This window comes from Mastigoproctus giganteus, chromosome 5 (genome assembly GCF_048544385.1).
Source record: "Mastigoproctus giganteus isolate SK-2022 chromosome 5, ASM4854438v1, whole genome shotgun sequence".
Classification (NCBI taxonomy): domain Eukaryota; kingdom Metazoa; phylum Arthropoda; class Arachnida; order Uropygi; family Thelyphonidae; genus Mastigoproctus; species Mastigoproctus giganteus.
In genome coordinates this window covers 78,785,977-78,930,155 of record NC_143579.1, presented here as the reverse complement: position 1 = coordinate 78,930,155, position 144,179 = coordinate 78,785,977, and the positions used below count along the sequence as shown (strand labels likewise).

Genomic DNA, 144,179 nt, shown 5'->3' with positions numbered 1-144,179 from the left:
AACTACGCACCCTTCCATAAAATATATGAAAACTTCTCCAATAAATGGAGATAAAATACAATACTTGGAGTCGTATTTTAAAACTGGGATTTGGCACCAAATAAATCCATACGTGAACAGCTCGGGGGGGGGGGGGAGATATTTTGTACGAAAACTTTGAAAGATAATCGGGGAATGGCCCGTCGTCGAATGAATTTAGATTTAAGCGCGCGGATTGAAGAAGAAAACAAAAATAAATGGATGCAGAGACGAGGCAGGATATTTAGGGATGCGATGGAGCTGTTGCTCCAAAAGGAAGAAAATGGTGGTGAAGGTTCGGCATTCCGAAGGGCACAAATGGCGCGATGATAATGGTACCGATACGTAGAATTAAGGTGGGGGAGGGGGGGAAGAGCATCGCTAACAGGTGTCGCTTCTTCCATCCGCTTTACCACCACCACCGAACCAAAAGCAACTGTTTGCCATCACGCCTTCCCTTTTGCCAAGTTTAGGTTGTAAAGTAGTCATCACTGATGGGATTAGGGTAATGAGGAGACGCGCGAGAGCTTATAAGAAACGCAGCTGTCTAACGTCATTAGTTTGAGAAAAATCCGAACGAAACCATAAATCAGCAGATTAATGGCGAGTCAACAGCATCGTGTGACAGGTGAACGCGGAGGGGGTGGCTGACGGGCATTTGTTACTGGTAAAGAAACGACGTTCCGCACGCTTCGCCGTCCCCAATGCAACTTTAGCGATTAATGATTAGGTGACGACACACTTTATTGGCGACAGAAAACAAAAATGCGCCAAAAAAAGTGACAGATTTTTACTTGTTACCGCGAGATGGAAGACTTCGTTTTGGGTCTCCAAGTTACCATGGTAACGGATTTGGACAATTCGCTTATCACGCGGCCTCGCTAGCCATCTATCAATGGAGCGCGAAACCTACCGTGCCCCCTGGTGGACACATACAGTACTAATTTAATATAATAATAGGGCACGAGGGAACGGACACCTTTTATGGGCATATCGGTTCCAAGCAGTTGGCCCAAACAAATAAGAGGCTTCGTCTTTCCTGCAAATCCACGCCGTACAGCAATTTCGATCGCGAAAAGGGCGTACAGAGAAGAGCGGTATTGACGGGGTTCCGTGGGATTATCAACGAAGAACTTTATCGGAATGTCTGTCATTTTTCGAAGCAGTTCGATTCGTTATAATTCGTCAAAAGTGCAAACACAACCGGAATTTATTCAAAAGGACGTTTTTATCGCCTTCTACTCTCTTATCTCGTTTCCAACACCTCCCTCTCTGCCCTCGATACACTAGAAAAGAGCGTCCAAATCAATGTTCGAAATCTGACAACCTCTTTCACTGCATCGTCTGTTAGCTGTCCGCGCCATTTCAAAACTTCCATTTGGCAGCAGAACGCAATTTTGCACACCCATTTGGTAGCAGAAGATAAATAGATCAAACACTGCCTAAACAGCCAACAGATATTAGTGAGTATTCTAATAAGCATCAAGTGCAGCTTTTTTCTTTAATAAGTTCTCGAAAATAAAAATAAAATAACGTATCGGTATTACAGTTGTCATTTATGGGGAAAAGTCAGTGCTGCCATCTCGTGAGAAACGTGGTAATTACACTTTAGTGAACGGCTCCCATTTCTTCCACTTATTAGTTCTTTTGCTTTGTAAAAACGAATGTGAAAAACGTCTTCTGCTACAATATTGCAGACGACGTCTGTTTCTGTCTAGTGAAACGTGACGTATTATTCGCGTTCTTCCAAGCAACAAGGATGAAAAATCCTTCAGACAATGACCAGTTGAAACGTGAGCCACCCGCTATCACTCACGAGTCGAAAATAACGCGGGACAGCATTATCCTCGTGGCAGACACTTGAGACCTTTCCATTGAGCTCCATCTCCCTCCCACACCAACACCATTAGTGCGAAAATTGATTGAAGTACTTTTTTTTTTAGTAACCCGACCACATGAAGCACGATCGCACCATGAAAACTCAAGGGGTGGACGGGAGGGGAGGATACTGTAGGTCTTCTCATCAATAATCAAGCGGATTCTGTTTCGAAATAAAGAGGCGCAAACAAACGTAGTGGGACCCAAAGCGATCTCTACAATTTCACACCTTCCACCGCTCATTAAGTCACACGAGATTGATGTTGTGAAGAATAATTGTAGAAGAAAGGCGAAAACAGCGCATGCGTGGACTCTACATCCGTCGAGAAAATTATAATGGAACTTACTGTCCGGTTGTCCCCTTACGAAGTCTGGTATCAAACTACTACCAATTAATGACTTATTTCAGATACGGGTGCTTCTGAGAAACTCTTCCAGCGCTCGGACAACTTTTCAGTCTAATAGGACAATGTTTATCGGTTTATTTGAACATCCAATCCATTAAATTTATTTGCAGGAATCCAATATAAGCGTTTCATCAACTTAAAAAATAAAAAAATGTTGTTTTCACTCAATTGCTTTTGGCACACAAAAAAAATCTTAATCCTGTTAATGAGCAGACGACTTAATTGGCCACAGGTCTTCCTAATTAAGGGGTTTTGTACTTTCACTAAGCTAAAGAGCTTTCCCAGATTGTCATTGTATCAAGCAAGAAACTAAACATCTTCTTTCGAAACGACGTTACCACGAGGATGGTTAGAATTGTCGTCGTGCTATATCGCATGGAAAGGTTAGAATCGCATCTAAACTGGCAGGCCTCTTTCATCCCGTGGCTGAGTTAGTTAGTACCGAGTGAGAGTTGGGTGGTGGTTTTTCATCCCAGGTAAACAGATTAGAATATGTGGAATTTACAGATAGTACCTCGTGGCCTTGGGCTCGAGTTCAAAACGGCCCAAATATATCCCACACTTACCTCTTTAGCCTCTTGTATTTTCTGATCAACTAATTTCAGTTTTTACGCAAGCGTCAATAAATTAATGTCAGATTCAAAGCTGGAACTAGTAGAACAAACGCACTTAAAATAGTAACAATGACCGAATAAGAAAAAAAAAATCAAGCAGACGCTATCTGAACAGCGTTGTTAAGTTACATTCTATTGTTCAGAATGGTAAAAACTTTTCAAACAATTGATTCTCAAACAATTGTTGATCCATTGTTGAGAAGCTAGTCAGGCCAACATACTATTAACTATACTTTTCTTCTGCCTAGATGGAAATCATGCCCGCACATTTTTTCGCATTGTGTGGAAAAAAAACAGGGCCGTAGCCACTGCGCCGCCCTCCAAGTCTCGCAGAGGACAAAGTAAAAGTTACTGAACGGGAAATATTCGGTGCTATCTCTGGTAAACAATGGAATTTCATTCTCCAACTGAATCTGTCGTCTGAATTCGCAGACGACAGTGCCACTCGCATTTCACCAAATGTGTAGCTACATTCGGCATTCCCGCATACCGAGACGAAACACGTTTCCGCTGACTGTCTGTTGCGCAGCGATATCGGTTAGATAAAGCGATGCCTTCCACATTTCGAGGGATCTGAAGACATACAAAAATCCGAAGTGCCCATAAAGAGTAGGTACGAATGAATGTAATGAGATGGAGGAGGTGAGACAGCTATCAACAGATTTTAACATCGACAGAAGAGATTAAAATGAAAATTTCTAGGTGATGAAAAAAAAAAAAAAAACACACTACCCTACCAAAATATTAGGGAATGCAGTGTGTTAGCGAGATAGTACTTTTCAAAGAGGAAAATACTTCTTGTTAATGATTCTACAAAGCGAGTTCAGGTTTCCATGGTAACGTTAGCCCATTCTTGTAAGGCTGCCTATACTCTTTGGCAACTGATGTCGTTCTATCCGAATAATCTGCACGTTCTCATCCTTGTCGGACTCAGCAAGGATAAGGATGAGAACGCGTTCGCGGCAGTCTGTTGCGCTCAGATACGACAGGTTTACGGAGTGCAGCTGCGTAAATTCATCGCCCTTATCTTCGAGCGTAAGTGATAGTTGGTACGAATCCAAACTGCAGAGCTTTGAAGATGTCCGTGATTTTACGTAGTATTTTAATTTTCGAGTTTTTTTTGTCTGCTCACTGCGAAGTATCTTTCTTCCCCCCCCCCCTTCTGCGTGCTTGTTGGTGCACGTTTTTCAATTTATAGCCACCGATTACAGATCGAGACAGTCTGCACCGATAAACGTGTCACCTCCGTGGTTTCTCTAAACGATTCTCCAATTGCTGATACGTAATAATAATACAATATTTTAGTCAGTTATTTAGAACGTTTAACTTTATTAATGACCTTAAATTTTGTACCAAATTCTTGGCACAAAATTCGGTGACCAAAAAGTTGGTCCGCTTGTGGCAAAGGTTAATATTTTGACAAAAATTATGTGGAAGGCATTTCAGATGCACTTCAAAAAAAAGTATAAGTTCTTTGATCTCTGAGAATTGCACCACCCCTCCCAACGAGCTCTGCCTAAAATAAAATGGGGCGACGTGGCATTATGGTCGACCTGTTGAACGATTTTTCTGGAGGCAGTCTTCTTAGGCATCACTGGTCTGATTCCTTCGTCGGCGATCTACGATTTCGTCTCCACCTATTTCACTGTAGGAGGGGGAGAATTCCATTTCTCCCACCCACTCAATTTGAGAAGTTCTATCCCCGATGAGCTCCCTTTCGCTGCCATCCTGCCTCACTGCTGCGCGTTCACTTTCTCTTCATCTGTGGAACGTGCCAGATGACCTCTTTTCACGCTCGCCCCTCTACCCCGAGACACGTTTAGCATTCGTCAACTGCGGGCGGATACGAGAATTATGCTTCTGTGCCCCGTTAAGCAGCCCTTGTCTTCTGAAAGTGTATTTTTATGTTCGGTTAAAGTAGAAGCGAATGCCGAATACAGATTGGGTCGTGGTGATGCTAAAGCAGCAGAACAAAAAAGAGCTGGCGAATTGTAAATTTGAGACAGCACTTAAAAGGGTATTTTACTCATAATGGGGACTTTCAGAGAATTTAAGTCTGCACGATCTGCATAAAAAAGTAAGTTTAAAAATATTACGCGAGACTTCAACCATCCTTTCGGAAGTGCTCAGATTTTAGCTTCGTTAAGTTATGGTGCCAAATTTCCCGCCGAACAAATCGGTAGAGCAGGGGTCCGCAACCCAGGATCCCGACCCTATTGGGGGTCGCGAGGGATGTCGTCAATTAAGGAACATTGAAAAAGAAATTATACACAAACATAATTAAGCGCGACATTGTAGGAACTACAATGGTTTGGATATATATTTCTTTCTGGTTTTTGAAACTGGTTTGACTGTCACTTTAATTAATACGATGAAGGGAACTTCAAGTCGTCAGCATGGAAGATAAAGGCTGTTTGCTCTCACCAGAAAAGAAGAGAGAAGAGTCCCAGAAAGAGCCTCCCTTCCATCAATATTAACTGTGTACAAAATTACTTATTCGCAGTCAGATGTAGTCCCTGTCGTTAGCAGCGCCTTTAAGAATATAAGAACATCGCATTGATCTGGTATGCTTCCTTCAACAACTGCAGGGGGGCACGGGCATCAAATTCGGTTTGGACATCCAAGCAGGCAACTGCTAACTCCGCTCTATGTCGAAATATTTTAAGGATGATCTTGGTGGTTGCTAGTTAGTAGTTGTGATATATATGTTAGGCGCCAAAGAAACTAAGGCTATGAGGCGTCCGAGTATTGTCTGTAAAGCGCGTATTCTTTGGTCAATTTGCTGTTTGTACAAGGCCAACTGTCTTCGACATCTTCACTCTGTTTCAATGTATAAGTTAAAATTATATTCAAAACAGCAGCCTGTCTCTACAAGGGGTGTCCCCAAGGTTGTGTCCTCGGGGTACGCCTCTTATCAAGCTTCTCCGTGATTTTAATAAAACGAGTGGTGGAATAGCATACGCTGATGACTTGATTCTTATTCTTTCTGGTAAATCGCGAGCAGACCGTGAACCTCGTGTAAATCTAGTTCTGTCTAACCTGGTTAAATGGGTAATTACCAATTTCAGTATAACTCCCAAAAAGGCCTTTTTCGAAGGAAAAGTTGATTATGGTTGACTCCATCCACAATCCAAGGATGACTCTAGTCATTTATTAAATGAATCTAATAAATTAATAGCAGCTTAATCAATTATTTTTTTCAACCAAAAAAACCACCTAACGTAAAATCAATGTTGGACCACTACTTTGTGAAATATGCTGCTTCTTGTAGATTTTACCTCGCCTTTGTTGTACACCCTCTAGCCAGTCAGCTGCATAAAAGTAACGAAAGCAAACTTTTTCTGAAATAAACAATATGAAAAAAAAGAAAGGAAGTCCCAAACTAAACTAACCACGTTTTAAAGATCTTGTAGATCCAGACCTTCGGGACAATATCCCATGGCGCTTTACAGGGTAGATCAGGAGTACTGCCTCTGGAACTACAGCTGTTGTGCAAGGGCCTCTGTTACAGACTAAAACGTAAAATCCCGGGCATAACAAGAAATTAGATGTAGACATCAAGCAAGAAAAGCTCCTTATATGGAACGAGTTGCTTAGAATCTTCATCCCGGAAGTCACTTTTACCACCGAATGGGAAATTGAGAGACATTTTAACTCTAATCTCTATTCTTCATTCTTAATTACTGGACACGATTCCCTTAACTCAAAGTTATTCCAATTTGGCATTCTTAGTTCAAATCTCTGTACCTGCGGTTCCAAACAAACTTGTGTTCTCCAGTTTTGCTGAGGGATGCGAAACGGGGCTTGCGCACATTATAAATTCCTTCTAGGATATCAAAATTTCTCAGTAGACGTTTTCAACAAAGGAAACAGTTGTTGACTGCACCATCTACGTCTCCCACCCCTGCTTACCCCATATCATGCACTCAAGTGTGAATATATTTTAACTCGTGATTGGAACTCACTTCTGTACTCGGACAGTACTCTGAGAACAGCCGAATAAGACATTCTATTATGACTATTTTTAAAGATCTACAGAATTCAGACTTCTCAATGGATAAACTTTTTTCCTGGATTAGACGCTTGACAAGACTACCGACCTGCCTCCTACATATACAGTGGTGGAAAAAAGAACTGCATCACTTGTGAATTTTGCAAATAATGTGTTTTGCGCCGCATTGTGGGTTGCAGAAATGTTTGAAATGCATGTGTTAGATGAGATATATATCTCTGTAATTGAAATCCAATAAAAAGACTCCACCTGATATATCTAATTACCATAAATATCTTCCCAAAGGGTAAAATGCGTAATTAATGGAAAAACGAGAAATCATGCAAATGGAAATCGTGACAACCAAACATCCATTTTATTGCATTTATGTGTACAAACTGAAATGTTAACGTAATAGTATTATGTACTGTAAATCAGCAAAATAAGTCCTCAATATTTTGTTGTTCCTCCTCGAGCTGCAATTACAACCTTGCAACGAACTGGCATAGAGTTAATCAACTTCTGGATATACGGTTGCCCAATTTCGTGGTACCACACCCTTACAATGCTCTCCTGCAGCTGAATCTTACTTGTTGGCTTCTTCTGAGCAAATTTAGACGACATTATGTACCAGCAATTTTCAATAGGGTTCAATACCTGGACTGTTGCAGGGCCAGTCCAACACTGTAATGCCAGCATTTCTGAGGTATGACTGCACGCACCTTAAGGGAGAAAAACGAGGGAAAACATTGGTGTAAGTATGTTTTAAGCCTTGTGAGACAAGAAGACAAACTCATCATTAAATCTAAATAGCGTGAAACTTACCAATTTTGCTGTGTGGCGAGATGCTGAGTACTGTTGAAAAATGCAGTTTTGGACGTCTGTGTGATGATCCCTAATAACGGGTTTCAGGAAATCCTCTAAGATAGCAGTGTAGGTTTCTGCATTCGCCGTTCCGTTAATAAACTTAATTCGTCCCACCCCTTTTCTTGTTATGCATCCTCAGACCGGCTGGGAACTTTACAGTCGACGTTATGCAGTCAGGATGGTATGCCTCCGATTTTCGTCTTCTGACATATCGCTTCCCATCCGAGCCATGCAGGTTGAATTTCGATTCGTCAGAAAAGATGACGGTGTCCTTTTGCTCTTTTGTTCATAACACATGCGTTTTAGCACAAGAAAGTCGCTTCTTTCTCATTTGTTGGGTCAACAAAGGCTTTTTCTTCTTTGGCCGATAGGCATGCAGACCACATTCCGAAAGCCGTCTTTGGATAGTTCGTGCACTTGTTTCAACGTCAGAGGCCATCTCAAAGTTCAGTTTTAGATTAGCACTAGCATGGCGATTACGAAGGCATAGCCATTTCAAATATCGATCCGATCTTGGGAAGGCGTCACTCTATTACGGCCTGATCCAGGTCTTCTCTTCACATCACCGGTTTCACGCTTTAATTTCAGTACCCGGGATACTGTTAACTGTTGGGAGCCTATTTTATCAACGATAGCACGCTTAGAAAGCCCTTCCTGGGACAGAGCAACTGCTGCACTTTTTTTTTCTTGGTGTCAACTGAACATATGGAGCCATGCTTACACCTCTGCAAAACTGGATACTAATGAGCGTGTATACCCTTCCAATGCCGTATTTATAGAAATGGCTGATGCAATACCTTGCAATTATTGTCTGGTGCAATATAAGCGTTATCTGACGCAATACCTTTGCTTTGCGACAAACAAAATGATTGTAATCAAACAATACCGTATACGTTTCACTATAAACGTTACTTTTTTTAATGTGATGGAGTTTTTTTGTCTGCCACTTAAAACCTTTACCGCACCCTCTTCCCTTTCCATCTTTTTTCATTTGCTTGTTTTTACTGGTCCCTTCTCGGGTGCGACTTTTCTGGCCTCTTGAGGCAGTAATTCAGGCCTCCGATTTGCATTACCTGGGGTAGGTAAGGAATTTCTGGCACTCACAGTTGCTTTCTTTAGAGAACAGGAAAATCATTTTTACCTCTCTGGAAAGAAAATGTAAAATAAAGAGAGAAAATAATGAGGTTTAAGACTTCGGTAAGAGAATAGAGGTGTCGTAAGCCCCCAGTAAAACATTCTGATTAGGGAAGTCCTTTATGCTTTTAAAATTAAACTAACCGATACCCAATACAAACAAAACGTTTATTAATTTTTTTTCTCGTGCGAATGCTGTGCTAATGTCATTGAAGCTAGTAGTTCGTTCTGTTTTCATCTTCGATCGATATTACTTCCAGTCCAGTGAGTGTCCTCTGTGCACAGGAATTAAGCAATAACCTATACTCGATTACATCTTGGGAAAATGATCTTTTCCCAGCTGGCTATTGTAAAGTAAGTGGCCGGATATGATACGAGCTTGATATTTCAATGACGGGTTATTTAATATTTTACTCTTTTCGGCCCACAACATCATTAACTCCAATGCACTTAATAGCTTTTCTAATCCGATTTTGGAAGTGTGGACATTTCCTTGTGGACATTTCCTCACAACTATCGTCCTGTGTGACCTTCAACGTCTAAAGGGCAGCCGCTACAACAGAGGCCAGCCATCCCTGACTTACCCGGGTCACTCATAGCATTCCAAAGTTTCTTCACGTGAATTAAAGGACTTAGAGAGCCCTAAAATCTTGCGATGACCGAGGAACAGAGCGGAAGGGCTCTAAGGAGAGTGCACAATCTCACCCCAGCCATAAAAATCGGAAACGAAACAAAACTTTAGTAATATGCATTTGAAAGTGTTTGTGTAATGCAGAAGTCATAAAAAGTTTAAATTGCCTTTGTTGAACTGCACCAATTACAGATAAAAAACGAAATGAGATTTATCATTTAATATCTGGTGATTTGAAATACGCTCTTTTTAAAAAATTTCTAATTCATTTATTGTTTTCAGCACGGGCAAATGACTAATAAACGAAACCCAACTACTATAATTCATATTTTCATTCATAGATGGCAGCACTACCCATATGACGCGTTCCTAAATTTATTGGGAAAAATACACGCGTTACTTCGCGTAACAAATCCCCAACAAAGCTTTGTTTTCCTTTCTCTTCGTGCAGTCCTTGCCTAACAGGATTAGTTCGTCTTCCTCAACTGTTTTTGTTTGTTTCGTCAGCCGCGCAGCATCTTCTCTTGTTTCATTCATTGTTCCGCTTTCTGCAGTCCACATTCTTCCACTGTTCGAAGGAAAACTGGTCGTAGTGTAGTTTGGACAGCGCCTTTTTTTGCTTTCTCTTTACCCTCCGCACTCCATCTTCGAGTAAATTTGAAGACGTCTGTCAGCAATGCAACTCCCTCAGCCAAACAATCAGAAAATATTGTCACGAAACTTAAACTATAGCTACATAATATAAATACCTCTTTTATGGCGTCCTTCTCCTTGTTTTAGTTTCTAACTCTAACAAACAACCCCGACTTTAAACTATTTCGCCTTTCTCAGTTGTTTCTAAAAATCAAAACGCGTTAGTTGTTGACAGCTTTTATGCAAAGAACCATCGTGTTTCGAAGATTTTGGATTCGGCGTTGAATTTATCTTTCTTAGACAATCTGAGGAGTTTACTGTCAAAAGCAATCACGTGTTTGGAATTTATTCAACATTAACAACACCTCTGTTGGCATAAAACGATTGGCAGCTTCTAGAATGCCTTAAATGGAACATTTTTGCTTTATTATTTATTGGTTTTATATTTATTTCGTTTAGTTGTTCATAGATGGCGCTGCAGCTATTTTCCTAATTATTTACGTTGATCGTTCACAGATGGCGCTGTTTCCTAATTTTTTAGTTCGTCGTTCACAGATGGCAGTGTCGCGATTAACGAAATTAATGGTTGAAAACAGGCAATCACGTGATTACTACTTAACATCGCTTGAAGTCGTCTCAAAATGAAATATTCTCACACCTATCAAACATTTGGTGATTTCATTAGTGTTATTTAATCTCGTGGGGAGGAACGTTTCCTTTCAGAAAATAATATACAACCGATACTCCAGGGGATGGCCACGTAGATTATTTTCTAAGTGACGAAGTTCAGGCATCTCTGCCGTGATGCGTCACTCTACGATCGAACCCCCGGTGTTCGGTGTAACACATCAAAGTCAAAACAGCGACTGAGAAGTGAGTGATGACTTCAATATACTGGCAGATTACGAACTGGACGGTCGGTGTGACATGCCGCATGAAAAATGACACAACTGAATTAGTTTCGAAAATAACGGAGTGATCTATGGATAAATATTGCACTAAAACGTTCATAGATGGCGCCACGGGAAAGTTGTCCGGTGAAATAAGCAAACGATAGTCAAAGATGAGCAGATTATAAAGAAATTGCTATAGAGATTGCGCACTTATGCGATTACTCCGATTTGTTTTCAATAAATATCCGTTGGTTATGATTTCAGTAGTCAAATTGGTCGTTTTTTTGAAATAGGCTGAACTGAGCATGCGTAGATATTCTTATGTGCTCCAAAACAATATAAACAGGAATAGAGAAAATTTTATTACGCTACATAGCATTCTGAAGATTAGTACGTTAAATCGTAATAATAAATATCTGCAGGAGCGGCTTAGGTGTGACGTCACAGTAGTCAATAACGAACGTGACGTCACAATCAATTACAATAATGTTGCGTCACAATCAATTACGATAATGTTGCGTCACAATCAATTACGATAATGTTGCGTCACAATCAAATAATACGTCACGAATGGATTTTAAAAAATCGCTTAAAAGCGTAAAATTTTAAAAATTATTTAATTTAAAACTAATTTAATAAACATAATAAAAAATTTATAATGCGGTCCAGATAATAAAAATTTACTAATGTTGTATAGCAATCTGAATGATGATATTCTAAAATACAGAAGAAAGAACTAGTCGTATTCTGAGATGGTTGAAATGGGGTGGTCTGAAACCGGAACAGATTATATATCAGTCGAGCGATCGACTACAAGAAATTCGGTAGTTTTTGTTCAACGCCATCTGTCGAAGAAAAGCAGTAAGAACAAATAAATGCCTTTTAAGAAAAATATGACGTAGTTAAGTGAAGTGCACAGACCAGACAAAGTCGTGCTGAAGTGAGAAAGCGATGCTGGATTTGTTTATCACGGTAATGAAGCTGTGCAGGTGAGCTGGGATTTCCGCTCTCCACGCATCGAAAGCCCCCGTTTCTAGAGGCGCGAATGTGTTTTCAGCCTTAATTACGCCATTCATTACTCGTGCGCACGGACACAAACTCTCACTCGGTGGCAGTTCTTCACAATTGGCGAACAAGTTTCTACAGTGGGACTGGCGCCACCTGGTCGAAGTTTCGATTAGTTGCGTGCATGTGCGCGCGCGCCATGATTCAGTAATTAACCCCATCCTCGCTGTAATTACTGACATTTGCGTGTTTCAATAAACAAACTTTGCAGTCCGGGTTTGTTTCAATAGAGTCACTGAATTCGCATTTAGGGGTTGAGTCTGGCGCGGCCGAGGCCAAATTCGCGTTAGTGCTTCGCAAGCACCCATTTGTTTAGTCAAAAACCAATTAGCGCGTTTAAACCGAGCTGGTCCCCTCCATACCTTTGTGAGTTGAAGACGATGCCCCTGGTGACCATCTCTTTGAATAACCAACTGAAAACAGGCTTTTGACATAGAAACTGCGCTTAAAATTTGGTACATTTTCTGGGGAGGAAGCTTTAACGAATTCATTTAATTTTTCTATTAATTAGATCAGCGTTTATTGGACAACTAAGACACACAATATGCGAATTTTTCCTTTGTTACTGCGATCATAAATAAATAGAGAACGTATACAATTTCTTTAATTTGTCCCGAAAAGGTGGGACTGCTAACATTTATCACGGGGGTGGGAAATGTTAGCAGTCCCAGAGTGCATTGCGCCACTTCGCTTCATTGACGATAAACATCCAGATGAGGGGGGGGGGGGGGCACTACTACAGATTGTATAGTAATCAGTTTTCTATGCAGAGGTGCGTGTTAAACTTTAATACCTTCGTTTCTTTATAATTTAAGATTCGGAATTTAAGACTGTCCCCCCCGATCTTTGCGTAGTTATTCTTCTGACTATCGGATCATTATGCTATAGCAGTGTTTCTTGACTTATCTAAAGCTTTTGATTGCATAAACCATACTATTCTACTTAAACTCAATAACCTTGGCTTGAGAGGGAAAATTAACCTTCTCCTTGAAGACTGCCTTACCGATTATTTCTCCAGGGGAGTACCTCAAGGCTCACTTCTTGGACCTATCCTATTTGTTCTTTACATCGATGAATTTCTCTCTTCTTCCATCTTCTCACCCAGTAGTTTATGCCAATGGTATTTCCATCTTGATCACAGATAAAGACCCTAATGAGCTCCAACTCAAAACTCTGCCTTGCTTTCTGTGATGCATAATTGACTTCAAAAGAATCAGCTTATACTGAATCCAGAAAAATCAAAATATATGGTGTTTAGAACGAAAAACAAACCACTAAATATTGATTTAGACGTAACATACAAAGAAAAACAACTTGAAAGGGTGAATGAAACCAAGTTTCTCGGAATTTGGCTAGATAATAAGCTAAGTTGGGCAAAACAAATGATAACCCTACGAAAGAAAACTTCGTCACTAGCGGGAATACTCGCCAGGGCCTCTGCCTGGTGTCTCCTCCTGTTCTCAGACAAGTATTCCTTTCTTTAATTCAGCCTCACCTCACTTATGGAATCATCTCATGGGGTACCACTAGCCAAGAAAACCTCGCGAGAATCAACTCCATTCTCAATCGATGCGTTCGTTCAATTTTGGGCCTTCCCTGGAACGCATCAGTTAGTTCGAGATACAAGGAAGTGAGACTCCCAAGCATCTACCAGCTATTGAAGAAAGCCGAGGCGATCCTTGTTTACAATTCTATGAAGACAGCAGACTTTCCCCTTCTCTTCAGATCCTTTTTCACAGCCACAGACGAATATCGTACAATCTAAGAAATGAAGCCGACCTGAAGATTCCACTTTTCAGAAAAGCATAAAATACAGAGGTGCTAAAACCTGGAACGAACTTCCTGCAAAAATCAAAGGAAGCATTTGGCAAATAGTTTGTATCTCATCATTTTTCTTTTCTCTCCTCATTTAACTGTAAAAATGTTCACAATGATGTTATAAGTAGTGATGCTTTTCGAAGTCTTCTGTAAAGAAATGTACAAAACACTCCAATTTATTTATGTCTTTCCTGTTGAACATTACCTATACAATTTCAGAACAGTACATTTTTTAATTGTATACTTGTATATTCATCATTTTTTAAGGGAACACCCCCTAAGAAAGCCATTGGCTTATGTGTTCTGCCTCCCTTTTTGCTGTTATCTCCCAAAAAAGTGTAACATAAAATAGGGATAAATAAATTATTAATTAATTAATCGAATAACAGCCGTTTATCACATCAACAATTTGTGGTATTTGTTCCCCCCCACTTTCACGTGAACGGAAATATCAATTTGATTGACGTATTAAGTGACCAATCGGCGAGTTGAGAACCGAAGAGAAAGCTGCCTTTCCTCGGAATGCCAACTCTGCCAGTCGATTAGGAAATATTAAGGGCCTATGGCCGTGTACGTAAAAACTTCCACTCACCGTGGATAACCGACATTGATCAGCGTACAACTATCGATCACGTGACTTGTTTTATGCAAATCACCGGTGCCGGTAAATGGCGCTCTAAGAGTTATTGAATCTGCAAACTAACCGGTTGGTAAAAGATTTAGGCACGCTTTCAATCGACAGCTCTTAACGATTAACCAGCGCTCATTCCCCTTACGCGGAGCCACTTAACCTGTGCCCTCTTCAGCAATTTTAAGTCTCTTTAACTAGCATTCCACAGCTCTGAGAACTTTCTTATCGCAATCCACCGCGTAACAGAACTTGACATTTCCGTTTCATACCAGACGCTGAGTACTGCTGAAATCAGTCTTTCCGTGCCAGCCATATTGCCGATGCTCGTGACCAACCGGCACGGCGTTCCGGCGTCCATTCCGATCCCCGTACCACAGTGCTTCGGCCCCCAATGTTTCTTAATAAACCACTAATGAAATCTTAATTCAGATGCGAACCATCCTCGTAAATAAGCGGCGTGTCTTTCGCCGTCTCCGGCAAAGGTCACCCCTTCCGTCTAACGAGTACGAACATTTCCGGAGATAACGTAGTTTTAGAGGAGATCAAGCGGCCTCATCTGACCATATTAAAGCGAATTAATCAAGTTAGGGCACGAGGACCTACCGGGTCGTGGATTAAGCGCGCGATAAGCGAACTTGGCAGAAATATAAGCAACGCCACAGTGGCGGGAAATTGGAGTTAACGTTCGAGCAGAGGTGTAAGTGGGGTGGAAACAAATCCCGTAATGCGTTTAAGGTTTCTTTTTATTATGACACTTAGATTCAATTACTTCTGCGATGATTATTAATATTTCAGCGTCCGCCTCCAATACGACGTGGCCGACACCTTGCCAGTCGTAAACACGGCGCTGCCAACTGAAAGACCTCGCCGCACGCGCACTCTTTCTTTTTTCTTTTCTTTTTTTATCGTTGCTGTTCCTTCCCCTCTTCGTCTTCCCCGCATTGCGCTGCGGTTTGGCGTATACGGCAGCGTTTTCTTCCCCTTAATCATCCCGGCCACCCATTCGCCGCACTTTATGACTGAACTTAAGGCAGAGAAAGGTGACCTGCATGTCGTAATCTACGTTCAATTACGTCTCGCAGGCGAGTGTGTTTCGGACGGAAATCCCCGAACGTGCTCCATAAAACTGCCACAGAAAGACTGCGGGGTGTCCGAGGGAAAAATTAGCGCGTTTCTTGCCTATGGCGGCTGCGTTTTAACCTCATAGGTGGCGTCGGAAGCACTCGCCGCCCTCCCCCGGGGTCCGACTTTGTGACGGTAACAGCTGGCACCGATTGACTGGAAATCACATTTACACTGGTTGGACCGAACTAGGCTGGCGGCAGCAGCTGCAGGCAGCCGAGCTCGAATCTGGCGATCTGCTGCACACCCTCGTAAAGAGTGGCATAAAGGCGAAGCAATTCGGGAGTATGAGATCAGCCCGGTGTTGAATAACATCCCTCGGATAGGCGCGCTCCCCTTTAATGAACATTTTCTCCATCGTCATGTGCAAACAAAAGCAAACGAAACATCAAGAATGATCTTATGGCGCCTGAACAATGAAGTATTGTTGGTTCTTTGTATTGTTAGAGTAAATGGGTACGTTTCGTTAAGCTATCATCGTTTGCTTTCTAGTGGTATGAATATGGGCAGTTGGATATGCGCTTAAAGGTGTAGAATTTTACGTTTGGTTTTAGACGACGGTGTCTCCATCTGTGGACGTTAAAACTAAGCAATCGGCCTTTTACGTTATTATTTTTTTATACAATTTATTTCTGGTATTAAAAGTAAAAAACAATTAAAAATAAAATTGAAAAAAAAAAAAATAGGTACAATTGTAGTATTTTATATACGCTAATGAACCAAAATATTATGACCACCTAAGCTAATAGCGTGTTGGGCCGCCTTTTGCCCTGATAACCGCTATGATGGAGGATAAACCCAACCTTCCAGGATATAAAATCATGGTAGCCTCTCCTGAGACTGACTAACTCAGCCACGTTGCGAAAAAGACCCATAAAAATTACTCTCGTCATTGACGGGATTGGAACAGGTCAGGTCTTTTCCACCAAAACTGGCCAAATCTAATTCTGAAAATTCCTGATTTTACAGTTATGTTCTTTCAGGGCCCTTCCTCGAAAACTCCGCTTCTGTGACCCACTCTCCAGCTGAACCAAGCCTTTCCCTTTTCAATTACACCCCTCTTCCGACCACAATATACTTCAATACAACCAGACGCGCATCACTCATGCAATACACAGGTTTTCGCGCACACCTCCCAACAAATTCTCGCTCGCGACTCCCGAGAGAAATAAACCTTTATATTTCCCCTTTGAATTTCTTGCCTTCCCCTTATTAATTATAATTTAGCCCAATCACCCTGTTCTTTCTCAAACTGTTATATTATATATTACTTTTTTTTTTTTCCAAATTTGCCCGTGTAGCGTTTTTCTTATTCATTAAGTGCAATACAACCAATCTTCCTAGATGGCGCCGGATTATTTTAACAGATATTCTCTGCCAGCAAGATTTAGAGAGAGGAAGGAAGGGGTCAAATTCGAGTGATGTCCATGAAAATATCCTCCGATCCATAATACAACAACCGGTGGCTTGTTTTCCTACAACCGTGCAGTCCGTTTCCAGCTGTTCACCTGCTTGCCTTCGAATATGCATCCTCCCATCGGCATGATGGAGCCCAACCATCCATCAGACAAAAAGCGACATTTTCCAGTCGTCCAATGTCCACTGCAGGCGTAGTTCTCGATGACGGTCGGTCAATGGACGTTCCAAACTCCATTCACCTCGATTGTCAACCAGTGGTGGTCTCTCCATCCCGGCACGGTTGTGTCCCTCTCTGGACCATTCTCGCCACACCTTCAACACCACGGCGGCCATCGAACAACCGACAATGCCTAATGAAATCATCTCCCGTTCAAACTCGATCAGGTCCCCACCTTTCCCCATTCCACAAGCTTTGTCCTGAAGAACTGGCAGGCACTATACGTGCCATCACTATATACAATTCGCCGATCAGTGACGTCACTCCTAGGCGCTGTGGGATGCGTCCACTTGTGGAGACAGGGGTGGTGAACTTTCGGTTCATGAGTACGCATAGATATACATTATTAAAATTCCGATTGTTCGCCAACAATTCTTCAAATAAAAACATTTATTCTTTAGCCACCAGGTGGAGCCACTTTAAGCGTTTTCTAGTCGAATTTTCGTCTGAAATCGTACGAACCTAGCGTTTTACCGTAAAATGAGAAGGAAGTGGGGGGGGGGATGCGTGAAAGTTGCACGCAACACAGGACTGTTAATGATGATATGAACGTATTCCCAGCGCTCATCAGTTCTTCATCTGATGAAGGTTTCCATCAAGCAGTTCCGGAGTCAAGGTTTAAATATTTACCACTCGGTGCAGATTTGTAACGGAACAAAGGTTGAATATTACATAAGGCGATGCGTACAAAAGAACAGATGGATTTCCCTGCCAGTTCTGATTGGACGATAGTGGCAACATCTTTTGCGAAGTCATTTTTATAAATCTTTTGGAATTAACACCATCTGCGCCACCGTCTTGTACACGCTCAATCTTTCTTATATTCGTTACATTACTTAACGCGGTCTTGCAGAATTCTGGGCATCGAGAACGTCCAGGGAGGGGGGGAGGGTGCGAAAAAGCGCGGTTCTCCGATTTCTTGAGTATTGCATCGCTTAAACATTTATGAAAATTCGGAATAAGACGTCGCAACTATCAGCGTTTTGAAGAATTGTAATCTGAACTGCTGAAGTGATTAAATAACGAGCGAAAAAAATAACAGTTCTTACTAAAAATAGCAGTTCTGGATCTACTCTTCAAGGAATTTGAGCTTTATCCAGTGCATTTGAGCAGCGAGCCAGGCTCGTTAGTACCTGGGCCTGTTTCGCGCATCTCTTGCAACTAATAATTTTTTTAAAATTTAATTTAAAAGTTTCGTTCTTAAAATATACTTTAATATTTATTTTTTATTAATTTCATTAATTATTAATTTTCTTATTTTCATTTAATAAAAGCTTTAATTATTTTAAAATTTATTTATTTAGTTATAAATTAAATTGTTTAAAACTTAAATTTTTTTTTTATTTTCGTTTATAACGCAGTTTCTTATTTTCATTTATTTATTTGTTTCGTTTTTTTATTTAGTTTTATTATATTTTAATTAATTCTTTTTTATAATTTCCGGTCCACACGTATACAGCACAATGAACTGTACACAATTTAAGCCTCCAGTGGATTCAGTCCAATGAACTGCGAATTGACAAAGAATCACAGACCAGTTTGCTAGCCAATCCATTGGTAATATCCATGTCTTCCTGCTTACGCACAGTACTACGGACTGCTGCACGTACAATCAGTAATGAATGGTTACAAACCAACGAATAGGATTGTAGCATTTCATCCATCATGATACAGCATCAAAGTCGTTGCATCATACCTCCTAAATTGCAATACAAGGAACTTCATCGTGATCGTTTACCACCTGTTATCAACATGCGGAGCACAATAAACTCTATGATACACCATGAGCTACATCCAATTGAGTTCACGATCCATATATTACCATCAATTCGGGGCACCCTGAACTGAGCTGAAGGAACTTCAATTCATCGTACATTCTTCTACATTATAATAATCTGCACATATCCATTCAGAAGTTTGCTCCTTTGCTTTTCAATAATGTTCCCCACAAAATTCTTCTGCCATTCAAATTCATGCGTATCGGAATTAACTAGCGTAGGCAATCTTCCGTACCCAAATTAAGCTGCCCAGGAAGCCTTCAAATATTCATTCATTCCAGGTCACCAGCTGGAGCCACTACATGTCAATGTCTACCTCACGCAATATATATGCATATTGCATTCTTTAAGTTCAATTCTGCCACCGTCGTAGCGTAGATTGTATGTACATTCCCCCCCCCCTCTTGAAATGGCCTAAAAACGCTTCACAACAAGCATCCCACCTTTTAACTCCGAACTACATTTGGCATTGGAGATATTGAGCAAGCGCGTGATAGCATCAATTAACCAAAAATGTTAGTTTCGATTTTTAGGCCACAATTAAAACGTAAAAATTGTTTAATGATCGAAGATAGCTCCTAATACGCTTTCTCAACGTGAACTGAGTCCGTATCATTCGCGCATCAGCGGTTAGTCGTCATCCATAAAAAGAAAAGGATCCTTTTCTCGATCGGCAAATCTCTCGTGCCAATTTTATTCAAACAAACCAACCGAAATACTCCCCGCATCCATTTATTCGGTTCCAACTCGCTTTTATGGGACTCCACCGGCCCAAGTCTAACTTGACAGCTCTCAAGAATTTGTTTTCGATTAGCAGCAGCATTCTTTAATCTGTTTGCAATAAAGGTATTAATTTTATCGCCAAATGAAAGCCCTTCTATTATCAGAACTGACCAAATCAGGAAGCAAAATCTGACTGCGCATCACAACGTTGCTTAACTAACGTGATTAGCATAATTTGCACGATCATCGCATCACGCAGCTCGTGCTGCACGTACCCAAACTCTAACGGCCGTTATTGTTTATCGTGTGACGTCACAATGCAGTAAAACGTCATCGGGCTTACTGTGGACAACTTTCCTCGTTCTAAATCGTTTTTTGACGATTTAGAATGAGGAAAGTTGAACAAAAATGGATTGCGCGTTACAAGCCCCTTAAAAATCGGTGTCCCGTTCGTATTAATCCGAAGCGATCATTTCTCCGCTCTCTAACTCCCTCCAAGGCGCCGTTAAGAATAATTATTTAGAAACTTAGCGCGGAACCGATTGGGTTCACGACACTGTTAGGTTTCAATTAGCCATCAGTCTTTCCTTTTAATTAGGGGGTGCACCGTGGACGCTCGTGCAGCTATTACTCCGCGCGCTGTACTCGGATGACGACAGGAACAGGTGATAATGTCACCCACGCGTGGCTTTGCCTAATGGCAGTTTAATAGGACGAATTCCTGAACACAGTTTCGTAATGAAATGCAACGTACGTTGCGTCGTGCGCCCTTTTCGTACAAAATCCTTAAAAAGCAGTGAGCTCTGCCTTTTATGATCCACCGCTTAAGCCCCCAGTATCTGAAGGGGCGCATAAGAACTCTAAATTAGTCTCTGGAGAGGTTCCGGGCATAACCTTGTCGTGTTAGTCAAGTGCATTAATGCGATTTCTTTCTACCGGCGACATTCCATTGACTGTTGCGTATTGGCCTTTATATGGGAGTGAGATTATTCCACCACGTTGGGCTCGAATAGCATTTGCACCTTAACAAAAGCTCCGTTTGTTCTTATTGTAGGGTTTTTTGTTTTTTTTTTTTGTTTTTTTTTTTAATATTAATAAAGAGAGAAAAATCTATTCTTTGTCAGCTATTTTAACGCTCGCTGGGCAAGTCGATTGATTACGTTAGGCCAACCATTTCATAGCAATAAAGATAAGACAAGTTGATAAAACGCACCGGTCCCTAAAGGGACGAACATCTCAACAAAATAAAAACAAAACTCGAAGATTAAAAGAGAAAAAAAACAACTGCGTATTAAACCTTTATAAAATTAAATCACAAACATTGAAACCGGCGCTTACAAAAAAAAAAGGATGAGCGCTGGTTCGAGAGAAAGGACAAAAAGCCGGCCCCTATTTATTGTACCCGAACATTCTTAAATCTTCCCGCTGAGCACCAAAGCAGAACCGAAGATGTCACGCCGAGATAAAGTCCTTTTTCTTTTCTTCATCATCGCGAGCCCTGACTCCAGTTGTTTGACTTGGTAATTAGCTACAATTATGTAGCTGCTCGCTTGCTTCAAGACTCTGTAGCTACTTGTCTACCGGAAGAAAAAGCCTCCAAAGAATCTTTAAGACAGTGCCTAATAAAGACGGCTCAAAAGTAGACAGCACTGCTTCGGAACAAATGAAGAACCCAAATAGCCATTCTTATAGTTAAATGTAGCTAATTACCTAAATTGCGACTTCTCCTCGCAAGAAAATTACTTTAACTCCTTAGGTTAAAAAGAACTGTATTAGAAAAGGCACCTTTATTTGTGCCACGTGCGCGAAGATTTCTTTTAAGGCTTATCTTTAAAATTATTACGAGGAAACGGATGACTTAAACGAATTAGCACTTTTAAATTTAAAGAATCCGAATTTTCTGCTTTGAATAAACACTTTTGTCTTCTTCAATTTACATTTTTATAACTCACTCGGGATTTTTCTGTCCCTTTATGTTTGCGCCTGAATTTTGTTTTCAAAACAATACACCTAAATTCGCTGTTTCTCGAGCGCCCACTGGCACGCAATTGAAGCTCAATTCTTCGTGCCATTCGAAACGTGGTCAGCTACGTCACAGAAAAATGTTAATGTCGCATTTTTGCCCGAGTGTAAATTGGCTGCTGGCCATTTCTTTGATACACGCAAATGCTATTCTATCTCCTACGCATTCCACGCGCTGTCCCTCGAGAACTGTAACCACCAGGACTTGTGTAAAGACGTTTGAAAGAGCATTGTATTTGCCTCTGAAACGAATACAGTTTACTGTGGTCCTGCCTAACACAATTGATTCAATTCCGACTTTGTCCTTGAATAGAATTCTTCCACTTCCTTTTTCTTTACAAGGTGGAACTACGAGGGATAACGCTGGAAGTTAAAGAAATGTATTCAAGATACAACTCAACTACAGTACACGGTGGTTATTGGACATCGGGAATTTTTCTGTAATTCGCGAAGTTGGTGATCAAAATAGCAACAGTCGCCAAATTGAGTTGCGCAATGTTGGCTTTAAGTTTTCTACTGGGAACTCCGGTTTTTCTTATTCACAAATGACTAATTGTACAGCACGCATGTTCGGGATACTTAAAGCAATATGAAAGAAAAGCGAGTAAATATCCGGACCCTAATAGAAAAGAAAATGCATAACAGGTGATTAGCTGGAACAGGAAAGCCGAATTGAGGAACAAATGAAGGGGATCATTACGGGCTGGAAAAAAATGACAACAGGGTTTCGAGATGATCATTAAAGAAAGTCAGACGTATTTAGCAAAATGTTGCCGAGATTCCCCTGTGTGTACTGAATATAATGACCCAAACAGTTGCTGACACTCCCAGAGGTGATTAGCATCGTGATACGATGGGCCTGTCAGATTATGAACATCGCACTGCTTCATCCGGGTCTTTGTAATCACTTGTCTGTAAATCGGGTTTTCCCCTTTCTAATATTACGGACGAAATCCCAAAGTGGCTTTTTAAACGCAGGAAGTCATTTGGAAGTATAAATAGCCACAAGGGCGGAACAATAAACTGTAACAGAACACAATAAGTTATGATAAAAATCAAACCTTCGAGGCATAACGATGAAGTTTCATTTTGGTCGGATGCGAATTCTTACAGTGGAGAGTATGAATGTGCGCGAGGGATGGCTTTCGGGCGATGCTTCTGAAAAGTTATGGAGTTTATTAATTGATCAAGTAAAGGACTTCCCTGCAGATGTAGAACTGCTCGCAATTACAAATAAGTAGTTGAAAATACTACTTTGGTCTCTGTGTTTGGAAGCATAGAAGATGGGTCAGAATTATTCTGTTGAGCAAAGACTGATGACAGGTTCCAGGTAAGAAACTAAGGATTGAAGACAGTAACTGGACACACTTGCGTTTTTCAAAGATGCGTTTTCATGAGGAAACAGAAAAGGGCCCTCCTCATACTACTGATGACAACGCAAGGAGAGCGCAGTTGTCCAGAATGTCAATGTACCGCAGAGCACTCATTGTTCCAGGAACGACAACCAATTGTCCAAGCCCAGTCCAAGAGAAACAATACCAGACGGCGACAACATCCCCGTCAAAATTTGAGTTGTGACAACACACTCCGGTGAATAAAATTACGTTCCTCGGGATTCCACCACACCAAATGTCGGCCATTAGATTGGAAAACTGCGTACTGTGATTGGTAACCCCATAACACAGCTTTTCAGCGTTCCATTGACCAATTACGACAGGATGTGCACGGGGTAAGTTGACATTGCATGCTGTGATGGGATCAGATCGGTCACACCTCATTCTTCTTAGGGCCGAGAGACCGCCAGGTGGCGCCTATTAGTATACCGTGTGTGTTTAGCGCTCTTAATAAACAGTGACTTAAGTGAATTATATTAAATGCTCAACCATTCAAGTGATCCAGTAACCATCGATGAACGCCCGTCTACTCGTGTATGAAGTTTCAGCTGCGTTGCTCCAGCAAAAGTTAAGTATTTTGTATATTTCTCCTTTTGGCTTGGGACAATGCACTTCTTCAAGATGGACGCTAGCTTGTAGTTATTCTTGTACTGTATAGCATAATTTGCAGTTAGTGGACACTAGCTTCGCTGACCAATAACATTTTCCCTTCGCTCTCTCTCCGTTTCGTGTCACCTCCCTGCCTGCGGCAATACTCTACAGCAGGAGGTCCCGTTCACAATTGGAGAAAGCTTTGTTTTGCTGCAGTGACAAACAGGCTTAAGTTTTGTGTGACTACCAAACACGTAGTCTTCACGTACAGTTGTTTTGTTTATTATGGAAGGGGCGAATAGTTTTAAAAATGCAAATATCTGCAGAATTTGCAAAAAAGAAACCAACGAAGAAAACAAAGGTGCATACATTAAATGCTCCAAATGCAAATTCCAAATTTGCCAGAGCTGCTCGGGTCTCTCTTATATAAGCCTGAAAAAATTATCAAGCGCAGCTCGCGCGAAATTTATTGCATGCTGCTGCCGAGAAAAAAAGCCGGCGAATGGGCAAGGGAGCCCTTCCCACTCAGCCGTGGATTCCCCTCCCAAACTGCTGCTTGACTCCCACTTGACGCCACCTTGCCCACTGCAGAATAGTAGAAGGCGGCATGTCAGTAACAGCCAGGTGTATTCCACCGAGCTCGATAAACGAAGCCATTCTGAAGCTGTTACTAACCTAGGAGAACTTACTAATAATCCCTTGACAAGACAGAGAAACAGCAGCCCTTGTGCTACTCAACCGGACCAGTCCTTCACGGGTGAACTGGACTTTATCATGTCCACACCAGTGGCTGCTTCCATCCTGGAGTCCCTTGCTAATGCTTCACCTGCATCAACTCCAGTTTTTCAGCTCCCACCCGCAACACCAGCTCACTCGACTACTGCAGCTATCCCCTCTAGCTTAAAAACTGCCACTCCAGTCCTCCGTGTCCCGTCTGCTGCAAATGAATCCTTGGACGGATATGTGCAGGCCTCCCCTGCTACTACAGCTCGTCCTCTCCCAGCTCCCACTACTGACAAAAATACTGTGTTGGATCAGGTCTCGATACTTCGAACCAAGCTGGAAAATATAATGAAAGACAACAACAATAGGATCACTACGGCCGTCAGAGGAGACATAGTAATCCTTTGGAACAAACTGGAAACCATCGCAATGAACGAACACCTCCAACAAGAAAAGGCGAAAGCTAAGCTTGAAGCTTTCATGGAAGGGAGAGAAAAGCAAATGCCACAGCGCTCTCTCTCTTACTCTGCTGCGCTGAGGACACCCGCCGTTCCCTCTCCCTCGGCAGATGTAGCGCAAACAAAAAAGAAACCACCTGTCCAGCGGCCAAATTTGATCATCCTAAGACCGAAGGAGAGTGAACCAGCAACCACCAGTGAGGAAATTAAAACTAAAGTAATGGAATCAATGAAAGACGACTTCAAGACAACACGAATCAAGTCAATAAGAAAGATTAGAAGTACGGGAATAGCGATAGAAACTGAGACGAGAGAAGAAATACAAGGTATATTAGGGAATCCTAAAATCGCGACTTTAGGCTTAACTGCAGAGCTGCCAAAGAGAAGGGGACCAACTGCCATTATTTTTGACGTTGGAAAAAATATTACCCCACAACAACTAACAGAGGAAATCTTTACAAGGAACCTTCGGGATCGGCTCCCCGACCAAAACCCGCAAAGGTCAGTAATTCCAAAATATGCGACCAAGCCTAAAGACAGAAACGCCAATAACTGGATTGTGGAGTTCTCCCCGGAGGCCTGGCAAGTGATAAAAACCCAAACGAGAATATACATCGAGTGGAGCTGTCACCGCTTCAGGGAACATGTGATCGTTCCCAAATGCTTTAAATGCTGCAGGTTCGGCCACACTTCCCACACCTGTGTTCAAACAACAACAACATGCGGCCACTGCTCCGACAAAGGGCACAACTTTAATAGCTGCCCAAACAAGTCCAAAGAACCCGTCTGTGCGAACTGCAAGGCAGCGAAAATGAATAGCAATCATTCCATAAGAGATCCTAAGTGCCCGTCGTATACAAAAGCCAAGAGTATGTACCAGAGCAGGACCGATTATGGGAACTAGGCCAAAACAATTCAATACCACGGAAATCAAAATCTTTCAGCACAACGCACAGCGGGCCAGAGCAGTGGCTGACCAGCTCAGAGTGAAGGCCGACGAGGAAAATGCCGATATAATTATTGTCCAAGAGCCATATTCCAACGCAAAAAAGGTAAAGGGGTACCCTTTGACTTACAAGACCATTCAATGTGATGAAGACACTCCCTGGGCGGCAGTGCTCATCAGGAATCCTAATATAACAGCCACCAAAGTGACGCAGTTATGTACGACCTGGGCAGCTTGCGCCCATGTAATCACTCCCATAGGTTCCTTCTATGTGGTCTCCTTATATTGTAGACCGGGGGTAGAAATCACTTTTGCCATAAACTACCTTCAACACCTCTTGGATGTCCTTCCAAACCAGAAAATCATCGTCGGAGCAGATGTCAATTGCCGCTCGCCTGCCTGGCATAGTGCAACCGAAGATAGAAGAGGAACAAATAATGGCCAGCTCTTGGAAAACTTCCTTGCGGGGTCACCCCTAGCCATACTCAACCAGCCGCACCAACTCCCCACCTTTTGCAATACACTGTGGGAAGCAACGATTGATATCTCACTTGCGTCCACCAACACGGCCGCCCACGTCTCTGACTGGAGGGTAGAAAACTCCTGGACAACCTCCGATCACCGTGTCATCACGCTGAAAATCTCTAGGACACTAACCAGAACTCCGATCCCAAGACAACTGGACAACCGATATGCAATAAACAAGGCAGACTGGAATCTGTTTGCTGAGAAGCTCCTCACAGCAGTAAATGCTGGAGAGCAGGACCTGGTGCTGGAAGAGGATCCGGACCTCCTTCAACGAAAGATTACGGAACTCATCACCAAAGTCAGCAAGATAGCAATTAAGAAGAAAATTCCATCCCCAGGGGCAGTGCCTTGGTGGAATCGGGATCTGCAGTCACTGCGGAAGGAGGTCATCATGCGCAGGAAAGAATTTCAAAGAGCCCGGCGCTCTTGGCCAGAAGCTGAAGTAGAAGTCATGAGACAGCGTTACAAGGCTGCCAGAAACTTGTATACGGACTCGATCAGAAGAGGCAAACGAAACTCCTGGGAGCAACTCGTCTCCAACATGGGAAACACAGATCCCTGGGGGGTGGTATATAAAGTTACCACCAACAAACTCCCCAGGGGGGAAATCCTTACTACTACCAGAACACCGCAGGGACTGCTTACAACATCGTGGGAGCAGTCGATTGAAAACATCCTCAACTCGATCTTCAAGGAGCAGGTTTACCCGCAGTCCCAAGCACAACGCAGGCTTTGTAAAGAAAACGATGACTACGCCACTGACAACCAGGAACAGCCGTTCACTCAGGAAGAGCTTCAGACCGCTGCTGCGCAGATAAAAACTAGAAAATGCCCGGGCAAGGATATGCTTGAACCGGAAATCATTAAGCGTGTTGTGGATTTAACACCAGGACTCCTACTTCGACTCTATAACTGTTGTCTGAAACAGGGGTACTTCCCCAAGGACTGGAAAATTGCCAATACAAAATTAATCCTAAAAAATCCTAACAGAAACCCAACTCTTCCGACCTCCTATCGGCCCATTGCTTTGCTGTCGGTCTTGAGCAAGCTCTATGAAAGACTTTTATACAAGCGGATTCAACAGTATTACTCCATAGCAAACCTAGAGGCAGCAAACCAATATGGCTTCAGGCCGGGACTGTCAACAATCGAAGCCATCAGGAACCTTATAAATACTGCCAATTCATGCCAAAGTAAATATTTCCTGGTGATCGCTGTGGATTTTGCTAGGGCGTTTGACTCTCTCTGGTGGCCAAGCGTCCTTGGCAGACTCCGCAAAGCGCATACGCCCATAAACCTTTACAATACTATCAAAGCTTATCTGTCCCAAAGAAGAATTGAAGTCATAGCGCCCTTCCAAAGGATAACAAGAAATATCCATAGAGGATGCCCTCAGGGGTCCGTTCTTGGCCCCCTGCTTTGGAATATAGTCTTCGACGACTTCCTTGACACCAACTTGGGGGAAGTAAAGTGTCAAGCCTTTGCAGATGACCTTGCACTGATGGTGGGTGCAGACTCCAGGGCCCAACTGGAGATACAGGCAAACCATGCACTAGAGATCCTACAACAATGGGCAGAAGAAAACTTCCTACAAATTGAACCGACAAAAACAACGTCGATCCTTCTCAAAGGATCATTAAATATCAGAAGACCTCCGCAAATTAAAATAAAAGGAAAAACGATAAAGTTTACCACCCAAATGAAATATCTAGGTGTCATCCTTGACAACAATCTCTCCTTCCAACCTCATCTCAAGCAACTAAGAATAAAAATTAGAAACTACTCTGCACTGGTAGCCCGTGTTACAAGGCGTGACTGGGGCCTGAAAAAGCGAACACTCTCTCTCTACTATAAGGCTACATTTATACCAGCAATCTCATATGCTGCTCCAATCTGGTTCCACAAGACAGCCATGGCCGTAAATAAAAGAATTCTTGATTCAATCCAGAGATCAATCCTTCTAACAATAACCCGCGCATGCAGGACTGTCAGTACGCATGCGCTCCAGGTGCTGGCGGGGGTTCTCCCGCTGGACCTGGAGATTGTCAGGTGTGGCCTGTCATACTACCTATCTAAAGGGATGCCCGTCACATTCATGGGGTACACCATCGAACTTACAAATGACAGAAAGACAGAAAAAACCCGATTATTAGGGCATCTAAAGCAAGAATGGCAAACCCGCTGGACAAACAGCACCAAAGGAGAAGTGACAAGGAAATTTCTTCCGGAAATACATAAAGTGTACCCTAAATCACCGCCTTGGCTCCACCCAGGACTGCACTCCACTTACCTCCTGACGGGTCACGGACCTTTCAATGAAAAACTTGCAGCCTTTCGGCTTGTGGAGGACCCACATTGTCCATGTGGGGAACGCGAGAGCTGGCAACATTTGATGCACCAATGTCCACTGTACGACGACCTACGTGGAAACTTAATCACCAGACTAACTTACTTACCTCAGGACCAGGAACACCATCTCCTGGACAGCTTCGATGAATATAGTGCGCTCGCCAAATTTGCACAAGACTTATTTGCAAGAAGGAGAACACAAATTGCAATCAATAATGCACACCATTAGCCCAGGGCTCCCTGCAGATGAGCATCCAAACTGAACCAGACTATGGCCGTTATGGTGGGACCTCACTCTCCCTCTCTCCTAGAATTGAACATCCATTGCAAATGATAGACGATTCGACACCATATATGCGGACTCCTACTAGACAATGATCTCTCTCTGGACGGGACTCTTTCTCCCATGTGCGACGCAATGACTGGACCACATGACCACAGCAGCTCTGCTGCAGCATGCTGCCTGGCGTTCTGAAATGGGCACCTTTGCCCAGTTCACTTTTAAAACCCCATCCCTAGGCAGGGAACGGGAAGAGATAGGCCTCTGTCTCATCCCCTCCCCTGTCCCCCCCTTTCCTCCCTGGTGGGGCTTGCTCCACTGACACTCCTGGGATCGCCTTCTCTTTCGTTCCCATACTTCTACCTGTTCCCCCCAGTCTTCAGTCTTCCCCCACTCTACCTTTACCGACCGTGAATGTCCCACTGCATGCTGCTAAATTTCAATGTGAAAATTAACCTAACCTTCATTTAAAACCTATCTCGGCCTTACCTAAACCTCTAGCGTCAACCCCATTTTTTTTTTTTTTTTTTTTTTTTTACATAGGTCCTAGCCACTGAAATCTCAGGAAATTAGGTGGCAGGGCCTGCCAGAGTAAATAATTGTAAAACTGGTGTACCTGGTCTGCCTCCACGGGGCCAAGTGTGGGCAACGTTGGGCCTCAGTAGGGGTCCAGCGGCTAAATGACCAGATGAACAACGGTACACGACAGTACACATGTACAATATCCACACACTTTTAAATCTCTGGCCTCAACAGTGTTCTGTTTCACATGACAATGTATACTACGCGGAGATGGGGGAAAACCCCTGGTGCCGTTTGACACGAATACACTTTACACTTTACTTTACTTCTTCTTAGGGCCCTATGGTCTCTTTCCGTCAATTTTATCACCAAGGCCACCGCTCTAGAGCGTTGCAGTTTTGTTGTAATGACACGAACAGACTAATTGCTAATGTTGCATGGGATATAGTTAATTTTCCTCAAATCCGAGTGGCGCCGGATACCTTTGGCAATGCAGTGTATTTTGGTGCTGCTATTTTAAACGCCTTATTTTCCGAATGCGGGCTCAGGAAATCTTATCTCTGTGTGCGTTCCCCCTAATAACTTTTGTTTTTGCAGTCTAATACAAATAAAACTATTCGCGAGAGATGGGGAGGTGCATCGATGGGCTATTTTTATTTCAGTCTCCCATATTTAGATAAAATGGTGGCTACACTAAAACCCTACAGCCAACCAACCTTCGTAACTGGTGTATGTTCAACCAGAAACACCATGACGTTTGATTATTTGAAACGTTGCACCTTTTGTATTCAAGTAACAAATTATTCAACACTGTCTTTAAAATATCCAGCAGTTTCCTCCAACAAACGCTAATCTGCACGAGTCGCTGTTGGATTTAAAATAACTATTGTCTAATTGTCAGTTAAAGCTTTTAAAATAATTTATGGTCCTTAAATTCGACAGCAGAGAACCCATAAGCAGACTTGGAAATAATTTTTCTTCAAATAAAAAGTATTCCTTATTTAATTAGTTAATTGTTATTCGTTGGAGAAAGAATTATTTGAACTTCGAATAATTTATTACCTATCATTTCTGATATTTTTCACCCCTAATACCATGTAGTACATGACACGTACTACGTGGGTTAACCGAGTTCATCAGTTAATTCTTGTATTACAGAAACAGTCTCTGATTTTCCTACGCGACATCGAGAAAGGGATGGAGGGCGCGATGTCGAAATTTGCAGACGATGAAGATTGGAAGAGTAGCTAATGATCAGTCATGCAGCGACCCTTCAGGATGACTCAGACAATCTTTGAGGATGTCCCGAAATATATTTTGGTTAGTCTCCTTTTGGCTAGATCTGGTATCCCTTCCGTTTGATCATTGTGATCAATTGGAAAGGATACCAGATTGTAAAGATTAACCAATATTTTTTTAATGTAGAAAAATTCAAGGTAATAATTTATGCATTTGGTGAGGATGAATTAAAAGCAGTAGAAGAATAAAGAGATTTGGGGGTTACGATAGGGCTGGACATGAAGTCGTTTTGAGCAATGTAAACAGGCGGCCAGGAAAGCCCGAAATGTCCTATCGATGATTTACCGAACAATATCCTGCAGAGATAGAGAAGTCATGGTCCACTGGATAAGGCAAATGTAAGATCGCATTTGAAATACTGTCCAAGTATGGAAAGCTCACCTGAAAACAGACAGCTTCTTTAAACGGTCCAAAACGGACAAGTCACATGTGAGATCTGCAAAAGGCAACCTATGAGGAAAGACTACGATTAGGTGGCTACAGAGATTGCCAACCAGGTACCTCAGAGGTGACCTGAATGCTTGGGACTTACAACACACACAAACGCATTTCCTCAAAAAATAATAAATAAATAAATAAATAAACTTCCTGTTTATACTCCAGGACGACTACTTAAGGTCAGAGGAGTTTACTAGAACATCGACCTTCTGGCACAGTGCCGTCCCGGGTTGACCCAAGGTTTCTTGTGGTAATAAACTGATTTTAATAATAATAACGTATACAGTAGCATGGTTTAAAGCCAAGCTGAGTTGGACTACAGTCAGTCAAAAGGGTGTACTTCTTTACCTTCGCATTCGACCACAGATCAAAAAATGATTTTTCCTCTTAATTTCCAATTGTCATACTCAGAAAACGTTATTTTGAATAACACAGCAAATAAACTGTAGTGTTAAGAATCAAAAATGTATTTGTAGCTTACAAATAAATTTATTTCATACATGAATCATTTATTCTTCTTAAAAGAATAAGTTTAATTTTGAATAAAAGATATCCACGAATAAAATAAACAATTTCTATTTTCATTCTAAATAAATATTGATCAACTGCGCGGATAAGACATCCATACAGCGAAGTCTGATGATAGAGGGGTAGGCAGCGCTGTAATGTGAGGGGGGATTGACACGTGATTTATCGTGTGACGTCGTTACATTATTCAAAACAGTTCCAATTAGCATCGCGTTAAAAGCTGAGCAGTTTGGGAGAAGTATATGCAAGAGGACATTTGAATTAAAACTGATTCAATCCTATTATATTTTAAGCCTCGCAATTATAACAGGTATTATCATTTCAGATTACAGGACACTGTTTAATTATGAACACTGAAGATAAGAGAGTTTAGACACATTTTACTTACCGATTGGGTAGAACGGGCTGCACTTCCAATATTCGAATAATGATATAGTTCCATCGAATAACTAAACTTTTTACGAGAAAAACTTAAACGTAATAAAAAACACTTTAAAAATAGCCACGAAACTTCAACTAACACCAACCTACAAAACACATTGAGGACTGTAAATGGGAACTCCTAAATTACGCGCACACCGTTACAAAATCGCGACAACACTTTCGAACAAACATCCAACGCCACCTGTCTGTTCTATTTGGTCCTGCCTGTGAAGTTAATTGCTAGGAAAGGGTAGCGAGGAAAAACATCGCAACTTATGTTCCTTATCTAAGAATTAATTATCGTGGCTCATTTAAACTAATCCGGAAATGTAAATAGGCCAGGTTGTGTATATTTTCATCTTCTCCCTTGGACGTGTGTGTTTAGGGCCCAAGCCACTAAACCCGTGAAGCGTCAGTATATTGTGTCTGTAAATTGCGTGTATTCTATGGTCGATTTATCTCTTTACCGGATGAAACACCCGAGTTTTTGGGATAAAAAATCGCGCAACCTTCCCCTGAGACCGACTGACTCATCCACATTGTAAAAAGAAAAAAAAACCATAAAAATCACTCGCATCATTGAAGGGATTCGAACTCAGGCCTTTTCCACCCGGAGTGGGGAGAACGATGATTATATCCACTGTGGAACCTGCGAGAGCCCTCTCCCATTGGTGTCGGTAATAGACGCTCTTGTCCTGTTGAATTTTAGACAACATCAGGGATTGAAACAGATAATGGTTTGTTGCGTCCTCAGGCATTGGCCATGAATGGCCATCTCGTTCATCACATCACGATGTTCTAACGGTTTTTGAAATTGTGTGTTGTTCGCTTTTGGTAGAGATATAAGGTTTTATCTCCCAGACGTTTAGATTTTTCATCCGGAAAAACAAACAAAATTATCATAGGATTCACATAGTTACTAAAATGACGGAATGAGACTTCGTAGCGTGAATCTGTCGTGGCATCCAAGGTCAACCCAATAACAGAGGGAAGGCATTGCCATCAATGACCGCACGCTTCGTAATTGGATTATGTGTATTAAATATGAAACTTTGTGTTCTGTTTTTCATTAAACCACCTTCATTCTAACGGATCATACAACACATGGAGCTCACGCAGAGAGTGAGCGTGTAGAATATGATTATAATGAAGTGGGAACCAGTCAGATCTGAGCTGTGCTTTATAAGCCACGGCGAATCATCGGTGGAAGTTATCTTCTAAACGTCATGATCCTATAATCTGTTGCCTTGTTTTGTTGGATGAAAAACCCAGGTAATCGGGACCCTGCAACCCTCGCCCGAAATCGAGTAACTCAACAACTGAGCGATATATAAATCGAATATTTGACTTTATATCGAAGTCCAGCTCACTCTCTGACTGAGGACTCCGCAAAGGTGTTCTTTAAATTTCCCAACTTCGCACGTTTTGGTAACTCAATCAAAAATCAACTAAAATTACATCTCCAACGATTCAGGGCAAAATATTTGTGGGTATATATGTTCGCTCTGATGACTTAAACGGGTAAAAAGAACCCATCTTAAAATACGAGTCATCAGAATTCTGAGATTTTCCTGATATACTATCTCTGCTCTAGACTGATTTCATTTTGAAAAACTTATTTCCCCTCCACAAATACCTTGTTTATACCTAAAAATATCATTCCAGGGTACTTGACAGTATCCTTTTACCCTTTGAAAGCGATAAATTTTACAATAACCTCTTTTTTATCTCTTTTCCTAGTCTTCAGCCACAGTCACTTACCTATGCAGGTTAAAAATGCAGGCATTTTTCAGAATTTTTTTGAAACTATCGATCTCTGGCTCACATGAACTCCTTTGATGTTAAAAGCTTTTGAAAACTGGGAATATTTTAATCCATTCTTAACACCTTTGGCAGGACAGTTTAGGCGGGGATCGCCATTTGCCAATCTCACTCTTTGACAGCACGAGAAGCGATATCAGCAACAGTTATATCGACCATCCCAAGTGTTCATCTCATCTTCAATGCTCACCAATTAAGGAAATTATATAAAATTATCCATCCTGTATTTGCTTGAATTTGTAGCCATCCCAGTGATTGATTGCCTTAACCTTTGCGAAGTCTCGGATTACCTTTAAATTGAACAAATTTTACTGGGACGAGACCACCAATATCATTTTACGTGTTTTTATTTTTATTAAAATAATAGAAATTATCTTAATTAATTATTATGAAAGTATTAACAAAGTACCTGCTAAACACAAATTCTGATTTCAACGACTGACTAGCCTGGGCTGTGATAATTGTCTTGCTAATGCTAAATGAACTTAGAACCATCGCCGAGTGGATGAAGTGACTGCTCTCTCACACAAAATTGAAAGTCTGGTTTAGATTGCAGTCGCTCATTGAGAGATAGTTTCTGTCGGGAAAGGAAGCTTTATGGACTATTTTCACTCCGTGGCTCACTTAATCGGTCTCGGGAAACGGATTGGTCAATGCTGAGTTAGCATTACGTATTCTTTTAATGAAGTGCATTTTCAAGGCAAGTGATTTTACTCTTGCCTTGAAGTTATTACGCCGGATTACGAGATCGAATAGATCACATAATTTCGGTATTGAGTGTGAAGATTGATCAATAGACCGCGCACAATGATCCACTAGAATCTTGGCATACATCTATTATTCGTTATGCAGATCACTTTTGAATGTTTATTCGTTTAACGATATAGACCTCGAGTTTATCAGAACCATGATACTAAATAAACTAGCCGCTGAATGTTTAACTTTGAACCTTATTTTTTATATTACTCATCTTCAATTTGGTCATAAAATATTTTTGAAAATTTTGCTTTGTTGAAAGATATTTGAAAACTTGTAGTAAATGTTCGGAATTAGCACAATTATATGCTTGGCCTTCTTTTTTTAAATAAACAAATCCATATTCAAGGCAGTACTTTATACGATTTATTTCTACTCGAAAGGTCAAGTTCTTTCGAATAACACTTGATTCATCCTAGGATGAAGTCGTGGATCTATTCAAGAATGGTTTTGATAATCTATAATAAATTTTAAAAAGTTGATAAAGATTTCAGTGGCAGAAGAATTAAATAACATTTACCAGTAAGCTCTAGTTGTATCGATTAATTAGTGCAGTTTACCTAATGTTCAATCTACACTGGTATCCAAGAATTAATCGGAATATCAATAAAACGTGTACTTGGTGAAATTCTATTTAACCTTTTGGAAGAGTTATAAACTTCAAATAAATTGAATTTGAGGAATAAATAATTTACCACGAATCACAATCCTTGATAAATTACCCAGAAATATACAGAATGTAAACACAGAACGAAAGGGGAAGGGGAATTCCTGCATAACTTAAAAACCAGGCTGGTTTTTAAGTTATGCAGGACTTCTACTGCTGTCACCCACTGACAGCAAATAAATCTCACAGGAACTCCCATGAAGTATACAAAGTCACGGATTACAGAAGATCTAAACTGTTTACAAGTTGATGACAGGAGGACCTTGCAGTAATAAACCCCACTCCTCAATAATAGCAGATCTTAGCCCATGGAGGATTCTAAGATGGTGAGAGGGGGCAATTTGCTCAGTCCGTCTCACTAAGTCATCCCAGACACGATGAACTGGATTCAATTCTTCAATTGTGGCTGTCAAGTCCATCCGAAGAACATTCGTTCATTGAAGGTATTCATTGATCCCTTGAGTCCCATGTGGAAAGGCATTACCATACGTTTCTTTTGGGATCTTTCCTGGTGTTGTTTTCATAATGGTATACAAATGTACACATTTGAGTACTATTTACTATTTAGAGAGTGACAAATATCTGTTAGTCGGGGACTAGAATGCAGTGAGAAGAGAGGGAAGGGATGGAACTGTATAGGAGACTATGGATTAAGACGGAGGAATGAGAAAGGGAGAAATGGTTTGATTGGGAAGAGAAATAAACTGGTGGTGACGAAGAACACGTATGGTTTTAAGGATCACACAGAGTGGGATGAATGAAGAAGTGTTTATTTGAAAATTGTTCAAGGGATGTGGGAAAGTACCAAACGGAATGTTCAGTGGTAAGAGAAAGATAGTGGAACAGTGTGAACAGTCTGCATGTCTAGAATCTTTATTTTGTGGATTTGGGAAAAGCATTTGATAGATCGTGTTTACCTGTTCACCACCATCATTAATATCCAAGAAATCTACCACACTGTTTTTTTTTTCCCGGTAATATTAAGATTATTTTCTTTAAACTGGTGATACTCCTCCAAGTTAAAAGATATGTCTGGCGACCCCAAATCAATTAAGCAGTAAATATTATACAAACAATCCATAACTCCTTTGCATTAAATGAATTTCAAAGAACCTCTAATTTTCGTAAATCTTTTTAATGCCTCCCAAAATCCGTAGATTGATTCTGTTATCATTAATAAAAATCGCGCTCATTTATTCATAAATATTTCATTCATCGGAAGCCCCGCTCTGTGGGTTTGAATATTGATTTTCAACCACCAGTCCATGTCGGGTGCTTCAACAAGCTGCAGAAAGGAATTAATCAGACCCACTTAAAACAGGATGAAATGGAAAACAGTTTGGATCAATCAGACACGGAAATTAATGTCCTCCAAGAAGAAGAAAACATCAGCAAAAGCGCTTCTGTTATGCAAATAGCCAGAAGACTTAGCGTACATCGAACATAATTACAATTCTGGTGAATACGTAACAGCAGTTACAGTTAAATTTTTGTTTTTAGATTTGAAAGGGGATTCGAGCGATGGTGGTGATAAGGGGGTTACGTTCTTTCTATGTCCCATCGCTGAAATCGTAAATATTCCTGTTTGGCCTGGTAAGTGGCTTTTCTTCGCTCTTTACTGCTAAGTATAGCAAAATAAACATTAACGGGGCATCTGTGGATTAATGTGTTTATCGGTTACTAGGATACCTTACGCCGCACACGATTGAAATGTAAGCACGCCATGTGAGGAAAATGACAACTTCCCCGAATAACTTTTGCATCAAACTTGCTTTTTTTCTCTCTTTCTCTCCAAGGGTTGAGCCTCTGAAAGACATCTATTCCGCTCCACGTATCTCGCTGCAAAGTGACATTAATATTTATTTTGTGTAATTCGAATTCTGCGATTCAGAATCGTACATATTTGTGAATAAGGAGCATACTCTAAGGATTCCATCGGTGTATAAACCCCGATACGTGAAATGCATGGTTGGCATTGGCAATTGGAGATGGGAACTGCATATGATTGAGATAGCTTATGATTGTGGAGAAAGATACTTCTGAATATCCCGATTTAGAGAGAGCGAGAGAAAGGGATGGATTTCGCATGTATGGGTTTCATCAATGATATTGCTCCAGAAGTTTTTTTAACTTCAAACTGCGAGTTATTAATAATATGGTCATTATTAGATATACAAGGATGGACAAAATAATGGAAACACCTGTGATAAGAGTTACAGGTATAAAGTAATATGGTTGGGCTACCCTTTGCTTTAAAAACAGCTTGTATTGTTCATGGAATAGATTTAAATAAATCTTGAACTGTCTTAAAAGGAATACTGGACCATGAAGGTGGACGAAATCTGCTTCTCACTCAGCTTTTCAAATATTCCCACAGTGGCTCGATAATGTTTAAGCCTGGTGAGCGCGTAGGCCATGGGAGATGTGCTTAACCTCAATTTCATGCTACTCAGACGACATTGGACACATCTGACTGTGTGTGCATATTGGAGCATTATCATTTGCATTACTATCTGCAAGATAAAAAAATTAAAATCATCATTGCATGTTCATAAACACGTCGTACAGCCATTACAAAAACTATTAATTTTGTATCAGGTGTTTCCATTATTCTGTCCACACCCCCCTCCAGCTTCGAAAACATTCCAAATAAACTTCGTAGTATCGAAGCTTTCAATGTATTTGATCAATATTTTATCATTATTATTAAAAACTTTTATATTAGTTTTATTTGTATGTGGATATGTTTATATGTATGTATATTTTATTTCGACAATTTTTCTTTGCTAAATAACTGGCTCCATCTGTCGGTAAAAATCGCTATTACAATAAAAAGATGGGAAATCTAAAATAACGGAACTTACCTCCAGATTGCTTATGTGTTAATAGATGAGATTAATTAAAAGAGATTGCATAGAAGAAAGTGCACTTCCGGTGTTTTTGTACAGTTGGCAGGTAAGTTCCGGTATTTTTGGCTTCCGATCTTTTTATTGTCATTTCAACCTCTGAAATCTTGGTGTTTTACCCTAAGTTTGTAGACGACAAGTATTATATTAACTTGGTGTAAAAGCAATAAAATTTGATTTAAAATATAATTAAAACTATATATTCTAATTAAAATTCCTTTAATTTGTTTAGTTGTGATCAGTGGTTCATAGTCACCCCTAAAAGTGACCGAATTTTGAATGTACGCGGGTGGGGTGTTGAAGTACCACACAAACAAACTGGATATAACACTGAAGACAATGTTTTGTTTCCTTAAGAAATGATACACATTCTTATGGTCATTTATCATTTTCTCCTAGAAGTCGATGTCTACAATCTCAAGCTTCCCTCTGCTTGTTAAACAGGATCAGAGGTTACAGAAGATTTATAGGTAATTGACAGACGCCCATTACTAAGGGATGACATGAAAAGACAAGGTAGCTGCTCAGATGTCGATCTCTTTTCTTCGTTGCATCACGTGGAATCCCTTTAGGAATCCCTCTTGTTGATCACGTGTCCGGCTTTCTGGTATTTGCTGGAAAACAAAGAAAACAGCAGTTAGTAAAAGAATATTTTATCAATCTACGCACGCACGCACACGCAAAGGGGGAGACGAAGGGGGGTTCTGTATGAAAAATAACCGTTAAAGAAGATGCAGGCGCCATCAGAGATGTTGCAAAGGAGTGCAAACACAAGCGTATGCATGTTGATGTTCAATCGGTAGAAATAAAGCCTTTCGTTCTATGACTATCGCGAACTCGCTGCTGAAAGTTTAAACATGTTTTCACCTTGGAGAAATGAAAGTGGCGAGTTGTGAATACAAATGTGGGGGGTGGTGTTGCAGTCGGCGAAAGCATTGACGAAAATGGTTTAAGGTGTCAACTCGCTCCTGAGAACAAGCTGAGTTTGTGGCACCTGTCAAAGTTTGGAGAAACTGAGAGAAACAAGAATTTACAAAGTTCACATTCAGAGAGAGAGATAGAGAGAGAGAGAGCGGAGCTTGCAGACGCATGTCTGAAGTTTGAATATGACTCAGAAAACACGTGCAAAACAATGCTCCTTTCTAAAGTTGTCCTTCCTATCTTGTGTACGTTTGCTAATCAGAGTGTTATCGATCCAAAGGCCCGTGTCACCTGACTGCTAGGCAATCAACAACCCGAACAAGACTCGGGTCACGATCAATACTCGCTTTACATGCACGAATCCGTTGCTAACTTGTGTTTAGATTGCTACGAGTTGATAAATAAGGTGAACTTTTATTTTTCACGGATATAAGTACTCTTTATACACTTATCACCACGTACTCTTATTACTACACATCTTAACATTCCGCAGTATAAAATTCGTACCAATGCATCCAGGAGTTGAATTCAGATCGTGCCACATCGATCACATAGTCCTGACCTTGAGCCTTCCGATTTTCACATATTTGGTACACATGGGGCTTGCTCGTATTGTTTTAGGCCTCAATTCGTGACGTCTGTATTTTATGGTCTGAGGATATGTTTCAGGGTATCTTCTGATTCCTGATTGAAATATCCTCTATATCGATGTCTGACTAAATTTATCTTCTGACGCCCTCGCAAGTAGCGCAGTGAATATGATCACAGTCCTTCCCACACCGAGTGGAAAAGACCCGAGTTCGAATCGCTTCAATGAAGCGAGGAATTTTTATGGGCCTTTTTCACAACGTGGCTGAGTTAGCCAGTCTCAGAAGAGGGTAGCTTCTACTCCTCCTGAAACTGGGGTTTTGCGTCCATCAAACAGGTTAATCGACCACATAACCCATGCAGTTTGCAGACAGACTCTATAAGGTCTAAGTCTCTGTTACTCCTAAAATCCAACAACAACAAATCCTCTGATTGAGGGCATTTCGCCTAGTGGACCTATGAGATGCAGCTGCTCGTCTATCCATAAAGACACAGGACTTGTTTGAACACATACAAAGCCGCATCATCTGGTTCTGCAAGCTGACTTTCCTCCTGTCATATTTCACTAGTTGGCGAGATTCGTGTCGTTTGTGTATGCGCGCAAACAAAGGTTGCAGTTGAGTTCTTGTGGCAATACTTTGTCGACTCATCTTTAATACCTGCACAATCGCGGAATAATACGACACTGGAGGCGAACGGTCCTTTGACAAATGAAACAACGTTTGGTCGGGCGAGATAGGCCTACCTAATTACCAACAGCTGACTGCTGTGTTCGCGAATTTGCCTCTAAGGATTTGGTCCGAGCGAAAACGAGAGGGGAGCAATAATACGGGTCGAAGGTTGCGCCGGCCTTACGAGTGGATCAATAACCGCCATCTGTTGGCCACCACACGTAATTATTTTGTAGATGTTACATTGTGTCACGCTTTCATTATGTTAGAGCCCGATTGTGGAAACGCGTCTTTAGTAGATGTCAAGATGGCGAACCCAAACAGGACTCGCAGATGAATAAATATTCCCCGAGTGGGATGAATTAAACCAAGACCAGATTTTCAATAAATGCTGCGTACAATGAAAATAAATTCTTACAGTGTACATAAGAGCAAAGAAAATTTTTGACAAAGGTACAGTAAGACGGACGCTTGTGCAATTGGGAGTAGAGCTTGAGGTGCTGTACCTCACGAATCTCAGAAAGCGAGGAGATGAAGTGTTTGCTTAGTTCGAAAAGCAAATATATATATATATATATATATATATATATATATATATATATATATATATATATTTTGTTTTAACCAGTTTATGATGAGAAACAGATGAGAGGGATGGCTCGTCTGAATAACGCTGCGAAAGAGAGAGAGAAAGAGAGGGATGCAGCGTTATACACGAAAATATACGGGAACCGTTTAAACCGATAAAAAAAAATCTCACTATTAATTTTTAGGCCCGTCAGCATATATGCATATGCACCTGTTGTCTTCACCATGTCCGTTCGTCCGTCCGCACGTAACAACTTGACTCTCAGTGGACGGATTTTCATGAAATTTTATATTCAGCTCCTCTAGGAAGATTATTCTAGTTCCTCTAGTCTAGCCATCCCGAATTTCATTAAACTTGGATAAATAGAACTCCAGAATGTATTTATTTTTTCCCTACAAATTGTAATGGAAAATAGAAATCCATAAATTGAAAGATGATTTAATGCAGTATTATTCAGATTTAAATAATCTGCGTACACTTCGCGTGCATTGTGATGTTTTTTTTGGTTATATAGCTGCATGTCGTTCTATGAGCAAAGTAATGAAAAAAAAAAAAAAAATAAATAAAAATCACTGCATATTTATCCATAAAGCATAAAAGTAATTTTTTTCTGCAGTTAATAGTTCCAAATTGTATTATTATTATTACTAATTTATGTTCTTTCAGCTATTTCTAAAAGATTAGCTGCCAGTATAAGGGCAGACAACCTAAAAAACGAAGTGATGCAATTATTTTGAACACCACTGTATATCCTTAATAAATGGGCGCCGAAAGCTCTCTCTGCCCGGGATGCTGAAATACCGTCCATGGTCCGGCGCTGACTAATAGTTATTAAAAGTAGTTAAACATTTTATCAATTTTAAATAAGTTATAATAACTAAGTACATTATTAATAATAATATACGCCACAGAAGGGTCTATTTTTATTATTTTAAATAAACTTTTAACGAAATTTAGTGCGGGCCCTTCTTAAAAAGACTCCAAGAACTAAGTTCTCGCATCCTTCATTGTACGCTCAGTCTTCTGGAAAGTTTCAGTGTCCCGGATGAACACCGAACCACACTCTTAAGCACCTGCTGTAGATAACGCGATAAGTGCCGGTCCTATTGCGCATACGACATGTCCCGAGTTTGACGATATCCTCCATGGAGGGAAGATTGATTGGCGCGTGTCTTTCTCACGACATTATTCTCCGTGCCACATATCTCGGACGGATCGAAGTGACGGCGGAAAGGTTGTTTTCCCGCGGAGTTATCTTGTCATTCCTAACACCGAACTCTCTCTCGGCATCTGCCACAACTGGTGAATGTTCGAAGCGACACGCTTCTCTCTTCGTTCTTTCTCTGCAGTTTGCGAGTACCTGGAATGAACGGGTGGTATGTAACCCGAGGATCACGTGATCTCTTACGTACGAGCGATGTAAATGTAGTTTCATTTGTATCGCTTATTGTAAATGAAACTACAACAGCAGTTAGTTTCGAAAGATTCGGGTGCGAACCCAGTCAGCAGCGAGAAGGATTTGATGCCTTTTTAAAGCGTGGCTAAGTTCAATCAGTTTTAGGGTAGGGTTTTTCTGACTTTTTCATGTGAAAACATCCGCAGCAGCATCTAACAATGGAATGTAACGAAAATGCGAGACGAAAAATGAAATTGTTGACAAATGTTTGTATTGTTGTAGACATATAACAAATAATTGTATTGTTGCAGTCATAACAAATGTTTGCATTGTTGCAATCATAAAACAAATGCTTGCATTGTTGCAATCATAAAACAAATGCTTGCATTGTTGCAATCATAAAACAAATACTTGCATTGTTGCAATCATAAAACAAATACTTGCATTGTTGCAATCATATTATTCAACAAATGGCTACAATCAAATGGCTAATTAGGCTATTTGGCTTGGATTTCGCTAATCTCTTCCAAGCCAAGGATGTTTTCACATAAAATCAAACATCTTTCGCGCGTACAAGGTACACACGCAATTTTCTTTCTCTTGGACGTAAGATTACATCTTGATTTTTAAATTTTTCATTAAAAAAAACAAATTTTTTTACATAAATAAAAACTTTGTTTTACATTGGAGTGTTCAAGAAGATGCACTTACCTCTGTAGATGACGTCCCTCTTAGGAAAACAGGCGTCCTATAAATGGACAAAAAAAAAAAAAAAAAAAAAAAATCAGTCCATTAACAATGCTAACTAATTACATTGATGTACAGGATGATTATTAAAAGATAATAACTTTCAAGATTGCTAGATTTGCATAGTTCGAGTTTATTTCACCAGGTGTACGATCATTATTGCAAAGACCAAAGCAGGGATTCAATGCTGAATCCCTGCTTTGGAGCCATCAAAGTTTCAACATAAATAAACGAGGCCCTTTAACCCCTTTTGCATCCGGGGTCCAAGTATCTTCGCAATCCAAGTACTGGTTAATAGCACTCACCTGTTGCTGGTTTCCGATGTTGGTCCGGACTGGTCTGTTGTACAGAGGCTGAGGAGGACGGAAGTTGTCTGCTAAAACAGCCTTGGGGTTCCTCTTTTCTCCTTGCATTAAATTTCGAAGCAGTTGCAACTGAAAAGGGGAAAAAAGAGAAGAGTGTCATGGATTTAGGCGAGCGATTTTCTTCCCTTAAACATTAAGACCATTTCAAGTTTCTTACCTGAGATTTTGTCATGTACGATGGCTTGTTCATAATAATCCATGTCACGGACTCGTGACATTCCGGCATAGTCGTAGACCCTTCGTAGGTCATGTAAATAGCGTTGTCGTCCAATAAGTCCCGGACAGAGAACGCAGTGATTTGGGCTTCCTCGCCTGGTAATAAACAGACGTACCAAAAGATGGTTAACGAGAATCTTCCCTTTTTAAACACTAAATATAAAATTCCACCCGAAGATGGCGCTTCTCCACAACATTTTAACTTACCTTTGTACGCTATCCGGGTTAGCTGATTGGTCAGAAGCTGAAGCTCTGGGTTCGACTTGTTTCCCACCTACAAAACAGAAATATAAACGCTAAAACAATCGCAATATACGTAATTGTACACGCGCAACAATATCAGTATGACGCAACAATAAAACTATTGTTAGCAAACGATAGTTTAATACTTGGGCATTTCAATTGTTGCAAGTTTATTCCTAGCATTGTTGTACGGAGTATTAATTTGTGCGCCAGTTTACGAGATTGAACGGCTGTACTTTTGCAAAGTTTCTCAACTTTTTGAAGGCTGTTTGTGATGCAGTATCTCGTAATGCGGTCATTCATCCCATTTTCGTTTTCTCCATCGGACAGGGCCCCTGGAGAATGCGAGCGTGCCAATGTTACCCGTATTTATTCTTTCCCCGTTCACTTTGATTCTACTCCGCTTTATTTATTCAATATTAACTCTTCCGCTGTTTCCTGCCCCGAAACAATTCCAACTACGCGCGCCACTTTGCAGATCCAATATTCATTTGGAGAGATTCGGTTGCAGTCCATCTCCTCAACTATTACGTCGGTTATAAAAATAATTTTATTCCTCCAAGGCATGCATTTAAACACTTGTACACGAAATACAACTAAAGTGCCCATCTGGACGGAGTAATAAAGTCGCGCACTCTTCCCGGCATAAAGGACTGCAGATAAGCGCAACAACGACGCATGCGCAGCTACGTATTCAACAAAAACTGATGAATTGAAGGCGAAACTTTAAACACGGACCGAGAGACTTTTAAAAGGGATATTTTCTTTCTTTTCCGAACGGGAACCCATCTTCCCCCCCACACTCGCCACCCCCCTCCACCCTAGATCCTCTCCACGCCTACTGCCGCTATAAAAGACATCCGGAGACAGCTAGTGAGGAGTTGAATAAACAATTCCGCTTCGAAGAGCACGGTGGAAATTGAATCGGGGGAAGTTGTTTCATCTCTTACGGAAAACATCTTTTATGCCTTTACAACGTACAGATGTTGGCGGGTACCATCTGCGGCTGCTGAGATGCCGTATCGATCTTCGTTTGCCGTAAGTTGACGCTCAAATATACATGTTACACACGCCTGACAACACGAGACTGTTTGCATCGCTATGGTCGGGGTGTTTTGGGGAAGATGGGCGTGGGGGTGTTGAGGAGGGGGAGGAATTAAGCGCGTCACGGTGCGCGCGCGCGCGCGCGCTCCGTTTATTCTCGTTAAGTTCGCAGATTAGTCCGTTACGAATAAAAAAAAAAAAAAAAACGGTCGTGGCCGTTAGACCTGAATACTGAAAATGCAAACCCGACTTCTGCACTCTAGACCCCCCCAGACGGTTTTTAATCTATTGACGTTATTATCTTTAGATGCTAATTAAAACGAACAGTGGGTATGTAGCGTCCTCTGGCAGAACGATGACCTCTAGAATAGTACGTTTCAATCGCCATTTGGCCTTTTACAGGTGCGCAGCGCTCGTTGGTTTTGGTGCAGGTGGTGAACCACGGGCTAATCAGTTGAGCAGTACAGTCGATGGATTGTCTAATTTGCATATTACGCCGTTCATCTTGTTATGAGGACAGCGGACACGATCTCCCTCACTCCTTGTTGATTTCGATTCTCTCGTATCGTTGCAAAATAAGTTAATCCCACCATTATTTAAGTACCGCATTTACTCGCATAATTTTCCTCCTATTTTCGATGAAGAAGATAAAATTGAAAATTTATCGGTTAATTTTCTACACCCCTTAGCATAAAAAAAAACATCTTCCATGTACTCATCACCTTCTAAATTCATTTCTCTGTCGTTTATTATAAATTCCAGTAAACTAGTCAATTAGCTTTGACATTCAATTCTAAGACTTAGACATGAAAGAAAGGAATAAATGCCACCTGGAAGCAAACCCTAATAAATAGCCACTGGTTGTGGGGAACTACCTTCATATTATCACATCTCATGCAATGACAGCGAAAAAATCGAAATCCTCATGTAGAACTGGGGGCCCCCTTGGAAGAAACTGTTTCTTATTTTCTGATATTTATGAAACTATTCTAGGCTTTCCCCTCCCCACTTTAGACATGGGGCATTCGTGGGATCTGCGAGGCTTACAGCTACATCACTGATCACATATTTAAGAAGAAAAAAATTGCGAAAATTCTGCGAGTAAATACGGTTAATTGAACTCTCTAAGAGGGATGGCTATTTTCGATAAGTAAATGGTTTCCACTATTTTGGTATTCTGTAAAGCGGACAGAATATTCCTATATTGATAAAAAAAGAAAATAAAGACAAGTATAGAAAATAAAATTTCAAATTTATACTAAGACAAAATAAATTGCCTTTTATACCTACTATTAGCTCATATTAGTGATATTTACGATTAGGGCTTTCACCTATGAATATAAATGTGTGTGTGTGTGTGTGTGTAAGAGAGAGAGAGAGATGAGTACAGTATTTTATGGGAATTGCGCACAAAACCGTTTTCATTTTCAATTTTCTTGTCGCAAAAATCGAAACTCATTCCATCCCATTCTTTCGTCTTAACATGCCCTCCTCTCTCTCTCTCTCTCTCTCTCTCTCTCTCTCTCTCTCTCCCCCAGTAGCGCAACTCCCCGAGATGAATTGCCACGAGACTAGCGAATTTAAATAAACAATGAGAGGCCAGAATGAATAGATCACAGATTCGTCGTGTGCGCCACCAGGGGAAGCACCCCGGGGGCAAACAGGAATTGCGTTTCCTTTATGGTAATGGAAAATATTAAAGTTTAGGTATTAGACGACGCAGTTATTACGAAAACGCCCGGCGGTGTTGATTACACTTAGAATTTGCTCAGAGACGCTGCAAGATTAGAAAATATGCGAGTGGAAAAATGCTGGCGAGCCCATTTTTCAGGTGAAAAGCCAGGCGTGCGGGCCAGTGCGGTTTAAAGTTTCTCCGCTCGCATCAAAAATAAACAATTAGTCTCCAGAATGTTTTTGTCGAGTTAGAGAAGAGAGAGAACGGGAGAGAAAGATTATTAGGGAGCAATTTACCTGCAGAAATGCGAAGGTTAAGCAGTGGAAAATGACTGGATTAGACTCAAGTCAGGCAGATAATGACTTCATTAATTTTATCAAAAACACGTGGTTGGGCAAGCTCTCTTTTCACCGAATCCCAGCTGGTGACGAGGAAAGGGAAAGTGGCTGACACAGACGATTCATTAAGCTGTGTAGCTCGCGCGCAGCTTTACCACACTCTCAATAACACAATGCTGATGGAGCACTCTTCGTGCGAAATTGAGTTACACAGTCAAACCGGCCATGTTTTTTTCTGTTTGCCAAAAACTTTCCATGTGTAGGGAATTGCGAGGGCGTATTTATACCGGATGTACCTTATTGTATGTGTTTCTCTCCTTAACCCCCTCCCCCGAACCCTTAGGCAGGATTTTTTTCGCTTTTAAATGAGCGTAGCATTAACCACGCTGTCCATTGGGACCTCATTCGTATCGCCTCTCCCCTTCTGTTTAGCGGATTCCACCACTCTCAACATATCTTCGGATTTCAAAATCGATTGCCAACCAACATCCTTACTTAACTCACATTGTCTGGAAATTCCATCCCTTTATTTGCATTACTAATTAGCATAAGGAAATCGGTGCTTGCAAAATATTTCTCTGGATGCTGCGCGTACAGCTCAACGCGTGCCACATAGTTCGACATTTATTTAGTGGATGCTCACGCTTGCGCGTGTTTAAACAATAGGTAGTCTCCAGAGCCTTTTTTTTTTCCCTCTCAGATTTTAAATTTTGCCAATGCACGCTGTTGTTGCACACTCTCGCTTAAATGCATTATTAATAATTTTCGCTTCGCCTTCGATCTGCTGTTTGTTCGATTCGTTTGTCAACTCCTACTAAGAGGAGCATCTAATAAACCTTAATCAGCCCCTCTGCTTATTTAGAGTCGAGAAAATTAAATTGAAGCGTTAAAGATACTGCTTTACGGTTCTCCCTCTTTTTTAACGTTTCGATTTTGTTATGGAAACCTTCCGCAGGTGAAATCGACCTGATTGTCTCATTAAATGATATTTTCTATTGTTAACAAAGTTCAAAATAACTGTTAAACTGTTGTAGACGCCAGTGGCAAACCCACGATTCTCTGGACCAGTGTGCAAAAGATAATTACTATTTTCTCCCCCCTCTAAAGGGGGAAAGAGATTGATTCAAGCCTTCTGCCATGATTTAGCAGTAAATAATAAGCCTAAACTAAAGCCCAAACAAAGGCTTATATACATTTAGGCCTGTCCTAAATAAAAATATTAGGCCTGACCGAAGCTTGATAAAGACTACCCTTTTCAAAGTACTATCCCCCCCTCCCTTGAAAGGGGAGAGAGATTGACTCAAGCCGCCTGGCGCCTCCGTAGCCAGGTGGGTAGGAGCAGCAGTGCGTAGCATACGCTTCTTGATTAGACCGGAGTTCGAGCCCGTGACCACTAAATACGGAGGATGCGGAGAGGTCAGGGAATGACCACCGCATATCCCCGGAGCAATATAGCCTTAGTTGCTAATGCTCCTAAAAACCAAAAAAAATAACAAAATAAATAATCAAGCCGCCTGCCACGATTTAGCAGTAAATATTAAGCCTAAACCCTAAACAAAGGCCTATCTACGTTTAGGCCTAAATAAAAATATTAGGCCTGACCTAAGAGAGCGAAGCTTGATAAAGACTACTCTTTTAAAAGGTACTATTCCCCCCTTGAAAGGGGGAGAGAGATTGACTCACGCCGTCCATCATGATTTAGCAATAAATATTAAGCCTAAACAAAGGCCTATCTACGTTTACGTCTAGCCTAAATAAAAATATTAGGCCTGACCTAAGAGAGCGAAGCCAAATAAACACTACCCTTTTCAAGGAGAATTTTGTCAGCATAGCATTTCACTGAACTGCCAAAAGATGTATCCAGCAAGCAGTTCAATAATTCTTCCAATGTCAAAAAAAAAAAAAAACTCATTATCGTAAAGGATTAACAATCGATCAATCATTGATCATCAATCAATCATTGCATTAAATACCTTCTAATACAGAAGTACCTTTGAAGCATGAACACAAGCTGAGAATCCATTATAAGGGACTAATGAACGGCTCGTTGTCTTCAAGGATTATGCAAAATACCCGGAGGCATATTTTTGCAAATTATTGATTTGCAAATTATATTTGCAAATCAATCTGAGCTTCCATTAGAACATTAGCGAGCATCATTAATTGCCAACACAGTCTAATATAAAATGCAATGAAATGTGTATTTGCAGTGTCTTGGCGTTTATAACGCAATACAAATTACAGCCGGTTATAGGACGCTAGAGGGCGCCAAAAATTTTAATTTTCTGAAAAACAAGAGTTTTGTTATTATGGTTTAGATATATACTATCCTTACAAAAGTATTTATCCACTCGATGCTTATTGGCAGTACTAACTCCAATTTTTTCATGGGATCTTTCTTTATTCATATGCTACTAGTTGGGCTGCATCAGAATGTACATACCGACGTTGGGAAGTACACTATCCTACCAAAAGTTATAGCACACTTGCACAGACAGACCGATCTGTTTCATTTAGTCGAGCAGCAAGACGAACGTCTGCTAACTGGAATGGAAACTGGTGTTGATAGCGAAGCTTGGTGACGTAAAACGAGTTCCATATTGTAATTAATTGTATAGCGAATTCCAGATTAGCAACAATAAACATCTGCAATAATTTCCTTAATCAGTTCCAGCATCAGATAGAGTGCGATGGCTCAGTTGAATTGTAAAGCTGCACAAACGGAAGTGGACAACTCTCACCAACAAATTTGCCCCGCAAACAAATGAATACATAATTAATAAAAATCTGCAATGACCGTGATGATGTAATTAACTCGAGGAGAAATATTATCTCTCCTTTCGCGCCGTACTCGTGGACACATAAATACACCTCACTGCTCTCCACCTTCACTGCAACGCTGCGCTGGAGAGCTGTAATGGTGGTGGATTTAATTAGCTATTCTAGTGTACGCCGAGATACTGGCTGCTGTCCTTCGATGGAAGGTCTCGGACGTTAACTCCGCATGGATGACGTGTCTCATCATCTCTGCATGCATTGCGCAACACTAAAGAATTGGGTAACTTACCATATACTAAACTATGTTTCACATAGTTCCCCAGTTAGGGTTAAAAAAGCAACGGAAATGCTAAGACCATACTTCAACTGAAACAGCTTCATCGTTGGAAAATATGGATGGGGGCCCTTGAATAAGAAAAGGGGGCCCCGCCGCTGTAGGTTTCTTTACTGCAGCGTGCGTATTAACGCGGCCATTTTACTTTATCGAAACTAATGTCGGCGCGCAATAGTCGGTATAAGGGTTGTCTGCAGTCAGGGTGCCAGTTTTCTTGTCTGTCTCCTTTCCCCCAACCCGTCCCCTGCCTTACAGGTGATTACGGCAAAACATCATTAAAATATAATAACAAAACTTACTCCATTACTCACCCTTGCCATGTACACACAGTTTATTGGGGACGTTTGCTGTTCAACACGCCCGCTTCTATTGATTATGCGTTAAGGAAACAGTGGGGGGGGGAAGGGCGCTACGTCTCGTGACGGTTTGCTCACGCTCTGTTATTATTGATACGTAGTTTGTACTTTTAAATTTACCACAAAAGATGTTGCAGCTCTGTAATCAAGTGCACGTCCGATGTTCCCCGCTTGGGGATACTTTATTCGCTTGTTTCTCTCTTCACGTGAACAGCACGCCATTATTCACTTCCCAGTTGGCCCTCTAAGAAACTGGCCACCATCTCAATTTGAGGCAGAATTCACTCGTTATCATTACGAGAAGAAACAAAATATTAGATCTCAGTGGAAATCAGGGCCGATACTGAAAACGAAAGCATTTTCCAGCCGCGGTAAAATTTTGGTAAAATTTTTTGGGGCATCTAAGGAACGCTATTTATTGAGCCTGCTAAAACCAATCGTCCAAACACATTGAATGGTAATGTTGCTTTTCTACTCAAAAAAGAGATTACCATACGTCAAAAGTTATGAAAGCTGCAATAGACAGACTTAATTAGAAGCTCAAACATTTACCCTACAGCCCGAATCTTACTCCTTGATGAATATCATACTTCAAATAAATTTTTTTATTTGAAAATCACTTGAATTCTGCACAGGAGGGGTTGGACTTTCTTGTGCAACGTAGGAACAAATATGTAAACACATGTAGTGATTTTGTACCATCCTTTACAACGCTAAGTGATATATATTGATTTTTAAGAGCTGTGTAATTTTAATTTACTAAGGTGCACGGCGATTTTTTTTAAATTTCAGTAATTTTACATAATTCTTCGTTCTTTTGTAACAACTGGCATGTGGACGGTTCCTTCCTTGCTGTGACTTTTGTCCTCGGTAGAGTCATTTTCTCAAATACTAGCCCGACAGGAGATTCTGTCTTACTATACCTTTGCCATTTGTTTAGCAACTCGTGCAAACAATAATTATGAACATTCGCGCGGTGGGGGTGGGGGGTTGGCACAAACATAAGAACAGATATAAGAGCGATGCTTACTTACTCTGACTAGAAGAGCGATAATTACAAGTCCATGGCTTTTGTCGTAGGAGTCGGTGATATTTTTGTAGAGTTGAAAGTTGTATCCATACACTTGAACCTAAAGAACATCAAAAGAAGGTTAGATTAGCGAAATTATAACCTTAGCTTTTTATTATGACAGCAGCACGTTACTGGTACCATCACTAAAAGTAAATCTGATATTCTCTCACTCAAAATACAATAAAATACAGATATGAAAAAAATGGAACATCGCGTGTTTTTTCTCCTCCATAATTTGTGTACTCAAGAAGAAATTCTATGCTCTGAAATAGCAAAAGAGGAAATTAAACGTAATAAACAGGAAAAATTAGTAAAGTTTCTCTGACGTCTTAAATACTCAGGAGTGGTTTTATAATCACTAAACATCGTATTTGTTTTTAAATTTTTTTTCTTTATTTTATTACGGAGGTCTTCTGCGTGTGACGTCACAGACGAAGACTTCTTTCGAGCGAAGCTAATCCTGTCGAATCCTATTTTTGGAGACGAAGCCAAATATAAGCGCCTTAAATCAGAAATCCGGGCCATTTTGAGGAAAACATCGAGGATACATCTCACATCACTTCACCATCTAACTTTTCAAACCATAAGCTGGTAATGAAATCGGTTCCCGGAATCAGATAAGGCCTTGTGTGCGCATGCGTGTGTAGACAAAGCTTCTAGGGATTTTAATCGGAGTTGGGAAGCTGTAAGAAGAAAGATAGTCCTGGATTAAACAAATAATTGAAAATATGAAACAGAAATAAGGGTGGTAGCTTGCAGTTAGATGTCTGAAGCTTGTGAAGATTCGTGTTTTGAAACTGAAGTGGCAAAGTTAATGTTTCAATACTCCATGGACAACCTTTGAATATTTACTGCGTCTCTAAAAGCGAGCGATGTAATTTATTCCCCACAAGACAGAACGATTATGTCCTCATCTCGATATTGGTTCATTTCAAGGTTCTATCCACGTACTCTTCCATCCTCCCAATAACACTCCATTTGTTTTCTTTATTAAATAAATTTTTTCCACATTTCTACAAACAGTCGCGAGAAGATGTAAATTTAAGACGCGTGCTTGAGACGCACACCTTCCTCCTGCGAGCATAAACTTCCTGGAACTTATCCACATCGGTGAACTGAAAGTATGCGCTGTTGTTCGAATTCAGTAAATGAAGATATTTTGGCAGACAGACCAAATATCCGCTTTTCAACATCGTTACCGAGTCCTCCCCCTCCCCCCTTTTTAAAGGTGACCTGCAGGATTCAGCAACCACAAGCACGTATTACAATACAATCTCGCAGCCGAGATGAACAGCACGGTATTGGGATAACATTTCGCATCTATCTCCGGCCCAATGTTCGCTGGTTCTGCTCGGCTGCACTCGACTGGCAAAGTTAATGAGTCTTGTCATGTAGAGCAAATTAGACATATATTAAAGCATGGACGCGTTGTGCGGATGTAAACTAGAAAGCCGTAACTTATGTCGCACCAAACTGCCTATCAAATTACACTCGCCTTTCCCCCGTGGAACTATTAAGTGGACGACATTCGTGGAGGACTATTCTGATTAAACTCGTCTGTTGTTACCAAACATATCATGGATGGCAGGAGCGTAATTTTGGATTTCGCGAGATATATTAAATTCGGTTGTTTCTCGAACATTATACCAACTTCGATGCGGCCCACAGCAACAATTCTGATGGTTTATTGTCGTTTCCATCAGGGATTCAATAATTCTTTTGTTTCTTTTTTTTTAACCGGCTTTATGTGTCTTGGATCTCATTGGTTACAGGTGTGATTGGCAGCTGCTGCTTATTTCAACCAATCCGTCTTTTCATATGGATGATTAATTCTAATTCTTTTCAATATTGGATGACTAATTCTAATAATCCTCCTGAGATCGGCTACTACAGCCCCGATTAAAGATAAAGACAGATCTCTAAGAATTCTCCAATTCTTAGAGTACTACCAATGGCCCAAGATTCTATCTTACTGTTCCTTTGCCATTTTCTCTTTTTTCGTCTATTTTCGTGAGATTTCATTCTCCTGATATCCACGCGCCATCAATCATACCTTTCTTAAAATCCGATTACGTGGAAAGACCAATTTTCTTAAAATTCGCGAGAATGTTTGTGCATGATCGAATTAAACCACAAATATCCAATCGTGGATTCTCGTTTTAATAACACGAGCCTCAAACTTCTGATTTTCCTGATTCGTCCGCTTGCTTCTCCCATTGTTAGCAAAACGAACCGATTCCATCGATCGTCTGCTAGGGTCAGACTTAAATTTGACACGTACGAGATACACGAAGGCGGAAAATTGCGCGGAACTATTCGTAATAAGCAAGATTCAGTTTGATTAGCGCCATTTAGCCCAAATGTCCTCCATCCTCGTGTTGTAAGAGAAGTGTAGCTTCGGATTCCATATCCTCCAGCGCATACTTGTGTAGCCGAAGAGTAACACAAATTAATTACAGTCAAGCACGTCTCTGTGGGCTGATTGTGGAACTAATTATCCAGATTATTTGTCGAAAGGGAAAAGAGCCGATTCGCTAATTAATTCTTCATATTATATGAAGTGTAGTTTAAACGACAGACAGAAATATCGCGATAATACTCGCAACTGTTTTCTCCCATCGTTGGATATTTCTCCACCAATGTGTGTACACGGTTGGTTTAATTGGGACCGGATTGAATTAATCAATTTACCCTTTCGATGTCTCTGCGGAGGTCTTCCAATGTCAAACGATCAAAGCTGACGATGAGCATCGCTTGATTAGATGAAAGGGAGGAAGGAAGATTGCTCCCAACGCATCCAGGACTTCACTGCCTTCTATCAAATGAAACGGCCCGCCCGGCATGCATTGCGTACCGAATAATGCGCAATTAAAAATCAAATCAACCGAAAAGCGGCTTCGGAGCGGACGTGGGGTTCTTACCTCGGCCGAAAAACTCTGCCCTCCGATGGTGTGTTCCGATCCCCTGGAGTTTTCTCGGCCGTAGTGTAGGTGGATCTCGTGAAATCTGTAGCGATACGACAACGGACCTCCTCTGATGTGGATTATCGGGGGCGTCATGTTAACCCTAAATACGACGCTGTGACCCGTGTTGGTTAGCGTTCCGTTGACCTATAAATAAATAAAAACAAAAGTAAACGAGAAAATACAGCAACATACAATTCATTCTTCTACATAAAACGGCTAAGTGACGATTTGTTACCGGGTATTCCTGATTATTCGGTCTTTAACCCTATTTTAATTGGCGATATCTTTAAAGTCTGAATAATCAGGAATACCTGGTAATAAATAGTCTGATGCGCTTTTATCAGCTTGGAGGGCTTCACTGGGGATTAAAATACACCCTAGAGGTGCCCGCGCGTTTGCAGCCACAGTTTGTATTCCGTTGATGTGGAGGGGGATTTTCAGTCTTTTTCCCCCTCCGTTTATAGACTGACTTGCGATGTGAAGACAGAAAGAAAGTAAATTTTTTAAAAAAGGAGATATAAGAAGAGATAAAATCGAAATGAAGAATCGAAGACGGACGGAGGGTTCTTTAAGGTTTCAAGCGGGAGAGCAACGTGTAGTTTTACGTAAGACACATTTCCGCTGTCAAGAAGGAAAGAACATTTAATTCGATCACTCTTGCAACGCAACGTCAGGTCGATTTACGTGCCTGCATCGCTTCTATTAATCTTGCCTGCAGTCCCGTGTCACGGCTCGGATAACATAATTGTGATCACGTCAGTCAGGAAGATCTCTTGGCATCCACCTCCATTAAGTAACGATTGGGGCGTAGCCCTTCGACAATTTCTCGTAAGCTAATCTATCCTCATTACTGGGCTATTTATGCACTAACGACACCACGCACTACCTAAATACTAGTGCGCACCCCTCCCCTCCCCAATTCAAAGTCACTCTGTCTTGCGATCGCCATCTTTTTTTTTTTTAATCGGAGCCAAACACCTACCACGATCTGGATGCTGTTACACTTGACCCTTGACCCGAGGTCAAGAGGGTCACGTGGCATGTTCCACGTAAAAGGCTCTTGTTAATCACTGACCAGGTAACTCAGGTCATCAGGCGTAGCTGTAGTGAGAGGCACGCATATTTGTTACTCCTGATAAATCGTGACTATTTTTATTATTATAAATGCCATTCTAACGTCGAAATGCATTAAGCGATTGCGGCTCCCTCTATTTTTTAAATAATTCGTTCTATGATCGTGAGGTATTGAATTCGTATGACAGTTCTTCTGACTGGAATTTTTGCACGCACCTGGAAAAACCAACCGACTAATATCGCACTGATCGTTTGGTTTTTTCCCATAGAAGGCATTTATTATTATTATGTTTTTTTTTTTTTTTGCATATCGAGTTCAGATGGAACAATTGACAAATAATAATTTCGAAGATATTAAAAAAGAAAAAAATAATAAAGGAAAGGGAAGTTGCTGGATGAAAATCAATATCTCAATCGAAAATGTTTATTTGGGTGATCAATCATCGAGGAGACACTCGCACACAACAGCTGGACGTTTTCTAAACAAACCACCAATGATGGACGAAACTAAAACGAACAGACGTTAACTCATCCATTGTCCCCTTTAACACGTCCGAGTGAAGGACGCCATTACAGTCCACCCATAAGTGCGGTAGGTGCAAAGCCATTATTTACTCAGGGTACGTGGATCTAGTTAGAGGCGGAAAATGATATTTGGACACAACCTCGTTCCGGGAAAACGATCGGCTAAATTACCCCTCAGTCCTCAACAGTAATGTCCTCGCAGTGAGAAAGCCATCGAATAATAGGACAAAAATTGCTACTCCAACTCTGTGCCACACATAAACAAGAAAGAAAGAATGCTCGCGTGTCGGTATCACGTTCGCAAAAAAATCTATAGCAGCGGTTCTAGACCTTTTATCATCGAAGGAACTCCCCTTCCAGCGTGTGTTAAAGTTCAGACACTTCAGCCTAATAAAGCAGGCCTGGAAGTTGGGAATCTCAGGTTTAAAAGTAGCTTTTAAGGAAGACGCCTGCGCCACTTAGCGTACCTTGTACTAAGAAAACTATTAACGCTTGCAATGTCTAGGAATATTAAATACTCTTCTTTCTTGATTCGATTTCCCATTGACTAAAATTAGAGAAAATGAGCTTAAAAGTCATTAGACTTGTCGCTTAAGCTGAAAATGTTCTGCCTGCAGAACACTTGTTTCTCTTAACTCCTTCTAATCAGAGTTAATCCGGTTATACGAGGCTTTCTCTTAATAAGATTTAAGTTATTAGACAGAAGAAAGTAGCGTTCAGCTGCCTGTGTTTAGCATCTCCACTACATTTGGGTGTGCTTTGCCGATGAGAACTCGATACTCTTGTTGTGTGATGAGTTTGTCATCGGCAGTGCGATCAGGAAAAAAATGAAATAAATCATCGAGGTTTGAATCTTCTCTTCTGTAAAGCGGAATGCCTGGTTGGCTGTTCATGCGGAGGGATAATTCGTAATTATTCCTTTTATACGGAGAAAAGAAATCTCCGTGGATTTGATTTTCAATTTTGACACGCACACTTTTCTTTCGTAGGCTATCCTGGAATGAATTTTTCGTTGGAGACATACCATCGTATTCAGATCGGCGATCCTTTCTTACCTTTTGAATCACTCGAGGCGCATCTGATTAGGTCCCTGAAGAACCGGGACTGTCAGATCACCATTGATCTTTAAAGAGGGATTGGGGACTCAAGAGGCACACCTTGGGACTCTATTACAAAACGATATTTATACCAGCCATAACTTATGCGTCACCCATCTGGTTCCAGAAAGCAACTACTGCAGTTAACAGACGGACACTAGATTCCATCCAGCGGACAATACTTCTCTCTATTACATGGGCCTGCTGCACTGTGAGTACACATGCTCTGCAGGTTCTGGCGGGAGCACTCCCCTTGACCTTGAGGTGGTGCGTTGTGCCATGGTGCAGCATCTCGCAAAAGGGCTTCCCTGCACCTTCCTGGGCCACTCCATTGACCCTACAGGAAACCTGAAAAGAGAGAAAACAAAACTCGCCACCCACCTGCAGCAGGTCTGGCAGGATAGGTGGTCAGAATCCACAAAAGGGGAAATAACGAGGAAATTTCTGCCTGATGTCGGAAGATTATACCCAAAAGCACCATCATGGTTTCACCCTGGACTGTACACTACGTATCTTTTAACAGGTCATTGGGCCCTGAATGCCAAACTAAACAGTTTTAAATTAGTAAACGATCCCCGCTGTGTCTGTGGGGAAGTGGAGACATGGTATCACATAATGTACAACTGTGAAAACTATGAGGATCTCCGCTGCCTCCTGATGACAAAGCAGACTTACTTCCCTTGCGATAGGGAATCGAACCTGTTGGACTCGCAAGAGGAGTATAAGGAGTTCACAAAATTCGCCCAGGGACTGTTCACCCGAAGGAGGACACATTGCTATCTACAGGGATCAAGAACAGGCACCACGACTAAACTAACCATCCTTGGACTCAACGAAACTGGCTCTCACCCAGATACAAGACCTTCCTTTGGGACTTTATAGAATTTTTTTTTTCTTCCCTTTCCTGTCGTGTGTTTTTTTTTTTTTTTTTAAGCCACGCTCCCTTGCGTGGCCCTTTGCCTCCACTCCCGGGGCGGGAGGGGGAGGTGACTTCTGGGCTCCTCCTCCCCTCGCTGCCCCTCTCTTCCCTCTGGTGGGGCATGGGCCTGCTCCACTGATTTGGGGGTCATCTTCTCTATGGACCCTTTATTTCTGTCTTTTCCCCCAGCCTTCAGTCTCCCCACCCCTCTCTCTCTTTTTTAATTATAATTACTAGTTTCTGAACCGTTGTTAAATTGCTTGAGCCCCTACACCCAAAAACTTAACATTTATTTGCATAAATAGCACTTCTTTTTGGCTGACCCATAACTATAACGGTTTTTTTTTATTTATTTTTATTTTATTATTTATTTATTTATTACTTATGTTTTTTAAGGTCATAGCCACTGAGATCTCAGGAAATTAGGTGGCAGGACCTGCCAGAGTAAATAACTATAATAGCGGTGTACCTGGTCTGCCCCCACGAGGTAGAGTGTGGACAACGTTGGGTCCCATTAGGGGCCCAGCGGCTAAATGATCAGAGGAACAACGGTACACGACACTACACATGTACAAAATCCATACACTTTTAAACCTCTGGCATTGACAGTGTTCTGTTTCACACCCACAATGTATAGCACGCGGAGATGGGGGAAACCCCTGGTGCCGTTTGACACTAAACACACTCTACACTAAAGATAGTTGAAGTCTTCCTCAGGTCCTTGAAGATCCTGGATTGTCAGATCACCATTCGTCCTTGAAAATATTTGAATTCTTCCTGTCCTTCTTGAAATATTTCTGCTACTTCTGCGATACGTAATACCGAGGTAAATATAGCTTTAATCTTTGTATGCAAGTATGAGGGAACAAAAACCCGAAATTCTTCCTTGGAAACCGTCAACACCAAGAGGTACGTTGACAAACACTTAACAATGGACTCGGTAAATCATCTGAAATCTAAAAACAGATTCATACGGGTATTATTAAGACAATGGAAACACGTCGTTGTGTATACCTTTCTTTTAAGTTCAATATCTACACTCACTGGGCAAAAAAATTAGAAACCTTTTGCAATTTGCGTCAACAAACAAAGTTTGGAGTTGTGCCGCCAACGCCACGACTGGACTGGACTGTGGAACAGATGAAAAAGTTAATGTGGGCTGACGAGTCTCTATTTGCACTTTCTTGCACCAATGGTAGTGTGGCGTGAGCCTCATGAAGTGTGTCCACCACTCAAACAGCATGGGGAGGCATCATCATAGGAGGTACGTTCTGTTGGTGCAGACTGGTTCTGCTTCATTTTTATGGGAATGCGATGGATTCATTCAAGATGACAGCTCAACTATCCACGGGGCCAAAATTCTATGTGAGCAGTTCGAGGAACATTCCCAAGATTTCCAACTCTGGCTTATTGTGACCAGAGTTGGACATCTACTCTGGCCGCCTAATTCTCCAGATGTGAATCCAGTTGACAATATGTTTGAGATGTTGGAAAGGGCAGTACGGCTTCGCAGTTCTCTATCGACCACAATACAGCAGCTGACAAATATCCTGATGGAAGAATGGCAAAATCTAGAGCTAGACTTCCTCAGACACCTAATGGAATCCATGCTAGATATTGAATAAACGTTTCTAATTTTTTAGCCAGTTAGTGTATAATATCAATGATTCCCACAAACTCAGTGTGGAAAACACGTATATGATTGCTTTAATAAAAAAATGTCACGCAATTTCTTTTGTTGTTTAGTACAAAAAATTGTTTTCAGAGATTCTGTACAAAAAGAACTCGGTAATTACTTCAAATTAAAAAGGGTTTTCAAGCATGCGCAGTGCTAATTGAATGTTTCACGCATGCGTACTGGTTGCATTCATAGACATTACCGTCTAAGTGCCGCCACTGATTGCTTCACTGGTGCGTGCGTGCGTGCGCGTAAGTTCAAGTTAAGGCGTCTTTATAAACACTTACCCTTGTCTTATCAATAAAGATGGGTCCCAGGTGGGGGTCGAAGAGAAGGTGTCCAGGATCGATATCGACGGGAGACTGACGACGTCCTTTGTTGCATAACCGCCACTCGGGATTTAACAAGCCCCAGTAGTCCGGCCCTAATTGGATGTGAAATACATTTTAGCGATAAAAACTTGGATGCAATAATAATAAATAAAGAGAAGCTGCTAAGGTTATTGCCTGCATAAAGAATCAGATGTCTACTTTAGACATTTAGTGCCACCTAGTTTACACGAATGGTTACTAACAGGACCGTTGGTCGCCATGGTGATGGGAAATTTACAAGCGCCAGTTATGAAAGTGGGGTCTGTTCGGGCTGAAGCGTAATAAGGAAGAGGATGAAGTTTTAATACATTCGTAATGGAGACTTTACCATTACGAATATTAATCCGGGATGAAGATCAGATAAGATTACCTCTGCTTTAGAAGAGGAAGATGATATTGGATCCGACAGTGCACTCGTGCGGAACTATTAAGTCTTCTTAGGATACTTTTAGCCGTTAAGAGATTGCAAATAAACAAAAGAAGATTGATTAGGTCCATTCACTTAGTAGCAGTGCAACTTATTACGAGGGATGGTCGATAAGTATTTGCCCTCACCTAGAAATATTTGAGTTAGGGGCTTGATATTAAAAACAAAAGAGTTCTTGTTTATACTTTGGCACCACCAACTGGTCAGGAGTTTACAATAAATCATGAATACAGTTGCTAATTTTATTTAACAGTCAAGGGCTCAAACCAGGTTCCACTCAAAGAGCGGGTGCTAATGCACTGTGGCTGCTGAATACATTTATTTATGTTTATATATTTAATATACGTATTTATTTGTTTTTCGAGATCTATTGGTTGCTGGACTAGAACCAGGAATACAGCGAGGGGTGGTATATTGGAGAGGTCTGAGGTCCGATCCATTATAAAATTTCTTCGTTTGCAAGGAAAAGAAGCAAATCAAATCCATGAGGAGATGAACACGGTATGTTGGGAGGACTGCCCATTATATGATATGTGAAAACTTGGGAAAGACAGTCCAGGTATGGGCGAAGCAGTGTGCACGATGACCCAAGAGAAAGGGGACGCATCTCAGCCACAGATCCTGTCATTGTAGCTAAAGTCGAACAGCTAGTCCTTGAAGTGAGACCATAAATTTTACAGCAAATGAAGTGAAGATGGGTAATGTTTGCACCATAATGCATGAGTTCCTACACATGCCTAAACCGGGGGCCCGATGGGTTCCAAGGTTGTTGGGAGCTCCTCAAAAACTCCTGAGGAAAGATTTGAGGGAATTGTTTGCGATTTTTTTGATGAAATTGACGATGGACGAATGCCAGGTACATAAACACCAAGGTTCAATTGTCTGTCAACAAAGTCATTTACTTTCCCAGAAGTCTTCTGGAAAATTAAGCGAAGCTATCAAGATCAAGGAGCTATCCAAAAGTGTCCGCCTCCTAGCCGACATTGCTCCTACTCACAGAGCTGCTTTTGCAGTGGAGTTTGCAATCAGGTTTGGCTCTGAAAATCTGCAACAACCGCCTGGTTTTTCTGATCAATGTGAGTAGTTTTAATGAAGAGTCCAGAAGGAGTCTGTCCACAGATGTGTAAAAATGTGTAATGCTAGAAGGCAGCTACATATAGAAGGATGAAAATCCCCGACTCAAATATTTCCTGGTGAGGATAATTATTTATCGATCGCCACTTCCATAATTCCAAAACGTTTAGATATTTTCTTCTTCATTTTTTTTCTTCTGTTAAACTGTCTTTTGCAAATAATTGCACGACTCTCTCTGTAAAGCGAACTGGGTGCTTCACACGAAGAGCTGAAGTTGAAATGGCCAAAAAATCGCTATAAATCCTCGTCAATTAGTAAAACGTGTAAGTAATCCCAGTAGAGTTGTCGAATATCCAATAGACGTATTCGAAGGATTAAAATACTAGGAATTTTTGCTTGTCATATCAAAATGAAGCAACAGGGCTTCAACCAGTTAGCTGAAATTGCTGATTATTTGACCAGCAAACCATCGAGAGGGGAAAAATTGGTAGGGCAAGACAAAATGGCTAACATCTTGTTTATCTTCAATATTTAACTTTCAAGCTAGAATGCTATTAAGAGCCACTAACTGTAATGATGTAGAAATCAATATCTTGAGCTTAGTGCCTCTCTCTTTCTCTCTCTCTCTTCTTGTTTCGAAATGCCGTAGATCCTATTGATTTGTCCTTTTAGACTTCGAGCATCGAAACACTCCCACTTGGCCGTGTACGAAGAATAAAAAGAATCAGAAGCCGATATTATTGCTGAGGCACTTGTCTACCTTTTGATGTAAGCAAAGAATAGTTTCTTTTCAAAGAATTCTTAGAAGTGGAAGGATGTTATAAGGACTAGGTTCCCAAAAAAAAAAAAAAAAAAAAAAAAAAAAAATGAAAGAAATGAAAAAAAAAACGAGCTAAAGTAAAATAAGAGCTGGGGAGGATAAGGATAGAGGGGGAGAGAGAGAGAAAGAAAGAAATCGTTACCATCTCAAATATTCATAAGGCCTAGTGCAGAAATATTTACTGAATTAAAACACGAGCCACTCGCTGAACAAAGGCCAGTAGACCATCTTCTGCCACCCCCCCCACAACTTCATTACTTATGGATGCACCCAATTAGGATTGTCGTTCATTAAAACTTGTCCCGAGGCTTTCTTAACGACCCGTTAATAAATTTCCAGTGTACGGCTAATGACGCCATCTTTATAATTTCTGCGATGTGGATGTTGGATCCAAAACAACAACAAAACAAACAAGTAGTGCCACCTAGTGACAAACGTATCGATGGAAAAAAAAAACAAATAAATCAGGCGACTCCAAAGGGTACGCAATGATTCTTGCGATGTTTCGTATCACGTGATCTTTTGGGGGGGGGGTCATCCACGAGAATCGCGTCTCTAGTTAATATGAGCGTAACAGTGGCGAAATACCGGTCCGATTCCCACGAGCGCCTAGAAAGCCACTGCTTCAGTGTACTGTGGGACCGCAATGCCGACGGTTGTTAATGCATCTCCACGACGTTTCAGCGTTCTAGTCTGAAGTGATTGCCGACAAGTGTGTCACCAGAGAATGCAACAGTTCATCGCTGAAGATTGTGTCACAGGCTACCGACACGGTGGGATCGTCCCTAAGCACGTGGTGTCAAGAAAAGGCAGCTTTGTGCGCGATGGCTGGAAACCAGAAAAGGAAAAATGCTTTCCAGCGTTGATTTCTCTGCAAAGTTTGTTTACAGTCTGCTTTCCAATGGACTGTTGGTCGCTTGTGTGTACGAATTGAATATTTCGCAAATTATTTCGCATAATCGGCAAATTCATGGCTGCGATTTGCTGTCGGTGGAAAGCGGTCTTCAGTAAACAACAGGAAAAAGTACTCGTGGTCACAAATGGAATTGTTTGTTGACTGACATCTCGGTTATCTTCAAAGATGTGTGGTGTGGTTTGACAGTAACGAAATCTTTTCTGTAATCTGTAGCTTTTAGAAGTTCTTCTCTGCGAAGAGTCTTTGAGGATGATGGCATTTCAGCCCACAGGATGGGTGTTTGAGAGGTGGAAGGCAGATTTAGGACCCTCGATCAATTCAAACGCTGTGTCGAAGTGGATGTTACACCATTTCAGTTGTGATCTGCGCTAAATTCTGTTCTCGAAGACAAAAGGCATCCGGACAGGATGTTACGTGTAAGAGAACTTCCGTTGCTATCAAGGATAATGGTCTCTGAACAGTTTCGCTGTATCAATTTCATCACCCAATATCATAATCAAGATTCATTTTGTTGATTTTGATTTGATTTTTTGAACGGTTTCTCTCACTGAGGGAATTTCAACGGACAAAAATGTATAAACGAAAAAAACGAAAAGCCAACGTGGCACAACAAAATTTAACAATTTTTAAAAAGTAATAAAATTATCCAACTTTAGAATCGTTTAAAAATTATCCAACTTTAGAATTAAAACCTTTCAGGACATTTTCAAAGAAACCGCAGAAATTTAAAATTAAATCCGAACTCCAATTTTTAATTTTAATTCCATTAAAAGAATTAAAATTTGGCTCTCGATTATTCTTCTAACACGGCCACACACACACCTGTTGACGGATCCTTGCCGTGCTCGCGAGGGAGGCCGCTATTCGGGTGTCATTACGGTATTTTGACTTCATTCCCACACTCGCAGGTTATTCTTAGAACGTGCCGAAGTTTTATTGGCAAAGACATAAAAAGGAGCGGAAATTACCCTAAATGTAACCCCCTTCACTATGAGCACGTGATCGCGATTCCTTTAATGAGCAATGCAAAGCGATACCTTGACCCTTTCACAAAAAAAAAAAATAATAAAATAAAATAAAAGTCAGTAGCCCCGTCGATCGTCGCAGAAGAAGTGCTCGCTAATGATGCGCGACTTCCTAATGGCTTTTGTCAGAATAACGATAATGACGAGAAAGAGAGAGAGAGAGAGAGAGAGAGAGAGAGAGACGGGATCAAACAAAAAAAAGTGCCGTAAACGAACGTCGAGTAGAGCGAAGTTACGGAAGAACGGGAGCAAACGGACGGGAGGGAGGGAGGGGGGAGATAAACTGAGTGATCTCGTTTCATACCAACAAAAGTGAAAAAATGATTAAGACAAGGATGCGTATGTCGACCTGTTTCGGACAGAACATTGTCCGCGTCGACACTGGCGACACCTAGCGGGGAAATTGCGAATTTAGAAGGGATTTCGAAGGCTCACCGTTGGGCACGTTTCATTTTGTTACCTCGTTTTATTTCAGTACCCGGGATTAGTGTCTTTGCTCCTAAACGAATGGGCACTTGAAGAAGGCAAGAGGAGGAACTACCGAAACGTTCATTATTGGAAGTTTCCAAAATTGTAGCGCGCTATAATGAGTATGCAATGGGCTTTTCGGAATTGGCTCACCAAACTGCGACTATTTGACATTAAATAAAAACTCGGTGGTGTTTGCTATAAAGGATCTCCGTGAATTAAAAGAAAAAAAATATAAAGTAGGGATGCAGAAGCTCAATACATCTGTTGGAAACGTGCCTGTAGAAAGGGCAGGCACCTTGTCACATCTCGAAATACTTCCTCTGGGAAAAATAAGAGTTTTAAGAGACGAGGCATTCTCCCCATTCGGCATCCAGAGAAGCGACAGCCGTCACCATGGTAACCGGACCGCCGTGACAAAATGCCAACTTTTATTCCTTCTCCGAGAGTTACGAGAGACGTATCTGGGTCTTTTATACGCGCCTAACCAAGAATGAAGGAAGACACAGTTCCGGACTCGAATGTTACAAGGACAATAACGCGAGGCGACACGTAGACACTTCTGTCTTCGGAGTGGAATTTCTTCGCTGACGACATCGTCAAGATGAAACATCTCTCGCGCAGTTCTTTGGGCATAACCCACAGGTGCCTGGCGTTCGAGTTACATCCTCCGCATTCTGTAAGTTTATATCCTCCGCAAACACATCGCCTTTTTGAAGGTGTCGTTTGGAGTGGGCCCGGGGGGGGGGAGGCAAATCTTAACGCTTCGTGTACAGATTGCGTCAGATTTGTCGGTTAAAACGTTTACGCGCAATGAGGATGACATTTTAACGAGTCAGAGGGAAAGGAAATATCCTCGGAAAGACATTTAATAATAGTTTATTGGGAAAACGGTTGAATGACGTCACCTTTTAAACATATTCGGGCTACAGACAGTTCTTTGTCGATTCTTCAACGCACTGCACAACGAATACCCCCCTGTGAGTCGGTGTACCTCAACAAATGAAAATTACAACCGGATGTGTGGTACCCATCCCCAGTAACGCCATCTATCAAATTACGCGAATCCGGTTGGGATTCTTCCTCCCTGACATAATCGAATCGTTTCTTGATCTCGAAGTAATCCACGCTGCTTCCGATCTCGATTAAACTGTCGCATTCTAACAACCCCACCCCCCTCACCCAACGTCATTGCGCAGCCATCATTAAATCAGAAATAACGCTCGAGAAATGCGTCCGGAATCACGCTCTGTTCATCGTAAAATTTCCACAATCGTCCGAGTTTATCACTTATTTATGGCGTGTCGTCTGCCAATGTACGGTGGCTCCCTCTTCGCGAATAAATTACGCTCTCGAGATGTCTCGGTTCACGGGCATTATCTGGAATCCGTTCCGGTCTTCTTTAATTTTGTTACGACCTTTGTCGAACGATGCCGATTGAACATCTGGCTTATTTCTCTCGTCGCCGCTGGGGCGCTCGCTGCTCCCTCTGGCGAACAAATTACGCGCAGCTCCGCGTCGAATACAAAACGCGAAGTATGAAAAGATTAATGGCGATCGTTTATTATATAAGATTACGCGGGGTGAAATATAGTTAATTAAGCAAATTACCAGATGTTTATTATCAAATTTACTTAAATTACCCGTTGATAATATATTGCGCAAATCAGCATTTTTTTTTTAAATCAGCGCACGTACAAATTAAACAACAACAAAAAGGGTCAACCAACACCGTAAGAGCTCGGCATTAAACTGCTTTCGACACGATGCTGCGGACATTTTTTTTTCCCTCACGAATACAGAAGGCGGGCGCTGTGTGCACCTCGCCAAAATTGGCACACGCCAGAACAATATTTACATAATTTTGCCCTTACTTTAAAACTCTATTTTCCGGCGCGATACTTTAAATGCTATCAGCATCCCCGTCACGCTCTTCAAAGCTCTTCATCTTCCCTCTTTCATAAATACATTTCTCTCGAAAGCAGCACGCATGATTATTGAAGAGTTATGTAAAAGATACGCTCGCCTCGCGCTACATTGTCGTGCAAATTTTTACATCGCCTCACTTACGCGTGTCTTAAACGCGAGACGCAATCTGTTTTCGTACGTTGCGGGGCCCCATCATAGACCGGGTCGCGATCCATACTAAGTAATGCAGCTTCCACGCGCGATCTGTTTAACACTAAATTTGCATATCCGCCGCAATACAAGTTTCGGTTTTTAAAAGTACACCCGCAATTACAACGAACTATGAGTGAAGAAAGATATAAAAAGCTTCTTCTGGAAAGGGAAACCGGATTGGGAAGGGGTGCAACATCCACGCGCAGAATGGCTTAGAAGGCGAGGACTGCAAAGCTTGGAAAGGAGGAGACATCTTAGGGGACAGTTGATAGGGGTATGTAAACTCTCGTGAGATGAACAAAGGGGCATTTTTCATTGGTAAAAGAGGGAAGCACAAGGGGGCCCAAATACAGAAGTTTGAGGAGTAACAGAAGGCTGATCTCATGAAGTTTGCTTTCAGACAGCGTGTTGGAGATCCTGGAATGAATTCCTCTTCATAGTGGCCGAGGCTGATAGTTTTGTAATGTTTAGAGCAGAATGATCATGGGCCTTAAAATGAGTGTATTGAAAATAGGCCACCTTTAAGTGGCCCATGTTGAACATTTAACAAACGGTTAACCTATTTCAGTTATTTGTTCATTGTAATGGGATACAATGAACAAATAACTGAAATAGGCCAGATTTAAGTAGCCTATAATGAATGTACATCGAGTGGTTTAAGTGGCCTTAAAACGAGAGTACTGCAAATATACTCCCTTAAGAACTTGCGTGGAACATTTCTGAAGAGAACTTCAAATGACCTTAATTAAATAGGAATATTGCGAACAGGTTACCTATAATGAATACGCCCCAAATAGGCTATTACTAAATTATCTGAAAATGAGCGTGCAACAATTTGGCCACTTAGATTATCTTAAAACGAGCATGCAACAAATAGGCCAATCTAAGATTACCTTAAAATGAGCTTGCAGCCAATAGGCCACTTAAAGTAATCTACTTACTCACGTCATACGCAACTACGTCTTATTAATTGGCCAATGAGTACACCGCAAACAGGCTACTTAAAGATGGCCTATTTGTCTCTCTTAGCCCTTTGGCATTTTAAATACGCATGACGCCAAAATAAGCGCTGCACTCTGTGTTTTAACAGCGAGCGATTTCTGACCTTCGTGAGGTTTTCGGTGCCCGCATCGGTGGGTGGCGATGACAAATGTGCTTATGCTATTGACAGTCGTATTCGGTTATAGACGCTCCAACACTAATTAATCCGTATAATAATCGTGCAAGTTACCGAAAATGCGTGGGACCAAGTAATGAAGCGCACCAACACGATTGCTCATTCATCACACTATTACAGAGATCTCCACTGACCGCTTTGTGACTGTTCGGAGGGAGGGAATGTCTAATCAATTACAGCAACACGCATTACGATCGTAATTGGATCGGTATAATGCACGCCGAATGCGATCAGGGTGCAGATGTTGTCTTCATTATTACAAATCGTTGCGGATCGCGCAAAATTAAGTTACGACTAAAATTCGAAGGCAAATCTGTCATCGTTCAACTGTCACGCGCCTTATGGAGCCACCCCGTACGTACGTAATTGCCTCGAACGCGATCGCAAACTTCTTCGGCGTAATTCGAGTCGACTTGCCACTAATGCCGCTGCCACGCGACATTAAGAAGTTCATCTCGATACAAAACGATAACGTTGGGGGGTTAATATATGCTCGTGCGTGCAAAACAGACGGTTATTGTTTATTAACGGGACACGTGTGGCACGAGAGTCTGTTCGTCACTTGGTAGCGTGAACGCAGCGATCCATCCGTGGTGTATCTGCGGGTCAGACATCGTGACGTGTTCGAAGACACGAATTCTTTACGAGAACCGTCGGAAATTACTCCTTCAAACATTGATGTCTCCACCGAGAAACACACACACGCAGGCGCGCGCACAAAGAATGATCTCGAGTCCACCCTGTACCAGTGAAACCGATCATTAAGCTCTAACTAAGCTGATGGAAGTAAACGTCATCGGCTATGAACCAAAGTCTGGATAATGGGTAATTTGCATAATTTCTCTCTCTCTCCATCATATCTCATGTACATTATATAACCCCCCCCCCCCCTCCCAACACATGTACAAAATATAGATGACCATCCTCCGCGACTCTGTACAGTTTTATAATGCAACGAATCTTTTGTTTGCCCGGTTGATTGTTAGTTATCAGGACAAAAGGGATTGAGTTTTTTCAGCGCATCTTTGGCCTAATTTTGCTTAGCAATTGGAGTTGTGATTATACTTCACCGAGCAAACAATACGTCTGAACGTAGTAAACAACTACATTGAGAAGACAGATTGCAGAAACGAGACTGATTCATCTGTATACAGTAGTGGGAAGAAAAAAATGCGTAACAGCTAAAGAAGATTGAAAATATGTAAATTAAAACTCTCTAAAATAATCCCAAATAGTCTCTGACGTAGAATTACGCAAAAAAATATATTTTGCAACATCATTCGCATAAATTCAGCCTTAGCAGTGATTGCGTCATCAATTTTTAAGTCAACTGCGTCCGTCAGTTTTCGATTGCATCATCAGTTTTGTGTTAAAGTTCAGATCCAAGATTAAAGTGGTTCGAAGTGCTCTTGTATGAGAGTGCCAAGTCCCTATGAAAAAAAAAAAAAAAAACGTTTACAATAGTGCTAAGGCAACTAAAGCTACGAGGAGTGAGTACATAGTGTCTAGAAATTGAATTTATTCTGTTGTCGCTTTTCAAGATGGAAATCGAAGTTTCTGGGAGTGAAAACCTGCTGGGCTGTTTCTATTGATCTTCCGTCTGAAACGCTAATATTCTTTTCCTCACTCTCTCATCCACGTCTTCCCTGTGTACAGTGTTGTCGAGATAATTATACTTTCGTGTCGTTTGGGTTTCAGAAGCGACGCACAATTCTGATTTTCCGCATTTCTTTAATTCTTACTCGACTGCCAATGTTTATTCTGCGCATCATCGTTTCTAAATTGTCTGCGCAATGGTTGAAAGAAGGTCGAAGAATCTGATTACCTGTCTAAAGGCATTGTGAAATTTTCTTTTTCTCTCGATCAGTTTAACTTTATTTCCATTTCGGAGTCATTCAGTTCAACCTTTACACAATACGCTTATTTTGTAACATGATTTCCACATATACTTTTGGTGGTGGAAATTTTCCTGTCAAAAGAATAGATGGATTTACCTGAAACTTGTAAGCATAACGGTGCCCTATATGGACGTAAACAAATAGCGCGTCAATGTGATCAGAGCATTAAGACGCCTAATAAAGTGACTATTTCCTTCTTGATTTAGGAATGTGATGCCGCTATAAAAACGTGTGTAAACATCTACAGGCAAACAAAACAGTCCGCGAATAACTGCCTATGAGTGTGAAGTGCTTTTAACACGCTTAAGCCAACATTATATAGCTGACAGAGTTTGAAAAGGATTGGATCATTGAGCTGTCAGAAATTGAACGGTTGGACACTTTTGACAAAAATGGGCACAAACGGGTATTCGAACACGTCGTCGGGGCTCTCGTGGCATCAGAAGAACATCAGAACAGCAGGATAGACGACGGAAGATCCGTACATCCTGCTGCTGACACCTCTGCCGGATACCCAATATCGTAACGCCATCCCAGTCTATGCTTGTGTCGGGGAGCACGATTAGCAGACGACAGGGACTGCATTCTCTCAGTCTGTTGTCTCTAACGCCATTCCATCGTCAATGTTTGCAGTGGGACGGGGAGAGACGAGTTGATTGGGTGACAAGAATGGTATCGTGTCATCTTTAGTGATTAATCACGTTTCTGTTTGGGACCCAGTAACGACCGTTTGGAGACACGCCATGGACAGAGGTAATTGAGCATACATCAGGGAGCAGCACTAGGGCCAACACCTGGAATCATGGTATGAAAGCCATCAGTTTCAATAACCTTTAGTTATTACTAATGTCCCGTTGGGGGAAAAATATCCTGTTGAAATGTCTAAGATCATTGCAAATGCTCTTTTGCAGCAGGACAATTCCCCTCCCTCACATATGGCTCTCATATCCCGACAGTGATGTGGATATGCTTCCTAGGCCCGCATACTCTCTGGATCTGTTGCCATCGAACGCATTTTGGATACGATGGGAAGATCGCTGACCTCCACCTCTCAACCCTTACCACCGTTGCCCAACTCACAGCAGAAGTGTAAGGAGCAGGGTCCAATGTTCACTAAGATGACATTCGTCTCCTTCTCGACTCCCTACCATGAAGTTTGGCCACTTGTATCTCTGTTCACGGAGGCGATACTTCACATTGATGTGCGTTGCATTTTTTGTAAGTGAATTCTGTTCAACTGATACACGAACTTGACCATTTCTTGTCTGCCTTTTTTCTCCGCTTATTTGATCTCAAAGCATCATCATCGTTAGCCATTTTCAATCCACTGCAGGATGAAGGCCTCTCCAGCAACTTTCCAGTTCCTTTTGTTTTGTGCAATGGCCATCCATTTACGCATCGGCTTCTGTGGCCATAATGCACCTCCCAAAGTTTTTTTTTTTTTTTTGCATTTTACTGTGATCCCGAAAACATTCAGTTCAGTTCCCGAAACATTGCCTTATGCTGTATGGAGTCAAATGCCTTTTCATAATCCACAAATGACAAGCATAATGGTGTTTTATATTCATTTGCTTTCTCCATTAGCTGTGATATTACGTGAAGGTGATCCATAGTTGAGAATCCTGTCCTAAAGCCAGCTTGCTCTTTCGGTTGATTCTCATCAAGTATTCTTTCTAATCTATTAGTAATGACCCTTGTGAACAACTTGTAGATATGGGATAACAAGCTAATTGGTCTATAATTTCCAATTTCTGATTTATCTCCTTTCTTATGCAGCAAAACTATGATTGCATTATTCCACTGCTTAGGCATCACACCTTTTCTAATGCACTTTGTGAAGAGCCTTGCCAATTTCTCTATGTCGTATGTGTTATTAATTTGCGATCCATTTTCCCCACTGCTGGCATCATTCCTTCGCTCCTTGTATAATTCTCTATAGTAGTCTTCTGCTATTTGAATTATGCCTTCTCTGCTATTCATAAGTACACTATCGCTATTCTTCAGTTTCATTTGTCTTTCTGTATTACTGCTGATTTAAGTCCTTTGTTTTCCCTTAATGCTTGTGTTTAATCTTCTTATGTCTTCTCTGAGTCTCTAATAGCTTTGCATAACTCAGTACATGTATACTCAATTTTCTCCTTATCAGTGTTTTCTCTTCATCATGTTTATCTTGATCTCAAAGCATCCACTCCTTTCAGGTAAGGAAATTTCAATAACGAGCACTGTATGTGCAAAACATGATATGAATGGAGCACTGTGGGATTATATTTTAAAGAACGGAGACCTTTTATTATACTTCTGTATTATTTTATAGCGCTTTCCCCTTTATCTCTCCTATGATATCCCTCTTACCCTACTTTAGTATTGTTGTCAACCTAGGTCTACCTTTGAAACAGCAACTCCCCTGAAAGCACCTCCTGAGCAACAGGCTGACACACAAAAGAGAATAATCATTTATTATACGACAAGGCTATTTGCACACAAAGGGGAACCATCGCTAATAAATGATCCACTGGCATGTAAGCACAATTAGTATTCCAAAATTCGCCCAAGACTTACCTTTACAGTTCAATATGCAAATTACCTCTTAATCAATGATGCCAAATTTAGCCAAACATTAATAACCATCATTCCAACCTTTCATGGACTGCCGCTTCACAATGCCTACAATTCTTAATGAAAACAATTATTTATCACCACAATCAGTACATTTCCAATTCAAAATCCAATCCCTTAACTGAATAACATCCGTTAAATCCTGTCAATATAGTGCTCTCATGCTCAATCTTAAATGAAATTTCCTCTCAATTTATATCTACCACTGCATTTATTTTTCTTTATCTTTGCGATTTACTTTTTCCTTCCCTAATATTCAATTTCAAATACTTTAAACATTAATCTTACATTAATCTATTTTCTACTACAATACCACTCTGTAAATTACAGTTCTAACGACTTATGTTTCCCTTCTTCACGGCGTCTTCTCTCTGTAGATCTCTTCTTCCATCTGATACCGGAAAGGCTTTCTAAGTGCTCCCGAAGTCTAGTGTACTCTAACAACTTTGAGTGGGGTTACCACAGCTGTTGTATGGTGATCAACATCTGCTGTCTGTCTAGCCTATTTCCAAGCCTCCAGACCTCTCTCGTAATAGGAATTTATCCCGAGACTTTTAACCTTTCACGTCTCCGTTTACAAATCTTCCGATAGAGCTGCAGTTAACCAGTTGAATGATACATTTCGACTTCTGCGGTGAATTTTTTTTCCCTCATTCTTCAGATCCATCATAATTTTTCATCTTTCTCATTGTATCACATCACATCGCATCAATTTTTCCGTTCACTATTAACACTATCTTTTATTTTCAATTTTTTTTCTGAGGCAAGGCCGAACAAGCAAACTTTTCTTTTTACTGAGGTTCCAGTTACCAGAATTTACTGGAACACTAATTTCCGTGGGAAAAATTGCCCATTGAAAACTTTTATTACTAATTGACTGCATTTTCCTATTCATCTAAACCTTCAATTTTATAAATATTCAAATTTATTGTTTACTGTGCCTTTTCTTCATGAAAGGTCTCTTTTATTTTCATGTTTGTTTATTTACTTTAATGTCTCCACTGTGTACCCAAGCCACTCAGTTTTGATGTACTTCCAAGCTCTGTGAGTAATTCTAGATCTGTGAGCATTCTAAGGCTAAAACACTCACAGGACAGCACAATTTCACACCATATGCAGATTAACTTAGCCTGAATAAGCAATATCAGCAACCATGTTGACCGATGTTACATACACTAAGTGATCACTGAATTATGACCACCTACCTAATACTTCGTAGGTCCTCCTTTTGCCCTCAGTACTGCAAGTTTCCGACTTGGCATTGATTCAACAAGATGTCAGTAGCGTTCGGGAGGTATGGCCAACCAAGCTGTGTGTAATGCGGTGAGCAATGCAGGTATGAAGGTGATTGGTGTATCCAGACGCCTGATATGCCTTTCCATAGGGTCCCACAAGTGTTCTATGGGATTGATATCGGGGGAGTTTGGAGACCAATCGATATGCTGCAAGTCAGAACTGTGTTCCTCAAACCATTCCTGCACAACAAGTGGCCGATGGCTCGGCGCATTGTCATCTTGGAAGACACCATCGCCATTCGGTAAAAAGTGTAACATAGCGGGGTGTACACAGTCATCAAGCAGTTGACGATAGCGGAGATCACTGATACGTTGTTCCACATGCACCAGGGGTCCAAGTTCCTGCCAGTGGAATATGCCCCGCACCATACAACCGCCTCCACCTTTGATACCATGCATGATGGATGAAGAGCCTCATGTTGTTGATGCCAAATCGGGACACGACCATCCACGGTGTGAAGTAAATAACGTGACTCATCCGACCAGCACAATTTCTTCCAGTCTTCAAACGTCCAACTTGTATGCTCTTTGCACCAGTCGAGTCTTTTACGCCGATGAACCTTGGTTAGGAGAGGATGTCGTAGGGGTCGTCTGCTGGTATAGCCTATACGTGCAAGCGTGCGACGCATGGTCATTCCAGATATTGTTCCTGGTTGGCCCATGTTGTACTGGGCAGTTAACTCTTCTACAGTGCTGCGCCTGTACGAGTCGTTGGACCCGGCGCTCACCTCTAACATCAACCTTTCGCTGACCCTCGCAGCTTGGACGTCGGGTCGTTGTTTGACCATTTCGATGCTAGTCCTAGTACACTTTAACTACGGCGGCTTTCGAACATCCCACCAGTTCAGCCGTTTGGGAAGTCGAGGCACCAGCTCGTCGAGCACCCACAATCTGTCTTTTATTAAAGTCCGGTAAATCCTTCCTTTTACCCATCACGCTCAGAATTTTACTACCTACTGAACCGCTGACACCTTATCTGTGCTACGTAGATCGACTAACTCCGCACTCTCGTACCTCACGTGGTCAACGGATCAAATTCAGTTTTCATAGGGGTGGTCATAATTCAGTGATCACTCAGTGTAAATCACACCACTCTTAAATCAATGTATTGATGCTTAAGAAAGTTTCATTTTGAGCGATTTTGACCTTAATATAAATCCCAGTTGTTTAGGAGTGATCCTGAATTCATCATCCTAACCGCTGAAACCACAAAATTAACTTAAAAAAAAAAAAAAAAGGAATTTGGTTTTGTGAGTTCTTCCAAGACAATTGTCCATCCAGAACATTCTTCTCGTCCACTCCGTGTGGAAAAGGTCTGAGTTTGAATTCAGCCTGGACGGAAGAACTTTTACGAGTTTATTTTACAACGTGGCTGTTATCCTGTTTCGAGCGAGGCTTGCGTGAATTTTCCTTAAGGACTTTGGTTTTTCATTAAGCAAAACGTATCGAGGAATGAACACACAATTTATCGACAAGTAAAACGGACGCCTAATAACCTTAGTTGCCTCGGTTGTATGCTAAACAATAAAAACTTAATTTAGACTTGAAAAGCTCGAAGTGCTCTCGTTAATATGAAATGGACGAAATACATCAAAAGAAGAAAACAGCCAATCGGCTGGAAGTAGAAGCAAAAAATAAAGAATAGAAAAGGAAGTGCGCGACTATTAATAGCAAATTGGGCTTCAAGCGATCAGCGGAATCGTGGAAGGTCCTTAAAGACTTGAGAAAATAAAATAAACACAACGCTGGTTTGCAATTAATACCTTTGAAAGATTGGATGAAGTGCCATGAAGGACTTTTAAAAGAAGACCAGGAAGAGTTCAAGACGGTGGAGGTTTCGGTATGGAAGACTCGGGCTTAAAAGTTTCTGTTAAGGAAGTGGAACTCTTACTAAAGGAGGGAAGGAATGGCAAATCACCTGGACTAGGAGGAGTTTATATGGAACTTCAAATACGGAGGAAGATGAGTGGCTGTTTTGATACAAAAACTGTTAAATGGTGTACTGAGATGAGAAGGAATATCCAAAGAAATGACAACAGAATATATCACATCAATTTATAAGGGCGATCGGAAAAGCTGTTCAAATTACAGAGGAATATGCGTCCTGAACCGGCTGTTAAAGATTCTTGGAAAATGGGATCAGAAATCATTTAGAAGCTCGAATCGAGGTGTCAGAAGAACAAAGTGGTTTTTCCGGCTGGGAGGTCATGTAAAGACCTTTTCTCAACAGTACGACAGATCCTTGAAAAATGTCTATCGAAAGGAAAAGAAATCTTTATGATTTTCATTGACTTTGAGAAAAGGCAAGAAAACTCTTATGGGAAACACTAAAAGAGGTAAAGATTGGTGGATAATTGATTAACATTATTAAGACAATTTACAGGAATAATAGATGCAGAATTAAAGTGGGACCAGCTTTGTCACCTGAATTCCACGCTTCAAAAGGCTTATTACAAGGCTGTTTCATGTCACCAACACTTTTCAAAATTGATATCGACATCTTCCCGAGATGCTGATAAAAAAAAAAAAAACTGCAATAAAATGGGAATACCAATCAATAAGAACATCTATATTCACAATTTACTTTTTGTAGACGATCCGGTGGAGATAGTACAAGATGCAGACTATGCATGTCGTAAATTGTTTGAAGAATATAATCGATGGGGTCTAAAAATCAAGTTTTAGCAAGTCTGAAATGTCTTCAGGATCAGGACACATTCTAAATACAGTATTGAAGGTTTTAAAATCAAACAAATTGAATTTATCAACTTGTTTGATTTGGAATCAATCTTACAAAGTGACGGTTCATCCCAAGCAGAGATCAATAAGAGAATTGCAGATGGCAATTCTCTAAGATCAATAAGAGAATTGCAGACGGCTATTAGCATGTTAAATTTTGTTCTATGGAGCAGAGATATTCTAAATAAAACAAATAAACATATTTCAAACGATTGTACAAAAAGTGTTTTATCGTATGGAGCGGAAACCTGGACGTTGAATAGGCGAGGGGAAAACAAATTGCTCTCCACAGAAATGGATCTTTGGAGACGCTCAGCAAGAACTTCTACAAGAGACAAAAAACAGAATGAAGACATGAGAGAAAATGGAAGTGAAAAAGAATATTATCGATACTATCAAAGAAAGGCGTTTAACATGGTATGGACAGGTAAAACGGATGCAAGAAACCAGATATCCAAAGGCTATCCTGGAATGGATACATTCAGGAAGAAGGAAAAGAGGAAGACCTAGGAGGATATGGATGGATGGAATACGGGAGTGCATGACAGCCCGAGGTCTAACTAACTAAGACACCTTTGTGAGGATCTCCTTTTTTGTTAATACTTAAATTTTAAAGATTATGATTTCTATTCGGCTCTCTCTCTCTCCCTTCGTCCCTCACTTTACGCTATCTGACTCAACAGTAGAAAGTTTCTCAGAAGGTTCCAGGATCTTTTGAGTATCTAACCTTTATATTTTTATTTAATTCCAATTGAACGTCGCTTTAGCAACATCCTTCCTACAGCTGGGCACGTGTGTGCTGAATGACCAACTCAGTTTAATCATAGATAACAAGGTTTATTCAATACTATTATATACATTAATACACACACAAAAAAATTTACACTCATTTTGATTACTCTTTGGCATACACAAATATTTGCAACAAAAAAATAAATCCTAACAAAAATCACCAAGAATTGGACTGCACTATTTTAACACCAAGGTACTTACAAAATATTCCGTTTCTTTCTTCTATCTAACGCCACCCCACCCGCATGAACGCCTAACACTTATTTCTCTTATCAGGACACTTTTGCTTAAGTAAATTTAAATTGATTTCTTTACGCCATACTTCGACTCCAAACAGAATTATCCGAGAATTTATGTAAGATCGCCATCTTACACCCTTGAACCGCACTTTATGGTTGGAAAAAAAATCCTACCAAAAAATAACTCGTAGGCTGAGGAAATCCGTTGTAGATGGAAACGCTCCTCTTGAAGAAGATGAAATACATGGATCAGGCTGTCTATGGCTCGACCAAGCTGGCTATGGAAAAGTCTGCTTTCTTTGAGTTATTCAGGGAGGTAACAGAAATAACTACCCAAGCAGAACTATCGCATCACCATCTTACGTCAGCTGGATCTTAGCAATCAAAACACCCCTTCGCATATTTGTCAGCAGCTGAGAGGACTGCGTGGAGGTTCACTTAAGACAGGAAGTGGCCAGACCCGTAAAGCAATTAGCGCGAAGATCTACGTGGGAGGTCTGCTATCCGCCATCGTGGGGAAGAGAGGGTGGGTAGGTGGCATAGAACAGCTGATCGCGTTAGAAAAGGATGTTCTTCCTGCCAATGGAACTCCCTTAGCCACGTGAATTCATTAATCGAGATGATTAACTCCTTTAAACACATTTGTTGTGGACATTGGGAAATCCTTCCAACATTTGCCATTTCTAGCATTAAGTTCACTATCAACGACAACAACAGGCACTGCGGGAAGGTGATTATCACGTGGCTGGTGATTTATCACCCACCGCGTAGGTGATTATTGATCCGCAGCTGTCTTCCAGGATGCAAACGACTCCTAAATACAATCGCAAACCTTCCTCCTTTAAAGATACGTAAAGGTAATGAAAAACCAATACCAACATATCATTTGGAACCTGTTCGTGTAGCCACTTGCCAGACCCCCCCCCCACCTTCCCTTCACCTCATTCCTATCGCTGGAACCGCCGGAGTCGTAGATGGTGGAAGGATAGGGGAGCGCCTTGCTACAGTCCTCACGTGCACGAAAGCGTACCGAAGTTCTAATTCCGGGCAGAAGTTATCTCGGCACTAACTCCGTAGATTATGGATTAAACCCGGGCGAGACAAGTAACAGATGACCTGCGGCACACACCCTGATGTGTGCGGAAGAAAAAGGATGACGAATGGCCAGACGAAGCGATGCAGAAACTGGTGGAATTGTGTCGTAAGAGCAACCACCTTAGGAGAACGGAAACTCTAATTGGGGTTGCTTATCAAGGAAGTACTTTTCTCTGTACTGGACCAATCAGATTACCCGGATGTTAGGCGACAAATTCAATCTAAACAAAGGAACTGAACAGTCTCCTTTTGTCATTGTTACAGTGAGAAAATTGGAGATTATCTTCACTACAACTAACAGCATCGAAGAAACATCGAAAGAGTAAAAGAATGCTATTGGTCAGCCCCGAAGCAAATTATGAAACTCTCACGTCTTCTGAACCATCGTTCAAAGTGAGTAAGTCATCAATTCCAGCCTACGCTCTGTACTCAAATAAAAGATCTTTTGCAACCACTTTTCATTTCCATTAGTCCAATGGAAGCAAAAGTCGGAGGAGACCTTTTTTTTTTTTCTTGTCCAACTCCCAAGGGAGTTGGATCAGACATTAGGGACAACTACTCCTAATTTCCAGAGCCATTGTTAATTAACTTCTATAGTTGCCGCATTGAATATCGCCTGTTGCCATAGTAACATGATTACCTGTTGATCCCAATCTTTAAAACCAGAGAGTGCGTGTCCCGACACGTTAAATGCGGTGTCCTTCTTTCTCCACCTAAATATCAGCAACTGTATATGGTTTTTCAAAAAGGTCTGACTACAATGTGTCCTTGCTTACCATTCTCAAAATGTTTTACATAAAAAAAAAACCTCTCTTCAGTGATAAAATTCGACTCTGATGAAGGACGTCAATTACTCGAAACGTTAATGCAGTGAAGTTTCTAATTAGCTTGTTTACGATGTAGTTTGAAATATTTCTTCACTTCTTTAAGAACTTTAAGAGTCAAGGAACTGTGCTTTCTTAGATGGACAGCATTTTATATTCGATACATTTAAGAAATAAGCTCAAAACTGTTGAGCCTTTTTACGAAGAATCCGTATGTTTTCGGAACTTAGAATAGCTTTAACGTTAGTAATAAAAAAAGAATGAAAGTCGAATAAAATATAAAAATTCTTTGTCTTTTTATTTTCAAGCCGAATATGTGTACATAGAGAGAGAGAGAGAGAGAGAGAGAGAGAGAGAGAGAGAGAGAGAGAGAGAGCGAAGGGAAAGCAGAATATCAGAGAGGAATAAGAGAGCAAGAATTGTGGATATCAAAATATGCAGGCACAGTTCAATAGACATGTGACTGGAGAGAGAGAGAAAGAGAGAGAGAGATGCCAGCAGCCCGTTCAAAGGCGTCCTTTCGTCAGCAAAAGTTATAACTTCCTTCAGGAATGTGAAAATACACGACCATCCCTGCAATACGGAAGTCCTCGTGCAAGTGCTGTATATCACTACCTGAATGTCCGTCTGACCGCCGAAAGATATAAACTATCTTTACGACACCCTAAAATGCGAGCTCGCCGACAACTGAACTGTGCTCGCTGCTCGAACGAGAGCGTGGAATATATTAGCGCCAGAGGCCCCTTCGATATAAACACCCCCGTCCCCGGAAAAAGAAGAAATGCGCGCCGCAGACACATTCCGGAATTGTTGATGAGGAGCTCGTGCGGCGTTACGGCCAGGAGACTGTCTTTTAGGGATGCGACGGACCAGACGGGGGGGGGGAACGTAAGGTACACTTAAACAATAACCGGCTAAAGTGAATATGAAGACGTGACGCGATTATCGCCCACCCCTCCCCGGTAATGTGAGCGGGCGAAGGTTGCGCGAACTCAAAATTCCCCACCAGTGACGTCAAGCAGTTCGGATCACCTGTGCCGTGAAGGATTTTTCCACCCCAACACGTTCGTCCCTACAACAGCCTCTCCCGTGGAAGAACTGTACGGCTTGTATAATGATGTCGCTCGCGCTCTCGCTCTCTCCTTTCCTTTTTTAAATCGTGATTCCGATTGTGGGATATGCAAATCTGGGATTTCCCTTATAAATATGAATGGATACAAAAGGAAAAGATCAATTTCGCCCTTCTGTAATGTACTACCTGTCCCCTATCCTGAACCTCACTTCTATCCTCTCCTCCCTCCCCCGGTATTGTCCCTCTTTACAATACGGGATTGATTAACTAATATTTTTCAACCTTTATATATTTAAAAACTTCTCTGGTTTGGCCAGTTGATTGTAAGTTGAGCAGTTATACAATTCACGGTTATTTATTAAATCCGCTTATTAATTAAACCACTTTATTCATTTACGCAACTACTCAGATCCCTTTTCTTACTTCGACCAATAGGACCATTTCCAATCATTAACCATTGATCGATCTCTTCCAGTTTCTGTTTGCAATAAGCGGCGTACCGTACCGCATTCTGGCTGGCAATTTTGCCATCTGACAGCTTTTAATGCCAAAGCTGAAATGGAAGACCCGTATGTTGACGTGGAAGCGGTCTTTGACGGTATCAAAGTGTGCCGGCACTCACCATCCCCTCTTGAACATTTCTACATGAAAGGAGAGGTGCCGAGATTTCCCTCTCCATTGCTTTCTAACACGACCACTCAGCTCAGAGCACGCACACACACATGACCACATTTTGTGCAGTGGTACCCAAAAGAGGGGGGGGGATCCATCTCAGGCCTTATTACCGCCACAATTGTACCCATAGCGAACAACAGATGATGTCATGGTTTATTGAGACAATCTGAAAATCCTCACCAAGATCACTCAACAGACAACTCTGAAACCACTGCCAACCAAATCTACGTAAAACTCCTTGTGCTGCCCACTATCTCTCTCTCTCAATTTGGACTGAATTTAACCCCCCCCCCCAAGTTTTCTCCTTTTTTGTATCCCATTCCCCTCTACAAGGATCTGACGGCTCAGATTTACATCCATCTCAACGATCGGCTTTGGCAAGGCCTACATAAAACATAAATAAATGCGCGTGCCAACACACCTCCTATCAGATCCTACGTCCAATTCCTAGAGAATATTTCCTTACGTGATGCTCGGAAAGAAAGAAAACCGAAGCGAAAAAAAAAAATGAAAATGAAGGCGCGATATTTGAGGCCCGAAGGCAGATCCGAAGCAGAATAATCTTTTAATATCCGCACGCATTCCCGCAGGGCACTTCGGGAAGCTTCTCAATTTTCTACTTAATGCTCGGACACCACTTCTCGGGGCTACGGTGGCACCACCTGGCGTCCAAAACTGGATAATGCGTTTTATCGGAAACAACCAAACGGAACGGTGAGGTCAGAATGAGAATGATCGACGTTATTGCGCCGCACGCTGACCTTTCGTACAGTGCCAAGAGTGACCTCCATTAATGGAAATCCGGCTGGTTAACTCGGCAGCCGTTTCGCGCCGCACGTGCTCCATCAAAAGCGGGCGTTCAATGAATCCGGAAGGAAAGGTGACAGCGAGAAGTTTGGTGTGTCAGAACGGGACGTCGACGCTTCTTAATGATGCTCTCGATGAGCTCGCCGGAGTTCAGAAGTTGGGCTGTGGAGCACGTGCGACACACGATCATTGGCGCTGACCTGCCGGCAACTTCGGCAGTCTCTTAATGATCGTACGGAGAAACATCTCTCGATGTCTAATGCAGGGCTTTCTACTTAATAACCCCCCTTTCTGTCTCTCCGTGTTTTCCCCCTTCTCTTTCTCTTCATCGTGTGCTTTCATTTACACTCTTTCCACGTCTTTCTCTTTCTTTTCCTTTATCCCTATATATAGATCATTCTTTCGGATTCCTATTTTAATAATATTTTTTTATTTTAATTTTTTTTTTTTATTAGTATGGCCCCTTTCCTCAAAATTAAAATGAAAACTGAATGCTATCATAATATTGAGAAAATCGTATTATTAATAAAAGCCAAACGTTGTTGTGTGAAACTTGGCACTATGCCAGCTGTTTGCAACCATAGTATCTTGGTTAACGCTCTTACGCCGGCTTATCAGAGTGTAACGTGTGGCTGATTCTTTCTCAGAGCAGTTCAGCACTTGCTTATGGCGTACAGCATCAGTCGATACATGGTTCTGATAGAAATTTTCTCTTTCACCTTTTTCGTCTACAAAACAGCACAGGTGGTTATAGATGTGTGGATGAGATGTAAAAGAGCTGTTGGATTCATTCTGCCATGCAAGTGATGGGGAAAGGAGAGGGGGAGAAGAGAGAGAGAGAGAGAAAATCTCATACGAAACAGGTGATGTGAAATCCCCCCCTGTTCTTTCAGCATGACGTTAATGTGTCTTCCGCTATTTCCATTCTGGCAATTGCATCTTAATTAGATTAAGAAAATCCATTTGTTCTGCACACTATATGGGGGCTTACAGTTTAGGCAAACAGAGATTTTAATTTTTTATCTCTCGTTCGTTCTTATATGTAAATAAGCCACTAAAATTAATCAAGTAAAGCGAGAAGAGATGCATCCCGATAGCAGGTTGCAGAAGACAGTAAAGCAATATTAGTATTGCCGTAGTAATCAGAGCACGCGAAAAGAGAGAGACAATTCGAGTGAGGGGGGGGGATTAAGCGAGGGAACTACAATGCGTGCTGTTTTTTCTGTTGTTACTTAATAAAATTCGCTTCTGATTGCAACTGAAAACGTACTTTTTATCGCTGTACACTGTTTGAATATTTAATTATTTTTATCCTTAATGTTGCGTCGATATCTCAGTTTATTCGCGTTGTTGCGCAACTTCGTACTGCGCATGCCAAAGAGCGAGAAGACATCCGAAATATATTCATTAGTTTCGTAGGCTTACGAAGGTCCGCCGAGGATGAATTCACGTCGCGTGCCAACTCTAAATCCTTGTGAAATCTCGTTAAGTCCACATCCAGGAAGAATTCCGGTCCTGATTGCTCCAATCCAGTCCAAAAAATCTATCTGCCACTGTTTCTGCTCTGAACCTCGGAACCATGACATTTAACAAAAAAAACCCATTAAGTACACAGTTGCTGTTAAATCTGTCCTCATTGGTCCAATTCTAACGAACAATCCGTTTTAATTACACGCTTACCAACATTAATTCCCTTGCAGAGATTTCTGAAAATATATATACTGTATATATAAACATCTCGGCAATTCGTTGCATCTTCCTCTGGTTGAACATCAATTTGGTATCATGTCTAAACATGTTCACAATTGCGAAATCAGACATTTTGTCAGAGAAGTTGAGATCTATGAGATCTTAAGACCACCATTGTCCATTCCTGGAAAACTTTCTTTTCGGAGCTTTCCGTTTCTATTTTAGTTGATGGAGCCGAGTCCTTCCCTCCTTCTCTGGAGTTCCACAGGGTCCTCCTCTCGGACATCAGTTGTTCAAGGAATTTTTGAACGATTTATTAAAAGAACGCTCTTTAACATAAACAACGTCCAGCGTTTTCAAGAGCCAAATGTTATTAATAAGCGCTCTTTTCTGTCTTCTTACTTTCACCCACTGTTCCTTCTATCAGCACCTAATTTGCATCCAGACTTGTTCATCTAACTGAAGATGATTACAGAAACATTTTGATGGTTAATCCTTCGGCTCTACGAGGTCATAATTGGTCATCCCAATGGCGATGTCGTGTGCAATACTCCGACCAAAGTACTTTCCACTTTCTTCGTAGTTCAACTGTTGGTTCAAATGGTGAGGCTTCGGCTGTTACCATTGGATGTCAGACGACTGTATCGCGGAAATCCGCTTATCTGGAGAGCGCGTGACTTCGATAAATAAATAAGAGGCGCGTTACGCAATAGTGACGTCAGAGAATAGCTTAAAGTGCGTTGGTTTAAGGAAGATTATTAGATGTCTGTTTGAGAACTCGATATTCGTGCGTAATTAATGTCCGGCTAATAAATAATAAACACTTTTGAGTTGGTTGTTCGAAAGAATGAATCCTCTTGAGCAGCGCATTGAAACTTTTCGCAATGAGTAGAATAGCGAGGGAGGCTTTCATAAGACGCAGTGGTTAGTTTACTCTGCACGAGGTGTTGTAGTATAATAGGAGTCGTCCGCTATCACAATATTGATGCGCACTGTTGGTTCGGCTGCGTTGTGGCTGCCGAAAATGGTAAACACCAAACGATCGGAAAAGGGTAGCGCGCAGCCGAAGCTCGTGTTGCAGTGAACTTCACAAACGTACGACTCTCAATGTGAGCATGACGAAAATTAGACACTAACATTTTCAGTACAAATTCCCTCTTCTCTCTCTCTCTCTCTCTCTCCGTATATTTCTCGCTTTCTGTCTCTCTTTCTTTCTCTCGCTTTTCTCCTTCTGTCTCTCCTTCCTTCTCTCTCTTTCTTACCTTTCCTCTCCTTTCTCTCATTTTTTATCTCCCTTTTCTCTTTCTTTCTCTCTTTTTTCTCTTTCCTCTCATTTATCTTTCTTCTCTTTCTCCTATTCTCTCTTTGTTTTCTTCTCTTTCTTTCTCTCATTTTCCATCTATATCGATTGCTTTTTTTTCTCAGTTCTCTCTCTCCTTTTCCCTCTTTCTCTCTCTTTCTTTCCTCTCTTGTTCCTCATTTTCTCGGTCTTTCTTTTTCTCATTTTTCTCTCTTGCTCTGTCTCTCTTTCTCTACCTCTTCCTTTTTCTTTCTTTATTTCTCTTCCTTTCTTTCTCCCTCTGTCTTTTTCTCTCATTTTATCTTTCTCTCTATCTCTCTCCTTTTCTGTATCTTTTTCTTTCTCCCCTTTTTTTCTCCTTCTCTTTGTTCCTGTTTTTTTTTTCTTTTCCTCTTTATCTCTCTCACCCGTTAAGCAATTCTAATTTTGCAATTTCTCTTTTTCTCTTCCCAATTCTGTCTTTCTTCTATCGTATTGTTAATTAATTTCTATTTGCTGAAAATAATTAAATTGTCTTCACTCACTCACATCACACGACACATTTATTAATGCGTCCGACAATAATTCATTGGCTATAATGATATAGATAACATCTGTTTGAAAAGGAAACAGAAAGGGAAAGGAGAGGGAGGGGTAGGGAGGGAAGAATCCGAGTGTTCTCTGTCTCTCTCTCTCTCTCTCATTGTGTACACTCTTGTGCTTACATAAAGGCTATAGATTTCTAATTACAGCGAAATTTATGCTGTTTGTGTAGATGTTGTCTTTTCAACGCAGCAAGATTTATTACAGAAATCCGTTTGAAAAAACGCACATTAAAAAGAAAGAAAGAAGAGAGAATGTTCCCAAGCAGCGCAAAGAACGAGATTAAAACCAGTAATTAGATACGAATTATGTATTATGAAGTTAATTAATAGTACACCGGGGTTGCCAGCGATTACTATTTAAATTTTGGCCAGCGATATTTGGTGGGGTGCAGAGATTAGCGAGCATTCCCCCCCCTCCTACACACACTGGGGATTTTCGTTTGCTTATGTTTTATTTATGAAACCCGATTTTTCTGTTTCTTCCAGATAAACCATTATCTATTCTAATTCATCTGACAAAAAACGATAATGGAACTAGATTGATATGCATCAAAGATTTAGGGTCATCTCAAAATGGCATTCATTCCCCCCTCCCCTTTATATCCACGCTTGGAAGCAGTACGCAGAATAATGCGATGCCTTTCAAGAAAATAAAATTAATTATTGGACAGTAAACTGAATTTCTCGAATAAGTTAAAGATTGGTGGATGAAATTGGTCCCTCAACCCTTTGGGTTGAGGGACTGGACTTCGGCAAGGGGAGGATGTGATCGCTAATTGTTCTGTTTACACTCCGGCACGATCATACGTCAGAAGATTTATAAATAGTCATGTGACAATGAACATTATCATCGATCACTCACATTTGACGGTCACGTGAATTTGAACCAAGATCAACTCAAACGCGTGTACTACTACTACTACTACTACTACTGCACTCCAGCGTTGCCAACTGGACTACTTTACAGACTAAGAACCTGCGTGGTCTTATGGCAGCGACTGTGTTCTTAATTACGCATGCGCGTTTGGATCGTTCAGACATCACAAAAATAGGCGGCTCTTCCTTTCCAGTATCGTCTGAGATAAACTCCATAAACTGTTATCTATTCTCGTCCACAGTCCATAAAAGTCTCTCCCTAGACTGGAAATGACTTTTATGTGCTTTTGTACACCGCAGTCAAGTTAGTTGATCTCATAAGAAGGTTGCGTGGCTGTTCCCCTGGATCCTTGGATTTTTTTTTTTTTTTTTTTCATCCACAGTGTTTAATGTTTTATCTTAGGAAAACACACGATATCGGCGAATTCATGTGGGGATCGTGCCAAGGGTTTATAATCACTGGGTGTCTACTGGAAGGACACTCAAGGGCGGGCACAAGGCTGACAGTAAGATGATACCTCGCCATCGGGTCCATGAACCCATGTGAAAGGGCATCGCACACTGAGAGCTAAGGGTTAATGCAATAATACAATATGGATGCATTTACAAGGTGCCATGAACGGCGGCAGTGGTTATTTAGCAAATTGTACTCCGACCTCGCAAACAGTGGCTACTACCCCAGGCCATAGTTCGATTATCGATGTACGAGTGAATATTTGTCAGAGGTGGAGTTGGAAATGCGCGTGCGTACATCGAAATGCGAACGAGTGAGAATTTGCATCAATTTGTAAAGTTTGTTTTATTAAAAAAGAATTGCATTTGTTTGAGCCGGAAGCATTTCCTGCGCTTGCGCAAGCGATTATCGCGTAGGGCAAAACCAAAATGAACATCGCTGGCAACGAGGAGAAGAAAAAAATCAATTTGCATCCAACATTGGCGATTACAAGAACCACTCGTGGCCTAACCTAATCTTCTGCGTTTTCATCGTGTTGGGTTTTGATTGTTTCGGTAAACGGAATTCACGAAGATGCTTTCGCCAGTCAGCGACAAATAAACGAAAAGCGCGTTTTCTGTTTTAATACCGCGGTCGAGACGAAGGGAGGATTAATAGCGAAGGCAATTTTGTATTTGCCCTTCGCGCACCATTCGGTCCCTTTGTCAGCCGTTCTTCTCGTCAACCAACCAACCTTTTAACCTTCAAACAATCGTCGAACCCCCAGGCCGAGCACCACACTCACGAAATCAATTAATAACGCCTTTTATCGCATTTAGCTGAGTTCGTGTTAGATCGCGAAGACAAAGAAATCGAAAGGGGCAAACAGAGTTCTCCGCTAGGGGGATTAACGAGATTCTTTTGAACTTTTAAATCTTTTGATTTCTTTTCCTCTTCCTTGTCGCGCTTGGGCTGAGTCGTAAAGTGACCGAGGAAGGGTGTTTTGTACGAAAAGGAGCCTGGAACGTTGCTTAGAGTGAAGGATGATCGAAGACATTTCGATAAATCTTAATTAACCTGTTTGGATAAGAAACATTTTTAAGTGCCATCAGGCTTCAAAGACACGGAGAATGATGACGCAAGTAATAGCTGCGCTATCAGCCGGTTAATGTTATCAGCCGGAAGGAGGGGATCCTTATTTGGTGCACTGAGGAAGCCAATAAAAAACCCCGCTTGCCTTTAGAGATTGTTTTCCGCATAAATGAATTGTATTAAATCGCTTTAATAATTTTACAAAAGGGAATATTTTTCTTTTTATGTACAGTAGAATCAAAAATATACCTGAAATCCCATCATAGGTCCACCACTCATCCCAACTGGCATGGACTCCTGCAAAAGAAAAAAAATTATGTAATATACAGAAATTATCGACAAAAAATTTAAATCATGCACTTCAATTCCCCTTCTATTATCCCCCCCTTCTTGGAATTATTCAATTTGCTCGTAGCAAGCGGAATTTCAGAATTTTGCGCGAGTGAACTCCCGTTAATCCATTGCCTACAAACCACCCGTGGAAAACGAGAGATCTGTTTACAGTAAAGGATGGCGAAAAAGCTCAAGTGAGTTTTACATACTCTGATATTCGAACAGCGATTAAGTTTCTTGCGTTTGTTAGGAAGAACTCCACGCGTGAGTCAATCTGTTGAGGGAAAGCTAGCAGACCGCTGCTCTCAGACGAAGCAGTCATGATGCTCTGAAAGTGATATACGTCATATCTTGTTAGGGTGAAGAACATGGCGTCGATTCAAACGATATGAAAATGAATACAGAGCTTTGATATATAATCTTGAAAATTTAACTTTGTGTCCAGTGTCAGACCCGGAAAGGGAAACTTCTGACCATTGAAAGTGATATGTTGTCCAGGTACATGGCTGAATCCACGCGCCTACCTCGGATAGATCATTACAATTCATCGATAGTTGAGCGGATGACTTTGAACAGATTATTCACTCTGATGGCCAAGAGGATAGCGCTCAAGAATGGGTCCTCAGGGATTCCTTCCTCCTGTACGCGTATGGTTGAGAACAATCCTCTATTTCTACTATTTTACATAGATAGCTCGTTGAGGATACGGGAAGATAATTCTTTGGATTACACACACATTTCCAGTTTAGGAATGGGGAAGCCAACTACATGCCTCCAAGCAGATGGATAGGTGTTGTTACAAAAAAATTCCATTGTAAAACGTTAACCGATGTTCCGACTGTTGGGAAAGAGCTGTTTCACCATTAAATAATGAAGGCCATCCTGAGCTGAAGCAGTGTTTGTCAGTGCATGTATAACTTAAGAAAATACGTATTCTTGAAACAGTCTGTAACATGCAAGCCTTCCTGGGCAGTAAAGTTTGGATTTGACTCTTCTTTTGCACTCCTCCGCTGGAATTTTGTAGAAGAGGAATATACCACTGAAGTCAGGGAGATTTCCACCAGAGTGTCAGCAATTTCTTCTTCACAAGTAATATCAAGTCTATTCCATTGCGCAATCAGGGTTTGTAAATCACAATATTTATGTTTAATGACTGAATTTTCTACCGTATTATTGTCGTTTCCATATTTCTATTGATGGTAGCAAAGAAGTTTCAGAAATCCTTTTTTGCCCTTCGTCAGAATCGTCTGGCTTCAGCTTTTCGTTTCTTTGTACTCCAACAAATGCACCAACATGGGAAATTTATTTAAAACACGATTTTTCTGGTTTTTCCATTGAATAATCTCTATTCCACTAACCATTATAATGCTTTAAGAGTGTCCCGGAAGATTTGGGTATTGAAATTTCTCCAGCGAAGAATCTGTTCAATGATATGAAGCCTCTGTTATTTACAGTAATTTGAATTCCTAAAATTCCAAGCATCTTTGTTGATCTACCTACTACTGATTTGCATCTACATTGAGCAAATGATCGGAAGTGATCACTTCCACGGGACCTTCCAATAAATATTATAATAGAGCTTCAATTAGACTTCCTTTGGGGTTCTCACACACGGACAGGAGGATTCACTCAAAAATGATAATTCTGTTTTGTACATGAATACATTGTCCGCCAGGCATGCCTGGACTTGCAAATGTGAGAAATATCTGAGTAAATACGGTACATAATTCACACGGTTTTTCAAATATATTTTAAGTAAAACAGCTTGACTCTTTGAAGCCGAAGAAAAACACGTGTCTATTATTTTTCACAAAAATTTCATTTACAAAAAAAAGTCAGCTAATTCCAAGGAGTGTGGAACGCTTGCTTCCTTTTTTAAGTACGCGTCTATGAAGGCTCAAGAAATGGAAAGAAGAAAAAATGGTTGTTCAACGTACCTTTAGGGGTTTAATTTTCACCTTTATTATATTCAAATCCCACCGTTTTAATTTCTTACTGTAAATATGTTTTGTTTTTTTTTTCTTCTCTCTCTCTCCACTTTATTTCGTTCATTGCTGTTTATAGGATTTTCCTGTTGAAAGTGATGACGTTGTGCAATGAGTAATTATCCCAAACTTTATGGCACTTCGGATAAAAAAGTTAATTGCTCACACAACCACTACTTTTAATTTCCACTCTTAAACTTGGAATTGCCTTCAGCGTTTTTTCCTCCTTTGAAATCGGAGCATTTGAAATCAGATACATAAATTTAAAAAAGTGAAACTGATTCGCCTTACAAAACAGGAAAGATATTGCGGCTGGAGGAAGATATTCGGTGGGAAAAAATAAAATAAAATAAAAGCAGAAACTTAAGAGTACGCTAATTATCAAAGATCCAGATAAGCACGCTGATGAGATTTAAAAGATCGGCCTCTTTAAGAGGAAAGTTGCTCTTCATCCAACTCGCTCATAAAAAGATGAAGATTTCTTAGGTCGTAGTAAACCTCACGTTTTATAGAAGAGGATGAAAAATATACAGGGTGGTTATAATTAAAGTGCGTCGCTTTGGTAATCTTTTGGTGCCAAACCATGAATTGCCCGCAGATGAAATTTTTTTAAATTGACAGAATCTAGACCACGCACACAGTTTTAGGAAAGAACATTTGACTCAGTCCCACATGAGGGGTTGGAATCACTGGGAAAATCCTTAGATGGATAGCAGAATGGCTTCAGGGCAGGAGGCAGAGGGTTGTTATTCCTCACATTGAGTTAATGTAAAGAGTGGGATTCCCCAAGGATCAGTATTGGGACTACTGTTGTTTGTTTTTTTCCTTTAAAATAACATCGATGAAGGGATAGAGAGTGTGATGTCTAAATTTTCATATAATGTAAATATTGATAGAGTAGTACTTCTTCAGAATGACTTAGATAGACTTCAGGGTGGGTCAGAAAAATGGCAGCTATGCTTTAATCCAGCAAAGTGTAAGGTCTTACACTTTGCTGGATTAAAGCAAAGTTACTGTTCCCCAAGTAACACTTTACTGGATTAAAGCAAAGTTACTGTTCCCCAAGGTGGAGGCTGGTGCACTGCACCAGCCTCCACCTTGGGGAACAGTAACCCAAGGTGGGTTACTGTTCCTTGGGGAACTGTTCCCCAAGGTGGGTTACTCCACCTTGGGGAACAGTAACCCTAAATTAATTTATACACTTGGTGGAGTTGAACTAAGCCAGTAGTGGAAGAGGGGAACTTGACAGTTACGATACGGTCAGACGTGAACTTCTCAGAGACGGGTGCAAGGAAGGCCATGGTGTCCTATGATCCTAGTAGATTTAAGGACGTGCCTAAAGGAAGATATTGAACTTCTTGAAAGGGTGCGAAGATGGGTAACTCGCCTGGTGAGATCGGCAAAAGGGTGTCTATGAGGAAAGACTTCGTATATGTGGGTTGCAGAGCTTGGAAACTAGGTAACTGTAGAGGAGACTTGATTGACGTGTTTAAGGCTCGGAGAGGCATCAGTAAAATGAATGAGGACGAAATTTCCACGGATATAAATGATTCTAGAACTAGGAGCCATAATTTCAAGTTACGGGGCGGGGGAGTTGTTTAGACTGGACTGCAGGAAGTTTTATTTTAGCCAGCGAGTTATAAATTACTGGAATAAGTTGCCTTCATGGGTGGTAGACAGTTTGAGGAAATTCAAATTCAGTTGGAGAGTTACCTACGGGAGGAGGGAAATGAATAGGTTGTCTGTTTCCTTTTCTCTTATTATTATTTATTTATTTGTTTTATTTTTTGGCTGGTGCAGCACAATCCTTAGGTTTCCATGTACCATATGGCCATTACTAATACTATCTCGGCCAATTATTGGTTATCAATCGAAATCGACCGGATCACAGATCACACTACTTGAACAACTTAAAAGCAATTCTTGTGAGCTGGTCTAAGCTGCAATGCAACTTGAAATTCATCTCTTTCTATATAAAGTTTGTTATTTTATTTGGTTTTTGGAGAGCATTAGCAAATAAGGCCATATTGCTCCGAGGATATGCGGTGGTCATTCCCTGACCTTTCCGTATCCTCCGTTTTTGGTGGTGACGGGCTCGAACCCCGGTCTAATCAAGAAGCGTGTGCTACGCACTGCTGCTCCTGCCCACCTGGCTACGGAGGCGCCAACCTATATAAAGTACAAAATACTGTTAGACTTTTTATTTGAATAGGTTAAAAATACAGCATTCCTTGATTTGTAACCACTGACCAGACGGCGAGCAGCCTGTTAATAATGCCCATATTATCATTACAATTACATTCCAGAGATAATCGTTGGACTGGAGAAGTTTTGATGTCTTTTCAGTTTTACTTTGTTGCAGGCAGGATCAAAGAGAGAGAGAGAGAGAGAGAGAGAGTATATTAAGCACACAATGCAGGACTATCTCAATAAGGATGGAATCCTATAGGGATCAGAGCAGAGCACCTAAAGCTGGGTTCTCTTGTCCGATCAATCGCGTTAATTACTTTGGCGAGGTAATGAAATTGTTAGGTATAAGAAATAGCTTTGAAAACAACAGTCCTTCAGGGACCGATGCCGTTCGCCCCCACTTATGAATTTGATCTTCCTTAAGGACATTGGTGACATTATCAATATATGCTAATGATTTGAGGTAGGAAGAGAGTTTAACGAGTCCATGTTGCTTAAGAAAGACTTGGATCAGCTGGATATAGTCTGAAAAATGGATTTTAAAAGATAGAGGGGAGTGGAGTTGAAAGTGGTTCAGCAAGGAAAAGAGGGGTTGCGATTCAGTCAGACTTGAAATTTTCCGTGTATTGTAAACAGGTGGCATGGACGCCATTGTTCCTTTATATAATACGATGGTGAGGCTCCTTTGAAATACGACGCTTGTCTGGAGGGTGCACCTAAAATAAGACAACTTCCAAGGGGATTTAGAACTTCATCGCTGGAATGAATTGCCTGCTATGGTGGCCGAGGCGAAGAATTTGGTAAAGTTTAAAACGGAATGGGAGTCATCTTTTTAGCAATGTTTAAAGAATGAATGATACAAGATCTAAATTATTTTATTATCATTTCTTGCACATGCTGAAGAGACTTCCTCGCATAATTTAACCATCCTAAAACTCTTTCTACGTGTCAAACGGACTACATTTTGTAGTGGAAATGTGGGTAGACCGAGCATTCTTATAGTGCATCCATGGCTAGCATTTGGGGACGAGAATGTAACTGGAAAAGTGACCTTCAGTCACTGCAAAACACAGCTACGCGAAGTAGCAGCAGTTTTCCGTGTCTTGAATATGTCCATGCGATACTTCTGAATATGATACTTCTGGCATCGGATTTTTCTTTCTCAGAAAAGAAATCTTGAATTTCAAACTTGGTGATAACTTTAAACGAATAGCAGTCATGCGATTTCGTCTACTGCACAACTCCAATTTGCTCAAATTCTGCAATCTTATTTTAAAATCCTCCTTCACCGGTAGACTTACATTCGGAGTAATCAGGTAATCTAATTTCAAAGAACTTTATTAAAGAGGAGCTTACTTTGATAGCATCACGAAGTCGGGATGTGATTTCTAGTTCGGGGAATAATCCTGTTTATAGAATTAGGGGGTTTAATTTTCAGGACAGGACCAGCAGTTCTCATTATGCAATTCTCCGGACAGAGTGGAGGAGGTAAGTAAAGGATGCGTACACACGAGTGCACCAGCCTCCAAATAGCATTATGGTCCAGCGCGAGATGGAAATGAGATGTATTTCGTTCATCTCGGTGAGGAGGGAAAAAAGAGCTCGCTGTTCACTCAGACGTACATTACTGGAAACTGGAGTTTAGCTATGCAAGTTATGTATGCACTGAGTGGACAAGTTATTGGAAACCTCCCTGCTCCATGGGATGTCTACAGCTACATCTGCGTGCGTAGGCTGACAAGATGACATCTCTGGTTGGGCGCTTTTTTTAAGTTACGTTTGCACGGTAAAATTGGCAAGCCACGTGACTTAGATTTTGAAGCCAGAATGATTTGAGAGAACAGTGTTCGTACGTCAAGTGGATGGGGGGGGGAGGATATATGACAGATTTTCACAAGGAATACAAAAAAAGGCGCCATTTTAGCTCTGCTCTTTAGTAGAATTGAGTTGAAATGTTTACCAGTCGTTTATTAATGTAACTGATGCATTTAAACACATATATTGTAAGAATTCACCCTACTGTACACTATTACTGTCTGCATTTAACAGAAAAAAGCGTACACCGTGTACACTTCAATGAATATTTAATCATACATTGCTAAACACTATTAATAAGAAGAATAAAAAGTGAAATTGTTTCATCTGGATTTCATGAAAAAATTTCTCCGAAATGGTTGTTCTTAGCTGCTTAAATGTTATTCTCGATTGAAGAGGGCCCTCGACTAAAATGGCTTGTAATTATGATGTTCCCCCACTTACCAGATCAGGACGTCAGTAAGCGCATTGCTAAGTATGCAACTATCGCTGAGATATCAATGTTTCGTTGAGAGATCTCCTGGAAATCTAAATATACCCGCAGCACCAAGCACCCCCTTAATGCTGAACGCCGAAGTGGTGCTTCAGTAATGTTACAGCCGCTCCGTGCGATGTTATGCAACCTAGAAGAACATCCAACTATTCAGCTTCGGCTTATTATCCATTTCCCGTTTCCCACTCCAGGCACTGCTTTGATTTCAGTCCAGTGTTTGCATTGCGCGCGCGCACGCACGCGAACAACACGTATTCATACTTCGAAGTTACGCTCACAGTGGCTCTCGTATGACAGCACTACAGAAGAATGCGTTACTGCATAGAATAATTTCACTTGACTAATGCGCGTATATCAGTAAAATGTCGGCTGCTTCATCAGTTCATTCGATATTACCTTCTGAAAGACACTGGGGCACGTCGATCCTCTGACTTCTCTTAAAATCGACGAATTTTTCGCGTGTCAGTTTCCATTTGACCCTCGACCAATACTGCACCCTTATCTGATCTCCACTTGAGTTCACAGTACGCTTATTTGACCTCCGAACACATTCATTTGACCTTTAGTCGACCTTCGAAATTTAGTTCACCTGCAAAACACTTGTTTGTTTCACTTTCGAAAACACTTGTTTATCCTTGCTATACAAAAGTTTTACCTATACTTGACCTTACCACAAACGCTAAGTTGACCTTATAGGACACATATTTGACTTTGATGTACGTTAATTTTACCAAACGATGCAAATTATCGACTTGAACAGTTCACTGCAAACAAAACATTGTGTAAAAGCACTGCCCGTTCAATAATAATTAATTTTACCGTGTAGAACACCTACTTGACTTATAGCTTACCTTCCAGAACACACATTTGACTTAATGTCTACAAACATTACCTTTATTTGACCTTAGTGTATACACATATTTGACTTTTATTTGACCTTACTGTATACACAAATTTGACTTTTATTTGACCTTACTGTATACACAAATTTGACCTTTATTTGACCTTACTGTACACACAAATTTGACCTTTATTTGACCTTACTGTATACACAAATTTGACCTTTATTTGACCTTGCTATACGCTTGTCTGATCTTTATAACTGACCTTTGACCACCTCAACGTTCGCGTGCATTTTATTGGAGTTCCTTTCTGAAATACTGAAAGTCTGCTATACCTTCAGGAAAATGACTTATGTTAATATTAAAAGTACAAGAAAAGATGCTCGTTGTATTTAATTCTGGTATGCAGAGTGGTTCCCACATTCAGTCTGTTTTCTACTTCAAATAATCTCTTTGGTCCGTCATTCTGTATAAAGGATTACTAAGATTTCCATTTGTACATCAACAGGACTTTCGTACGCTCTGCTACGTTCTTTTCTTTCTCCCCACCCCTACAGATATGCGCGGAAAGAAACTAATTGAAAACAGCCACAAATATAAAAGGACACATTCAAAAATAATTACGTGGTTGGATTAGAGAGATTGCAGGTAAGAGAAAGTATTTTTTGTACAGTTTGATACAGAGCGTGCTTGCTGGCAGTATCATTCTGATTAGATAACTTCAGACTGGGAGATTACTCGACTTCAAGAGTACAAGAGAAGAAAGAGACAAACGGAATGAGAGAGAGAGAGATGATATTCTTGATTCTCGAACAAAACACATTAGTTCCAGAAAGAAATTTGCCTACACATAAAACAGCAAACGCTTAGTTTATGGAATTCTGAAAACAAAATAATCCACGAAAATTCCATTAAAATATTTCTTAAATTAAAAACTAACCAAATATGAAAATAAAATTTCGGTTTTCTAATTGTTGAATCTCTACGCATTCGGTTGAATTGTTGAGTTTTCTGCTGAAGTTACGCAACAATGCGCTATTGTAGTTTGGCTGAGTAAATGCAACAATGAAGTTGCTTTTCTATGAACTGGATTGACAACGAATCTGTTGTATCTTTGATCAATGGAGTAGCAATGGACGTTGTCTTAATGAGCCTTCCAGTATTGTTTCATTATCAAGCGCTGTTTTCTTTCGATGGTTATTTCAAATCCAGTGGGGTCCTGATGAACGGTTGGGGAATTTTTGAAGATGTAATTATAAATGCAAATATCATAATCAAGGGATTATTAGACTAATTGCCACCCTTTGTAAAAGAGAACGGATCAAATTGCTTTGGTAAGCACAAATTATCATCTTTAAGGGTTACTGTCCCCTTTAATTTTTGTTTGCTTTTATTTGAGATGTGAAATGTTTTTCTTGTTAGACTTTAAACGTACAAAAGTACTTCGTTTTAATTAGGCTTAGCGAAATTGCAACTTCGCTAAGCCTAATGTATCCGATTTCATCTGCGAATGAGAAAAGCCAAAGTTATTTAAGTAGGAGCCACATTAAAGCTCCCCCTTCTCTTCATGGCGGATTACAGCCTTTAAGGGGGGAGGGGTCGCTGTCTACTTATCTAAGAACCTTCGCAAAAGTCGATTAATTTAAAAATTGCAAAAAAATTTAAAACAAATGATTTCAAAATTAAACGCGTTGTTTAATATTATGTTAAAAATATGAAGGTCGTTAAACGTTTCTCACTGCAACGATTTCTCATCTGCTGCCATTTTTATTTCTCCATCTGACCGCTTTATTCAGTCTGATGCTTGTTTGTCGCTGAGCGTAATTCCTTCAAAAGGTGCAATAAATGTTGGGGGCTTCACAGCTCCGTGTTGACACGGTAAATCGTGGAGAATGACGTCACCAAATAGTGGCTCGGTGCTGCGTTTCCACATATTTAACTCCCCAACTGATATTTCAACGCGTTCGTCCAATAAATATTTAACTTTTAACAAACGTACTGATGGCACAAACTCAAACGAAACTATTCAGAAAGTAAACTGTTTGTCACATTGTCCTTTTAAACAGATACACGAGAGATTACGAGGAGTTTGGGATGCTCAAACATCTCTCCCTCTCAGCTCAACCTGTACGATGACGTAGGAGGAAATGTTTACGGAGAATTCCACCCTTCATTAGGATTAAAGGTTATGAACACTAAATCTCTTAGCAGTTTCCAGGAGTATCCGTTACTGCGATCACGTGTTCGCGGCTCTGTCAACAAGGAAATTCTTCTCCGAGGTGGCCATCAGCGTGTTGATACAGGTAGAAGGAAGACAATAAATCACTCACGTAAGTCATTAACACTTCTGGCTCTGTTCCTCCTAATGGACTCATGCCATGCACGGAGTAACATTATACAGCACGTGTGCACGCTGTATAAAGCCGCGAGGTCAATATACGCTTACCATCTACTGTATGGTACTCTTCCTTCCCACCCAAGCTATGTTTTTATCTCAGTCTTGAGGCAATAATATCCTATAGAGAACGCGAAAAACAACCAGATGCTTCAAGATCTTGGCCAAGGAGGAGTCACAAATTTAAATTGGGGTAGGGGGCTAGAATGAGGGCAACTATCAGCTGTGTGATGTTTGCTGATATTTACGCATTCTAACAAGGCAGTCAAAGTAGTTAAGATTTTTTAAAATATTTATTTTTCTTTGTTTTCCTCAAATAATTCAATTTTGGAAGTAATTTTAATTCAATTTTTTTGATTATATTTTCTGGATTGTTTACTAGTCATCTCGAAAGTTTTCAACTATCAAGTCAGCGTCTGGATTTCTTAAAATTAATTTAATCTCTTTCTTGGCACCAATCTGCACCCATGAACTTGTTTAATTATATTATCGAAAAAAAAAATGCAATTTTCTAATACCATTCATTTTTGAGACATTCCTCTCCACGTATGTACCAGTGGTAGGTGTACCATAGATTGCGAACCGCTACGTTGAACAACATTTTTCCCATCACATCTGAATGGACCAGTTAGAGACGTCTTCTACGTGTTTCTGTCCTTTTTACTGTAATCATAAGGTGATCATAGCGCAATATCAAGGTAACTCGTTTCGCGTGCCAGTCCAGTTTCAGAATCCAGTAATACCATGCAGGCTTTCGTCAGTTTGGTACTGGATTCTGAAACTGGACTGGACTGGACTGGATTGGATTCAACAAAAATACACAAAAATTTAGTTACATTAAATGTCTGTTTTAATTACCTCTGATCCTGGACGGATGGGGAAGGAATTGCATGGATTAATTCGTATTCTGACTCTACGTCTTTCAGTCCAGAAACTCCAGTTTATCCATTCCTCAAAACAGACCACCTTTCGAATACACACGCACAGAGGCATCATAACTCGAGTTGGCTCAGCTTTCTTCTAAATAATTTAACTCAATTCCTATTGAATTTTGCAATGAAAACGAACAGATGGCTTTGTCCGAAAAGCCCTATAAATAAAAGTATTTCAAAACGGATTTTTTGTGCCTGGGAAATGGCAGTGATCAGAATCGTAAATCTTCGTGAATTATATACATGGTTGTGTCAGCCATTCACGAGAGTTTCATCTTCGATCAAACGTCTGAATGATACCACGGAACTAATGTTCTTAATTCTGTAGTATAAGTTAGATGTTTTCAGAACGATGGAACCACCTCTGATCGAAGTTTTTTCTTTCCCCAGAAGACCACAAAATAGCTACTAATGACTCGAGCCAGTGTTCTAATCCTGGAGACAAATGCTGGAGTATTCGGGGTAAGGGGGAAGGGTATCGGCAAAGTACTGTAGACATTCACAGTGATGGGAGGCACACAATACAATGATGGATGACTCTGTACTGTCTGCTCGAGAGGGACAACCTTGCTAATGCCCCACTACACGACAATTTCAGTACACCTGTTAGGCAAACATCATCAATTATTTTTCATGCTTAAATGATAACAAATGATGTTATCGTCCTCAAGAAATCCATCTCTTCAAAGAGTATTACTATCTAGACAGATCATATGTTCGCAACTTCGTTAGTTTTCATCACGAACATAAACACGCTGCACTTGATAGAGGCTAGTACAAAAAAAGCACCAACGAACTCTTCAATAAAACATCTTAAAGAGGACCCTTTTTTTTTAAGACGAGTTCGAGAATATAAAACCATTTACTTTATGGTATCCTCAGCAATTCAAAAGGAGTAGATCATTAGAGGAAGAGAAAGAGAAAGATTTTTTATTTATACTAAGTAGCTCACAATGTACATTTCGATCAATATAACATATTTCGGTTGATGGGCTGATTTTTTGAGCGGGTGATCGTAACCAAACAGGGGGAATCTTCCACACCATTTAGAAAATGCGTTGGTTTCAAATCCTGTCAAGACGGATAAATTTTATTGGATATTTTCACACCAAAGCCGAGTTAGTTGGTCTAGGGGGAAGGTTGCACGGTTTTCCCCGTAGGATATCCAATTTTTCATCCAGCAAACTGATCAGAGAATGCACGCAGTTTACAAACACGATTCATTGACACCTCGTAACCTTAGTTGCTTTGGCGCGAAAATGAAAACAATTCCTTCAAAGTAATCTCCGGTTTCCTGTACAACTCGTCCTAAGCATGCGCGGTACGCAGACGCAATTTGAAGAGTAGCCAGGAAACAACTCATTGGGTCCATCTTGTGGAACAAATGAAAGTCTAAGAACTCATCAAAAAAGTAACAAGGGAGAGAAGGCCCGAGGATTCCCATCACCAGAGCTGCAGTAATGCCTTTATAGAACCAATTACATCAAGCCTAAGATGGGTTGCCATCTCAAAATCGACAGAGCTTTTACTGGAAGAAGACCAATCCCAACAGTCATTTCCGACACTGCCCTTTAACCGTCATAATGAGCTGCTTCTTTTATTGATCAATAGGCGGATGTCACGTGGTTAGTTTTTCATACATTTCCGTCTATATCTAAACGACTTTTCATACCCGGCCACAGGACCAATGCAAAGAATCATGCTCTCAGTTTACTGCAAACCACAGAAACATTCGCTGCGCAACATGTCTTTATCAAAGAGCGCCGATCTTGCTTAGTGAATACTGCACCTGCAGCATGCACTTACAGTTCTCTGTCCAGCGAAAATCTATTATACTTCTTTTCCATTTCCATACATTCGCAAAGCTCCAGTTGTTGTACAGCTAACCTGTCTCTTTATACTCAGCTCAAAGAGCATTAATGAGTACACCCACGAGTGTATGAAAGGCATGATTGTTGGTGTTTCTTCAGTGGGGTACTTTCTAAGAACAACAGAGAAGGGCCAGTCGTGATCTCTAAGTCTCCTGTGTGGAAGTACCTGAGACATTCGCTTGTAGAGGTGTGAATGGGGACAGTGGAACAATGAGTCCTGTTTCATAGATGGCACCCAAAGGATATTGCGCGGGGGAACAATCAAAACAGGGCACAGTTAATCGGGAACCATTTGGCTAGCCTAGATTTAATAGTGCTTTGACGAATGATGTTAATCCCCGGGAAGCTAACGAGCTCTTTAGAACCTCCAATTGGTCACCAGACATTAACATCCATTCTAACAGGACGAGGCAGCCAAGCATCGTCGTTTGAGTGTGTTCGCTGGGGAGACAGATGGTTAGCAGACTTGCATATTAGGACACGGAGGGGAGGAGGAGTTGAAAACTAGTTTTCTTCCAGAATAATAGCGGCTAACGTAGAAGAAGTGGAAGAGGACGGGAAGACGGCTCTTCCCGAAAGTAGAACGTGACACGCAACACGTGCCGCGTTCATCTAGGTTTGTGTGCGTTCCTGACGTCGTGGAAATGGATTAGCGCGCGTCACATGGGTGCTTCCCGACCAGCGAGTGGAAGCGAACACCCCCACCACGAAATCAATCATCGCGATTACGAACCGAGGCTTGGCAGGTGGAGTGGCTTCGCTTACGACAGCTCGGACTTTAACAGATCGCCACCAACTCCCTGTTTCACGACCTCGAACAGAAAGGTGCGTTCCTCAGAAGTAAAAATATTTATGCGAAAAGCCGTTGCGAAGGTATTTTATCCTCGCGAGGCAAAGAATACCTCGCGTTTCATTACAGAGATCGTTTTTCAACGGAGCTGGAGTCCGCACAGTTCATTCTGGATTGAAGTGGTTCGTTATTTTCAAAACACGCATGCGCACACTTTCCATTGTTGGTAACGTAGCGCGTAGTTCGAATTTCTTTGTTGGTAGTCGTACGACTACGGGCAGCGGTATTCATTGTGACGTCATCAACCATTACCAAACGCCTTCCAAAGAGACTGCGAATAGAAAAATTGTTTATTAATAAAAGAATTTCAAATTGTGCTTAAGATATAAAGATACAAGACGCTGCACACCTTTGGGTCATTAGACACTGGGTTGGTGTCTAATGACCCAAATTATCCATCTAGTGCAAGGAAGCTTGAGGTTTATGCTGCACCAGCCAAAAAAAAAAAATTCTGAGTTACCCTGAAAGAGATAGAAAGAGAGAACAAGAGTCCGAATTAGAAGGGAATCACCAAGAAAGAGAAGAATGGATCATCAGGAAGCAGTAATCCAATGTACGTCATGTCGGCAATTTTACTGCGCGGCCTGCACCAAATGCTCACTCGCCCCCGGATGATACGACCTAGAATAAAGAGGGAAGAACCAAGTCTCAAGTGCCAACTGACTCAATTGGACTCTCTGGGGAGATTTTTCCCAGCAAATACTGTGAATTATTTTAATAATTTAAATATAGATGCAGAGAAACTATGTACAGACAAAATGTATAGGACAGAAATCTTTGGTAATGTGTATCGGCAAGTATAAATATAATAAGAAGACTAATTTAATAATTTATATAATAATATTTAGCATTTAACAACCATTTGCAATTAATTAAACCCAACTTAACAATTAATTCATTAACCACATATTCTGTGTTTTTTCATCTCCAAATTTTGTAAATAAGTTCATGTAAACATGCTTGTAAATACTATAATGTAAACACACCCTCTAGCCACGTGCTGTCTATGGGTGTCTCGAAAGAGAAATAAACAGATAATAATAATAATAATAATAATAATAATAATAATAATGATGATATCCAACTCAGGACCCTGGGAGTGCCAAGCCCATACTCACCAGATGTGGGCCCCTGGGGTTAAAATTCTGTCGTATTCAAGAACGCATCCTATTAACTGTAATAAGGTCAGCTGGATAAGGTTATTTGACAAAATAGGAAGACTTGGCTCTCAACTGCATGTTAATTCGATCCGTCATGAATCTGTTTATGAGGTAGTGGAGACACGTCACACTCGAATATGGGCAGTAATACTTTTTGAGTAGCAAAGACTATTTTTTAAAGGAAATTCGTGGCTGATGCTTCCAGCGCCACCTGTTGGCACTAAATAAAGTCGTTTTAAAACAAAAATAGTTAATTTGTGGCTTTATATTTATTAGAAGTAACCCATGAAAATGCATCAGTTGCGCAGGGAAACAAAGTAGGGACGCTCACCTTTAAAAGGAGATTTGCGAGTGTGCTGTTCGAGTGAGTTGTTCAGTGACGGTCGCCCACTTTAAGAGAAAGACGTTACCGTGGCAACCTTCAGTTCTAGTGGAGATGCACTCCACTATAACTGAATTTTGTATATACCGATCTCCACATTATTAGGAATGTTCGTGTAGTCGGCGTTTCCCTTGTTTTTGTGTAATGAAATTAGTCTCAATCTTTTTTTATTTATTATTTTTTTATAATTCCTGGTAGTCATCATCATCATCAGCCATTTTTAATCCACTGCAGGATGAAGGCCTCTCCAGCAACTTTCCAGTTCCTTTTGTTTTGTGCAATGGCCGTCCACTTACTACCCACAAACTCATGAATTTCATCTGTCCATCTCCGTTGTCTTCCAGGTTTTCTTCTAGCTCCTCTTGGGTACCATTCTGTTATTTTCTTAGTCCATCTGTCATCATGTCTTCGAGCTATGTGTCCTGCCCAAGACCATTTTAGTTCTTTAGTTTTGATAAGAATGTCGTTTACTTCAGTTTGCTGCCTAATCCATGTGTTTCTCTTCTTATCTAACAGTCTGATTCCCAATATAATTCGTTCCATTCTTCGCTGTGTAGTTCTCAGCTTCTCCTCCATTCTTTTGGTGAGTGCCCAAGTTTCACTTCCATAAGTCATGGTGGGGAGTATACATTGATTCATTATTTTACGTTTCAGACAAACTGGGATATTGCTCTTCAGTATGTGACTATATTTCCTGAATGCTATCCATCCAAAATTTATTCTTCTCTTGACTTCCAGCCATATCATTATTACAGCTAATAACTTATCCCAGATAAGTATATGACTCCACCTTTTCAATTACTGCTCCTTCAATCATTATTTCCCTTTCTGTGGCATACTTGTTCATCATTACTTTTGTTTTAGCCATATTCATCTTTAGTCCAAAATCCTTACTAACTGTGCATAACTGATTAAGATTTTCCTCTAATTCTTTGGGATCGTGGCTTATGACCACAATGTCATCTGCAAATCGCAAATGGTTTAGGTACTGTCCATTCACATTGACTCCTTTGTGCGACCAGTCTAATCTTCTGAAAGCTTCCTCAAGGGCAACTTCGGAGATATTGTGTCTCCTTTCTCAAATTTTAAATTTCCTACTGTCTTTGTCCAGTCTAATAAAGGAGGTAGCGTTCTCATATATTTTCTTCAAAATCATAATATATGGGGTACCTATGCCTTGTCTTTCCAGTGCCCAAAACATTGCCTTATGCTGTATGGAGTCAAATGCCTTTTCATAATCCACAAATGCCAGGCATAATGGTGTTTTATATTCATTTGCTTTCTCCATTAGCTGTGATATTACGTGAAGGTGATCCATAGTTGAGAATCCTGTCCTAAAGCCAGCTTGCTCTTTCGGTTGATTCTCATCAAGTATTCTTTCTAATCTGTTAGTAATGACCCTTGTGAACAACTTGTAGATGTGGGATGACAAGCTGATTATTCTATAATTTCCAATTTCTGATTTATCTCCTTTCTTATGCAGCAAACTGTGATTGCATTATTCCACTGCTTAGGCGTCACGCCTTTTCTAATGCACTTTGTGAAGAGCCTTGCCAGTTTTTGTGTTATGTCTCTTCCTCTCAATTTTAACAACTCTACAGTAACTTCATCTTCTCCCGGGGCTTTCTGATTCTTCATTTTCTTCAATGCATGTTCTACCTCATCATGAAGAATATTGGGTATGTCATATGTGTTGCTACTTTGCAATCCATCTTCCCCACTGCTGGCATCATTCCCCTGCTCCTTGTATAATTCTCTATCGTAGTCTTCTGCTATTTGAATTATGCCTTCTCTGCTGTTTATAAGTACATCATCGCTATTCTTCAGTTTCAGTATCATTTGTCTTTCTGTATTACTGCGCATGGCTGCTGATTTAAATCCTTTGTTTTCCTTTAATGCTTGTTCTACTTTTTTTGTGTTAAATCTTCTTATGTCCTCTCTGAGTCTTTTTCTAATGGCTTTGCATAACCCAGTATACTCAATTTTCTCCCTGTCAGTGTTTTACTTGCTTTTCATTTGTTGTCTTTGGTTCATCATGACAAGTGTTTCTTGGGCTTTATTACTTTCAGAAAGTTGTAATATTCCTCGTCGATATCTTGGCCCTGAACAGTCTGCAGAAGTTCAAACTTGTTCTTAAGTTCCAGTACATACTGCTTTTTCTCCTCTTCCGTTATCTCAAAGACCTTTGTATTATTTACTGGAGTCAGTTTTTTTCCTTTCCTACATCTATATGAAGTGTACATCTTACCATTCTGTGATCACTTCCAACATTTAGGATGAAGTCGATTTCATTAGTAGTTAATCCATTTGGACTCTTCCATGTCCACTTTCTGTTCACCCTTTTCTTGAAAAAAGTGTTCGTTACTGACAATTCTTGAGATTCTGCAAATTCCACAAGTCTTCCGCCTCTTTCATTTCTTTCACCAATTCCAAAATTTCCTATAATTCCCCTTTCTGCAGTCAGTACTGCAGAAAGGGGAACTTCCTGCAGATGAAGGAATGCTACATCTAAGAACTTCCTATAATCTTAGATGTAGCACCAACCAATGCAGCCATAAGAAGACAACAAACAGTGCTCTTTCTTCCTCTGGATCCCTCGGCCGCCACAGGAATGACAGTTTTTTTGGGGAGAGACTTTATTCAGAACGCTTGAAGAAAGAGGACGAAACAAAGTGAGGATATCTTTTGGATGGTGGCCAATCTGGTCTTCTGACTTCAATCCGACTGAGAATGTGAAATGTCTACGGAGAACTATTTAATATTAGTGTTGGCCGTATAGTGCAAGGAAGCCACAGGCTTTTGCAACACGGGCAAAAAAGAAAAATGAAAACGTGAAAATGATAGGAATATACACAAATTATATGCTTATTTCTCACGTACATAACCATCCAGTTGATCTTTAAATTTCTTCAAACTGTCAGCCTGAACTGCCTGCGCTGAGGCAACTTTTCCCAGTAATCAGCGACTCGCTGGCTAAAAGAAACCTTCCTACAATCTAGCTAAATTCCTTCCCCTGTAATTTGAATTTATGGCCCCTAGTTCTGGAATTATTTATAACATAGAAAATTCCGCCTTCATCCATTTTACTTCCTCCCAGAGCCTTATAAAACCTCAATCAGGTCGCCTCTAAGGTGCCTGGTTACCAAGCTCTGATGACTACATAATCGAAGTCTTTCCTCGTACGGTCCCCTTTTTGCCGATTTCACCATTCGATTTGCCCGTTTTTGGACCCTCTCAGGACCTCGATATCTTTTTACGGATGAAATCTCCGTACTTGGACACGGTAATCCAAATGCAACCTTACAATTGCCTATACAGCGGGACCATCTCTACAGGATATTGTTCGATAAATCATCGATAGGGCACCATGGGCTGCCTTGGCCGCCTGTTCACACTGATCAGAGAACTTCATATTTGCCGGGAACTCGCATATTCCTTTATTTCTCTTCCATAAGTGTTTTGGAAGTTGCTATCCCCCAAGTGTAAGATCTTGCATTTTTCTGCATTAAAACTTAACTTCCATTTTTCTGACCATCCTTGAAGTCCGCTTAGGTCATCGTGAAGGAGCGCTGCTTGGCATTGCTCATTAACGACTCTCCTAATCTTTCCATCGTCTGCAAATTTTTAAATCTCTCTCTCTATCACTTCGTCGATATCGTTTATGAAAATCAGAAACAGGGGTCTAAGAACTGATCCTTGGGCGACTTCACTTCTGATGTTACACCAAGAATATTCATTAACCACAACCCTCTGCCTTCTGCTCTGCAACTATCCTGCGATCCATCTTAGAATCATGTGAGTAATCCCAGTATGTTGCAGCTTATAGAGTAACCTCTCCTGAGGAATTCGGTCAAATGCCTTTTGCTAAAATCCAAATAAACTATGTCGAAATTGTTCCATGCATCTAGGTCATGCGTAACTATCAAAAGAGCTTACCAGGCTAGTTAACTATGATGATGTTTTCTTAACAAAACCATTTTGTGTGTCCTTTAGAATGCCATTTCTGTCTAAATGTCCTTAGACTGAACTTCACTGTTAGAACCGCCTTTATGTATTGGCGATAAGTTGACACGTCATCAATACAAAGGAATCTCTTCTGAGTCCAATGATGCCCTCATAATTAACTTCAATGGTCAGTACATTCTCTGGCCGCTTCCCTTACTGGGTATGTGCCATCAACTCCAGGAGTCTTACTGCCTTTAGGCTCGAATTTTTTCTAACAAACGGTCATCTGTAATTTCTAAATGACTAATTTCATTTGTCTCAGCCTCACTCTTTTACAGCCTCTCCTCAGTAAAGATCAATGCAAAGTATTTGTTCATTTCGTCAGTAACATCAGCTGGGTTATCTAAGACACTACCACTCCCATTACACAAGAGTCCGATCTTATTTCTCTTTCTTCTTTGTATTCACATACATGAAAAACTCCTTGTCTCTACTCTTTGCCCTCTCAGCCAATGCTTTCTCGTACTCAGCCTTGGCCGCTCTAGTTGTGGCACAGCTTCTTCCACAGCCCTCCATGATAATATCTAGGAATAAAAAAAACAGTCGAATTACTCGTACAATACGTTATGAACCAATACATTTACAATTTACGTAGCTGTGATAATTGATTCTTTAGAAAGATCAGCTCTAATTGATTCTGTCTCTCCGATAGTAACAAAAACTCTCCTAAACATGTTTGTTATTTAAAATGCACAATAGACAGCTCAGAAAGAGAAAAAAAACTGATTAAGGAAAGTTTTGTATCTCTTATTAAAAACGGTCACTTTTTCTTTCAAGCTGTATCCTCTTCCAGCTAATGGACTTGCACGCTTTCTTTGTCCATGTAATTATTTGTGTCGCTTTTTTTCTCCTTTCGCTCTCTCCGGCTTTTTTTTTTTTTTTTAACTCTGATATGCGCAACAAATAAAAAAACTTTCTTCTTGCATTTATGCCATCTTTTGTTTAACTGTAAACGGAAGTAAGGGAAAAAAGCAAAACAATTGTCGATAGGTTAGAGAGAAAAAAATCTGTTGTCACTTTAAGACTGAAAACAGAAAATGAAAATTCTCTTGTCTTTGTACGGCTGTCTTATTTGTTCACGGAACAGAAACTCTAACAATGGAAACAAATTTACCCCCCAACGCCCCCACCGAGAAGATTTACAACTTCATTTGTAAAAGAAAGCTTAAATTCTGGAAGACAAACGATTGTTCTCATTGAAAGACAAGAACAACATAATTGCCTTAGATTGCTTCTCCAAGAGAGACGTCTACTCTGTTAAGCACTATATAAATCCTCTTTTAATTAACTATCATTGCGTGGACTCTGTTTTCTAAAGTTTGCGGCCACCCCATACTTGCATTACACTACTTTGGCATTAAAATTACATACTTCCAGCTGATTAATAAAATTTCGTTTTATAATATAATAAAAAATTGCATTTAAAATAGTTTTATGCTAATGAAACAAGTTTGCCCCCCAACGCCCCCACCGAGAAGATTTACAACTTCATTTGTAAAAGGAAGCCTAAATTATAGATTTCATAAAGCTAAATGCAATTTAAATTTGCATTTAAAATAGCTTTATTATAACGCAAATTAAAATAAAAAATCTGTATCGGGAAAACTATAGAAATAGAATGACGTAACAATGCCTAAGAAGCGTAACAATTGTATGATTTCGTGCTTCCTTTTGTTACGCGTCTGTCTGGTTATATCTATTACACACATTGTTACGTCATTGAATCTGACAATTTGTTTTGCTCACCAGATGTCACTACAGCTAATTGCCTAAGACAAATCGTAATGTAGAATTGCAAATTCCTTGTGAATCCAGCTGTGAATGCCGAATTTTCTGAATTTTAAATTTTTTTAGAAAAGATTTAAGAAGGATTTCTTTAAAAGCCAACGCAATCTTAAGATAATTTTTTTTTTTATCAAAATATCCGAATTTAAATCGGAATAAAGCGCAAACACCATCCAATTATTATCATCAGCAATGCTTGGAATTTAGGACTGAAGCCGAACTTATCTCTCACTGAGCAGAAAGTGGATGCAATACCCCGAATTCTCAACTACGAGTGGGAAGAGGGGAGGGAGGGAGGGGGGGAGTGTGAAAATCGATTGCATTAAATATGCGCAGCGGCCTAATCGATCTCTTCATATAGACAAGAGATTAGCGTTCATAGATAAGAGATTACTGTGTGAGGATAACAGATTGCCGTGCATCGAACAGAAAGGGGCCCTCAAACTCTGATCACTACGAAGAAACTACGCACAATAAAGCGTGTGCACGCGCTGGTTAATAACTCAGACGCAAAAGGGCAAACGAACGAGAAATTTTCCTCTGCGGAAAAGCGGACATTTTTCTCCGATGACGCAGGAGAGAGGGGATGGAGAGACAGAGAGAGGAACCAAAATGTAAGAAAGAGAACAAGATAAATACCTTTGTGGAAACATATCGAAGGTGAATACGAAGCTGGACGTAAAACGAAATGGCGTCTGCGCGTGTTCATATGCGACTTCTGAGCAGCTGCCACGTTAACGCGTCTATACACTGCGTTACCAAAATAACAGGGACACTGATGGGAGTTCGAAGCAATGTTTGTCGTTTGTTCCGTATTTTCAGTGAGGAAACGCAGGCCATGAGGCATCTCCGTTGCACGATTCCCCTTCTAGAGGGGCACTCCTCCCCAAAATTGATTAACTCTACAACGGGGTGGAAAAAAAAAAGTGCACAAAAGCCCCGTTCCGTTACTAATAGGAGGACAGTGCAAATACAAGAGGGAGAAGGAAACCGGAGACAAGGACAAGCTTTTAATTGACACGCGCACATCGTTTTTCCATAAAGTGGCCCTTTCTGGATACGAGCACGATGTGTATCATTGGTGGCTGCTGCGAGAGCCGATCTTTTCCAATATTTATCACCTATCTGACAGCTGTTGGGTCGATAATTCCGAAGGTAAAAGAGGAGGAGGAGGGGTGGCAGTGCGAATTACCAACGTATAGATTTGTCATCAGTGGTACTGCCGCCAAAAGAGGAATTCTTCGCGAGATATTCTTCGGTTGAACATCAAAAAGGAGCCCTTTTGTGCACCGCTCTGTAACTTGATATAAGGGCAGCCCACAGAACAGCGCTGCCCTTCGACATAAACGTCGTACACGCGTTGCAAAAAGTAACGCAAAATCTGTACACTAACCCCGGAAACCGAACATCGACCTACGAACTGTTTTCGGAATTCTCGAAAGGCTTCATTTTCGTAGAAAAACGCCTTAATTTCGCTCCCGCTTATTCTCACCATCCTCGTGTTTAATCTGCAAAACGCGCGCGCTCCCCGCTTCAAGCCACCGCCATGTACGGCTATCGCGCACTTCCGGAGGATTGGTATCGATAGTTTTATGAAAAGCTGTCAAGATGCGTGTCTTACAACAGTTCTTTCCGCACAAAGTTCCTTCCACCCCCCCTCCCGCGACCCCACCGCCTCTCGCGCACGCACGCACACACAGCCGTCAAGTGGTGGTGATCTACGACTCGATATTTTCGTAAGGGCTGCCGCCGTCACAGTAATTTCGGATCAAGAAAAGTTTTTTTTTTTTTTTCTCCTGGGCGGCCATGGCCCGCTCTCGTCGCTCTTTCACGAGGATTCACCTTAATCACTTATGACGTCACGTCTGTTCGCATTATGTGACGAACTTAGCGAGGTGAATTTATGCAAATTACTTCCTCTACAGAGCGCGGATCGTTTTGGAATCAATAGAGGGACGGAAACGAATTGGAAGTTTTATGGTGGCTGACAAAGTGTGAAACGCAAACACGGGGAAGATGCAAAGGGAGAGGAGTTGGAGCGATCCATCGGGGTTGTTGGGGAGGGGAACAATGGAGCGGTAATCAGTGGGAGTTATATAGGTGCATCGCTGATTTTCCCCGTACGAACTTCACTTCGCAGTTAAAGATAGAAATGAAATGCACTGAGATAACCAAGCTGTCTTTTTCTTCTCTCTCTGCTTCAAATAAACTCGGCTTCAGTTCGTTGCATAAGCGCACCGATGACGTTGTAAAATAGCACCGAGGACGGGGAACAACTTTTCCATTGAGATCACTTTTTCGTCCCAAACACCCAATTTATTTATTTTTCTTTTTTTTTTATATAGCGAACTGCAGATCCCTGACAGGACATAGAGCTGAAGGTTTGACAAGAAAAGCGGCTGAACATAAAACTAAACGAAGGAGATTTATTTAGGAATTAAAGACGAAGCAGCGAACGAATGCAAGGGATAACCGAGCCAATCTGTCAGTTTCATCCACGAAGCAGATGTTTATGAGGATGCGGAGGCTTCATCGAATGAAAAATGTCGTGTTTGGGCGAACAATATACAACGGTGGTCCACACAGCCAGACACCGTCAGCTGTCATCAATTTTTGGAACGGCGTTCCGTTTCTAGGCGAACAGGTAAAGCGAAAAGGTCGGAGAAAGGTTCTCGGAGACGGAACTCGCTTCGTAGAATATTTGCCAACAATGCGGGACGTATTTAACAATCCAGCTGTTGCTTTTAGCGCCTTCATTGTTGCCTCTTACGCGTAAACCCATTGTTGCTCGCAACAATGGTCGCTTCTGTTGACAATTTTCTCTTCTCGTACTCGACGTGTTCCATTACCGAAATCTCAATCCGCGGCACGTTTTCAATAGCCCTCTTTAGCGCCAATCGCTGCTAATAAGTGGAAAGTAGTGGTCATTATTATTGATCCACACGGGCACACACCCGGCTCGTAATTAGGTGGCTCGGAGAGAAAATTGTGTGCCGGCAGAGATCGTCCATATTCGTAGGTAACATTGTGTCAAGTGGCGAGACAAAGTGGTTGCTATAAGTTACCGAGGGCCTCATCACTAACTGACTCTAATTTACGATCGACTGCAAAATAAGCTACTCAACTTTTTTTTTTGCCCCTTTTCTTATCGAAAAGAAATTGGCTCATTTGTCAGCCATCGCTGAAGATGTAAATCACTCTTTATAAGGTACTGACACGAGTACGTGAAGGGAGGCGCCAATAACAACGCACGCACATCGTTACATACTACTAAAATCTTCCTCGATGTATTAATACACACCCAGAGGCTCTGCAACCTTTAAATCACTAGAAAAACTATTCGTATTTAAATCCCTTTTCTCTTAATACCTTTCGACATTGCAGTTCTGTTAGTGTTCTTAAATGCGCAACCTCTCAATTAGTATTCTTGATCCCTTAATGGGGCGTAGCTGTATGCTCCCATCGTGCATTGTTTACCAAATACTGCATTTTGTTTACTAACTAACGCAATCAATCATGGGCTCAGTTTCGACAAAAACTCGTACATTTTCTTCAAAGTGCAGATTCCATCCGCCATTTCGATATATCCTTTATTTGTCTTCTGGAAGCATTTATTACTGTTTATTATTTATTTATTGTTTATTATTTATTATTGTATATGAATATTTATTTATTGTTTATTATTATTATTTATTTTTGTTTATGATTATTATTTATTGTTTATTATTATTATTATTTATTTTTGTTTATTATTATTATTATTTATTTTTGTTTATGATTACTATGTATTTAATCATTGTTTATTATTATTATTTATTTTTGTTTATTATTATTATTTATTTTTGTTTATGATTATTATTTATTTATGATTACTATGTATTTAATCATTGTTTATTATTATTATTTATTTTTGTTTATGATTATTATTTATTTATTTATTGTTTATTATTATTTATTTATTTATTTATTATTTATTATTATTTATTTATTTATTTATTTATTTATTATTATTATTTATTTATTTATTATTGTTACTTATTATACTATTATTTTGTTTAATATTTTAAGCTCAGTGTTACGCAAGAAAAAAAACCCATTGGATTCATTGTTGTAATTAAACAATAACCCTCACATTCAATATTGTTAGTTTATAACAATTCTCTGGATCCATTGTTGCTTTTCAAACTTGTCTCGGTTTGTTCACTTTCATTTAAAGAGTCGCTGCAAGACATGGAAACACAGTCACTGGGGTTATTACATTTTAGGAACTGTGACTTTTAAAACGTGCAGTAACCGAAAGCTATTAGGGGGTAAAATAACACGCGATGGCAAGTAATAAGCGAGTAGATAGAACCGTTGTATAAAATGGCATCTTCGCGAAGTCCCCTTTGTTAAATCGCCTGCATATTTTAAACAATCGAAGTTTGGTGGCATAACAGATACGCGATACGACGCCAGATGTTTGGATTACCACACGGCGATGGGTAACATATCAAGCAGGAAAACGCAACAACACGAACAATAAGAGTCGGGCAACGTGTTATTAGCGAGAGGAGTTGTTCACTTTTGCCCAACTGCGTAATTCCAGTGTACAACCGCTCGATAAACTAAACAGCGCAGCAGAGGTCCGCCGTAATTTCAAATAGTCACAAGCAGATCGAAACGGTGTGTGTGTGTGTGCGCGAGTATGATGGAAATGTTTATTTACTTTCTTGCCGACCCTTATTTGCCTTTCGATTTGTTTACTCAGAAATAGCACTTAGCCTCGTGCACGATGTTGTACGAACAAGCAGAAGCTTGCCAAACTTAAATAAATAACGGCAAACATCGCTAACGGACGAAGCTTTTTGGAATCTGACATTAATTTAGAGATCTCTTTAAAGAGACGTTGAGTCCAGTGCGTCAATAAATGGCAATCACAGCTCATATCCATTGCCATCAATTAGCTTTGCATGTTTGAACTGCGGTTGGAAATAATCAAATCATCGGCTGCTCCTAACAATGAACTTCTAGCAATGTTCTACGTCATAACTTTAATTTTTTTTTCAACAATGGTTTTTATGTATTGTTCCCTTTGAAAAAATCTGGGTCACTTCTAATATTGTTTCTTTTTATGACTATTGTTGCTTTTAACAATAAACAAATTATCGGCTGCTCCTAACAATGAACTTCTAACAAAGTTCCAGATCATAACTTTTTATTTTTTTTTCAACAATGGTTTTTTATGTATTGTTCCCTTTCAATAAATGTGTGCCGCTTCTAACATTGTTTCTTTTTAACCATTGTTGCTTTTAACAATATTCGTTCACTTTTATTAGCGCATTATTAGAATTCGATTGTTATTATGATGAATTTATTAAAAAATTATCGAAATAAATGTTCTTTTAGAATAACAAAATGAATATTTTCCTTTTTGTGAGATATTCTACAGCATAAAAAGGGAATGCAAGAATGCAGTTAAAATGAAAACGAACTATTCGATAAAAAAAAAATTATAAAACCATTACAAAAAAAGTAGTTCTGGAATCGTATAAAATCCATTCTTCGAAAGTTAAACAGCACGGTTCAGCGAGGACTAGAAAAAAAGAAGAATGGAAGAGAGGCTTTTTCGTGCGTTTCCATAATCCTCCGAACAAAGTTCCAAGTATCTGTGGAAATCTTATACACCATTTAGAGCCTTCGAGATCTCCAATGGTGGCGAATAAATTAGTGACGATCCCCCCTTTTATCTCTCGTTGCCCACACATTATCACGTGCGGTCTCTCCGTAACTATACATCAAGCTATGGTGCGTGCAACAACGCCCCGTGGCCCAACTATTTCTATCCATTTTTATTCGAACGTGCGGTGGATGAGGGGCGGGGACGGACTCGTGGTTCCAAGATAAGTGTGTGCGTGGCTCGCGCAGATAGCCGAGCGTGGTTATTAGTGTCCGACGAACATTTCTTAGCAGAGTTTTATGATAATGCCCATTAAAAGAATCTTCTCTCGATCGAGAACGATGTTGGCGGGAGAAATGCAAAGTTTACGGACTGCAGACGATCGGAGAATTATGCCTGCGTTTAGGGGATCGTACGGGGACCCCCTAAATGTGCCGCGGTTCTTTTAATAAATGATTCCAAAGCTGTATTAATTCAATACACCCGCAGAGTGTACATCTTTGTGCAGTTTGTCGACTGTCGTGAATAATAATTTCATCCCCGTGCGCATTTCCGCTGCTTAAACCGTACTTCCGACCATCTCGTGATAAATGGCGTTCTCTTTTACACTGCGAACACAGGTGTTAGGTCAGGACCGTGCATCCCGCATTTTTCTGTGATAGCGATCTAAATGTTAAATCGATTGGAACAAGTCACTCCTGAGAGCCCACAAAGAGAGCGCTCCGAGTTCGGTTTTTGCTCGCTGTAAATACAACCGAATGCGATAATTTTTAACTGTTTCTGGGGCAACGTTCATCTGTCTTGATCAGCGAGGGAAAATGCCGTTTTTTTCAGGGACGGAGATCTCTGTATTGATTAGCATTAAAACATTTCATAAATAAGATGCGTAAACGCGTCTTATTTAATGGTCCTCGTAGAACTCTGGGTACAAAAAAGTGCGCGTAGTACTAATGAGAATGTCACGTGATGGAAATGGGCTTTTTTTTTTCCCTCGCTGGACGCGTTGGCTTTGTTTTCTTTCTTGCCGCTGCAAAAAGTGGTCTCTCGATGGACAAAAACAGGCCGATCGATGGAGGTTTGTTTGCCAAATAAAAATATGCTCGCAGATTTGTTTCCATCTGGAGGGTGGCTAATAGAATCGCGCCGAAAAGAAGGCGATTGTAAAAGGAAATCCCGGCGTTTATTTATCGAGGAAAAGGCACTCGAAAGCTGAAAGGACAACAGGTAAACATTGGGTTGAAAAAAGAGCTTCTTTAACATCCTCCACTGACGATTTTTAGTGATGAATCCCTCCTCCTTCCTCCCTCGAGTGTTTCTCCATTCCTAATTCGCGTAACATGATTTAGAAGTACGGCCATTTTAAAATGCAGGCTCTCTTTGTAAAGGTTAGTAGCACAGTGAACTCGGTTAAGTGATCACATTAATCTGAGAACGTGGAAGAGGCTTGTTACTTAGTAACCACCTGCTCCAAGGAAAAGGTGCTGTCCTCTGAATATCTTATACCTAAAGTGTTGATTACACAGTTTGTTTCGAGACTCCAATCTCACAAGTTGTTTTCCAGTTAGACCACAATGTAATCATTGGTGTAATGCTCCACGAGAGCGCTCTCCCCCTGCTGCAAACGAAGTGAAATCCACAATCTAAGCTAGCTTATGTGGAAAGGATTCTCCTTAGTCACGCGACGTAGTGATTTAAGTGCGAAACCCCTTACATGCGATGACCCGCACAATTGTTCTCTTCACTCGATGTTGCCGGCTTGATTTACCTCTTTCTTCTAGCTTTTCTCAGAATGGAAATATGGGCCTACGTTTATGGCCTCTTTATATTTCCATCTCCCTTCTCACTACCATTCATATTCTGTCTTTCTAGTGTTTTTCGTTCTGTAAGAATTATAGAGGTTGCTGTAAGAGGTTGCAGTACGGCGTGTTCGCCGTTCTAATGCGAATTTGGTTAGGAGAGCTTCCGTAAGACCACCCCTTATTGCGGTCCATCTCGCCCGGCTGAAGTAGCTTGCGCAATGCATCCACGGCCTTGATGACGATCTCTCCACTTCATTGCCGCACTACATAACTCCCTGTTGGTGTGTATTTGTTTTTCGCGTGTCTGTTGTATACCACAATAGACAGCTCATCTTACACGACGTATCCGACCGCTGTTGGTAGCGTAAATTACCTGTACCAATCTCTGCTAACAGTATTCTGGAAGGAATCAAGAGTGACAACCAAATCACCGTGACGCAAATTAACTTAAAGCTAAACTAATTAGCGCGGCATTAATTTAACGGGGTGTCGCTGGAGCCGACTCCATGCAGCAAGTTTACAGATCTCCAATTTAGCGGAATAATTTCTAGATTCTCTCCCCCGGCACAGTTCTCTTAGTGATGACGGCTATTTGGACTAACGCAAGGTGAGGTGAGGGATGTTTATTTTGTGCACGCAAGTAGATCCGAGAGTCGAGTGAAAGAAGTTCAGTTTACAGTAACGATGCTGATTAATGGAACGTCTTGTAATTGGCTATAATATTTTGGTTATGAAGTGTATAATGACATTAGGACTATAGGCTTTGGAAGAAATTTAAACTACAAACAAATTCTGTTTATATAATTCAGAATATTAGAAAATATTTTTATCTTGCTTCACTGAAAGGTTGCTTTCCTGCATAACTATGAGATGTGCAGAGCTGCATCTATCTAGGGGCTGAACAAGTATTTGAGGTAAATAAATACAAATCTTCATTGCGGTACATAAAAAAATATTTACTTAATTATTATTTTTTTTATTTAACAGCACCACTTGGTGGATAAGAAGGAGCAGAACCACAGACGTGACATGGTCCACCATATGTTAGCTCGCACTCAAAAGTGCTCTTAGTTCTCATCAGGACAGCCCTCAGAGAGACAGGGTCAAAGTTCGTTTAACAGGTTGATCTTCTAAACGAACAACTGAGAAAAAGAGTTCGAGCAAAAAGAAAATGGACTTTCATCCTCTAGAAGCACGTTTGGCTAAACAGGAACGAGATGACGAGAAAAAAACCAGCATATCACCACTCATCTGTTAATATAATTAGGAGTTCCGAACAGATGCCGAATCTGAATTGTGAGAATCAAAGACCGCCTCCATGTCGACTGGTTACTGCCAACTCTTTTAGTTCAAAAGCCAAAGAATGCTGATGAAGATGGAGAGCAGATTAGTGATAACTTACTTGTTGGAAAGGGGTATTGAAACTAAGGAAATGCATCTGGAAGAGGCTGCTTTGTGAATGTGAGGAGAATTGGTTTCTCTAACAGTGTCGCTAAGTTCAATGTAATAAAAGTAGGGATGGACTGTATTTTAGTATTGGAGAGCGAACTTTTGACAGAGGCCTTAGCAAAAAGATGTTCCACAGTTGTGAAAACAATTAGTGAGTGCAGCATTGAAGATGACAAAGAAGAGATTGGAGGATACATTGGCTGAGACATTTCATAATGAATTGGAATCTATTTCTTGAAAACACTGAAGTGAAAACAAGGACACGAGTTGATCGCTGCGGTTAACTCTTCTCTACTGATTGTAATGGACAGCCAATGGGTAATGCACTTTCTTAGGATGGACTGATAAGGCAATATCGTTCTACTTTGGTATCAATGAACGTGGTGATGAAGTCCAGCCAACTACATAGATCCAGTTAGGAAAAGAAATCGAAGCAGACATTCTTTTTTGTGTTGGGTTCCTTTGATTGGGTCCTGTCAATATAAAACTTAACTGCTTGGGACCACAGGTGTTTGAAATCCGCATGCGCTCTCCACCGGGCAATTCTGTCACGTCAGAGGGCTGCTTGCGAGCTTCTCAATCACTGTTCAGGTAAAAGCATATATTGAGATCTGGGATCTACCATAATCTAGAGCTGGAACAGTATTATTCCTCTTGAAAGCATCATATGTTGCAGTGGTGGCGTCCAGTAAGTGATTAAGTTCATAGAGTTCTCAACTTAATCAGTTTAATTATCTTCATAGTTTTAGTTGATTCCAATTTTGGCAGTTTTGCTATGACCGGGACTGTGTCATGGTCCGATTTAAACTACTTCAAAGGAGGGGACTAACTGTACAAGGTATGGTAGCGAGGATTAGATAAAAAAAACTGGTTGTAAAGTACCATACGTGCACAGTTGAGATGTGAAAGGAGGAACCGTTTGAAATAAAACAGTTGTGGAAAAAGGTGGAAGTCCATATCGACAAAGCGAGACGCTAAGGAATAAAGTTTGTCGCTAATTCACTTACATACCTTAAGAACAAGGTCATGTGATGGAAATAAAGATGAAATATAGACGACCGTTATATCAAGAAGGATGCTGTTAATGAGCCCAGCAGATAGGGCCTAACTCAGGTGGCTGGCAGTTCTTTAATTAATCTACCTTTATCACTGGAAGTAAAAATAAAAGTAGATTAATTGAACAACTGAGAAACACCAGACTTCAGCATGCATTATCCTTCACTTTTTTCCTGGATGTAAATGCAGACTCGAGTCTAAAGGAAGATCTGGTCCACAGTATCGAGCCTTTTCTTTTTTTTATTTATACCACAACTTTTTTTTAATCTCTAGATTTAGGAGATGTTAGTACCACAAACTATAGATATTGAAATAATTTAAATATTTCAATATTGAAATAGACAAATAATATTTGAAAATCTAAAACATTTATTCGCTCTTCTAGGCACATCAGTCTAAATCTGTGGCATCTTTCTTGGTAATTAATGTCCAAATTTAACTTATAACAAAGGTATCTTGAAAAGCTACTTTGATTTTGCCCAATTTGCTGTTTTTTTTACAATGTCCATAAGGGTTTCTAAATGGATGAATTATCCCCTCTTATAAGTAAAAGTGTTATTTTATAGATCCTGGTGGATGCATACAACAAAACGCAGGAGCATCGATGCTAATAGATAAATATTCTCAGCTATACATCACATAAATTCCACATTTTTTGTTGTTCTATCAGTGCATCAATTGACCGAAGATCCTGTCTCGGTTTATTGAACACGCCTTGCTCTAAAGGATCCAATAACAAAACAAGACGAACGTATTGCCATCAAGGTGTGCCCTGAATTAAACGAATAACTGTTTTAGGATGCCTTACTCGAAAAGAAAAAACATAGAATGAGCGAGTTTAATTAATCTCACAAGTACTTAATGTTATAAGACGCGAGACGGCTCCACTGGTGTTCTTCGTGGATCCACATTGCCGATTTTCTTGTTTTAGTAGGTAAAGTCTACGTACGTGACAGACTGACGTATTCAATTAAGTCTTATACCGAGAGCCAAATAAATGGGCTTCGTTAGCCTTGGTTGCGAGGGCGTCTGCGTGGGGAAGGTAGGGGAGGGAAACGGAAGACAGTCGAGTACTTGCATATTAGGATGGCGAAGAATAATTAAAATAAAGAGAAGCCAGAAGTTGTTCTTCTCTGGCAAAGAAAGAAAATCTGCCAAAAGACGGACAGCTCTTGAGATACAATGAAACCATGTCTCGCGAGCTGTCTTTGCGACGCGTGAAAAAGCAAGATTACAGGAAGCATGAAATTCTAAGTAATATTTATTATTATACAAAGGCGAGGAAATAAAATGCAAACATTTTAGCTCCTCTCTCAAATTCAAATGAGGTTAAAAGAAGATTAAGAAAGAAAGACAAATTGGATCGAAGAGAAAGGAGAACTGGAAGAGGAAAAGATGGAGGGAAGAAGTAGTAGAAAATGTATCTTTAAAAATATTGCACAACTACCAGTATCTCTTTAAGATAGTGTTATTAGAATTTTGTTCAAAATTCGCAATAAACCCGAATGACACTAGCAGCGTGGTAAAACTGTTTCACTAAAAACACGCTGCTCAGCGCTTCTTTCGTGAAGTCACCACGAGAGGCAGCACATTCTTCCAAGATGGCTGAGATAAGACACCAAACATATTAATGTGCGTCGTATTTTGGTAAATTTGCGTAACTATAATGTGTCAATTAACATTACTGAAGTGAGCACCCCCTGTCGGCAAAGTGAGTCAACTAAACGTTGTTGGATCTTTTGGTTTTTACAGAAATGCTGTCACAGTCATTGGAGCTGAAATATCATCTCATTGGTGTGACGTTTTCCCTAAGCCCTCCCATCACCATTTGCACTCTCGTATTTCATCTGTTCGTATTATGGCCCGTTAAAATAACCGAGTTGTATATCGACCACAAAGAGAAGTAGCCGCTCCTACATAAGTCACTGCAGTCAATAAGACATTTTGGCTAAGTACCGCAAAAGGTTTGCAGTCCAACCAACGTAAATTGCCATTTATTCAAGATGACAATTCGTATTTGGAATATAAATGCCCACGAGGCAAAGTTATAATAAATTGTTTTAGATAATACAGAGGGGGGACATTGATTGCCCAATTTATTTTAGAGCATAAAACTCCATCAGAAATTTGCTCGATGTAACAGTAGTCGAACAGAGCGACATCTGTTGGTCGATTTATTTGCACGTCAAATTAACCAATTCGTAAGCTTAAAAAAGATAGATATTACAAGATGGAGTTAAGGATAAGGGGACAATCACAGTGATGCGCAGTCGCAATGAGAATTATTATAACGCTATCTTCATATGTCGCATACAAATCTACACCTAAAGATGCGTTGTGTGGTTTCTTTAAATTTCTGCTTCTAGCATCGAAATTACTTGCGCGATTGATATCATCATTTCTCTCTCTCTCCTTTTCTTTCTTTTGGTGTCGCGCGATGCCAATCGATTAAGGCTTTGAAGGTTTTAAAAACTTTCCGCTGATGACTGCATTTTGCCTTCGGGAGATTTGGAGTTTTCACATCCGGCAAGATGACTTGCACAATTCGCAAACAGTACAACTATTCGAGTCTTCTTCTTTCTCTCTATCTTAATCACCCACACACACAACACACATGCGAAAGGGAGAGTAGATAGGAAGTCACCATTGGGGCGCACTAATTTTTCCCTTTTATATACATAATTCTGCTGAACAGCTGGTCCTGGCTGTTGCCTAGGCAACGGATTACTAGGAGCAGATTGAGGCTGTTACGTATTTTGTGAGCGGCTACTCTATTCACATTTTCTATCAACATAGCTGCAAATGTTTTAGAATTTATGTGAAGATTGCCTGCGAAACTAGTAAGCATTGCAGTGAATGCAGTTTTACAGGGGCAACACATACACACACGGATGGATCTTCTTTATAGATGTTTTGTTCTCCGAGTAATTTTAATAAACAGCTTACAAATTAAAATATCTTTTGTGAAATTTTAGGAGGATGCTTCCGGTAAATAAACATTTTTATTCTTGGATTTTAGAAACGTCATATAAGGTAGAATTGGCGTATAAAGATAAAATTATGGACGTTCAATAAGTTGCGCAACTAGATCTGGTATTAACTGAGCATTCATTGTTGGGCGAGTTTATTAAATCGAAAAAAAGCGTGCCAATAAAACTGACTAAAATAAACAAATAAATAAAATAAGAGAACAATAGCAATTGGCACTTACCCAGCAAGGATATTAGCATGGCCAAAGCGGATAGCAAAGTTGGGGGATAGCTGTAAAACACCAGCGGCAAGGCTGCCGGGATGATCATCGGGCAACACTACAGTTGGGTGGATCCACTTTGGGTTTCGATGAACACCCTGAGCAAAGGTATCACATACACCTGAGCACACACAGACACACGCACACATACGCACGCTCGCACGCACGGAAAGGCAGCAACAAACACAACTGGTAGTAACTGCAAATCAAGTTACACGCTTCGAATGTAGACGCAACAAATAAGCCATCGGGGGAGGAGACGGGAGAGTGATAACGGGCCGTACCGACACCATGTGAAGCTGCGGCTTACATATGCGTCCATGTGTGCACCGAAGCCGAACTTCCCTCACTCTATCGACCCACCTGCAGGGAATAAGTGAAGTGTATTAAAGCCGGCCTAGTACAGCTGGCGCGAGTCTACAGACCAGTGACAGAAGCGCCACCACAGCTCAAACTTCGCTGCCTCAGGACAACGAAGCTTTAAGGAAACTGTCGAGAAAGAGCGGAAGAAAGTTTCGGACTGCTTTTTTTATTTTTTGTTTCTCACGGTACTTAAGCACACACTAGCAGCCATTCCTTTTCATAGCTGTGCTCAGTCGCGGCAGAGGAGAAGGCGTACACTTCTTTCTCGTGCTGCCATCGAAGCGTACACCGGAATACCGTATGGGTGAGGGCACACAAATGTTAATTCTCACTGAATACGCGATATTTGCCGGTTTATACCGTTAATGGCCGATATTTCTGCATCGAATTAAAAATTCATTTCGATGACGAGGCGATTTTTTTGTCCTCCCCTGTATGGTGACGTTTCTGGAGTTTGGATTCCAAGAGGCTTTTGTTAATCTGAAATGAATTTTGCTTCTTTCAAAAACGACCAAAAAATAAAATAAAATTTCCCCAAACCTTAGTAGATTGTAATTTATTTTAATGCTACTAATTTACTTTAAAAATAAAACGAAAAATAAACAAACAAGCTTCAAATTATAATATTGGCTATAATTTATTTTAATATCGAGTTAAATTGATCGTTTCCATCTTTAATTTGCCTTTATAGTTGCATTGAATGCCTGCATAAGTTTTCTTATAATGGGACTCCGATTATCCGGAACTTCGCTAATCTGAATATAACGAATTGACAGATAGCGCCTCCTATTTGTGTTGTGCATATATCAGTGTACTGTAAATCAATTTAAAAAATTAATAATACTCAAAAAAGCGCTTTTAACTTAGAACTAACGAAAAAACTGTTATCAGTTAGTAATACTAAATGTGAAACGTTTCCATTCTCATTTTAAGACAAGCGAGGTCACACTTATTGAAATATCGTATAAGAAGTCCTATTTGCAATTTCAGCTGCCATACTGTATTTAATTCATGGCACAGTAAAGCGCTTCTTGATGTCCTTTGCGCAAAAATTAGGAATGAGAAATTTAATGTGTCTGTGAACTGTGTATATTCATCAAGTTGACCGTTTTTCGGGATAAAAAAAAACACACAATCTTTGTCCAAGGCCAACTAACTTTTGTTCGTCCCCTAAAGCTCCTTATAGTCCTTCTGTCCTGAAATTTTGTTTTATTTCCCAAGTGTATATTTTAATCTGTTAGTCCCATTAATTATCGAAAGTCACGTTTTCTGTTGGCTGCTTTCAGATAACGACACCACCATCTGAGTCATAATTTTCTAAACAAATACACGGCCAAGCAGCGAGGGCAGTGACGCCCCCCTCCACAGTGCAGGGGCAATGAGCGATACCGACTGGAAAATGTAAAAAGAAATTTGAGACATTGAAGAAACTGCCAATGTCAGTCCTGCGGTGGCTGTTTGATGATGCATTGTTTACATCCATTTTCTTGGCTATCTCTTAATTACCCTTAATGATAATAACCCTTAATTCTCTTTAATTACTGTTGATAATCTTAATTAGCATCCATAAGACGTTCATGGTTCACAAAATGGTTGTAAAATGGAATTATGCGAACCTCTGGTTTTGTCAAAGCGCACAAATCCTAGAAATCATCCTCCTGTTCCATATTTCATTGCCCAATTAAGTCTTCCTGTAAATCGTTATTTCTGCGATGATCCTTTCAAGTTATTCCCAAAAGAAAGCAGTTTTAGTGTAGATTCAAACCAGACTGAGCTTCCGTTTTCTTCGGGTGTCCTTTTGCGCGTAACGTAGTAATGGAGAACGCATTACAGACACACCTTGTCTATCTGTTCGTCTCTAGTGTGTTTCATTACTACGTTAACCGATGAGGGAAAATTTTAATTATCAAAATTATCATAAATAGCTCTCAAAGTATATAATGGCGGTGTTTGAAATCAGTAAATGCTGCAGATCAGAAGCTGATGGCCAGAGTTCGCCCCTTTCTTTCACTATGAATAATAGGAATGGAAGAAGCTCATATACAGGGTGGTTATAAAAGTGCCTCACTTTGTACTGTTTAGTGGCGAAGTGATGCGCCAAGAGATTATTTTTTTTTAACAGAGAATGCCATGAAGTATGGACACAACAGCCAAACGAGTTCCGAAAAGCGATACCAGAGTGCGCGCATGCAGTCAGCATGCCAAGTAAATCGCATGACTGACAGATTGACCAGTAGCAAGCAGAAGTCAACCTAGACCGACGCAAACGAAAGATCGTGCTTCGTTAGTAAAGCTTTTTAACTAACTCAGTCCTCGGTTTCCCTTCTCAGTCTTCAGCTTCCGAATATCATGGTTTAAAGACGCAGAGGACCCCCCCCCCCTTTCCCGCAGTCGACTGATAAAATGAGGAGGAAAATCCAAGATCCACGGGTCACACCAATAAATTCCAAGTGATCCCAGTAATACACCGACTCCTCTGAACGGTGTCTGGCTAGGATGGTGGCGGTATGACATGTGACGTCTTGTGGACACGTGATGAACCGATGAGGCTTATTTTTGACTAATTGGCGACTTGAATACTGCCAAATATGGAGAACGTCGCCGCCCTCGTGGCTAGCATAGTTGACAGAATTGCTGCCCTTCCCACACCGGGAGGAAAATACTTGAGTTCGAATCCTGTCGATGAAAAATTTTTATGGGTCTTTTTTCATAATATGGAAGAGTTAGTTAGTCACTGGCGAAGGTAGTGTGGTATTTTCTCCTGGAAATCGCTCTGTCACTTACATTACAGCAGCAGTCTGACTCCTTGCCATCGTTTACTCGTGGATCGAACGGTCTTTAAAGTGCGAAGATTGTCGAAAAGTACCAAATAAACTCATCTGCCACTTGTTATGGGGTTTCTCCAGTTCTTCCACTTCGATAAAGTATTTATACCAGTGATGGAGAAAGGACAAAATTACTTCAGAATCTATTTCACAAATCATTACCAAGAAATAAATGGAATCTTGTCTCAGTTATAACAGCAACCACCTTGGTATTTCGGATGTTCTTTCTTGTCTTCATCCATCATGCACGTTATCGAAATACGAATGCCCTGCGCTGGCACTATAAAACATCGATATTTCTTCAGCTGATAGCAATAGGCTGACCTGGTTGCATCTGCTTGAGAGTACACGAATTTTTACACTCAACTCTGAAATTAGAGCCTCGTGGAGGAGGAGGAAGTAAACTGGTCAGTGGTCTAAAAAGTGTTGATCCTGAAACAAGGTCTGCATTGATAAAATCATAAGAAATCCTCTAAATCGGACTTCCAGGGCCTTGTGGTAAGGCAGTGTATGTTGTAAACTTGAGTACCTTCTCTTCACCAATGTTTACGACTGCAGAATAATTTCACTAATTATAATACTTTGTCATGGTACAGATTCGAATCTTTAATTGCCTTCTAATGGGATGACGCCATATTGTGAATGGAAGAAGAATTTTAAGGAGAAGAAAGCTAGTTATCATAATTAATATTAATGTTTCTTCGTTTGGCGTTGGCAGAGTGGTTTCTTCATTATTCCTGAGCACTCCTAACTATTGAAAATATTTCCCCTCTTAATTATGCGATTATTGCATCGGCAAACATAAAAGGTTTTCATTTTTGTTTTGAATTATTATTATTTTTTTTCTTTTGGGAACAGCAAGCACACGTCCCTAATGCTGAAATTCGGCCAATTAATGGATAAAAATGGAACGAATAAATAGCCATAACCTTCCTTCAAAAGCCACTTGAAATCCGCAAGGAGCACTTCGACTCACAGACATCAAAGAAACTTCATGCAGAGCCTCTTCTTAATGAGAGGCACTTGACGAAATGTGGTGGAAGAGGAGAAGAGCTTGATGTGTGCGTTTTTCCATTATAACTCGCTTAAAAGGTAATTGTACACACACTGGCCAAAAAAAAATAGGAAAACCGTGATTCAATATCGAATCAGGCGGCCTTTGTTTCGAATTACATGAAGTGGTGTGCGGCGCGGCAGGAATTCTAAAAGGGGTTTAATTGTTTAATTATTCTGATGAAATATCGCGTAGCTGCAACATAGTTGTAGGAACGGGACTCCATTGCCGAATAGCTCTCTCGAGCGTATCCCGCACATTCTCAAAAGGACTGAGACCATGTGAATGTAGGGGCCAGAGAAGATGGTAGAAATCCGTGTCATGTTCTCCTAACCATTCTTGCACGATTCTGTTGCATTGTCATCCATAAAGTGGCCATCACCTTCGAGACAAAAGTGTAACATTGCAGGATGCAGTAGGTCTGATACTCATTGGATGACATCTGACCTTCCACCAATATCAACGAGCCTAGTCCGTGCCAACAAAACATTTCCCATACCATAATACCACCTCCAGATGCTTGGGTTGTCTTAAAAAAAAGCAAGTAGGGTCCATCGTAGTGAGGTACTCGCCACACTTTCTGCATACCAACAGTGCAACACTGTGTATAGTGATTCTTCTTGGCCACATGACTTTCTTCCATTGTTCTTCTGTCCAATCACGACGTTCTCAGCAACGCTGCAAGCGGATTTTTCTGTTTTTCTCTGAAACAGATGGCTTCCGAACAGGCAGGCGACTTCCAATATCCAGCTTCTTCAATTCCCTGCACATGGACACACCTGGATACGGAGGCGCTACAAGGTGTGTCCATGTGTCCCTGCACATGGACACACCTTGTAGCGCCTCCGTATCCAGGTGGGCAGGAGCAGCAGTGCGTAGCACACGCTTCTTGATTAGACCGGGGTTCGAGCCTGTGATCACCAACTACGGAGGACGCGGAAAGGTCAGGGAATGACCACCGCATATTCCTGGAGCAATATGGCCTTAGTTGCTAATGCTCCTAAAAACTAAACAAACAAAAACACACCTTGTCTATCTGTTGGTTGAAATAGCGCAGTTCTGGGCTTGGTTGAATTCAGATGTTATTTGCTGCACTGTGGAGGCTTAGAGTAAGACGGCTTCGCTCTTCAAGTATTGTTTTTTTTGCCACATTTACGCCTTTGAGATGTGGAAGAACCACTTGCTTTCCACTCATTAAAATCATTTGAAATGGATGCTTTTTAAGAAACCAGCTATCTCTTTCGTTTATTGAATCGTGGCTACTACTAAACGTGCACCTACGATAAGACCTTTTTCAAAGTCTGATAGATCACCCGTTTTCTCCAGTTGAACAGCCTGTGCAGTCAATGAAGCAACGTGGCATCATTCCAAGTCACAGTTTTCTTTGTATCCATTTGCATTTCTCCTGTCTGTGACTGTCTCAATACAAAGGTTCGTATTTTTTGGCCAGTATGCATACTAAAAAAGAATTTAGTTAAATATTATGATTAAAGTTTCTACTCGAAGTCAGATCGGTCATCGTGAAGAGTTACTCCCCCTGCAAACAGTCAGAATTCCTTTATTACGAGGAACAAAAATCTTTCACCTCCGCTCGAGAAAGGCTAACCGAAACCTGAGTGAAAAGGCCTTTAGTAATTCTCACGGTCTAAGAGATGGGACTCGAACGTACACTTTTCCAAACGGATGCAAAACGACTCTGCTGGCACGGAGGTAACCACGGGAAGTACACAAATTAAATACGCTCAGATAAATTGAAAACAAAAGCGACAATAATTAATGCTATAAATCCTACCCCGAAAAGATGGGGTTATCAGATATATTGAAAGGTTTACAGGTAGGCAGGCAGACTATAGCCTTTCAAGCAAATGGTAGGAGAATTCAGCTAGCTAAAGTCTAGGCATCATCGTCGTTCCCAGTATGAGTGGGCGGTGGGGTCTTCTGTCTTAAGAACAGACCTTGGGCAACTTTGGTGAACGCATGATAGTACTGTTCTTTTGCAATGAACAAGTGTTCACATCCCTGTGGTAACTCTGACTAGGCCACAGGAAAAAAGGCGTCTTACAGACCACATGAGAACAGTGTGGCAGAATCGGTGGAATGACTCCACTAAAGGCCGCATAACTAGAAGCTTCATACCAAACATTGGACGTGTTTACCCTATTTCCCCGACCTGGCACTCTCTCATGGATTTCATACTGCTGACAGGGCATGGCTCCTTCAGGAAGAAGCTACACGATTTTGGAATCTGGGACATAGCGCACTGTAGATGCGGACAAGAAGAAACTTGGGAGCACCTGCTCTACGAATGTAATATATATGAAGACCTCCGTGGCCTGCTGTTTACCAATTGTCCATGTGGGGAACGCGAGAGCTGGCAACATTTGATGCACCAATGTCCACTGTACGACGACCTACGTGGAATCCTAATCACCAGACTAACTTACTTACCTCAGGACCGGGAACACCATCTCCTGGACAGCTTCGATGAATATAGTGTGCTCGCCAAATTTGCACAAGACTTATTTGCAAGAAGGAGAACACAAATTGCAATCAATAATGCACGCCGTTAGCCCAAAGCTCCTTGCACATGAGCATCCAAACTGAACCAGACTATGGCCGTTTTGGTGGGACCTCACTCTCTCTCCTAGGATTGAACATCCATCGCAAATGATAGACGATCCGACACCATATATGCGGACTCCTACTAGACAATGATCTCTCTCTGGACGGGACTCTTTCTCCCATGTGCGACGCAACGACTGGACCACATGACCACAGCAACTCTGCTGCAGCACGTCGCCTGGCGTTCTGAACTGGGCACCTTTTCCCAGTTCACTTTTAAAACCCTATCCCTAGGCAGGGAAGGGGAAGAGATGGGCCTCTGTCTCATCCCCTCCCCTGCTCCCCTTTTCTTCCTGGTGGGGCTTGCTCCACTGACACTCCTGGGATCGCCTTCTCTTTCGTTCCCATACTTCTACCTGTTCCCCCCAATCTTCAGTCTTCCCCCACTCTACCTTTACCGACCGTGAATGCCCCACTGCAAGCTACTAAACTTAAATGTGGAAAATTAAACCTAACCTTCATTTAAAACATATCTCGGCCTTATCTAAACCTCTAGAGTCTACCCCATTTTTTTTTTTTTTTTTTTTTACATAGGCCCTAGCTACTGAAATCTCAGGAAATTAGGTGGCAGGGCCTGCCAGAGTAAATAATGTAATACTGGTGTACCTGGTCTGCCTCCACGGGGCCAAGTGTGGGCAACGTTGGGCCTCAGTAGGGGTCCAACGGCTAAATGACCAGATGAACAACGGTACACGACAGTACACATGTACAAAATCCGTACACTTTTAAATCTCTGGCCTCAACAGTGTTCTGTTTCACATGACAATGTATACTACGCGGAGATGGGGGAAAACCCCTGGTGCCGTTTGACACGAATACACTTTACACTTACCAAACTACCCTCCATCCTTAGAAATCAGGAGGACATAGTGCTGCAGGAAGAAGAAAACTATAAGGCTTTCACACTTTTCGCTCAAAATCTCTTCGCGAGGCAAAGAGCACTTCCACCACCCGGAAACAAACTTCAGACTTTGGACCACCCATGGACACAAAGAACACAACTGGCCATTGACGACAAGCTGAGTGACTACAGGACTTGAACATAAGTGGTGGGGACAACCTACAGCAACTGAAAGACAACTGAGTCCTAACTGGATGCGACCAAACACTGGGACCTAGATGTAGCTGGCCTGTCACGTGCAGGTGACGCATCCTGGCCTCTGCCGAGACTAAGTCCACCTGGAAAGTCAAAGTGAATGACTTAGATTGCAGCCTTGCTGCCAACTAGCCAAATGGTGACCCAGATCCGACACCTTGCCGGGCCTGCTTTATCTCCTTTTCCCGGCGGGGGGGAGACACTCCTGTCCCCTCCTCTCCCTGCCAAACCCACTTTCCCTCTGGTGTGGCATGGACATGCCCACTGAACATTTGGGGCCACCTTCTCTATCGGTCCTTTTCTTATTTTTCTACCATCCAGCCTTCCTTCTCCCCACCCAAATCTGTCTACCTTCGCAGCGCACAACCGCACATGTCAAAGTTGGAACAAAACCAAAATTGCTGGCCCGTCCCTTTTCCGCCAAAAATAAAACTCATCCAGCGTACAATCCCTTCTCGCTCTTAAAGCAAATCTCTATGACCAAACAAAAGCATCAACAGCGATTAAAGCAATGTCTTTTTTTTAATTAATTTATAGGTACTAGCCACTGAAATCTGAGGAAACTAGGTGGCAGGGCCTGCCAGAGTACTGATTCCTTACTGGTAACACCTGGCTAGCCTCCACGTGGCGCGGTATGGGCAACATCGGGTCCCATCAGGAGCCCGATGGTCAATAAGCCAGATGAACAATGGGCACAACAGACTACCCTATACACGATCCACACACTTTAAATCTCTGGCTTGACAGGGTACTGTCACTCGATACAGAGAACACCGCAGAGATGGGAGAAATCCCAGGAGCCGCAATATCCTCAACATACCAAATACCAAATCCCTGTGGTAAGCCTTGAATTCGAGTGTAAAAAGGTCCTCATAGAGTGGGTAGAGGCATAATAAATGGTTCCAGTCCTCAATCTGTTCACAGGAGAACAATAGGGGTTGTGTATTATGCCCATGGAAGTCAATTTGTGATTGATGGAACCAGTTATTAGATAAGTTGCGTAAAGACCTGGGGAGAAGCAGGGTGACGCTAGCTTTAGGGAGACAATGGAAAAGTCGGGAAGAATTTTTTGGTAATTGTACTCTTATCAGTTTCTGTCCATCTGGCCTGCCAGGGTTGTAGAAGCTTGATTGATAGTAGTTTCTTCTGTCTTGCTGTTATTGGGGACGTTGATGCCATACCCAAGAAGGGAAGTTGATAAACCCTTGAACAGGTAGTAATAGAGGTCTCGACGGATGACCTCAAGATCAAGCGGAAGGACGCCCGCAAGGACCTGGAGAGCCGCAGAACTGGCCATGCAGAGGTCCTGGTGATAGTTAGTAGGATACATGGCTAGATAGTTTCTAGCTTGGTGAAACCAGATCTCGGAGCTGTATGTAATGATTGGTAGAAAGATGGATTGGGAGAGCAATTTAAGCATGGGGCGGTTCAACTCCTAATCTGACCGGCTACCTGAGCAACGAGCGCAGTATAGTTCTTGACCTTCTAGAGATGAGAAAGACGCAGGAAAAAAGTAAGCTTCTAGTCTAAGCCCAGGTGTTTAAGTTCAGTGACCAGTTTGATGGTAGTTCCTTGGATTTTAATCTGTGGAACTCTTGTTGTCTGCAGAGATCCCTTAAGGAGAATGGACGGCGTTTTCTGTGGGGAGATACGTAGCTTAGGAGTTCGATCCAATCCCGCGAGATCCGAATTGCGGTATTTCTGATGGCTTCGAGCGATGTTTTGGAGTCTGCAGCGACCGATATGGCGAGGTCATCGGCGAATGTTTGGGTGATAACATGGCTCAGGTCAAGAGCAAGGAGCTCATCTAGAACAATGCTCCACAATTGAAAATTTCATTTACCCATCAACTGTTGAAGTTTCGTTAATTTTCGTGCGTTAAAGGGCAAATTAACTGGAGATTAACTTAGCCTTTAATGTCAAATGCATTTCCAATAAAATTATTAAAACTTTTTAAATTAAAATTAAATTAAAAAATCATTTAAACTTATTTAAACTTTTAATTCACTCACCAATTGCCTGCACGCAACTATCACGCTCATAAACAGTTTAAAACACCGTTTTGCGAATTTTCAGGTGTTCCCAAAACTTAAAACTTTGACAATACTTAAAATTGTCGATTTTAATTTCAAAAATTCAACTTTAGTCCGTTAATCGGAATCGCTATTTCGAGCGGAAACCTCTTAAGTAACGCGTTAAATTGTTCGTGACACCGCGTTGTTCTTTAAACGACTGTTCCGCGCTACGAACAGACAGAACAACGTATTAGGGGGTGCAGTTAAAAGAACGGGTCCCCCATAGTCGTTTAGGCAGGTGTTGTCTCGCAGACTTAAAAATAATTACCGCGAATACTTCCGTAACCTAATTTCCAAAGCTCGGCGCAGTTAATTCTTTTTCTATGAACTTTTAATGAGTTATTTCGGGAGAAACGAGCCCTTCCGGAGGCGGCTGCCATTTTATTTTTTCCGTCATCTCGATACTGAGCACCCTCAATATGGCGCATCTTCGCGAAAAATATTGCGGTAATTACTGGCTACGACTCTTCTTCTCGGTTTTACGATGTTTTGTGCACCTCCGCGGTAGCTCTCCACCCCCCCTCCCCCAGCCTCCCCCTCCCGAGAAAAGCGGGGCTCGTTGAAAACCGAACTACTAACGCGTGACATGCGACCAACTGATACCGTCCGCCTTCCGTTTTATCTCGGTTTATGGAATGGCCCGAGTGTCGTTATCGCAGCCTTTATGTCGTTAGCGTTTAACGTTGTATCGCTCGCGCGAAAAGGCGATGTGCACGCTGCAACTCTTCGTGTGGAACGCTGACAAGTGATTTAGGATTCAAACACCTTTAAAGATCGTAAAAAGGCACTTTTATGTTCGGTCCCATTCTGGTAAAAACCCCCCGAGAACCGGGAAATGTCCCACGGAGAGGTTTTCTCGCGCGCGAGCGCTAGGTACCTACCCGCCGCTGCTCCGTCGCGTCGCCTTTCACGGCCCCGTCAGGATATGTCTTATCAACGTCGTTTCAATTCGGTTAATCGTCTTCGCCTTTTCTGAATTATGAAATGTGTCTCGCGCGCGCACGTTTGCCGCCCCCCCCAAAAAAAAGAAACGCGCAAATTATCCCCCGAATGATTACGATGCGTTGTTACTTCCCGCCTTATTGCACGGAGAGATGGATGGTGCGAACGGAGGGTTGGTGTTGTCATTCGTGCCAAAGCAACTAAGACTGTGAGGCGTCCGTGTTGTGTGTGCACATTTTGCGTGTTTGTTGGATGAAAATCCCCGAATTTGGGGGAAGAAAGGAGGAAATGGCCTACGTTGGTGACCATTGGAGGGGAGGTCAATCAACGTAGGCTAGTTACCAAGCGCGTGCGCAGAAGCAAGCGCTTGATTACTAGCCGGATAAAATCCGAAATTGGAAAGAGACAAAAGCAATTAATGTCAGGGGAAGAATGATAGGGAAAGGAAAAGAGAGAAAGTGAGAATCTTATCTGTAATAGCCGCTTCAGTTGGACCACGAGATAAGCCCCAATCGAGGATGACTAATCTGGAAGACGTTCTCTTTCTTCCTTGCTCGTCCACGATGGAGGACTTTCATCCCAATCGATTTCGCCCACCTCCGATAGGTGGTGTTTCGGTGTCCCCGAGTGGAAATTTCCCTCTTAAATAATCCAATAACCGCACTCACTTTGTAATTGCCACTGAGGGACTCCGAGACATTTTCCAGATTGCCTTCATTAATAACGTTTATGGCCTCTCTCAAGTGCGCTCGTCTTGCCCTTCAAACAGCGGCCAAGTCGTTTAGCGGATAGTTTGACATTAAATTGTCCTAATGATCCACGCCTCTGGACACGCCAGACGGGGAGCTTTAACTTCGGCGGAGATCCAACCATCTACGGAAATGCAGTTGAGGTGAGGGAGCCAACAAAGAAGCCACTCGCAGCAATAGACACCGAGGGAGGGTCGGTTTGTTGGTTGGTTGGAAAGTTCGCGCGAAAAGATGATCGTTAAAAGGCCAGGCTGAGACCTTTATAAGCGATTTCATTTGAAAAATATTCGTTTGCAGCTAACGACGCGCATAATTTACATTTCACTACTTAAACACTTCTGATTAAGAAGCAAAATCACTTCGCCCACTTCGTTCTGCTTTTTCAAACGGAAAACGAAATTTCTTGGCTTACGTGAAAAGAAAGATTGTTTTCTACATCTGATGCCACTGGACATTGGGGGAGGGGGAAAGAAACAGAGAGAGAATCAGGGGAAAGAAAGGAGAGAAGAGTGCAAGTGAGAGAGAAAGACAATAAAGAAATCTGTCGAGTTTGAAGTAACCGCGAAGAGGTGTCCCATTGCTACACTACAAATAAGTAGCTCGTTTCTGAAAACACAAGCGTACTTATTTGCAACGTGGTGCCATCCCACAAGACGAATGCAATTGGATTTGCAATGTGATGCCATTCCAAGGACCAGTAAACCACAAAGCAAAGTAACATCCACAGGACTCATTGACAACCCCTACTACGCATGTGGTGAAATAGAAGGCTGGAACTTTATAAACTGGGCATTCACCCAATAATCTCAAGGTCACTGCTATTAGTCCCTTATATAAGAAAGGCGACAAGAATAATCGTGCTTCTTTTAGACCAATCCACAAATCTAGCTCATTGACCAAAGTTGTGGAAGAACTGCTCTTTTCCATAATAAATTACGTCACTCCCATCACGGTTTTACTGAGGGAAGGTCGACGGTTACAAATTTACTGACAATGGAACACGACATTAGGAAAGCACTTGACAACAACAGACAGCTGGACATCATTTATTTAGATCTTCAAAAAGCTTTTGATTCACTTTCCCATAAAATATTATGGGATGAACTTGCTTAAACTTGCTTGGGTGTAATTGGACTAGTTCTAACGTGGTTTCAGGACTATTTTCATAATAGAAGAAGAAGTATAATTTTTTGTTATAATGATGTTTATTCGGAATATACAGAGGATTAAATAAAATTTAACCTTCCCACATTAAAAGATAGAAGGAATACGTCTGATTGTATCCTACTAACTCGATACTTCGAGGCAAAATAGATGCTCCATTGCTACTGTCACGTATCAACTTTAATTGCCCACCTAGGTCTTTGAGGGAACATAAGTTATATCACATTACCAAATTTAGGAGAAAACATCTTAAATTTGAATTTTTCAACAGAACAGACGACACTTTAAATGAAAATAAAATTGATATTTTTATTAGCAAAAACAGCGTTAAAAATGAATATTATAATCTGATTTCATAGTTCATCATTAAGCTTTATTCATCTATTAGGATTCTTGTATTATTTTAAAGATTAAAAAATTACAAAGTAAAATTATCTTTATTTTTTAAATTTTTTCTTGTTAGTCAATGTCTTATATCATTCTTTTTAAATTATTAAATACTACCTTATTATTTATGATATCTCTGTTTAATAATTTCCTTATCAACTAAAAATTTTCGAACCATCTGGTACACACCTGTCAGCATCACGAGGACATCCTCAGCATCCTGTTTATGCGTATTCCAGGCATCTCTCAAGGAAATGAACACTTATTCATCACGGAAGAACACTACTACCACGAGTCTGCGCAAACACTCCATTGCCATCGCAGAATAGGAACACTCCAAACATCTGATCCTGACCTAACTGGACAACCGAACTTAACCTAAACAGGATTAAGTGGCCCTCGGGTCACCTGACACGCCAGTGGTGACTTGCACGCAGCTTTCTTGCTGTGTGTCTTATTTATCCTCCTTCCCGGGTCTCCCTTTCGCCTGATTTGGTCCGCCAGGGTCGCCTAGCGGACCAAATCAGGATAGAGAGAACAACAGAACCCAACACAATACTTCGCATTCAACGCAGAACACTTTTCTGGCATTTACAGTAGTCCTGCATTTCTTCACAGCGTATGGCGCAGATGTGAGAAACCACAGGTGGCGCCTGACACTAACTCTATGCATCCCACAAGGTGGCTGTTTAGATACGAATGCAGCCTCATCGGTGGGAAGGCCAGACACATCATTAGTGCAGCGTCTGATAACTGGTGACGATTTAATCGATACGACGAGGGATGCCGAAAGACGTAAGACTAGACATTTTAGTCATTAGAGGAATGATTAAGGCTGCGAAGAGAAATGTTCAAATAATACTCACCCTCACCCCTCCTTGCGACAATCCACAGTTAACGCGCTTTTTCAGTTTCCGTGTCCTTTCCGGATGAGCTGGAGAAGGACAGAAGACAAATCAGAGCCCAATCGTAAGCAGATGATACACAAATGGGCTTCATCATATTACGAGGATAGTTGAGATGAGAACGGGCACGTGTACAAAGCAGCATCACATTACGAACACTCTGAAAGAAAGAAAAGGAGAGCATCAAAACAGTTTATGGAAAAAATTATGAGACGAGCATTTTCTCATAATTGTAAGAGAATTTAAAACATAAACGAATTAATTCGACTTTTTTTCATTGTTTTTCAAAATTAATTCTCATTTGAACTAAAATATAATTGCACGAATATTTAGTGTCCTACTAAAACAATTTAGTGTCCAACCCCTAAAGATCATTGAGGGAGATCCAATCAAATCTGAAGGAAAAGAAATGAAGAAAATCTCATAAACGCTTAAAATTCGATTTAGTTAACTGAATGAATGCCTTTCAGATAAGATAAAATATACTAAAAGTTAAGGCTAAGTGTACGCGCACACTTTGCAGATTTTGTATCTCCAGAAAGGCAATTGTGTAGTATGGATTAGATAAAAATACTTCCAGACAAATCTTTTCCACGATGTCTTAACGCAAATTTAAGAGTGGTGGCTGTCTTTTGAAGTCTACTTAAAAGTTTTATATTTAACCAGATAATTCTTCTAACAACAGTCTGACTTTGGATGCCATTGTTCCACTTCGAAAACTCAAAACAAAAAAACAGCTTCAGTTGTTGATTCTAAGTAACCAGTCGCAGTTTAAACAAACGGGAGAAAGATGAAAAGGAACGAAAAGCAAAAATTAAGGAAAAGGTGAAGGAAAGATAAAAGAACTGAAGAAAAAAAAAATAGTCGAAGATGTAAAGAAGGGAGGTTGCGAGAAAAACTTCAGACGGTAAAAGAGCAGAGCTTGGCACTACTACTAGCAAGACACGAGACATCCCACGCGAGCAAATTTACTTTGATAATTGTGGACTTTGAGTAAAAAGTTGAGGTTTCCTCCCTCCACTTTCGTTTATTCCACGCGAAATTTTAACACCCCAAATAACGGAAAAGATCGAACTGCTGCGAGCAACTAAATGAAGACTGAAAGATGAATCACGAGCCTTTCCCAATAAGTTTAATGGGATGATCACGCGAGGATGGAGGACGAACAGCATTCATCGAGGCCGTAATAGACTGATAGGAGACGTTTGATTAGGTCCCGAAATGTAATTTTGGCTATTAAGAAAGCGCAAGTTTGCTGACACAGGATGAAAGAGACGCAAAACTATCACGTGACAAGACTATCGGAAAAATAAACATATCCAGTCTGGTATTTAATAATATTTCTTCTCAAGATGAGATGGGCCATTTCTTGCGTCTATAAGAAAACAAGATGGGGAAAAAAGATGCTTTAATCGAAAAGCGAGCGAAACACGAGGAACGATGTTAGATATTGTACCAAGCAGGCAAGCAGCTGTCTTAAGCAAACAACTACCCAACCACCTGAAGACACCTGCTTCTCGCTGCGTTCATCGCCGTACCGTGAACAAGAGGCCATTGTGTATCTTTCCACCGCCCTCCCAATCGTGGAAACCGCAGCGGCCTTAATTAACTGCGTACACATTTCTATTAGGCAGTTTGCCCGGCAGCTCGTGCACCAGGGAAAGTCCTGTTTCGCTACGGCGTAATTAATGAATACACCTAACTCCCCTTTGACCTATCGGCCGCTCTTAAGGGAACTCCGTCCGTGTCCGTAACTCGTTAACGCCAGATCTCAATCTGGATTGCAGACCAATCGGGTTCACGGCGGACCAGATCGAAGAAAGCGAAGTAGTGGCAGCTCCTCTCGCCGGAGTCGACCATCCCCCCTATTGTAACGCGGTCTGTTCGCAGTTGCCTTTGTTTTCCGTAATTAATTAGTGTTAATTATCCCCGAGTACAGAACGCAAGCACCTACGTGACTCCAGTCATTATGGCAGCATCTGTTTTCTCTCCCCGGCTGCCTCGATGGTGCTGTCACCACCAGGACCCACGGTCCCCAGAGAGAATCGATATTTATCACAATATCAGGCGCTCCGGGATGCAATAATTCATCGCAAAAACTCCCCCATACAATCCCGATACAATGCATTCGGGCCACAATAGCCGTCTTTTCAGTTGATTTCAATAGCCAAAGCAGTTTGCTGTTTCTTGGTGCACTTAAATTATTGTGTGTGGACGAACATCGAGTTACATGAAAGTAACGCACCAGTCTGGATGCCACGGAGAAAAAGGAGCCACCATTAAAGTTAGGTAGACAACTTTAAACTTTGCACTTTTCTTATGTTCCGTTGCGAGGATGCTTCTTCATCTCTCTCATCGATCAAAGAATTCACTTCAGCGCGACAGAAGCGCATTACAGATAGATAGAGGGAATAAGTTTACTAATTTTCAGCTTTCTGTGTTAAAGAATAAAATTTCAGCATCCTACTATAGAAGTCTTCTAGGTGCATCCCAAGAAAAAAGTTTGAGCTCAGTGTATGAAAGATTCGCTCGAACTGCCTTTTTAAACTTGAGAAATGGAATGGCATATCATATGATTCAGCGAGCAATGTGATATTTTTGGAGCATCACTAGTGATCCACTTATACGGGAATACGTCCTATATATTTTGTTGTATCTCTTGAGACCATGCAGTCAATAATTCGCAAATTTTCTACTGTAGGCAGCTGCCTTATTTTCTTTAGTAGGAAAAGTCCGCCGCTTCAGAGTAAAACAGATATGCCATCATATTTTCTCTAAACCATTTATGTCATCGCTAATAAATGTGATAAAGATCAAGATCGAAGACCATACACACTGAAAGCATCAACACCAGGATGAGGCTTCCGTAGCTACCACACAAATTACTGTTTCAATGTATCCTTTTTTTTTATACTCCAGGATGACCACACGGTCAGAGGAGTTTACAACGTAAAGAAGATACAAGAAACAGTACCGCACTTAGCAGTCACGGGCTTGAACCCCGCTCACTCAAGTCCTGCCTCTTTCGCTTTTACATCAGATAATGCAGTGGATAATTTGAATTTTTTTTATTTTAGGCAACTTATTTTCCGCAATAGGAACAAAAACAGTAAAAAGACTTATAACTAAAACGCACAGTCAAAACTCTAAGGCTCAATTTGTAGTTTTTATTGTAGACAACTGCCTTATTTTCCGAAATAGGAAGCAAAAACGTAAAGAGACTTATAGCTAAAACGCACGGTCAAAACTCCAAGGCAGTGGATAATTCGTAGTTTTGATTGTAGGCAACTGCCTTATTTTCCGAAATAGGAAGTAAAAACGGTAAAGAGACATCCAAAAACGTACAGTCAAACTAGAAGGCAGTGATTTGACGAATATTCCAATTTGTTCTGAAACTATATTGCACAATGAACGTGTAATTCATAAAGGGAAACGGAACGTTGTGGGCCTAAACCTCAGTTACAAAAGAAACAAAAGGCGAAGAATTGAACATCACAAATCTGCTTGTATCAAGTTTAGATGGAGCCAAAACTGCCGCAGTTGTTACTTAATTTCGCTTTTGAAATCATATCCGAGCCACCGACGATTTTAGGAAACTGCCGATATGAATTCTTATTTTACTCTCGCAACCGCATCGCCATTAGCTCCCTCTCTCTGTGGGTTTGTCTTCTGCTCATCCACTTAATTACAGTACTTAGCTTCGGACTTGCAGTTTATGAAAGTGTAGACCTCAGCATTAACGGTAATTTACGTCAATTAGCCTGTCGGTGAAGTAATCTGACGCGATAACCCTCTCTTACCTGTAGATGACGTGACGTGGATCTGCCAGCGCTGGGAAAACAACCCCTCCCAGTGCACGAGCAAAGTTTTATCTGGTGCAGAGTTTCCCAAGTAGACGTTCATTTCCCAGAGTGCGTCTGAAGATATTTCTGGTGAAAGCAACAGGGAAACACCCCCCTCGTTGCAGCTCGGAGGAGGCTTTCCACGCGACAATCAATACGGATCTAATGAAATATTTAAATTAATTTAATGCAGCAGATTTGATAAGTTCAACTAAGTCTTAGAACTTTAAAATATTCTAACATAAATGGTTAAATAGATTTAAAGTTAATTCATTCGTGGTAAGTATTTTAATTAAGGAAATTTTTATAATAAATTGAAATTACTGTATTTCTTAAGAAATAAACGTAAAGGTATTTTAAGAGTAGCCAGGGTGGTTGGGGGAATTTAAGGTGGTGTCAAATTTAAGCTGTTTGAACGTGTTAAACTTGAATTTAAAATAAACTTTGTTATGCTTTTTGAAACTGGAAAAACAACTTCGAAAATGCTATTAAAGAACAAACATGAGATATTCTGAACTCCCTGGACAGAAAACTTTCTTATTTTAAACAGAGAGTATAAACCTATGGTTCACTGCAGAAGATAATCGGAGTATTGTAGATGACTTAGTAAACGCTGGTGACCAAGACTTCAACAACGTTTCTTTCTAGCGATGGATGCCACTTCACCTTATACCTCCAGCTCGAAAGAGGTAAGTATTGCTTTAGAAACAGTGGCAGAATTATCACGTTGTCAGGTCAAACCAGTGGGTCGAGAGCTCATCTTGCTCTCCGGCAACGTCCAACTGTACAACAACTGTGGGAACGAGGTAATTCGCTCCGTGTTATCTCAACCGTGTGTGCAAAGTCGAACGCTATGCGCCGAGAATTTAGCTAGTGGCTCCCTCGTGATTTCTCTGTACTCTACTGATTCAATGACACCTCTCTCTCTCTCTCTCTCTCTCTCTCTTTGTGCTTACTGGATGGATCACGTGAGCACGTGCTATTTGAAGCATCCCACAGATCCTTCAATTCTTCACGGATTCGTGGTAATGACAATACGATCGAGAAAAGTCCCCAGAGAGGGTCATGCCCTTCTTCGATGTGTGTTAAAGCCACGCAAAGAAAAGAAAACACATAATTGGACTTCGACATTGCTGAATTCGCTGCTCTTTGCAACAAGAAACGTAATTTTCAATTCTTGAAGTGAAAAAAAAAAAAAAAAAAAAAAAGTGTCCATTTTGTTATTTTCAAGATTAAAAGTGGTTTAAAACTTTAAAATGTAAAATTAAACATTTAAAAAATTAAATTAGTGCCATTATTTAGAGTTAACAAAATTTAACTATTTTAATTATTAAATCAATTTTTAACTCAGTGAGTGGCATAGTTGGTAGAATCGCCGTCCTCCCCACACCGGGTGGAAAAGACCCGAGTTCGAGTCCCATCGATGACGTGAGGAATTCTTTTGCGCCTTTTTCACAACGTGGTTGAGTTAGTCGGTCTCAGGTCGTTTTCCACTCGAATTGCATACGATGGTATCTATTGGTAGTGAATGTTTCTTAGAGTCCTGTTCCTTTTGATAACGTAGTATATTTTGTTGATCGTGTAAGAAAGAACAACTGGTGTTCAAAAATGCAAGATGGTCTGGTTTGAAGAGAACAAGTGCTACAAATGCACTGCCAGCTCAGAGCGCCGACTTTGACCCCTTATTGTAAATAGTGTACACAAGTAATTGTATGTGATTTCAAATTAACAATGTACTCAATCTTTGTACAGCGATGGATATTTTTTTTTTATATCAACAGAAAAATTTGCTCAAGTGGGTAGAATTAAATACAAAACTGATTTAAACTCTCCCAAAGAAACGTCGCGTGTAGTCCAATGTACTGATTTAGCAGCATGGAGGTAGGTTTTCATTTGTAGAACAATTTGCGACTTTTCGCCCAATCTGACAACTCTGCTCTATACTGTAAACACGAGTTTTAACAGGGCTCGTATAATTATAAGGGTTATAATTGAAATGGCCGCCATCTTGTTTTAAAATCGCAGATCAAAATAAAGATAATCCATCCTTCAGAATATCCTATGATTCCCCATCCCCTCCTGCTTGCATCTACGCTATATTGCCATTTTTTATCACTTATTCTAAAAGTTATTCATTCAAAATTGAAAATCACTCGAAATTATACAAATATGGAGATGGAGAAATTGATTATAATTTATCACACGGATGGTTTATCTATTCTCCCCCAAAGAGAGAAGTCTTCCCGAATTTTGCAGTTGAAACCGAGTTCTGTATAAAGGGGAAAGTTCCCCCAAACTTTCCCCAAAGAGGGGAGTAAAGTTTCATAGAATTTGGCATTTCCAGTACACCTCTAAGATTACAGTTTGGTTTTCACCGAATATAAATTGCCTTCAATGATAGAATGTTTCAGAAAACAAAAATCGGAGTACTCACAGCAAAACCTCGCTCACAACCGAAAAGGAAAGTATGAAACCTTGGCTTCGAGGAACAGTGGACCACGCATCCTTTATTCGTAGCTTCAAGGGTTAAAAGGGCACGTTTTAAGGCTATCAACTTGTTAACAGTTATGTTTCCTCTGCGTGTAAAAAGCTGCAAACACTAAAGAGACACGGAAGGAAAGAAGAGGGGTCTAATTATCCTTAATTACTGCAACGGTTATTTAAGAAGCAAGCTTAGAATATCGGAGTGGGCACGCCATTACAAAACCCATGCAAGTACTCATCACGAACAACAAACAGGACTCACTGTTAATCGCCTCTCCTCTTCGTATTCTCCGCCCAACAAACAAACTTTCTGCCTGCACGCGATCCTGTGGCCTCCACCCCTCTTATATTAATACTAGCGTGTCAGCCGTAAAAGCAGCTGGTGTGAGACAAGAGCTTGCGGATGATTTATCTCGCCCCGAACGTGTACGAGGCGGATGGCTATCTGCGGAGAAAAATCACAGCTTTAACGATGTCTGCCCCTGTCCGTAATTAGGGAAGTTATTTTTCTTGTAATTCCGTACAGAAGTTTCATTTAAAGAACTCCCCAGTGGAATCCGATAAATATTTTCCGTACGCTACACCACACACTTATTTGCATATACCGTAGTTCGATATGCTGATGAAGCAGAACTCGCTCATGGAGAAACCCATTTTCCAATACGCCTACGGTTCATTAACACTTTGGCCGGCCCTTCTACAATGTTCTGTGCACTCCTTTGTAGTACGTCTCTATACACAATGAACAGAAACATCCGGACTAATATTAATGTCCCCCCCCCTCCTTTCTGTGTGGTGCCAGATCCTATTAGTTGCGCAAATGCTAACTCCATCCAACAGCCATGATATTCATTTGGACGGGGGCAATGCGTGTATTGTCCTAGTAGGGCAATATATGCATTCCAGGTCTAAA

The 144,179-nt window shown here is 40.9% G+C and overlaps 1 protein-coding gene across 2 annotated transcripts; it reads right to left on the bottom strand.

Annotated features, from left to right (window-relative positions):
- Nucleotides 1-38,832: 38,832 nt before the first annotated feature.
- Nucleotides 38,833-123,108, bottom strand: LOC150085514 (carbonic anhydrase-related protein 10-like). 2 transcript variants are annotated; one of them, XM_090373308.1, is made up of 10 exons: nt 122,720-123,108; nt 88,757-88,804; nt 60,370-60,506; nt 54,745-54,933; nt 51,782-51,881; nt 44,191-44,257; nt 43,925-44,079; nt 43,708-43,836; nt 43,367-43,403; nt 38,833-39,104 (listed from the first exon to the last, which is right to left on the bottom strand). In XM_090373308.1, exons 1-9 carry the CDS (start codon nt 122,805-122,807, stop codon nt 43,387-43,389), a joined length of 930 nt encoding a protein of 309 aa, XP_090229434.1. In that variant the 5' UTR covers nt 122,808-123,108; the 3' UTR covers nt 38,833-39,104; nt 43,367-43,386. The 2 variants fall into 2 exon arrangements, with proteins under 2 accessions (XP_090229434.1, XP_090229433.1); XM_090373307.1 differs by having other exon boundaries at nt 51,786-51,881.
- Between the last annotated feature and the right edge of the window lie 21,071 nt (nt 123,109-144,179).

Coding starts and splice junctions, on each gene's coding strand:
- LOC150085514 (XM_090373307.1), bottom strand. CDS start 122,807: ATGATCATCCCGGCAGCCTTGCCGCTGGTGTTTTACAGCTATCCCCCA. Junction 54,934..60,369: donor TCTTTATTGATAAGACAAGG/GTAAGTGTTTAT, acceptor ATTTATTTATAG/GTCAACGGAACGCTAACCAA. Junction 43,404..43,707: donor ACATCGGAAACCAGCAACAG/GTGAGTGCTATT, acceptor GTCCATTTATAG/GACGCCTGTTTTCCTAAGAG.